The 144,179-nt window shown below is 40.7% G+C and overlaps 4 protein-coding genes and 2 long non-coding RNA genes across 7 annotated transcripts in view; 1 reads left to right on the forward strand and 5 right to left on the reverse strand.

Moving 5' to 3' along the window:
• Positions 1-21,991: 21,991 nt before the first annotated feature.
• LOC307030379 lies at positions 21,992-22,944 on the reverse strand. The gene is made up of 2 exons (XR_013805640.1): positions 22,832-22,944; positions 21,992-22,309 (listed from the first exon to the last, which is right to left on the reverse strand). It is a non-coding gene; the product is annotated as an uncharacterized lncRNA (long non-coding RNA).
• A 10,517-nt stretch (positions 22,945-33,461) lies between these two features.
• Positions 33,462-83,853, reverse strand: LOC307030666 (uncharacterized protein). Its single transcript, XM_079667228.1, has 4 exons — positions 83,702-83,853; positions 82,666-82,740; positions 82,367-82,564; positions 33,462-33,815 (listed from the first exon to the last, which is right to left on the reverse strand). The coding sequence occupies exons 1-4, from the start codon at positions 83,778-83,780 to the stop codon at positions 33,673-33,675; spliced, it is 495 nt and encodes a 164-aa protein (XP_079523354.1). The 5' UTR covers positions 83,781-83,853; the 3' UTR covers positions 33,462-33,672.
• Positions 76,948-79,471, reverse strand: LOC307030667 (piggyBac transposable element-derived protein 4-like). The gene is made up of 2 exons (XM_079667229.1): positions 79,273-79,471; positions 76,948-79,081 (listed from the first exon to the last, which is right to left on the reverse strand). Exon 2 carries the CDS (start codon positions 79,017-79,019, stop codon positions 78,315-78,317), a length of 705 nt encoding a protein of 234 aa, XP_079523355.1. The 5' UTR covers positions 79,020-79,081; positions 79,273-79,471; the 3' UTR covers positions 76,948-78,314.
• Positions 83,854-96,272: 12,419 nt separating the features above from the next.
• LOC307030314 (uncharacterized protein) lies at positions 96,273-100,715 on the reverse strand. 2 transcript variants are annotated; one of them, XM_079666655.1, is made up of 5 exons: positions 100,580-100,715; positions 99,496-99,541; positions 99,220-99,314; positions 97,689-97,965; positions 96,273-96,879 (listed from the first exon to the last, which is right to left on the reverse strand). In XM_079666655.1, exons 2-5 carry the CDS (start codon positions 99,532-99,534, stop codon positions 96,670-96,672), a joined length of 621 nt encoding a protein of 206 aa, XP_079522781.1. In that variant the 5' UTR covers positions 99,535-99,541; positions 100,580-100,715; the 3' UTR covers positions 96,273-96,669. The 2 variants fall into 2 exon arrangements, with proteins under 2 accessions (XP_079522781.1, XP_079522782.1); XM_079666656.1 differs by lacking the exon at positions 99,496-99,541 and having other exon boundaries at positions 100,580-100,681.
• Positions 100,716-114,019: 13,304 nt separating this feature from the next.
• On the forward strand, positions 114,020-119,147 carry LOC307028523. Its single transcript, XR_013805016.1, has 3 exons — positions 114,020-114,676; positions 115,056-116,337; positions 116,912-119,147. It is a non-coding gene; the product is annotated as an uncharacterized lncRNA (long non-coding RNA).
• Positions 119,148-135,600: 16,453 nt separating this feature from the next.
• ccdc102a (coiled-coil domain containing 102A) overlaps positions 135,601-144,179 on the reverse strand; it is a 128,328-nt gene continuing 119,749 nt past the window's right edge. Inside the window, exon 10 of the mRNA XM_079664448.1 lies at positions 135,601-138,786. Within this exon, the coding sequence (XP_079520574.1) occupies positions 138,660-138,786 (127 nt within the window). The 3' untranslated portion in view covers positions 135,601-138,659. The remainder of the gene's footprint in view (positions 138,787-144,179) is intronic.

The following is a 144,179-nucleotide window of genomic DNA, read 5'->3' on the forward strand; positions in this document are numbered from 1 at the left end:
GTAATAAATGAAGTTGAACAGAGTGAATGAAGTGAATACTGAGATTTTATAAAGGACAAAATATATATATTGGCACAGGAATAAACAACATTCTTCTAAATAATTCCAATTGTTTTTAAAGCGCTTGACACTTGGGTGCACCCCAAATAAAATTTAAATAAACCCCCAAAAGAAAAATTGTTCTTTGTTCAGTTCCTGTAAGGTCCTCTCAAAATCCTACCACTGGTGGCGGAAAGATGAGGTGTTCAGGTTGTCATTGGTAGTTCGCCATCTCCCTTGTCAGTTAGAAAATCCAGAGTCCACAATCCAGAATCCAGAAAATCCAGAATCCACAAACCAAGGGTATCATAAAAACCAGTCAAAATGACCAAAAAAACAAACAAAATAAAATAACAATCAAAACTCCTGCTTTCCAAAGCAGCTCCAACCTCCAACGACATTGGTCCACCGCTGTCCCGGTAAAACTCTCAATTTGCACTGTTTTGTGCATATAATGATCACAAGTGTGTCCGTTCTTCCAGCGTGACGCTGCTCCCTCACACACACGTCTTCAACGTGCCCTCACTAACCTGAGTAAGGAGGAGGGACTTGGCGGATTTTAGTCCAACTGCAATCATGATTGCATTATGAATCAATGAGCTTTGTTAACCTTGTAACCTTGGTTTATCCAGTGGGTTACAATACGTATTGGGATCATTTGTATTAATTTGGACCGGAGGAAGAGGAAGTTTCACTTTCCTTTTTATTTAAATTCCAACTTTGGTCATGAAGAATATGTTTCTCTGTTGTCCACGTTAATAAAGCATAAAACAACAGCATCAGAACACGGTGCAGAGTCTCTGGATGAGTTTACAGTAGTCCCTCGTTCTCATTATACATCCATGTTGTAGTCCGCTGTGTAGAAGACTGTAGTTTCCATAGTTTCCCCACAGCAGCAGACGGACAAAATGACGTCCGCTGGCGCATCATAAACACGTCGGATAGTGAAAGTGCAGACGGATTCTTTAAAGTACCGCAGTCTCTTCTCCTAAGTCCTTTTGAATTCTCCTATCGACTATCCCTTAACCCTGTGACGTTTCACTCAGAGGTCAAGGAATAGGTGATAGGGTTAGACGTTAAGAGCTGATTTTTGGACTATTGGACCGCAACCCTGTTCCAGCAAACTCCGCCCTCCTACGACGCACTTGTTTTGTCTATATACGCGACATTTTATAATTTTTGGGCCACAAAAACATTCCATAGCCAGATGTTGAGACGGCCCCATATCCCCATACAACACATCGCTTGCCGATTATTCTTGGCGTCTTACTGCTGTGCATCCTTTGTCATAATATTTTGCCCTTCAATGCATTCAAACGGGACTGAACTCAGCTGTGTTCTACTCATGATGTCACCGCCGGAAATGGCCGAAGTTGATGTTTCCGGCACGACGAACGATTGTTACTAACTGACAACTTTTGTATGCTGTTATAATCGTGATTTATTAAGAATACATCAATAATAAAAAATCATATGGCATATTTCACAATACAAATGCAAATGCAACCTCTATCTTATACCAAGGCCACTAACAGGTGCTAATAGCATTTCGTAAGCTCTCTAAATGCTTTGACAATAAATACATTAAAAAAATTATTCGGTGGAAGCCGTGGTGCTGTAAAAAGGACGACCAATTATTTTAGCCAGCCCGGCTAAAATAACTGGATGGCCTACCTGCCTGTCAGCCTTCCATCTGTACACAAACTCATCTCGTGCCCTCATTGGTCATGTGCACGTTCGTGTGTGTTGGATGAGAGAAGGGGGAGATTTCTTTCGGCTGCGTAGTTTCAAATTCTAGCACACTCGAGCCGGTTTCTCCATTCTTACCTACCCTACCTTTAAGCTGCTTATATTACGTAATTAGAACTATTAATGTCAATGTATTTTTTAACACAGCAAATAGTTAAATAAATGTATTCATTTATGTATTTTTTTTATTAAACTTTTGACCTTTAGCGGAGTTACTCTTTCTGTTTCTGTGGTCAATGCACAGTGTTACAGTGGGCCTTTTATTTTAAGGTAGTCAGATGACCACAGCAGCAGTTGATTATCTCTTCTCTGCAGTGGCGACTGGTTATTAGGGGCAGGTGGTCCTACCTAGTGTCAGCAGAAAGTATTAAAAATAATGATTACAAAAAAATGCAAAAAAGATATATATATATATATAAAATATATTTTAAGATCATGTTTAATGATCTGATTCGTCTGTACATTGCTGTTTTAGTCTGTGTTCTTCTAATTAGTGTCTGCAGTTTGTGCCTATTGAGCTGTTTAGAGCGATGTGGGACAAAACCCGATCATGCCCTCCCTCTCACTGTCTAAGTGAACGGTGACTGTAAAAACTACACTGCGCATGCTCAGAGTATTGTCCTATTTAATGTGTGTGGCAAAACAATTATGACCATAGGGGCAGAGTGCTGCCATCCCCACCATACGTCATCTCACATCATTCAGAGCTGATTGGCTGTAAGTACGTGTGCCGCGAAAAGTGTGGTGTGTGAAGAGGAGGAGAGAGACGCGTCCCAAAACCGGGAAGTAAGCTGCGCATGGGTTCCCTCCACAAATAGCAATGAGATTTCTCCATAGGATTTTAGAAAATAGCTCAAAATAAGATCTGTGGGAAACGTACCTGTTAGATAAATGCACGTTTTGTTCAGCCGGATAATATCCACATGTCTACCCTACTTTTATAATTTTCGAATCATAAATCTATCGATTAGATTTATGATAGACTTTTGAAACTACAAGAAGATAAGGAGGACTTTTACAAACAAGTAATAGAGATTTTTGTCCAGAAGGATAGACCAATGGACTTCAAGTCAAGGTAAGACCACCATCTTATTGAAAATGGGATCTTACTAAGAGAGAACAATTCAATATTTAAATGATAAAATTACATTTTTTGGGTATCCTTTTGTTGAACTGTCTGTTTAAAATAAATCAAAGCATCAGACAAAAAAAGCTTTTGAAAATAATATTATATTTTGATTTAGGTCAAAATATTATATTTGTAAACCTGAAGAGTCAGTGCCAGTGCCTCGCCAGCCATGAACCTCACTGCACGTCACTGCAGAAGCTTATATATAGACATCTAAGTTTTCTGTGCCCCACCACTTTTGTACATATAGAAACGCCACTGCTTCTGTGGTCTTGTCAGTAGCAGTGGTGGGAAAAATATATAAATCGTATACTAGTTGAAGTAAAAGTAATAATACCATTTTTTGTTAAATACTCACAAGTTACTCGTGACAATCCTGCATTAATAATGTTACTTAGACAAAAGTATTTAACTAAAATTGTAATAAAATTGTAATAATACAAATATTAGGATTAAGCAGGATGTTACTGTTGGAGTTGGTTGAGGTGGAGATCATTTTGAATATTTTGTATATTTGTTTATTTGTATGGAGTAAACAGTTTGTGTCCAGTGTGGGAAGGGGTAGGCCACAATCCCCCCTGCCCACCTCAGGGTCCTGGAGGCTACATGTCCTGGAGGGAGGGCAGATTGCTGCCGATCACCCTCTCTCCATAGACATTTAGCCATGTTTGACCCAGATGAAGTCATATGTCTCGTATGTAAAAAAGCAAAACTTAGCTAGACAGAGGGGGAGGATTGAAGACTCCAATTACTTTAAAAAAGCATGTTCAAAGTTTGCTCCACAGCATTTGGAGAAGCCTGTAGATTACAGGGAGAAGGTTGTGTGGTCAGAAGAAAGAAAAATCGAACTTTCTGTCAACCTGTCCTCGCAGCCTGTCCTCCTACGAAAAACAACCAAATAGGTTGATTGTTCAGCAGCTTATTACGACCCATAGTCACGTTTTAAAGTGTAGCACCTCTAGTGGTTGTGTAAGAAACAACATGCTTCCGTTGATTGCAAACGCTCTGGAGGGTCGTTTATTCACAAATAACCCTCTCTGGAAAATCCTAAATTGTGGAATAGTTTGGCCATTAAAATGCTTTTTGATTAGATTTCTAGCGAGAAGTGTATATTGTACTCTTCGAATCCACGTCCAGTGGATGTGTAGGATTTATAGTTTGATAGATATTACGAAGATGATCTGAGGTCTCGCCAGGAGAATGTGTACTACGTCTTTACGCAGCATCCATGTAAAGTTGGCGTCAACCCTCACGGGGTGAAAATAGTATTTCCGGTCTCGAAGTTTTCATAATAAAACCGGAAGTATTCCCCTCACTGTCAAATGATTACACAGTGATATCTGCATTACTCATCCACTAAAAAACATACATTTTTATCCTTGTTAACCTGTTGAACCCCATCCCTGTTTTTCAGGTCTCAGGCTCGAAAATGACATTTCCAGAACAAATGACCACTTCTAAAAGGGGGAAATTAATAATTTTGTTTCTCAAAGTAATGATAAACCTTTGAGTTGGATGTAGAAAAGTCAGAATCAATATAGATATTTTTTATTTTAAAGAAAATTCAGATTGAACATAGTAAAAAACAAGTCCGTCCAAATATTATTTTGTACTTATAGTGAAAACCACCCTTGAATGATGGGATGGTAGACTAAAAGCTTTAGGAATCCAAAGTACAACATATAATAAGTACCCTGTATCAAGATTGATGCAAAACAAGTGAAATTTGACCTTTTTAGATAGGTTTAGCAACAAAAACCCACATCTGGGGTCATTTGGGTGGATTTTCTATATCTCTGGCCCCCCTTGGTGGATTTTGATGATTTACATCTCTTTTTAACCGTCAGAGCCAATGGAATGGAGGGAAAGTTCCACATACACACACAGGTTACCAAATAAGGAGTGAGAGTGACGCGTAGAAAAACTGGAAGCTGCACTAACCTCTGGTGGCTACCATTAGCAGCCAATTTGTATTCTCCGATTTTTGCATAAAATTGAATTATGGATTATCAATAATTTAGATTAAGCTATTGATTAACCTTCAGCCGCATTTTTTCTCGTTTTAATGCCATTGAACACGACTTGATCAGGATAACAGCAAAAGGTGAGCATATCTCTCTGTTTTGCTATCTAAAGCTACGTCGTGTGTTGTCTGTATTTGCTTCCCCTGTCACGAGTTCTGATCGCTCAGTGATAATCCTTATATTTCTATAATCTGTGGAATCTCAGGATGTTATCTAAGCTTGTTTGTGCAGATCCAATAAGTATATTGATCGGTATAGCTAGAGTTCTGTGCTAACGGCCTTAAAATGTTGTCGCTCGTGGCTAATTCAGAGGCTCAGCGTTAGCTTTGTGGGTTTTTTTTGCAAAAAAAAAAAAAAGATCAGTTAGCTGAGTTTCTTCCCGTTACATGGATATAAAACATTCATAGTTTATTAAATATTAAGAAGCCCTCAGACGCTGTTTCCTGCAGATGATGCGTTTTTCCGCCCGGGGGCGGGTCGATGGGGTTCAACAGGTTAATTACACAATATTGATTGGTTTAAATTGTGTACAATGCTTTTGTGCTTTTACCCTTCGATTCGGAGAAACAAAATGTTTTTTCGGAGTTTAGACACTACAGAGCTTCCAAAGACACTACACTACCCAGAATCCTCAGCTATCGTTTGGGACTAAAACATCCGCTTTCCTTTACAAACCCTGTGATTAGTCCTCAAGCTCTGTGATTCGATGTTGAAGTGGCAGTGCGACAAGGTTACGCCGAGCGTCAAACAGCTCTTTGAAATTGAATGTAACCACGGCAGACTATCCAAAACTGGACTCGAACGGGTCCAGCCCAGCTCCCCCCTCCCCCCTAGAACTACACATGCTGGCTATTGTGTTTCGCAACTCGTTCAATGGCACGTCTCTACTGGGAATTGTAGTTTTAAAATACGTGTTTCGTATTTCCCATGATTAGAAGTTGCCAGTATTAAACTGTGTACACCCCTGGAGGTTTAGGGAATACGAAACACATTGGTGTTATCAAATTTAAAACATATAATTAATAAATGGGTGGAAATCGCTTGTGTCCATAATGGGCAGCATTAATATACCCACATGACAGCTAAAGTCAGAAGAGCTTTATTCAACAGCTGGTCTTATGACCCCTCCTGTTGTTAATTGATAAGCCTGAAACATGCACTTGTCAAGGTTTAGAGGCACATTTTGCAAATATGGCAGTACCCATCGATCATCTTATATTCAGATATATATCTTATCTTATTTAAGTACTTAGGTACTTAACTTATCTTATATCTTATCTAGATATATATAGATAATATATATATATATATATATATATTACATATATTAAGATACAATAAGATAAGATATGCTTTATTGATCCCAAGTTGGGAAATGTTTTTGTTACAGCAGAATGCACTACTTTGTTCTACTCCACTACAATTCAGAGGTTAACCTGGTATCTTTACTCCACTACATTTATTTTAGTTACTTTGCAGATTCTGATTAATGATGTGAAATATATACAACCCTTAAATCAGACTTTAGTTAGCCCTGAGTAAAATTCAGGGAAGGTGATTGTCAAGTGCCAAGATAAGCTATATATATATATGCAATATATTAGACGTTAATTGAACCCCATCCCCCCGCCACCGGGGGGAAATACGCATCATCTGCAGGAAACAGCATCTGAGGGCTTCTTAATATTTAATAAACTATGAATGTTTCATATCCATGTAACGGGAAGAAACTCAGCTAACTAATCTTTTTTTTGTTTTGTTGCAAAAAAAAACACAAAGCTAACGCTGAGCCTCTGAATTAGCCACGAGCGACAAAATGCTAGCGGCGTGTGCACAAAAAACACAATATAACACCCTTATTTCTTATCATAACTGCAATAAACAAAAACAGACATCACAACACGTGGTGCTAGGTAGCAAAGACGGCAATAGGTCTTACCTCTGTTGTTATCTGATCAAAAGTTGTCTTCAATGGCATTAAAACGATAAAAACGCTGTTGAAGGTTAATCCATAGGTTAATCCAATGTGTCTGTGTCACTTTGAAATGATTTCTGATAATCCATAAGCAATAAACCTACTTTTCCGTTTTCAGATTTCAGAGCGTGAGACAGCTTTCGCTCTGGGCAAAACTGTATGCGCATAGCCCCTGCTTTCTTTTGGTAACGTTGGTGTGTATCTGGAAATCCCCCTTCGATTCTATTGGCTTTAACGGTTAAAAAGATATGCCAATCACCAAAATCGACCAATGGGTTCCAGAGAAACGGCAATAACGACCATTTCCACCCAAATCACCCCAGAGGTGGAGGTTTTTTTGCTAAACCTCTCTAAAAAGGTAAAATGTCACTTGTTTTGCATCAATCTTGATACAGGGTACTTATTATATTTTGGATTCCTAAAGCTTTTAGTCTACCATCCCATCACTCAAGGGTGGTTTTCACTATAAGTAAAAAAGGTTAACTTTGCAAGCAGTTTACTTTTCAACCTAACTGTATACTATTTTTCTCAGACGCGGAGGGATACTGACTTGTTGTGAAAAGTAATTTACAATTCTACCCGTGGTATACGCTCAGTATATCACGGCTAAGAACCAATCAGATTGCTTGATTTGACTTATAATTTTGAATATACGACCCTCCGTAGCGTTTGCATTCAACGGGAGAACTAGAGGTCGAACATTTTAAAACGCGATTATAGGTCGTAATAAGCGCTTGAACATTCTACCTATTTGGCAGAGGTGGGAGTAAGTCCTACATGTGCAAGTCATGAGCAAGTCTCAAGTCTTGACCTACAAGTATCAAGCAAGTCCCAAGTCACTGTGGTGAGAGTCAAGCAAGTCAAGTCAAGTCATTGCTCAGGTCAAGCAAGTCAAGTCAAGTCATACGGAATTCTGATGAATAAGCCCAGTTTACGCATTTAAATCAGTTAAAAGACACTGGTTATGAAAATGGATTCAACCCACACTATGATCTTCATTACATACACAGTTAATAATTTGAAATCTAATTTAGACCGATGACAATCATATTAGATTAATATTAACCCTAGAACTGCAGACAATATAGCTAGGACTCTGAACTTTTTGATCTGTTATGATGATAAACTGAAGCAATTTTCAAAATTAACCCAATTAAGTGAGTTTTAAATCTTCCGACTTAATTTATAAGGAAACTGGTCCACCTGTCCTGGTTCTGCTGTTGCAGAGGCCTGCTCCCACCTGTCGTGTGCTGCGGTGTCGTATGCTGCTTGCTGAGGAGACTTTTCACCCCGGGGATACCACGGAGGGACCGAAGCGCTTCCACGCTGCTGCTTTCGCCTGTCCTTTGCTGCTGTGCTTATTTGCCCCATGAACATCGCGGATACTGTGTGCTGGTCTGGGAAAATGGCCCATATCGGGATTATGCTGTGCCTGTTAACTGTTTTGGACTATGAGAAGATCTCTAGTCATTCTGAGAAGTCTACTGGATTCAGGTCTGTTCTGCCACCCGCAGTGGGCATCCCCTGCAAAGGCCTTGTCACAGACAATCTGCTCGACAAAATATGTTTTTTGTTTTCCTGCGATGATGGTTCTTCAGGACTGCTTCTTAAGCTCAAATCACACTCTCGCAGACTTTTCCGGTGTTGCTAAAGTAGATGACAATGCATGTGTGTCGATTAAGAGGAAAAGATGCCTGTTTTTTTTGTTGCTATTACTGTCAGGAAATGTACAACCTAACCCTGGTCCGCTCAGTAATAGTAGTCAGATCGCTACTCCTGCTGATTTTAAAGCTAGGTCTGGGTTGGGTTTCATCCATTTGAATGTGCGCAGTCTGTTAGGTAAACTAGATTTTGTCCGCATTTGGGCAAGCTCGACTGACACTGACGTCATTGTTTTATCAGAAACATGGCTAAATAAATCTATTTTGGCCTCTGACATTGCCTTAAATGGTTATAATGTGTATCGTTCCGACCGGCTTAATAAAGGTGGTGGCGTTGCCATTTATGTTAAGAATAAGTTCAGTGTATCCACATTAGTTTCCAAATCTATCAGTAAGCAATTCATATTTTTAGCCTTAAATATAGAAGTGGCAAAGGGGCAACAGGTCATGGTGGTGGGCTGTTACAGACCCCCCTCAGCTGTCAAGGACTCCTTGTCTTCGCTAGCAAATTATTTTATCGCAACTAGACTACAAGGAAATAGTGCTACTTGGTGATTTTAACTGCGACTGGTTAACTGCAGTATCAGAGGATTTTAAAAACCTTTGTATCTCTTTAAATGTTACTCAGATTGTTGACAGTCCTACTCGCCCTAACATTAAGTCCCCTAATAAATCCTCCCTAATTGATCTCATTCTAACTAATGTTCCCTATAAATACTAGGGGTGTAACGGTACACGTACCCGTACCGAAATTATTCGGTACAGGCCCTTCGGTTCGGTACACGTGTGTACCGAAGTGTAGCGAACAAATATAACGTTGAACGTAAAAAATTGAGAACGTGAACAACTTTTTGGAAGTAATCTCAGGTGCTGCGTCGCAGCCGGTCGCAGCATTCAGAGTAATTTGCTCACATTGGGTTCAACGAGTCATAGAGCGACCAAGTCATTTCATTGGACGAGAGGCATACTATGAGAGCTGGTCACAGGGATGCGTTCAAATTTAGTCAGTAATTTGAGGACCTGTCGAAATGGCGAACGCAGATAAAGTTGAGCTCGAAAATCCTCCAGCATCATTGAAGTCTCCGGTTTGGGAACATTTTGGTTTCGCAGTTACGTACAAGGATGACGGACAAAGACAGGTGGACCGAACCAAAGCTGTTTGTCGGCATTGTTCAACTAAAATTGGTTACGCGGCTGGCAATACATCAAACTTGCACACTCATTTGAAAAGGCATCACCCGAACGTGAATATCACCGGTACCAAAAGACTGAAGTGCAAACCCAACTCCCACTAGCATTTAAGCCTCCACCACTCGCAAAAAGTTCAGACCGAGCCAAAGCCATTACAAATGCCAAATATCCTTATGTTGCCATGTTAGCAAAGCGCTACCTGGCTGTGTCTGATACTGTCCCTAGCGAGAGGGTGTTCTCCACAGCAGGAGACATTGTTAGTGCCAGCAGATCTGCCCTTTCGGCAAGCAATGTGGACAAGTAAATTTTTCTTTAAAAAAGCATCAAAATACAATGACAAGCAAGTCATAATGTCAAACTGGCTGCTTAAGTACTAGTACAGTAAAGTTCAAAAACAGATTATTTCAGTTCATCGAAATGCTGCACCTTAATGTTTATTTTATTATATTTTGTATTTATTTGAGTGAATACATTATTCATAGTTTAATAATAATAAAAAAAAAAAAAAAATGTTCCATGTTCTGTGATAATTTGTTCTGCTGTACAGTGGCGGCTGATGGAAATTATTTTAGGTGGGGCTTTTGTAATGGTGAATAAACCACACGGGGAACATTTTGAGAAATTACCCCTTAAATTAAATTGGCTACACTATTTCATCGTTGCTGATGTATGATTGGTGTTTAGCTACGGTATTTAGCGTCTACAGCACCTCCGCTTTTAGGGTTGACGTAGACCCAAACGTCGCCCGGAGGTCCCCCGGAGTTGTTGCGGGAGCTGCTGCACTAGCTAACGCTCCACTAGCTAACGCTGCACTAGCAAAACAACATAATTTCTTTTGCAAATGGTGCGGCGGGCTTCAAACACGTTCCCCTCCACTGGTTTCAACCAAGCACTAAATTAGATGTTTTCCAGCCAAATACGGTTGAACTGACACTTCCCCATATTAATTTGTAAGTAGATTCGAAGATACATGAGTTTCTGACTGCTGCAAGCTGAAGCTTGGTTGCTAGGTTACTAGCTGGGTGTTCTCCAATAAGGGGCCGGGGGAAACGAAGTTAGTGATTACTTGTTCCATGTTGATTTTATTCAATACAAATTGTTGGGGGGAACTGAAAGGCTATTACCGTACTGGTTACTTTGCAGCACCATTTGCCTCACGCAGTGCAACAAATCTCCGTCGCATAGAGTTGATCAGGTTGTTGATTGTGGGTGACATGTTAACAAACATGCTCACCCATTGAGCATGTTTGGGATGCTCTGGATCGGCGTATACGACAGCGTGTTCCAGTTCCTGCCAATATCCAGCAACTTCGCACAGCCATTGAAGAGGAGTGGACCAACATTCCACAGGCCACAATCAACAACCTGATCAACTCTATGCGAAGGAGATGTGTTGCACTGCGTGAGGCAAATGGTGGTCACACCAGATACTGACTGGTTTTCGGACCCCCCCAGACCCCCCAATAAAGCAAAACTGCACGTTTCAGAGTGGCCTTTTATTGTGGCCAGCCTAAGGCACACCTGTGCAATAATCATGCTGTCTAATCAGCATCTTGATATGCCACACTTGTGAGGTGGGATGGATTATCTCGGCAAAGGAGAAGTGCTCACTATCACAGATTTTTTCAGATTTGTGAACAATATTTGAGAGAAATTGTTATTTTGTGTATATAGAAAATGTTTTAGATCTTTGAGTTCATCTCATGAAAAATGGGAGCAAAAACAAAAGTGTTGCATTTATATTTTTGTTCAGTGTATTTTGTTTTATTTTCTTCTTTTTCAAAGGAGCAACAGAGTCCAATTTTATTCGCAACGCATCTGTAGCACTATCAACAACATGATCAATTTGGGGTTGTGTACATTTTGTATAAGTTTCCTCCCCTACATGCAGACATGCTATCGAGTTAAGTATTGACGGAATCTCTTCCTTAAATGTGGCTATAGCACTAACAGATAGGTTTCTGCTACAGGAGCTTTTGACTAATGCTTTGTAGTCTAGTAACAGTACTTCAAAAGTTACTAAGAAATGGTCGGATAAAGCAGGATTATGCGATTTGACCAATAGTTGCTCAATTTCAATACCATAAGTCAGAACAAGGTCGAGAGTGTGATTATAGCAGTGGGTTGGGTTATTTACACTCTGACGGAAACCAATAGAATCTAATATAGAGTTAAATGCAACAGTAAGGCTATTTTTATCATCGTCAACATGAATATTAAAGTCACCTATGATCATTTCTTTATCTGTTTTATGTATCAAAGATGATAAGAATTCTGAGAATTCTGATAAGAATTCTGAATAAGGACCTGGTGCACGGTACACTGTAACAAATAAGATTGGCTGCAAAGTTTTCCAGGTCGGATGCGTAAGACTAAAAACAAGACTTTCAAAGGAGGTATAATTTAATTTTTGTTTAGTATTGATAAGTCAACTTGAGTCAAAGATTGCTGCAACTCCACCTCCTCGGCCTGTGTCTCGAGCAATATGAGTATTGATATGGCTGGGTGGAGTGGCCTCATTTATGCTGACATATTCTTCATGTCTCAACCAAGTTTCAGTGAGACAGCATATATCAATATTATAATCTGATATTAAATCATTTACCAATATTGCTTTCGATGCTAAAGATCTTATGTTTAAGAGTCCACATTTAATCTTCCTGTTTTGTTGCACTGTAGTAGTTGTTACATTTACTTTTATTAAGTTATTATGTGTGACACCTCTATAGAGAACCGCAGTGACGCGTCGTAAAACCCGGAAGCAAACTTCTTCCGGTTCCTTTGCGAAAAACCAATGCAAATTCTCCATAGGATTTTGGAAAATAGCTCGAAATAAGGTCTGTGGTTGACACGCATTTAAGAGAGGGATCACGTTTTGTTCAGCCGGATAATCTCCACATGTCAACCCTAATTTTATAATTTTTGAATCATAAATCTAGTCGCCAAAAGCGAAATGCTAACGTCATGCTATAAACGAACTACAAGCCAGTGCAGCAGCAGGGTCGCATAAATTCAACGTCACGCCAACTTAAGATCGTTTAAACTGACTTGCACTGAAACTGCACTTTGAACACTTTCAATATATTAACATTTTAAACTGTATACCCAGGTTATCTAGGCCCGTTTTGTTTCATGTATACCACGTTTATCTAGGCCCTTTTTGTTTTGTTTTATGTATACATGTCACACTGTGGGAAACGATATTTCGATATTTCTGGATGTATACCACATATAGAATTTTTGACAATAAAGCTGAACTTGACTTTTGCGTGCTTGCATATTTTAACAAAGCTTTTCATTTTAGCCACACTGAATTTAACTAGAAGTCATGGCTGTGTCAATTACCAGTCTGATATCGTTTTACAAAGATGACAAGAAGAGTGTAGATAGAGGAGAGAACCACTACAAGTCAGGACACGTAACAGTGCAGCCTAGATGAAGGTGTGCTTACCGGTGTTTTCAGAGCTAGCATGAAGGACAAGGTTTATAGTGTCGGTGAGTAGTGATAGCAAGAGTACCGTTAACCTAATTAAATCTTTATTAGGCAAGGCAAGGCAAGTTTATTTATATAGCACTTTTCAACACAAGGCAATTCAAAGTGCTTTACAAAAAATGAAAGACATTAAGAAAATGGCATTTAAAATCAGTCATTAAAAAGAAAAGCTAATAAAATAAACATTAAAAGAAAAAATACATAGATAAAAGTTACAGTGCAGTCTAAGATATGAATCGTTCAATTAAAAGCAGCGACAAAAAGAAAAGTCTCCAGCCTGGATTTAAAAGTAGTAAGAGTTTTAGCGGACCTGCAGGTTTCTGGGAGTTTGTTCCAGATATTTGGAGCATAATAACTGAACGCTGCTTTACCATGTTTAGTTCTGACTCTGGGGACAGAAAGCTGACCAGTCCCTGAAGACCTGAGAGATCTGGATGGTTCATCATTTAGCAGGAGGTCAGAAATGCATTTTGGTCCTAAACCATTCAGTGCTTTATAAACAGCAGCAGTATTTTGAAATCTATTCTTTGACACACAGGAAGCCAGTGTAAAGACTTCAGAACAGGAGCGATGTGATCCACTTTCTTAGTGTTGGTAAGGACTCGAGCAGCGGTGTTCTGAATCAGCTGCAGCTTTCTAATAGATTTTTTAGTGAGACCTGTGAAGACACCATTGCAGTAGTCCAGTCTACTGAAGATAAAAGCATAGACACGTTTTTCCAAATCCTGCTGTGACATTAGTCTTTTAATCCTAGATATGTTCTTTAGGTGATAGTAAGCTGATTTAGTAACTGTTTTAATGTGACTGTTGAAACCAATAACTAATTTAACCCGCTGACAAGAGAGCCCACCTCCGAAGATCGTGGCTGGCTGAGGGACAGACTTGGGGGCAGGTTCTCAGGAATTTCTTTGCTTCTCTCCCCCGAGCCAGAAGAGGAACACTACAGCTTGGAAACACTTACTGTTCCTGAAATTATCAAATCTGTTGGGCATCAGGGACCTGAGGCAATTGTGGCAAGCATGGCATTGTCTGAAGAGCAACAGAGGGCAATTCAGGTGGCTACCACTGGTCAGCGAACCAACCCAAACTGGCATTTGTTTAGGAAAGGAAGGTTGACTGCCAGCAACTTTGGAGCTGTCCTGAGGTCAAAGCGTGTGACTGCTTCCTTTATTGCCAGGGTGCTAGGGCAACAACAGGCCCTTGATGGTATTTTGTCTGTACAGTGGGGGACTATGAATGAATGTGAGGGCGTCAGGGCATTCACCACTGCAACCCAGATGCAGGTCCATAAGTCAGATTTGTGGATATCCCTAACAGGATTGTTGGGGGCATCTCCAGATAGTCTGGTAGGGTCTTCCGCTGTGCTGGAGGTAAAGTGTCCCTATGGAGCCAGGGAAATGACAATTAGTGAAGCATTGCAAATCAAGGGCTTCTGTGTCAGTAAGGAAGGAGAAACATTCAGCCTGCGTGAGGAACATCCTTACTGGCACCAAGTGCAAGGTCAGCTTCACCTCACTGCAAGAAAGAAGAAGAAATAAAAAAATTGTGAATTGTTTTTAATTTACATTTACTCGCCTTTGCAATGTTGTGGTTGTTAGAGTGTTAGGTTTCCTGTCAGCTCGTCTGTTGGGAAGATATAAAATATTAGTTTCATGGAAGTCACACCGTCACATATACTGTAAGAGCATTAAGACATACAGTACATAGGCTAAAACAAAACATCTAAAGATATAACCTTGCACTTTGATAAGTCTCGTGAACATTTTCACTATTTTGACATTTTTATAGATGAAAATTGAACTAAAGAAATAAATGGTAGATTAATCCATATTGAAAATAGGTGTCAGCTGCTACACTAATTATAATAGTTATATTTCTTAATTAATTAAGATAAGATATTACTGTATTGATCCCAATTTGGGAAATGTTTGTGTTGCAGCAGCATAACAAGAAAAACAAAATATAAGTTATTATATATACAAAATTATGTGAGGGATGGAATATTAAATTGAATATAAATGTAAAATGTACATGTCATTTTACGTCCAAGAGAAGCTATGGAGCAGAGAGTTCTCTGCCAGCCAGAGGTGATTTGTTATTAGTTTAATATGTCAAACTGATTTCCCTGACTACAATCTTTAGTTACATGGTGAAACGTTATGCTGCTTGTACTAATTAGACTTATCATATAAGCCACACAGGTTTTAATAGGATGTATTCATTATCTTTACTTATGTTGCGGTCTTTTCAGCAGCGCCATCTCTAAAACGGCGATACAGTCACTACCCATTATTTACATTTCACCGTGACATGGACAAAAATGTAACGTCAGCTTACCTCATGGCACGAATCCAGACTCTCCTTTGGAAAACATTGGCCGGGAAACGATAGAACAAGCACGTTTCATGCGAAGACCTGTGGCTGCAACCCGGAGCAAAGCAACAAACCATTGCGTAGCTAACTAGTAGCGCTAGCTTTAGCAAACGTTAGCTAACGAAACGAACTGCCGAGTAAAATTGGAAAACACTGGTAATTAATTATTCTATAATTTGTAAAACTACGGTGTTAAAAACGACAATTTCAAAAATACAGATTCTAATGGTCAGATATAGATATACAGATACTAAAGATAGGCAGGTACTTGCTTTCAAGCAGAACACAGGGGAAAACAAACTTAGCGGGAGTGTTTACGTGTTCGGCGTAATGACGTACAACGGCCTCGACAATTTCTGTAGTCCTATTCAGCCATTTGGTAACAACCATCGTTTTTCAGACACGTAAACCCTTCAAAAATCCCCAGTGGGGTCACTGCTGATGTATTTAATGTCGTAGAACAAAACGTGATTTATCTCTTAAATTTGTGTCAACCACAGACCTTATTTCGAGCTATTTTCCAAAAACCTATGGAAAAAATGCATTGCTTTTTGAGGAAGGAACCGGAAGTGCTAAAAATGCTAACTTACTTCCGGGTTTTACGACGCGTCACTGCGGTTCTCTATTAGGTTTTACTTTAAAGAGCAACTTCCAGGTTAAAGACACCTGTGAATAAATGTGTAGGAAAATGATGAATACACTAGATTTTCCAAAAAATATACAGAAATATACACTACAGTGACATCTGGCGTCGTTTTTGTAAGACATTTTCACTTCCGCATAAAAAAGCCTCGGCACGTGACCTCCCGCGTGTGATGTAACATGGGGGAAACAAGGGGGAGAGCGGCCGGTGTAACTTATTCATAAACATGGATCCCAATGCTAGTTTCGACACAGAAGACACAGAAGAAGTTGAACATGAATATTCGAATGCATATGACGGACCACAACCTTAGAATTATGAGCCCGCTAGGCGTCCAACAGACCAGGAGCAGCCAAGGATTAGAAACTGGGCAGCTATCTTGGTGAGTGACCGGCGTTAGCTACAGAATGTTAGCTAACGTCACATCACAACATTGTGAAGTTAGCTATCATATATCAGGCTATAACTAACGTAGCATTGATAATATAGTAACATTACTGACAGGACTGTTGATACTGATCCATAACAGAAACTAATGTGCAAGTATCAGCCGTATCTCCGGCTGATACTTGACGATCTGGCGGAGAAAGGTTGTGGAGCCTCCGTTGATATGCCGTTGTAAACGGCTTGATGGAAAGCAGGTGTGTAGTCGGGGAGGGTGCACAGCTGATTGCAGCAGGTGAGTGGAGGTTGAGCCGGGAGCCAGGAGTGACAGCCACCACGCACACACAAACAACACAGACAGGGGGAAACAAAGAAACACAAAGGAGACGGCTGGAGCAGTACAGTCACCATAGCGTTACCTAATGGAACTCCATACTACGTCTTACGGTGCCTTGTACCGGAGGGGAGAGAGAGAGAGCAGCGAAGCGGGGGGAGAGAGAAGTAATACGGTTTCCTGATAAAGCTGTGGAGAGTATGTGCTGCAGGGAGGTGGATGCACAACGCACCCAGGAACGAACGCTAGCTCCGGTCCTTTTTACTGTGGACTCGATGTCCTGACAGGCTGGTATTTGTGCAACCTCCACAAACACAATATTGCACGATGATTACAAATGGTGAAATACAATGTAAAACTACAGAAAAATACCAGCTCACTAAAACACAACCGCTCAACTCAACGCAACTACTAACTATACCCGCGGTAAGAGAGCGGAGATGTTTCCCCTTTGTTTTTTAATATGACGCGTTTGACGTATGACCTTAAAAAAAAGCCGTTTTTAAGAGCAGAGCTCAAAATTGCTCCTTTCCCTTTGAATTCCTGCCCTTATGTCTCGTGAAACATATCAAATCCTACATTCACTTTTTTAATTGTAATTTTTAAGCAAGTTTAAGCATAAATGTAGAAAAAAAAACAACCTGCAAGATGCTCTTTAAATTGTCCTTGGGCAGACGCACACACCGTTAATATTGGGTATTTTATTGGAGAGAGCACAGAGAAGCGTGTAACACCGCGACTCCGCCTCCTGGTCTCAACTCCATTTTGTCATGGATTACGTCCACACAGCTCTGAAATGTTTGCTGAAATGAGATCTGCACCTTCCAAAGTAGGATGAATGCCGTCTCTCTTAATCAGATCAGGTTTTTCCCAGAAGGCTGTACAATTATTTACGAAGCCCACATTATTTGCTGGGCACCACCAAGACAACCAGCGCTGAAATTATGACATGCCGCTATACATGTCGTCATTGATCAGATTGACCAGAGAAAATTACTCTGTCCGACATTGTTTTAGCATATCTACACACCGACGCCACATTAACTTTGGTGCATTCTGATTGGCGTAAACGAACATCATTACCACCGACGTGAATAACAATCTTACTGTATTTACGTTTATTCTTAACCAGCAGTTTAAGATGCGCCTTAACGTCGCCCGCTCTGTCCCCGGAATGCTTGTAACTATGGAGGCTTTGGTATCTAAATTCACGTGTCTCATAATAGAGCTAGCAATAACCAGAATTGGTTTTCGCAGCGGGTGTCTCGCTAAGTTGAGAAAATCGTTAGATAATTGAACGGGTTGGTGGGGACCTGCGAGTCTCGCTTTATGCCCCTTCTGAACAGTCACCCAGTCGCCAAGCTGCTCGGGAGTTGCCGGGGGACGGCTAGTACAAGCTACCTCTTGCCGGTCTCTACCGGCTAACATGTAGCTGAGTTACTTTCTAAAATGCGGAGCTGGGCTTCTATGGCTATGATTCCCGCCTCCAACCTAGCAACTGTACTACATTTAACACACGCAGGCCTGTCAGTACCAGTAAAGGAGGAAGGGAAATAGCCAAACATAAGACAGATAGAGCAGGAAATAGCACCCGAGGGTGGGGAAGTAGCCATGGTTAGCTATCAAGCTAAAGTAGCTACCTTTAGCAAAACCGAAAGAAGTGTAAGCAACTGTGGAATGACAGTGAGAAGGAGAGTTGTGAGTGCTTAAGCTGTAGTAACGTGTGATTATAACGTCAGGTAGCTGCCTTGATCAAGAATTGTAAAATGATCGATTTAATTTAAGATAATATAAGCTATCAGCTGCAGAGCAAGCACACAGGAAGCACACAGGATAGCCCGGAAGTGACAATACGCTTACCGCAATAGTGAGGGTCCGTGTAGAAACAAAATACCTGAGTCCCCACCTCTGCTATTTGGTTGTAATAAGGGCTTGAACAATCAACCTATTTGGTCATATGAGTTGGAGGACTTGTTGACAATACGATGTGTCACGTCGAGAAACTGCTCTGACTGAAAACCAAAGCCCACAGTTACTACAGGGCAGTCAGTACGGACCCTTCATGGTACCATGCTGTTGTAAACCACAGTTGATGTGCCATATAACTTCATAGGTGTTAGCATTAGACTTAATCTGGGGTTTTGCAAAATGGCACAATATTAAAAATCTTCACTAGCAATAGGTCTAATGACTATTAAACTGAAAATGATGCATAAAGCTTGCTGTGATGTTCCCCTTTATTGAGCTTCACACACACATGTGAACAGACCATTGTGTCCCATAATGTATCAGCACTGGCTCAGTCTGTTGGGACTTGGTCATGGAACTGAAAGGCTGCCTGTTCACATCCCCATTGTACCAAAACAAAATATGGAGTGAGCTGGTGGCCAGTGGGCGTTGGACGCGGGGGTACGCCGTACCCCCACTTATTTGGAGCATGAACTTTTTTTCAATAGTCTAATAAATATAAAATCATTGCCAGTGTTATCAGTTGCAAGTGTATTTGTTGTAATAATGACAAAAACATAATGGCTACATTTCACAGTAATTATAATGAAAAATAAAAACAATTTCCATAAAAAAGTATGATTCGTCATCACGCTCATGACCCCGCGGCGGGGTGGGGGTGTGTCAGTAAAGAGATGCCGATTTTGCGGCAGCTCGAAAAAGCTCTATAATGGCAGGCAAACATTTGTTACTTGACTTATTTTCTAAAAATAATATAATTCACAAGAAGAAAGAGGCTCGCAGCACCGAAGCTACAAGTGAAGCTGCTACTAGTATTACACAAGCGGCAAACTCTGTGGAAGAGCCGGGACGCCAATGCGGAAGTGGTAAACACTGCAGTTCATATATTGGTCGATAGGGACTGACTGCAGAAAGGAGCAATTTCCATAGACCCCCATGTTAAAATGCCCAACTTTACAGCAGAAAAAAACATGTTTCTACCCATGGATGCAATAAATATTATGATGAATATAGTTAGATTCCACCTTCATGATTATGGATCTGTGAGTGAATTGTTTTCTAACACGACCCTTTTATTTATATTAGGTCTTAAAGTTTTTGCATAAATTAGGGCTTGGTCACATTGAGTGACGGCTCTGTGAAGTGACTGCTGCTGTTAGCTTCTTGTCTCTCTGCTAGCTGCTCCTTGAAGCTACAGGCACTCTGCCTGTTCAGCTCATCCAGGGAACACAACTTGCCCCCGGGGGTGTTTTTGTTTGTTCTTCATGCTTATATATCGGACTATTGTGACTTGCTCTGCGGTTGAAACAGACGGTGCATGAATGCGGTTTTGCGGTAAGTCAAATTCGAGTACTTATTTATATGTTAATGATTTTAATCAGCTACGTAATGTATGTTAAGGCTTGGGTTAGCGTGTAAGCGAGTGGTAGCTACATCGGTGCTAACGATGCTAATAGTAGCCTCCAAGTTAAAATCATAGACTATATTTATAAAGGTTAAAACGAAATAGAAAAGTGTTAAGCTTTAAGTGGGATAACTGTACAACAAACGGCTTCTGTTTGAGGTTGATAAAATAAGGTCATCCTTGTAACTTAGAGAGATGATTATTATGTAGGTAGGAAATGTATGCATCGCTAAGGTTAATTTAAATTGGCTATGCTCAAGTATGTAGACAAGCTAATGTCGAAGTAGTGTATGTGAAATCAACCTCACAATAAGATGTGTGTATATTACAATTATTAATGTCATACTTAGATATTACAATACGGTTGGTTGAGCTGGAGTTCATTATTGAGCTTACACGTTAACTCACAGTCATCTGAAGAACGAACCCAAACCTTGTTGTTTTTATGAATTGCATTTCCAAATTGGTATCAAATAAACAGCAAGCATTGGTAATACACCTTCCAAAGTTACAGTAAAAATAAAAAGGTCCCTGACTCGGACAATACACAATCCAACATGTTCAACAGAAAATAATCAGTTATATTGTTTGTACACATGGTACTTTACATATATATCTGTTTGTTTAAGGTGTCCAGGTGATACAGACAGGCTGGACCAGAGAGTGAGAGACAGAACTGGATTCCTCACAGCAGTGAACTTCAGCTCAGGTACAAAGACTCTTTTTTTCATACTGTACAAAGAATCAAGAAAGATATTGGTTTAAATAAATGAAGTATTGACTTTAATACACTGATATACTTTCCATTAAACAATACTAGATCACCTACGCATCAGTTAAGTTAAGGGTTTTTCCATGCAAAAAGTTACATTTAGATGTTAACAAGCAGTGTGATTTTGTCAGCTTTCTAATTTAATGTATTGAATGCAAAGATATTTAACAAATAGTGAGAACTGCTACTATTTATCTCTCAATATTGTCTGTAAAAAACGTGGTAAAAGTTATTCTTTCAGTGAGACAAGAGAGCAAGCTTCTACAGTTGCACTACGTTTTGATAACATTAAATATTATTTTTGATAACATATATTTCAATGTTGATGAACTTCGTACTGTTCATTCATAATCTGATTGTCTTTTTAGCTCACTGTTGAAATAAAAAAAAACATTACAATTACAAAATAATTATATCTACAGCCCCTAAACACACACACACACCGCTTTCATAAATAACACACTTGTTCTGCAATAATATGTTTTATGTTTCCTGTAATTTTTGTTAGGAAAGGACATGCCTGAAAGACACGACATGTTCTCCTTCTCTGAGGGTCAAGAAGAACATCCAAGAGGAACATTAAAAGCTGATTTTATGAGATTTTAAGACCAGTACAGGACATTCACTAAGAAACTACTTTTATTGTAAAAACAGTCAGCTGATCGAATGCACTGTATTTCCACATCTACACTCCATCCGCTGATTATTTCTATTTGCCTCGCTTTATGAGCTTCACATCACTTCTGCCTTGTACCGCAGAGTTTGCAACGTCACAAATAAATGGGGCTAATCTTCAGTAAGATGTGAATGTGTGATCTAACATTTTCAGTAAGAGTAATGGACGAAAGGAGTACAAATACAAATACAATTTATTGAAATGTGAACCAAAAGTTAATCAAATGTTTTAAATAAAACGCACATATGGACAGAAGGTGTAAACCTATTAAATGTATAAGTAAACACATTTAGTCAAATAAAGTGACAGACTAGGCCTGTGCAGTTGGTATCAGCTTTGCCCAGCATGGGCTCCTCCAACAGGCCTGGACCTCCTCACAGACGAAAGACCCTCAGTCCTCTCCAAACCAACAGACAGGACGTCCATCACACAGAGGTTTCTCCCTGAAGTCTCTGCAGCTTTCTGGACACCATGCTGTCTCAATCCGTCCACACTGAATATGAGAGGGGGGAAATGAAAATAACAAATGCTTTAGACAATAAGAAACATAAAGTTGACTGTTGAGTTGCTCAGTTTTTTTAGATTGTCAATACTATTACTGTATATCTAATATATCAGGTTAAGAGGCACATTCAAATAAAGATTGGTCTTTAAATACATGTTGTCTTTTGAATTGTTGGTCTAAAGTCAAGGATCTAGAACTGGTACTTAGTTTTAATGATACAGTATGGTTATTATGCTGTTTGGAGGAGGCCTCACAGGTAAGAGCACTAACTATCTACCATCACATGTACCTTAGCTTGACTTAAATGTATTACACGTATAATTAAGTGATATCAAAATATAAATAACTAATGTCATGCAAACATATTAATATTTGCTTGATTCCAGTGTTGAATTTAGCACAATTGCATACAAACGTTAAGGGATTTTAAGATTCTGAAGTATTATGCTAAAAACTCAATAACTTAGATTATTATTTATAGTTTTGCTGAATAGTTTCATGTTCGCTTACCTTAGAAACGTAAAATGCCACGGCAGTGTGCAGATGGGGAGCATGTTAGCTTTGCTTGGTAGCTTCAGCTAGCTCTGGAACTTTCAGCTCGGTGGCAGCAGGTCCCGCTTCGGCTCCGCCTATTTGCCCTTATTTGGAGCAGGCTGGAGTAGGCGGGAGTTGAACTCTGACATCACTATCGAGCCGTTAGCGGCCGACTCCGCCTACTAAGGGCTTCTCGGCAACTCTGCAGAATCCTATGGGTGACCTCACGGACCCTAGAGCCGCCTAAAGACGTGGATAATGCTAGCACTAACGTCAACGTTAGCTGCGCGAGCAACGTTCCCCTGGCTAGCTCAAGCTCACCTTTCCCAGAGGTATGGACGGAGGAGATGTGGCGGAGGTAACAAGAGGTGTGTGTGTGTGTGTGTGTGTGTGTGTGTGTGTGTGTGTGTGTGTGTGTGTGTGTGTGTGTGTGTGTGTGTGTGTGTGTGTGTGTGTGTGTGTGTGTGTGTGTGTGTGTGTGTGTGTGTGTGTGTGTGTGTGTGTGTGTGTGTGTGTGTGTGTGTGTGTGTGTGTGTGTGTGTGTGTGTGTGTGTGTGTGTGTAGCAGCGCTGTCTGCTTATTTGCAATGTAGGCTAGGCCTAATCAGAATAATTTCAAGTCCAGATTCAATGTTGTTTGCAAAAGTAGGCTATATTTTTCGTGTCGTTTATTTAATAAATTAATTTCAGGACAACTTTGGGAATTTTGTTTGTTTGTTATGAGTTTTAAAGAGAGAGAGGGAGAGAGAGAAAATAAATGAATTAATTGTTTATGTCATTTATGTGCCAGTGTGTCCATGGTTTTGAGTCTGTGTGTGTGTTGAGCGCAGCGCCGTCTGCTTTTTGCAGTACAGTAACTAAAGTAGGACTAAGCATATTACCGGTAGTTTCTGTGGACCTGTCTGCCCGTTTTGTGAGTGCACTGCGCTCGTGCGCACTTGTGTGGCATTGTTTGGAGCTAATTAAAATAGCGTCCCCCCAGTAAAAAAATCCCCACTACACCGCTGCTGGTGGCTGAAGAGGTGCCTGTCCACTGCCGAGGTGCCCTTGAGCAAGGCACCTAACCTTGAAACTGCTCCCTGCTGCCGGCTAACTGACTCTCACACAACAACCCAGAGTCAGCACTTGCACCAGGTAAATAAGGTATGTAAATGTCAGTAAACTTCCAAGTTATGCAAACACGTAAGCAAAGCATAAATTACAGCTACGTTATTGACGTTACTTTGAATCGCGCGGGTAAGCTAAACCGTTAGCAAGTATAGCTAGCCAGAGATATAAATTAACACTTTGTCATACCATATCAATGTTATGTTTTTTAGCGTTACCTGGTGATTAAAAAAAATCCTCTGGAAAAGGTTGACTTACTGTCACTGTTCGACATGACGCTACCTTACATTACACAGTCACAGGGGAGTGATTTGTAAAATATCCATAAAGAAAAAGAAAATCTGTTTACAGTTCTGTTTCATATGGATGTTGAGAGATGTATCCATATCTCTTAATGTTGCTCTCAAAGTGCACCAGATTGATGCTTTTAACTTCAACATTTAAAAAAAAATCGTCCCGGGGGAGCATGCCCCCGGAACCTCCCTAAAGGAGGTTAGGTCCGCCCCCCACTTATAAAAATAACACTTTACCCCTGCTTACACCTATATGCCTTGAGTTGATTATTGAGCCTTCATTGTAAGAGTCGCAGGTGTACTGTGTATGTGCGTGTGGGGAGTGTTGCATTAGAAATTTCCACTGTAGCGCCCGGTACCTTAATGTACCTTAATTAACCTTAATGAACTGTGGGCTAAGCCCAGAATGTTTGCAGGTCCAGGAAACGCCCCTGGTCAGTACCATTATGTATTTCTTTTATTGCGTTATAGCTGCTGTTTGTAATGTTTCTGTGGTTAAAAATGATCTGCTAATGATCCCCTGAATGCCTTTGTATTTGCTCTTCATACTGAAATGCCTTTCAGCACTGAGCACTGATTTGGATTATCCTTCCTTCTTCAAATAATATTTCTAATAACTTTTGGAACAATGTTGTAAAATAGTTGAGTCACCTCCCCTCTGAAGGTTTTTTACTTCTTTTAGATAAAATGTTAATTTTGGATGTGAGACCTTGTTAACGTGGGCATTTATTTTAGTGCAGCTCGCTCCACAGTGAGTTCACTGGCTCAGGGAGAGCCAGTGAACGGGGTAATTAGTATCATAATGCAATTCATGCAAAGATGAAGCGCTTTTCATAAAGCCTCTTGCAGATTTTAAGTGCTGAGATGCATGGGGCTTTAATGGAGAGAATAAAAGGTATGTGCACACATACACATTCACAGGAACATCGGAAGGCATAACAGAGTGGCGTCCATTAAACGCTCTGTAGCAGAGCAAGGACTCCCATCGCTCCACAGTGAACAGATGGACCAGAGACTGGCACCCAAACAGCAGCTAATGGCCCCTGAGCCCTGCTCTGTGTGCGTTTCAATGCTATTTTATTATTTCTGAAAAAGTTGGCTGTGCTTTATGCTTGTTTCACACAAAAACATTTAGATAAGCGGCCCAGTGTGACCGCAGTACTTTAGTGTTGGCTTACGACCAGCTCCAGCTGAATCTGGCACTGTTATCGCTGCACAAACCGCTCTTTGAATTAATCATGTGTTTTTAATTTTAAAATGTATGTATTATAAAATGTCAACTGCAAGAAGGCTTTTTACAGCAATGACCATGTTTGCTTTCAGAAATGGTCATGAGACACATTGTACAAATCATAGCTCATCTCAAGCTTTCCAAGTGTTTGAAGTGTAGTAACCGTGACTGAGGTTACCTTATTAAAGCTCTAAAGACAACGCCACCTCCTGCTAAGGGGCAGGAGTGTATTTCGTGGACCGATTTTAAAGCTTCGCCTAACCTGTTAAGCCCTGAGCCTGTTTTTCAGGTCTCAGGCTCGAAAATGACATTCCCAGAACAAATGACTATATCTTCCCTTCTAAAAGGGTTAAATTAATAATCTTTTTTCTCAAAGCAATGATAAACCTGTGAGTTGGATGTAGCAAAGTCAGAATCAATATAGATTTTTTTTTATTTTACAGTAAATTCAGATTGAACATAATAAGAAAATGTAAATTATAGTGTCCGTCCAACAAAGGAAAACATCACTTATAGTGAAAACCACCCTTGAATGATGGGATAGTAGACTAAAAGCTTTAGGAATCCAAACTATAACACATAAGTACCCTATACCAAGATTGATGCAAAACAAGTGAAATTTGATATTTTTAGGGGGAAAAAAAACCTCTGGGGTCATTTAGGTGTATTTTGCCGTTTCTCTGGAACCCATTGGTTGATTTTGGTGATTGACACCTCTTTTTAACCGTTAGAGCCAATATAATTAAGGGGGGATCCTAAGTCCACCTACCCGTTACCATTGAGGAGTGAGAGTAATGCGCACGCAGTTTGCCCACACCGAAAGCTATGTTACGCTCTGAAAACTGAAAACGAGGCTTATTGACATAAACATGATGATGGAATATCAGTAATCATTTCAAAGTGACACAGAGACATTGGATTAATCTTCAGCAGCGTTTTATGCGTTTTAATGCCATTGAACACAACTTTTGATCAGAAAACAGCCTTCGCTGCCCTGAGTTCTGGTCGCCCAGTGGTGATACTTATACAGATGTAGCGATTCATTTCAGACAGTTTGAAACGCGAGGGCCGTGATTGGTACGTGATCTGCCCTCGCTCAAGGGATAACCTCCAGCTTGACTTGAGACCGTGATAGATAAATGTAATTATAATGAAGCCAGCTGCAATGGATCATTGATCCACCAGGGGGTGCAGTGGGGTTCCACACTGGAGCTCATGTGAAATAAAGTCAGATACAGTATGCTGGATGTACAGCGGAACTTTGTTAAGATCCATATGTCACGGATATCATAATACTGTGCTAAATAAGAGACATGTAATCATTTACAAAACATCACCATGTTGTTATTTAACAAAATAATTGTGTTATTCGAAAAAAAACGAACTGGAGGAAATGCAGCCCGGCTCTCGATTTTTAATCCTAATTTAATCATCATCTTCGTCATGATCATTTATGTTTATTTTCGCCGAATTAACATGAAATCACTGACACATATGAATATACTGTATTCAACTTAATTAAAATGTTATTAACGTGCCTAAACTCATTAATTCACCAAAAATATGTATATTTTAATGAAGCTTCGTCGGTCGATCAGGATCCCAAAGTGTAGCGGAGGGATCCTCATCTGGATGAAGGGTGTTATTTTCCCCATAAGGAACAAGTCCGGGGCAAATTATCCCGCTTATTACATGGCCACATTCTCAACAAAGTAACGACATGACTCCCAATATTAATTGAAATGCTTTTATGGATTTAGAAAATGTTTTTATTGATTTCAAAAATAGTTGTATGTATTGATTTAAATTGACATGCATCCGCTAAGAAAAATAGTCCGTTGTTACCGTTTTTTAAACAGTCTGAATGAAACGGCAGCTCTCAGGTGTGTATTTACACAACAAATGGCCCATCAACCACAACTCTCTCTCCCCCCCTCCCCCCTTGATCTTTCTTCTCCAGCAGCTAAATTAACAGTAGGTTACTCTGAGTGACCATAGACTGTATGTGACAAGCTTACAGTTAGTGACGTAACAACACCATAAAAGCTGGTGGGTTGAAAGCAATACGGGAGGTAAAAATAACTACAATAATTGTGATTTATTTATTGTGGCCTTTATGTTTTTAGGTATAAAATGTTATGTAATTCAGGCTTATAGTTCACCTTTCTCTAAAAGCCTTCAACAATGACAATATTCATTGTAATTTAATAAATCCTTCCAACACACATTGTAAAAAATAGCCTACTGTAAGTTAAGAAATCATTTCAATATGTACATCTTCTGATGTAACAACAATAACATTATAAATAGTAACATAGCTGAACATGGTATTGCACATTTAGCTTTGAGTGTTACTGACCTGAGATGTTTTTATTACATGAATTAAGGTGACTGAGGCTTTTTAACATACAGGGATGCAAACTCATCAGGTATGAAAAAGGTGACAAGGATCCGAGCACCCGGCTCCCCCACCCCACGGAATGACAGAGGATTTTAGCAGTCAGAACAACTAAAGCAGCAGTGTTAATAATAACAGAAACGCCAAAGAGTCACATAATAGAAATATATAAAAGCATTTATTTCAAATTGTGTAGCAGTCAGTTTATAATTTTGGCAGCACTGTTGAGCATTTTGAAAATGTATTTTCATGCCTCTGTGCAAGGCTTCGTCTTTCTATCTTTATAGCCACATGGTGTAAAGTAACTAAGTTCATAAACTCAACAAGTACTATACTTGGGCACAATTTTGAGATACTTGTACTTTATTTAAGTATTTCAATGTTTTGCTACTTTGTTCTTCTACTCCACTACAGTTCAGAGGTACATGGTGTACTTTGACTCCACTACATGTATTTAATACCTTTAGTTACTTCACAGATCTGGATTAATTAAGTTAAATATAATCAAGTGTTAAATCAGACTTTAGTTCCACCTGGAGTAAATCCACAAGCTACCCTGCAGTATACAAAGTCATTCAAACTAGCTGCACCTTTACCAGCTTTGAAAACACTTTCATGATCAATCATTATAAAACATATCATATCTATTATTCTGAAATGGACCAATCTGCACAATGACTACTTTTACTGTCGCTACTTTCACTATATTTTGATGATAATACTTTTCTACTTTTACTTGAGGAACATTTTGAATGCAGGACTTTTACTGTAACAGAGTATTCCTACACTCTGGGACTATTACTTTTACTCAAGTACAAGATCTGAGTACTTCTACTTTTACTCAAGTACAAGACCAGAGTACTTCTACTTTTACTCTAGTACAAGATCTGTGTGCTTCTACTTTTACTCAAGTACAAGACCTGAGTACTTCTACTTTTACTCAAGTACAAGACCTGAGTGCTTCTACTTTTACTCAAGTACAAGATTTGAGTACTTCTACTTTTACTCTAGTACAAGATCTGTGTGCTTCTACTTTTACTCAAGTACAAGATTTGGGTACTTCTACTTTTACTCTAGTACAAGATCTGTGTGCTTCTACTTTTACTCAAGTACAAGATCTGAGTACTTCTACTTTTACTCAAGTACAAGACCTGAGTACTTCTACTTTTACTCAAGTACAAGATCTGAGTACTTCTACTTTTACTCAAGTACAATATATATATACTTATACCACCTCTGTTTATAGCCTATGAAAAAAACTATTAGAAATAGAAGGCTAAAGCTAACGTTAGCAGATAGTGACAATGTATGCAAGCTACCTAGCTCAACGATTCCTTAAATAATATTGCCACAGAAAAACTTTTCAGTTCACATCACGCTCTGCCGCTCCGACAGGGAGCTCTGCTCTGAACACCTGAACGGCCCGTTCTAACAGCTGTTCACCAGCGGTCCAGTCTGTGCCACAGTGACTCCGGACGCACAGTTAATATTAACGAACGCACCCGTAGGTAATGTAGCTGCTGAAGCTAGACCATCATCTCGGAGCAGCAGAGCCTTATTATACATCCATGAGCAGAGCCGACAGGCAGGAAGACTCGAGCACACAGCTCGTACTTCATTATAATATATAAAAAAAGAACACCATGAGTGTCATGATGGCACATAACAGCTCACGGCCGCAGATTACTCCGGGTCCCAGCCCCCCCCATACCCCAAAAATATTTGTATTGCAGATCTACTTGAATCACACAAACGACTTATTTTGGATTCAAAACGGCGAATTTCGCCGAAAGGTGACAAGTTTGCATCACTGAACATAGACAGAGCACAACTGAAACATAACATCTGAGATGTAACAACATAATACACTTTTCGGGGATGCTTGGGATGTGAGGAGTGTTGGACACGGCTTAGAACGGGCGTGTCGCCTGGCAGGACAGGAGAGTGTGTGCACCAGTCTGCCTTGATCTATGAATTCATGTCCGTGACACTCACTGCTGCCCACAGCTGTTTTATAGAAGGAAATTCCTTCACTTAATGAAAGTGTTTTAACCACACACACCTCTACACACACATGACGGGGGTTATTTTCCCCATAAGGAACAAATCGCTGCAAATTATCCCGCTTATTAAACGGCCACATTCTCAAAAAAGTAACGACATGACTCCCAATATTAATTGAAATGCTTTTATGGATTTAGAAAATGTTTTTATTGATTTAAAAAATAGTTGTATGTTTTGATTTAAAAAATAGTTGTCTGTATTGATTTAAATTGACATGCATCCGCTAAGAAAAATAGACGGTGTTACAGTTTTTTAAACAGTCTGAATGAAACGGCAGCTGTCAGCTGTGTATTTACACAACTAATGGTCCATCAACCACAGCTCTCTCCCCCCCTCCCCCTTGATCTTTCTTCTCCAGCAGCTAAATTAACGGTAGGTTACTCTGAGTGACAAGCTTACAGTTAGACACAACACTGTCATTGCAAGTGACCCTCAGTTAGTTGACTTTTATGTTAAACTGCTAAATTCGTTACTGATAAAAAAGGGCTTCTACTGTACCTAATTACCTTAACACTAGAACCGCCAGAGGTTTTTGTATAGGCCTACCTAAACACGTCAAATCCCGCTATTAGAATGCAATTTTTAACAACATAGGGTGCAACATAACACACTTTCAGGAAAAGTCACAGACTGGGAGACTTTAATATTTTATTGAAAAAAAGTTACATTGCACACACACAACACACATCACACAAATTGACCCGATTGGCGGTTCTAGTGTTAAATAAACTCACTAATTAATGAAACCAGTTCAATACGCATTATTCTTATTCTTATCATTCTTTATGAGTGCAGAAATAGTCTTAAAATCAGATCTGTTTTTTAAATGAAATCTGACTGCAGGCAGTTAGCTCTGATCACCTATGATAAATGCGCCGCACCTAATCGCTGGCCATTCAGCCACAGACACTGTTCGAAATGGGGGGGAGCGAGGGGGAGCTTGGCTCCCCCGAAGAGGGAGGGAGCTCCCCTGAGGACTGACTTTGAGATAAATAGGGGGAGCCCAAAACAATCGTGCATATTTGTGTCACACAGATTAGAAATGTTGAGTTTCTGTAAATAACAGTTCTTGAAATACATAATAGTTATTGTTCATTACAGTTTCTGAATATTTGTTTTATATTTGTGAATATGTCTGGGTGTTGCCATCTGTACGTGGCGGCGCTGCATTCTTACTTAGGTTGCTATGGTTATGGCGGTGATGCCGGCGCGGTATTTGAAATGTTCATATTGATATTTTTTTAACTCTGGCTGTGTAATAAAAAAATATGGCAAAACGAAAACAGCCAAGCGTCACAGCTTTTGGATTCACAAGCAAAGAAGCGAAGGAGTTTAAAAATGACAATGTGAATGGAAAACAACTTTTAGTTGGCCGGCTGTAAGCGGCGTTAGGGTCGAGCTTGACAGCTCCTCACCGAGGTAGAGGCCTGCCGATGCGGAGCCTGAAGAGGCTTCAACAACGGCCACATCCGCCGGCATAGTGACACCGTCTGTATTAGTAGAAGAGTGTTTTTATAGCAATTGATCGCATCCGCGCTGCTGCGCCAGTCAACAGAGCGTGCGTGTGACATATTTTGTAGCAGGATGTGCTCTGAAAAATAGGGATCCCCGAAAGCAAATGGGTAATTCGAAAACTGTATACAAATCAAACTGTAGACCGTGTGAAAGCACCTATTGTTTTAAATAATGGTCGGAATGTGACCTGTGAGCCTTCTGAATTACCGTGGGACAGCACATTCTAAACTAAAATGTTCAATCAATAAAGTAACATCTTATCTTATCTTAATAATATCTTCATATTAATAATAATAATAAATCATACAGTATGTGTCCGAAAGGGAGCAGGAGGAAGCAAACACAAAAATATATTGCATATTAAAGCAAACGATTGTAAAGGTTAAAGTATGAGCATAACAAATAAAGAAGTGTAATGTAAACATTTACATTATGATTATTTAATATATAAAGACTATATATTATTGAATTACAAGATTAGATATACTTTAGTTGATCGAAAATATTGATGTGTTCAAATGCTCTTCAAAACACAACTGAAAGTCCATGAAACTTGTCTTTCTGTATTTGTGAATGAAGCGCCATCTCCTGTTTAAAACCTGAAATAGAAAATCTGACAACTCCCTCTTGGAAAATAGTGGGAGGGCTTAACATTCCTCTATACTGGTCTTTGGCAGGTAGTAGGCAGGAAGCTGTAAACTGGATTCCGAAATTCAGTGCTAAATCTGTATCTCTAGAATCTGTGGTATCTCAGCTTTCATTTGATATCTTTGTGCAGATCCGATAAGTAATACAATATTTCTACCGTGAGTTCTGTGCTAAGTGCGTTAGCATTTTTTCAATTAGTGCTAATTCAGACGCTTGGTATTACCCTTGTGTTTTGTTTAGCTAAAAATGTTTCATATTGTCAGTTAGCTGAGTTAGTTCCCGTTAAGTGGGTATGACACATTAATAGGTTGTTAAATGTTAAGAAGCCCTGAGACCAGTGGCGGCTCCAGAGTATTTGTGTTTCTATGGTAGGGCTAACCCATACAGTGGTGGGGCTCAAGTCACTATTCGCAATGTAATTACATACACGCTATATCGCCCCCCTTGACAGTGAAACGCCACGCGTGAGGTTTAGATTATTTCCCTGTCTCAATCCAAATTGAACTGTATGAAATAAAAAGGCACATTTGTCTTGTAGTAAATAAAAAGGGCAACCTGGAGCCAATCCTGCAATTTCCCCACAGTTGAAAGAGTTGACATGCTTAAAAACCCAACCCCTGCAGGGGGGTCTGGGGGATTTTCCCCCAGGAGATTTTGTGAATTACTAACATAAAATACACATTCTGGTACTCTCTTGAGAAGAAAAATAAATAAATATATTACTATACACAACTACTTTGTTCTGAAAGCTGAATCTGCTGGTCCTCACAGAGAGAAGAGGGAAGAGGCTGTGTGAATTACTTTACATTGTGGATAAGGGTGGATAGCCCCCATTGTTCTGTGTGTCAAAATGAAAGACACCCACACACCTATCAATCATCAAACCGTGAGGTCTTATTTCATTACGTGTTGATTTCTATCATCACGTAATGTTGTATCGATGTGTATAGATGTACTACAGCAAAAGTATTCTCTGTCGGGACTTCCTGCAACAACACCACGCCGTTATCTTGATTCTGATTGGCCAGAAGACATTATCAAAGATGTTTTATTGAGAAGACGATCACAACGTGACAAAAGTTTTCAAAACTGTTTCTAGTCTTCGGTATTTCCAGACAAGTGGCTACTGAAAGCAATTTACTCCGCGCGAGTTGGCGGATTTTATTTAACTTACTTTAACATCATTTTTCATGGTGGGGCTAAGGTGGGGCTAAGCCATTTCTTGGTATTACTGTAGCCTACCCCAGCCATACCCTGGCGCCCCCACTGCCTGAGACACAGTTTTGTGAAAAAAAGCAGAATTCACAAATAATGCTAATCCGTTCAATTATGACAGAGGCATGAATTCCAAAAATATAACGCAGCTTTATTTAACAAGTATTGGAAACAGTTTAAAATGTCACTTCATGTCAAGTGTTAAAAAGGCAAATATAATTCAACATGTATATATAAGTTACCCTCCTCAGTTGGGCAGGCCTGGTCCGCTGGGTTGCAGTGCCTGCTAATCGTGAGGGACAAAAACAAGAAAAGCCACACACCAACACAACAAAAGCATGCAATGTTCAAACCACAATCTCTATAAAATAATAACCAGTGAGATATTTAGCATACAGAAAAGGAACTGTCACACTGTGCAGTCCCCACTGAAGGCAGGCAGCTTTCCACATGGGCCCAGGCCTATGCCGCCGAGCAAGAGGAGCGCAACCTAAGACACAAACAATACAATTATTATATTGCCATAAACTGCACATGACAAGAAAACACAAAAAAACACTATAGGACAGTGGTCCTTTTGAAAAGGAAACAAACATAACATGTTAGTTGCCAGCCTCATTCACCAACTCAATATCAAATTAAAGAGTTATTTTCCAATTCAGCTCAATCCTGCCAGGGAAATGGTCGCTTAATATCCCGGATTGCTGGGGCGGTTGTGTGCATTAAACTCTGTAAAACACATAAATAGGTTGCTTAACCAGTTAAGCCCCGAGCCTGTTTTTCAGGCCTCAGGCTCGAAAATGACATTCCCAGAAAAAAATTACTATATTTTCACTTCTAAAAGGGTTACATTAATAATATTTTTTTCTCAAAGCAATGATAAACCTGGCTGTGATGGTTGGTTGGTTGTAGAAAAGTCAGAATCAATAAAGTTTTGTTTTATTTTAAATTAAATTCGGATTGAACAAAGTAAAAAAATGTGACCTGCTCCGTCGAAATCGGAAGTCGGTTCGCTGACGGCCGGCACCACCCTTTATCTTTTATGTTTTTAAACTGCATCATTTAAGTTGCGCTGACAGACGACAGAGGTCTGTTCAGCGGGCCGTTTCCACGCAGCAAAACCCCCCCCCCGTTGACAGTTCACTAGCGTGCTCTAGCAATTTGTGTGGGCTGGGCTGGGTGAGATTCCAGGGCTGATTTCTAGTCCCAATCCGCCCCTGCCTCCACCTACCTGTGTGAGTGCGGGTTTACCGTATTGACTTTGTTCAAAGCAAGTACCGGTCAAGGCTGCTGCCAGAGGATGATCTGCGTTTATTCCTGTCTACATTGCATCCCTGCATCATCCGCCTGTGCAACACACTCTCACTCCATAATCGTCCAGGAGCGACGTTTGGTCAGGGTCCCGTGGCGTGCAGTTGTGACGCTCCTAGGCTCCTTCAGCTTCATAAAGGGACGCAAATAGCTTTCAACTGATTGCAATGTATTCCCATCTGCGGCGGGATTTGACGCTCATGGAAGCACGGCATTCGTTTGTGTCGGCTGCCCTTAAAGGCAATGTGAGCGTCCATTCCCATTGGATAACGGAGAATTGTAAACCCGGAAGTAAGTATTCCCCTTACTGTCGATTGATTTTACAGTGATATCTGCACTACTCATCGACTAAAAAACACCAGATTATCCTTGTTAATTACACAACATTGATTGGTTTAAATTGTGTGCAATGCTTTTGTATTTTTCCCCTTCGATTCGGAGAAACAAATATTTTTTCGGAGTAAAGGATGGCAGAAGACACTATACCCAGAATCCCCAGCTATCGTTTAGGACTACACCTTGTGCTCTGTTTGACAAACCCCGTTTTTTTTCACCATTCATTCCAATGACTGGCGTCTATGTAGAGTGGCGCAGAATGCTGGGCATCTAACATGCATTTAAACAGTCCTTCGGCGCCACTCGAGGACGTAGTATACTTGAAATAGTTGCTCTGCAGCATGTGTACTCGCGATTGAGAAACGGCCTCTGACTGGCCCGATGGAAGTCTATTTCTCTGTATGAAAAAGACATAGAAAAAAGTAAATAAAACAACTCAAATCAATAAAAGAGTGTTTCAGATAGTTACACATTGTTGTCACACAGAGGCCAGCCCTGAACATAAGCAGTTTAAATGCAATCCTCACAGTGGGTCTGCATGGACCGTCGGCCTGCAGCACACCACCTGTGACTGAATGCGGGAGTTTTACTGCACGCTTAGCAAGCTTGCAGACTGTGCATGCTCCAGCTTCATGAGACAGTCTGACATACAGTATAAATGATTGTTTTTAAAGGAGGTTGTATGATGAGGCTTCAAGACACTGGTACTCTCCTGCCGTTGTGTGAATGGATCAGGCCTTTCCAACATCCAGGGCGTGGTTAAACCATACAACCAGCACGTGCACTTTGCTCCCCATCAGCCAAATCGACACTCTTCTTCCTCATTGTAAGCGGGACCCAGGTCCGCCTCAACAAACACATAGATGGCTCCAAAATGGAACCAGCTCAGAATCACAGAAAGACCTTGGCCATAACAAATAAAAAATGTCTGCACTTCAAAATATTAGCTTAGTTGAAGCCAATGCAGTAAAAAAACTTAAGTATTTGTAGGCTTCTTGCTTCTTGCCTTTGTATCTTCATGGTTGAATGTATGAATGTAAGTAACTGTGTATAAAAGCCTCAGCTAAATAAAATGTAATGAGGTTTGCAGTGTTTGCACTGCCCACATTAAACTTGTCTCTAAAGCAGGGGTCGGCAACCTTTTTGATATGAAGTGCCATTTAAAAAAAAAAAATATCAGCGTGCCAACGATCGATAATTATCAACGGGGGGGGTTGAGGAGCTTGACGCTCGTCAACTATCAGCAGGAGGGCGGGGGAGCCTCGCTGCGGGGAAGCAGTGTGTGGACCTGTCGGTGCAACTTACATAATGCCGAATTTAACAAACACATTTAAATAATTGGTTTAAACGGCATAATGATAAGGACGATCGTCCGTTCTGTGATTCTCCAGAACACACAAGTTATGATATTACGGTAATGCTGAGTGAGATGAGATCGCTGTCCCTTTAAGAGAGAGAGAGAGGGGTGCAGCTTGTGCATGTGTGTTTGTGAATGGTAGAGCGACAGTGAGGGAACGTGTGTATGTTTCTGGAAGTGAAACGGGAAGCTTGTTGCTTCTGCCCTCCTCGACTACGGTCTGGGAGCCGACAGGACAGTTCAACACACAGATGGCCAGTCCGCCCCTTTGTAGCATATTATTTCGATGAGAGATGAGCAGATCGCCACTGGGCTTTCAACTAAATAAACACAACCACGCAAAGACTGCGTCATTTGTACAGCTCCTTATGGGTACTGCAATTAGTGAAGTGCTTTCCTACGTGGTGAAACGATCAGCACTGCACCGCGGAGGAAAGCGGCAGAAAGTCACCTGGAGATAAAGAGAGCGGGGCTGCGTTGCGTGCATGGCTTCCTTCTGCAGGTAACGGGGAGACGCGCTCTGGCGGCGGTCTCGCGTTAAGGATCCGAAAATTAATTTAAATATTTTGCACACTTATTCCACTTATTCCTAGTGTGCCACTGGTTACGGTGCCGCGTGCCAATGCTGGCACGCGTGCCAGGGGTTGCCGATCCCTGCTCTAAAGGAATACAAAGACAGCCAGCTGGCGGTGAACTCCTGAATAAAATATAACAGTATCAACCAGTGGCGACCAGCCCATAGGGGCGTTAGGGGCGCAATACAACAGATAGGAGTATTGAAGATCGTTTCTACACATAAAAAACCGGCACAGTTCTTCAGGCTTGAAGAGACATGGCTCGTTTCTTCAGTACAACAGGTAGGAGCAGCTCTTCAGTACAACAGATGGGAGCAGCTCTTCAGTACAACAGATGGGAGCAGCTCTTCAGTACAACAGATAGGAGCAGCTCTTCAGTACAACAGATGGGAGCAGCTCTTCAGTACAACAGATGGGAGCAGCTCGGGTGCATCAAACTGCGCCTAAGCAGCTGTTGACACCGCCAACAACTAGGGGGCAGCAGTGAGTGATTGAAGTTTGAATGAGAGAGTTAGACGGAGACGGAGTGTAAACAAAACTAGATACTGAATATGGAGAAGGAAAATTATGTTTAATCACTTAAAGAAACACCCTTTGAGACAGGGGTCTCAGACTCAATTTACCTGGGGGCCACTGGACGTAGAGTCTGGGCAAGTCTGGGCCGCTTCAAGTATTCCGCAAAACATTTATTAAAAAATACAACATTAACAGTTCTTCAACATCTTCTTAACATGAACTGTTCTTCACAACATAACTATGTCTTTCTTGCCTACTCCTTGCTGGTAGAGACCTGGCAGCGCTTCCTCTCACACAGCTGAGCCACATTTGGTTTGAGGGAGGAAGCAGTTGAAACCCTCAGTATGGCTTGAAGATGTGCATCAGTAAGTCTGGACCTGTACTTTGACTTATTGAAGTTCATGGTGGAGAAGAGCTGTTCACACATACATGTGCTCCCAAAAAGGCACATGGTCCGCTTGAACATCCTGGAAATCTCAGGGAAGGAGGGGGGCAATTCTCTCATGAACTGTCCAAGCTTGTCTGCTTTCCCATTCACTTCCCTGAACTTGGCTTTGAGCTCAGAATTGCACTGCAGGCCGATGAGCTCCATTTGAAGCACACCAGGGGCATTTTCCACATCAAAGGAGAAGGGGTCTGCAAACATTTGGAAAGTGGCTCTGTGTGTCTTGAAGTGTGCAAACCGCTGATGGAATTCCTCCTGTAGCTTCACAATGGCATCAATATACTTCTCACCACTGAATGCTGTGCCCCTGTCCATGAGAGCCTTGCATGCTGGGAAATGGCAGAGGTTTTTCTGAGGGAGCTGGGCTTTCAATAACATCAGTTTTGTAGAGAATGCTCTGACATTGTCATATGCTGCACTAACAAGCTGGCCCTGGCCCTGAAACTTCTTATTCAGAGCATTCAGCTCCTGCGTGATGTCAACAAGAAAAGCTAAGTCCATGAGCCATTTGGGATCACTCAGCTCGGGAACAGCCATCCCACCCTTCTCCAGCATGAATACTTTCAGTTCTGTTCTCAACTCAAAAAACCTCTTCAGGACGTTTCCCCTGCTGAGCCAACGTACCTCTGTGAAGTAGAGCACATCCTCATATTCTGACTCAATTTCCTCCAAAAAAGCACGGAACTGGCGGTGCTTTAAGCCCCTGGATCTGATGTGGTTGATGCATTTCACAACGACAGACATCACATTGTCAAACTTCAAGCATTTGCTGCAAAGGGCCTGCTGATGGATAATGCAGTGCAGAGCAATAGCCTCCTCCACACCCTCCTCCTCCAGTTTTCTTTGAACAAGTGCCACCAGCCCGTTTTTTCTCCCTGTCATTGATGGCGCTCCGTCCGTCGTAATTCCAACAAACCTCTTCCATGGCAGACCGATATCCACAATGGCATCACACAGTTGCTGAAATATCTCCTGAGCGGTGGTCTGGCCATGCATTGGTTTCACTGTAAGCAACTCCTCTGTCACTTCAAAATTGTCATCAACACCACGGACATACATTGCGAGCTGAGCGGTGTCAGTGATGTCTGTGCTCTCATCAAGAGCCACAGAGTACGCAGAAAAGTTTGGCTTTGTCGCACAGCTGATCATATATGTCACTTGATAAGTCAGAAATGTGCTCTGCCACTGTGTTAGCTGACAGGCTGATGTTGTTGAACTGACCCTTCTTTTCCAGACAGACTATACTTGCAGCCTGCAACATGCATTTTTTTACAAACTCGCCTTCCGTAAACGGCTTTCCCGCCCTAGCAATCATCTCACTCACCACATAGCTAGCTTCGACTGCTAAATCAGCCTCATTGCTTCCTTTCTTGAAGAGATTTTGTTGCTTCCATAGAATTTTTTTTAGCTCTGTGACTTTTTTCTCTCTCTCATCTCCCAGGTATTTTGCATACTCTGCATGTTTAGTTGAGTAGTGACGTTTGACGTTATACTCCTTGTACACAGCGATTTTCTCTGTGCATATAAGGCACGTTGCGTTTCCCCTGTACTCAACAAAAAAATATTCAGTCTCCCACTTCTCCTGAAATGTTCTGTGGTCATCATCGATTTTTCTTTTCCCTGAAAGTTTTGATGAAGACATGGCGATATATTTTGCTTCCACTCTTTGTCACTTTTGGATCACTCTGGATCAGTTCCCTGCCAGCAGCAGCAGCAGCAGCGGGAAAAATAAAATTGAAATATAAAGCGCAAACGTAAACGCGCGGGCCAGATTAACACTATTACATGATATCAACAAAGGGGCCATGAGAAACTGGCCTGGAGTCTGAGACACCTGCTTTGAGAGGAGGACACTGGGGGGAAAGCTGAGAGTAAAAGAGGTCGGACCTGATCAGCCTGACATAGGCAGGAGTTAAGGACAGAGGAAGGCAGTATAGTGTTTCCCAACCGGGGGTACGAGTACCCCTAGTGGTACGTGGATGGTCCCCAGGGGGTACGTGAAAAGATTTTGAAAAGTAAAAAAAAAAAAAAAAAATTGATTTTAGATTTCTTTTTATTAAACATTTTACAGCAAAACTGTACCCAAATAATGAATAATGCATAATCTGTAATAATGTAGCCAACATTTGGGGCATTCAAATTAAGTAATAATTTGCTGGCTATATATTATTATTGCCGCGGCGTTCAGCTTCCTGCCGGACTGTCAGGTGTTACATCATCATCATCATCATTGTAGTGGCGCGCTGGTTTTCTTGCTAGCTAGCAAAATATCAACATCCTATCAAGTGAATGCGCTGGTGTTTATTGAGATCAACATTTCTGTTAACATAATCATTATGGATCAATGGCTGAGTCGAGCTGGTTCATCCAGAAACAACAGCACAGGTGATACTGCTGAATCAGGAGAACCCGTTCTCAAGAAAATGAAAACAGAGAAGCTGAAGAATCGTCAGTTTGGTGAACATTATGTGCTCTCCGGGTTTACGGTCACAACTACAGAGCCAACAATGTGTTTCATCTGTGGCGACGTGCTTTCTAATAATAGCATGAAACCATCCCATTTACATTGGCACCTTAGTACTAGACATCCCGCCTGTGTAAGCCTGCAGAGTTTTTCCACCAAAAGCTGGCTGAATTTAAGGGAAGCCAAGAAAAACTAAAGAAAGCGACATTGGTCTCAACCAAGGCCTTGGAGGCATCTTATACCGTGTCGCTACTCGTTGCTAAATCGAAAAAGCCATTTACCATAGCCGAAGAGCTAATCTTGCCTGCTGCTATAATTCTCGCAGAAACTATGTTCGATAAGAAAGCAGCTGATGTCCTGAAGAAAGTGCCGTTGTCAAATAATACTGTGTGCCATCGGATCGACGACATGGGAATTGAAATTATTGACCAAGTGGTGGAAAAATGTAAAGCGTCTGGTACGTTCGCTTTGCAGTTGGACGAATCAACGGATGTCAGGGGGGAAGCAAAACTGATTGCGTTTGTGCGTTACAAAGACACTTTGGAGATGAACGAGCACATTCTGTTTTGCAAGAAACTCACGGGGAGAACTACCGGACAGGACGTTTTTAACGTTATTGACAATTTTTTCTCAACACAAGCTGGATTGGAAATCCTGCTCTCATGTGTGCACAGACGGCGCTGCGGCGATGACCGGCAGAGTAAATGGATTAATGGCCCACATAAAAAAGGTAAACCCTGACGTTACATGGACGCACTGCATGATTCACCGAGAAGCATTAGCTAGCAAGAGAATGAGTCCAGAGTTAAACGATGTTTTGAATGATGCCGTAAAAGTGATCAATTTCATACAGTCCAGGCCTTTGAATCATAGACTGTTTCAGTCACTTTGTGAAGACGGTGGGTCAGAACATAAACAGCTCCTGCTTAACACTGACGTCCGCTGGTTATCCCGAGGGAAGACGTTACGGCGGCTGTTCGAGCTACGCAATGAAGTGAGGGCATTTCTGTCGGAGCACACACACCCACTTGTGGCTATGTTCGACGACGTTGACTGGGTAGCTCGGCTGGGATACCTCTCTGATATTTTCAGCAAACTCAACCAGCTGAATCTCTCTTCAAGGTAAAGACACAAATGTTCTTAGCTTGTTAGACAAAGTGTGTGGATTCATGGAGAAGATCAAGCTCTGGCAGAGCAAATGTGAAAAAGGGGATACAAGTTGTTTCCTGCAGCTGAACGCATACATTGCTACTGGTGAATGTGACAGAGCTCCAATTGTGAAATTAGTACACACACAATGGTCCAAGCTCAAGAATGAGTTCAACTCCTACTTCCCTGATATTGACAACAAGTCATCCACACTGGACTGGGTGCGTAATCCATTTGTGACGTGCATTAACAGCAGCATTCCCGCCAGACTGCAAGAAGACCTCATAGATGTGTCCTCAGATAGGAGCCTGAAGATGAGGTACTCAAGCACACCACTGACACAGTTCTGGTGTGGTGTGGAGAAGGAGTATCCTGAATTGGGGAAACATGCCCTGAATGAACTGTTGCCTTTTGGGTCCACATACCTGTGTGAGGTGACATTCTCCGCCATGACCCACATCAAGACTAAACACAGGAACAGACTCAACTTGGAGAATAACCTGGTCACAGCTGTTGCAACAATCTCCCCCAGACTCACACAACTGATGAGGGAGAAACAGGCTCAAGTGTCACATTAATTGGTGAGTTACCTTACTTTTTTTTAAAGTCTTTAAACAATGGCTATTATAATGTATATGATTAGTTATGATTGAATATGATTTAAGTGTCACATTAATTGTTGCATTGGGTCACACAGACAAAAATATCCTCCTCTTCTCTATCTCTCCTCATCACTTCTCTCCTTCTTCCACTTCCAGGTTTCGCCTTAGCTACACACACACACTTCACACACACACACACACATATTTCACACACACACACACACACACATATTTCACACACACACACACACACACACACACACACACACACACACACACACACACACACACACACACACACACACACACACACACACACACACACACACACACACACACAGACACACACACACACACACACACACTTGATTATTACGGTATATGGTTATTATATCCCTCTCACATTTTTCTCATCTTTTTATATTCAGATCAAATTCTATATTTCTTTCTTTCTGCTATTACCCTGCCCATACCTATACCCCCCTCCCCCATGCTGCTATGACACCCACATTTACCCAAGGGGATCAATAAAGGAATATCTCATCTGATTGTATCGCATTGTATCTCATCTCATCTCATCTCATCTTTTTTTTTTTTTAGCTGATTCTTCAGTGCTTTGTTAACTTAATGTTACAATGGGAATGAAGTGATGAAGTCAGACCTCAGAACTAAAGCTTTACTTAAATGAACTGCTAACCTGTGTGACCATGTGACTTTATCACACACACACACACACACACACACACACACACACACACACACACACACACACACACACACACACACACACACACACACACACACACACACACACACACACACACACACACACACACACACACACACACACACACACACACACACACACACACACACACACAGAGACACAGACACAGACACACACACACACAATTAATATATCCTGGGGATCACCACGATTGATTGCGTAGTAGGGGGTACTTTAGGTTGGATTGAAATGCTTTGGGGGTACATTACTCAAAAAAGGTTGGGAACCACTGCCCTACAGTATACGTGCTCTTTTTCAAGGAGCTGGTTTAGCAAGAAGGCTAACTACCTGTAGCAACACCAGTGCTATATTTGGCTTCCCCTGCCTCCTTTTTCAAACGTCAGGATCAGACCAGTCTATAGACCAGACCCAGCATGGATCCAGACAGATGTGAGTGACTTACAGCACATGTCAGAAAAAACTAAAAAGCATGAACAAACTAGAGTCCACATGGATGTATATGACATATGTTTTGGGTCTGTGTATATGTTTGCTTACATTTTGGTAGAGCCCACCCTGGAGAAAGATTCACCAACACCAACTGAAATTGGGAAATGTGCATTTGTGTGTCAAATGGAACTGCATCTGTCTGTATGAACCTTATAAGATAAGCCCAACACCTGGCAGGTTAAAAAGTCCCCAGTGCCCCTAAAAGAGGACAGTCAATGGCCACAGTTATCATTGCAAACGGGACAGGGAGAGCTAAACGCTTAGTAAATAAATATGTTCTTGTTGTCCTCCGTGACCCTTAACACCCCACCTACAAACACTCACACACATAATGTCAGCAAGTAGTGTGTTCCTCCTTTAAACAGGTACTGTTCTCATTGGTCCAAGCTTAACATTCAATGCTTTTCCCGCCAAAACACACATCTGCACACTGCAATTCAGAAATTACGCGTTACAATCATGTATTCACACGTCTCATTTCCAGGGCCTAGATATACATTTGTCTAACTGTGTAAGTGTGTGTGTGTATGTGTGTGAGGTACATTACAGGACCCTGTCATGGAAACAGAGCATAGCTCCCAGAAAGGCAATTGTACATTTTGTCTCATGTGCTGATCAGACTGTTAGCGCTGACACTCTGTTCTCTCTGCTCCGACAGAACTAAAAGTGACAATTATTTCCTGCCGCCTTCCCTTCTTCATCTCTCTGTGTGTGCAGACATCCCAAAAGACTTTCTCCTTCTGTCAAGAAATATCAGATTTGGAAAATGGGATTCTCTCGTACCTCTGTGTATTGTTTTGACTCATTATTCACCTAAAGCCCAGTCTGTAAAGATGATTTATGATATTATTTGCTGGCACCATTGCAAAATGTAACAATAGATCAAGATCAAGCTGATGGACCTTCAACTGAATATGAAACAACTCCAGCTATACATCAAATGCACACACTTTAATGTTATGTTGTAAAAGCATTTTCTTTATTTGCAATGTGTGAAGATCTTTAAATCAAAAATTAATCCCAAAAAAAGGTGAATCCTCTGGCAGCCATACTTGAGGCCGCAGCACTTTACAACAGTGGAGGTCGTTTCTACACACAAAACCAGCACAGTTCTTCAGGCTTGAAGAGACATGGCTCGTTTCTGTACCATAATTGAGTATAAAAAGATCATTTCATTATTAATTCATAGTTTTAATCTGTTTAGCATGAGCTTTTTTGTAAACAGGCAATCATTATCCTTCTAACAATAGCATATGGAGGCTACTGAATTCCACACAGCCTTCAAATATTACGTTTTGTATCTTATAAACAAGATCTAGTTTTGGTCATTAGCATTATGATAATGTTTCACTCCAATCAGTAGGATTTAAATCTTTCTCTAAACTGAGCCTGTTAAGAAGGTAACATAAGCAATGAGTTTGTATCACTTTTAACCTATGCACTCTATTTTATTTTTAGTGAACTACATCTTATGTTGTGAGCCAAAGTTATATATATTGTTTTTGACAATAAGATAAATTACAAGCATGACATTGTTATTGAGCCACATTTGTTACTGCATCCAAACAGTTTTTTTAACCATGACCTTATTCCAACCCAACCAAGCCAGTAACCAACAGAAGAGATAGTTTGACTAAATCTTATAGGTCTCCTATCATGCAAAATTCACTTTTTGACATATTTTATACATAAATATGTGTCCCCGGTGTGTAAGGGAACTCACAAAGTGTCAGAAAATACAACCCTCTCTCTTTTCTTCCTTACCCACATGACTAAAAACGGGGGGACAACGGAGCTGATCCAGATATCCTGCCGATATTACGTAATATCGGAAATGTGGGGTGGCTCTACTCCCACGGCCCTATCCAGAGGTGGGTAGTTACGAAGTAGAAATACTTTGTTACTATACTTAAGTAGATTTTTCAGGTATCTGTACGTTACTTAAGTATTTTTCTGATGACTTTTTACTTTTACTCCCTACATTTTAACACAAATATCTGTACTTTCTACTTCTTACATTTTCAAAACAGGCTCGTTACTTTCGTTTTCATGCATGTGACGTGAATGACCAATTATTTGTATTTTGAGACGTTAAAGAGCAACTTGCAGGTTAGACACACCAGTGAATAAATGTGTAGGAAAATGATGAATACACTAGATTTTCAAAAAAATATACCGAAATATACACTACAGTGACATCTGGCGTCGTTTTTGTAAGACATTTTTACTTCCGCATTAAAAAAGCCTCCCCATGTGACCTCCCGCGTGTGACGTAACCTGGGGGACAGCGGCCGGTCTAACGTATGAATATACTGTACATGGATCACAATGCTAGTTTTGACACAGAAGAGGTTGAAAATATATATTCGAATGCATATGATTATAATTATGAGCCTGCTAGGTGTCCAAGAGACCAGGAGCAGCCAAGGATTAGAAGAAATAAAGGCTATCGGAGAGAAATGGAGCTGTGGTTTGAGGACAACCAGTGGAGAGAACAGGGCAGCTGTCTTGGTGAGCCCCTGTGATCGGCGTTAGCAACAGTTAATGTTAGCTAACGTCAGTCACATCACAACATTGTAAAGTTAGCTATCATATATCAGGCTATAACTAAAGTAGTATTGATAATATAGTAACGTTACTGGCAGGACTGTTGATACTGATCCATAACAGAAACTAATGCTCAAGTATCAGTCGTATCTCGCGTTACCTAATGCAACTCCACACTACGTCTTACGGAGCTGTGTACCGGAGGGGAGGGAGAGAGGAGCGAAGGGGGGCAGAGAGATTTAATACGGTTTCCTGATAAACGTTTTGTTTGATAAGCTTTAGCTGTGGAGAGTATGTGCTGCAGGGAGGTGGATGTAACTCGCACCCAGGAACGAAAGCTAGCTCCGGGTCCTTTTCCTGTTAGGGAAACTGTGGGCTCGATGTCCTGACACTGACAGGCTGGAGTTTGTGAAACCTGCACAAACACAAGCTCACCATGATTAAAAATGGTGAAATGCAATGTAAAATTACCGAAAAAATACCAGCTCACTAAATCACAACCACTACAAACTACTACCGCGGTTTGGGCAGAGAACGAGTCAGAGAAAGTTGCTCCTCCAAGTGACGTAATATGACGTGTTTGACGTAAAAAAAAAAGCAGTTTTTAGTAGTAGAGCTCAAAACGGCTCATTTCCTGCCCTTATGTCTTTTAAAACATATCAAATGCTGCATTAACTTTTTTAATTGTAATTTATTTTCAGGCAAGGTTAAGCATAAATGTAGTAAAAAAAAACCTGCAAGTTGCTCTTTAAGGGAGAAAGGTCTAACGGCATAATGTCCAAGAGTAACGCTAGTACAGTCAGCGACAGGACTGAAAATGAAGATGACATCGACAGAGGCGATTCATCAGACCACCAGTAAGACATCCCGCATCCATGGCCTTACTTAAGGGAGAGGTTTGAAGTTGTGGGCGCAAAAAATGCACTATAATCATTTTAGTTTGATTTGTTTAGGCCTACATTAAGGCAAAGGAACCCATCTACAATGTTGGCGACAGCAAATACAGGTACTTTGTTTTTGTTGTTCACACTGAATACATTCCGAATGGCAGTAATACAAGTTGAAATTAAGCTCCTTTTCAATTATATTAATATTATATTAATATGATGTAAGGTTTAGTTAGTTTTGAACAAACAGCCAGTTTAAAAGTTACTTTTTACTGCGAGTACATTTCAGAGACTGTACTTTTGTACTTTTACTTAAGTAAAAAGTTGAATCAGCACTTCTACTTTTACCAAAGTCTGTATCTGTACAGATGTAGCGATTCATTTCAGACAGTTTGAAACGCGAGGGCCGTGATTGGTAGTGATCTGCCCTCGCTCAAGGGAAAACCTCCAGCTTGACTTGAGACCGCCCCCGATAGATAAATGTAATAATAATGAAGCCAGCTGCAATGGATCATTGATCCACCAGGGGGTGCAGTGGGGATCCACACTGGAGCTCATGTGAAATAAAGTCAGATACAGTATGCTGGATGTACAGCGGAACTTTGTTAAGATCCATATGTCACATATCATACTACTGTGCTAAATAAGAGACATGTAATCATTTACAAAACATCACCATGTTGTTATTTAACAAAATAATGTTGTTATTCGAAAAAAACGAACGGGAGGAAATGCAGCCCGGCTCTCGATTTTTAATCCTAATTTAATCATCATCTTCACCACGATCATTTATGTTTATGTTCGCCGAATTGACATGAAATCACTGACACATATGAATATACTGTATTCAACTTCATTAAAACGTTATTAACGTGCCTAAACTCAGTAATTCACCAAAAATATGTATATTTTAATGGAGTTTCGTCGGTCGATCAGGATCCCAAAGTGTAGCGGAGGGATCCTCATCTGGATGAAGGGTGTTATTTTCCCCATAAAGAACAAGTCGCTGCAAATTATCCCGCTTATTACACGGCCACATTCTCAACAAAGTAACGACATGACTCCCAATATTAATTGAAATGCTTTTATGGATTTAGAAAATGTTTTTATTGATTTAAAAAATAGTTGTATGTATTGATTTAAATTGACATGCATCCGCTAAGAAAAATAGTCCGTTGTTACCGTTTTTTAAACAGTCTGAATGAAACGGCAGCTTTCAGCTGTGTATTTACACAACTAATGGCCCATCAACCACAGCTCTCTCCCCCACTCCCCCCCCTGATCTTTCTTCTCCAGCAGCTAAATTAACAGTAGGTTACTCTGAGTGACCATAGACTGTATGTGACAAGCTTACAGTTAGTGACGTAACAACACCATAAAAGCTGGTGGGTTGAAAGCAATACGGGAGGTAAAAATAACTACAATAATTGTGACTTATTTATTGTGGCTTTTATGTTTTTAGGTATAACATTTTATGTAATTCAGGCTTATAGTTCACCCTTCTCTAAAAGCCTTCAACAATGACAATATTCATTGTAATTTAATAAATCCTTCCAACACACATTGTAAAAAATAGCCTACTGTAAGTTAAGAAATCATTTCAATATGTACATCTTCTGATGTAACAACAATAACATTATAAATAGTAACATAGCTGAACATGGTATTGCACATTTAGCTTTGAGTGTTACTGACCTGAGATGTTTTTATTACATGAATTAAGGTGACTGAGGCTTTTTAACATACAGGGATGCAAACTCATCAGGTATGAAAAAGGTGACAAGGATCCGAGCACCCGGCTCCCCCACCCCACGGAATGACAGAGGATTTTAGCATTCAGAACAACTAAAGCAGCAGTGTTAATAATAACAGAAACGCCAAAGAGTCACATAATAGAAATATATAAAAGCATTTATTTTAAATTGTGGAGCAGTCAGTTTATAATTTTGGCAGCACTGTTCAGCATTTTGAAAATGTATTTTCAGGCCTCTGTGCAAGGCTTAAGTCTTTTTATCTTTATAGCCACATGGTGTAAAGTAACTAAGTTCATAAACTCAACAAGTACTATACTTGGGCATAATTTTGAGATACTTGTACTTTATTTAAGTATTTCAATGTTTTGCTACTTTGTTCTTCTACTCCACTACAGTTCAGAGGTACATGGTGTACTTTGACTCCACTACATGTATTTAATACCTTTAGTTACTTCACAGATCTGGATTAATTAAGTTAAATATAATCAAGTGTTAAATCAGACTTTAGTTCCACCTGGAGTAAATCCACAAGCTACCCTGCAGTATACAAAGTCATTCAAACTAGCTGCACCTTTGAGAACACTTTCATGATCAATCATTATAAAACATATCATATTTATTATTCTGAAATGGACCAATCTGCACAATGACTACTTTTACTGTCGCTACTTTCACTATATTTTGATGATAATACTTTTCTACTTTTACTTGAGGAACATTTTGAATGCAGGACTTTTACTGTAACAGAGTATTCCTACACTCTGGGACTATTACTTTTACTCAAGTACAAGACCTGAGTACTTCTACTTTTACTCTAGTACAAGATCTGTGTGCTTCTACTTTTACTCAAGTACAAGACCTGAGTGCTTCTACTATTACTCAAGTACAATATTTGAGTACTTCTACTTTTACTCTAGTACAAGATCTGTGTGCTTCTACTTTTACTCAAGTACAAGATTTGAGTACTTCTACTTTTACTCTAGTACAAGATCTGTGTGCTTCTACTTTTACTCAAGTACAAGATCTGAGTACTTCTACTTTTACTCAAGTACAAGACAATCTATACAAATCAAACTGTAGAAGGTGTGAAAGCACCTATTGTTTTAAATAATGGTCGGAATGTGACCTGTGAGCCTTCTGAATTACCGTGGTACAGCACATTCTAAACTAAAATGTTCAATCAATAAAGTAACATCTTATCTTATCTTAATAATATCTTCATATTAATAATAATAATAAATCACACAGTATGTGTCCGAAAGGGAGCAGGAGGAAGCAAACACAAAAATATACTGCATATTAAAGCAAACGATTGCAAAGGTTAAAGTATGAGCATAACAAATAAAGAAGTGTAATGTAAACATTTACATTATAATTATGATTATTTAATATATAAAGACTATATATTATTGAATTACAAGATTAGATATACTTTAGTTGATCTAAAATATTGATGTGTTCAAATGCTCTTCAAAACACAACTGAAAGTCCATGAAACTTGTCTTTCTGTATTTGTGAATAAAGCGCCATCTCCTGGTTAAAACCTGAAATTGAAAATCTGGCAACGCCCTCTTGGAAAATAGTGGGAGGGCTTAACATTCCTCTATACTGGTCTTTGGCAGGCCGTAGGCAGGAAGCTGTAAACTGGAGTCCGAAATTCAGTGCTCCATCTGTACCTCTACTTAAGTAAAGAGTGTGTACTTTTGCCACCTTTTGCCCTATCAAAAACGTTGCTATATCAGAAACAATGCGCAACGTGTTTTGGACGTAATATGGTCTTTGTTTACATTAGCAAGCATTGCTAACATTCAGAGCAAATGCTGTACTGGAGAGAGTATGTGTAAAAAAAGCAGGAAATATAAAAAAGAACTCACCTTGTGGTAAACCTGAGAGAAAGAAAGAGTTTGAGCTCCATACTGTTTCAGAGCTAATCCTTGATGTGGTTTTGAACATGATGGCATTTAATCACGGCAGCATTTAGCTGAGTATTGAAGGATTATTTGAATTATTTGAAGTATTAAAGTACCGTGTTATGGCAGGAAAAGTAAAATCTAGTATATTCATTTTAAAGTCACCTTATATATATTCATGTGTGTTAAATTTGAAGGGACAAAGTATATTTTCCCTCCCCAATATATTGAGGTGAAGTCTTTGTGTTCAGAGAGGGATGTGAGCAGGGGACATCCTTATTTGGGGATAGCTCCAAAACGCTGGAATGTTTCCCTCATAAAAGAAGAGGGTGCGTTACACATGCTTAGGGCAAATGTGTGTGTTTTCATTGCAGTAAATATATGTGCTGCGTGATTACTGTTCAACTATACCTCTGTTTTTATTCTTTCATGTGTGGGTACTAAATGGCTACAAACATTGTGGAGAAATTAGCTTAAACATGTTTTATTACTCTATATGAAATGGAAGCAGCTTTTATGACAGGGAAGAGAGAGCTGGGGGAGGGGACATTCTTCTTTTTCAGCATGTCAATTATCAGGGAAATCTACTTGTTTTCAATAGATGTGTGTGGTTGATTACTTTGTATTAATAATAACAGTATGTGTAAAGGAAGCTGGAAATATGCAATGTGAAACCTTTTATTTGAAGTAAAGATGTGAACAATAGCTCAAATGGCTGGAAAGGCTGCAGGACAAATGAGTGTGTTCTCTATATTGGGCCTGTGTGAAGTTTGACTATTTGAAAAGCATCTCTAATACTACTTAAGAGCATAGGTAATGTGTTCCTCGTTATTATTGATATGAAAGTAATTTACATGTATTACGTATATTTAGCCAACTATAACAACTATATCTTAAAACATACTTTTAACTTGTGTGTGGTAACCTGAGGGGGGGGAAGATGGACACAGGGACAAAGGGCCATAAAGGGGATGTGTGTGTGCTGGCTGCAAGATGTGAAATAAGATAAGGAAACTTGTTGTTTAGAGCAGGTTTGTACCAGACACCAAAAGGTATCTGGTTTTCGTCAAACTGAAAGAGACTTTTTGTTTCCGTGTCACACTGATTGGGTGCGACAGGCCATGTGTTGGTCTCTCCCAATAAGATGACCTCTGGGGGAAAGCACGCACACACCTCCTCCTGTGTTTTAGTATGAACGCCTGTGTTTTCCTTTGGTTCGATCTCTTTTTCTTCAGGCTGACCAGAGAGTAAGACAGGGGAAAGAGCAGGAAGTACTTCCTTTGTATTTGTATTGTTACTTTGTATCATTAAAACAAGATTATTGTTTAACTTCCATTCTGGTGTTTCTTAATCCCTTCCTTTTTACGAATTTACCCAGTTTACCAAACGACACGCGGAGACGAGGTTGGTTTTAAACATCCTCCAAATCTCCAACAGTATCTGGGTAGAATTCTCCTGATCTGGGGTCTCATTTATAAAGGGATATACGCTCAAAAAATGACGTACGGCAGTTTCTACGCAATGTTTGCGATTTAATAAAATACTAACTTGACGGGAAAACATGCAGTCCTCCACGCAAACTCTAACCCATGCGTATGCACTAGGCACAAAAACGGGAGAGACGAGAAACTGCGACACCGTTGACAGAAGGAAGAATGGAGAGAAATATGTGGAAATAATACCATAAATAAAATGTTACCTCCATAGACTGTATATATAAATGGACGTAGTGTCCGTGACGTCACCCATAGGATTCTGCAGAGTTGCAGAGAAGCCCTTAGTAGGCGGAGTCGGCCACTAACGGCTTGACAGCGACGTCAGAGTCTAATCCCGCCTGCTCCAAATAAGGGCAAAGAGGCGGAGCCGAGGCGGGACCTGCTGCCTCCGAACTGGAAGTAAACAGAGCTAGCTCAGGCTAAGAAGCTAAGCTAACATGAAATACGTGCATACCAAGTTACTGCTAACAGTGTAGTTCCCCTATATAAACGTTACATTCATAATCAAATGAGACAATCTGCAAGAGAATTAGCTATGTTTTGTTATTCTTAATGCTTGTCATTCACACCTTAAGAAAAGACGGACTCCACCGCCCGGACATAACGGAGCCGCAGTGGGCTAGCTCCGGGACGCCGGCTGGAGCTAGCCCCCTGCGGCTCCGTTAGCTCCGGCGGCCACCACTGGGATAATTGGGTCTCCTATTAACATTTGCTCCCGTTTAGCATTATGGGCGTCATAGCCATAGACTATAAAAGTCTTACCTAAGGCTGAATCATAAACTAAAATGCATATGTATGTATAAAGGGTTACTTCCTTAGCTTGCTAATAAGTAACAAGCTAAGCTACCAAGCACACAAACACCTGCGAACGGGACATGTATAATATTGTTATTTTAGACTTCTTGGTAGTTCTGTTAGTACATTCAAGCGCACAGCACAACATTTTAATTGTCTGGTATTTGTAACAATATTCCCCAAAAGGCACAATCACCACGAACACGGCTAAAGCTAAAGGGTCAAGTACAGTAACTACAACTAACTAACGTTGTAGCCTCTATGGTTGTAGCCTAGCAGAGTGGACAAGTTGCTGTTAGCTGACAGTGAGGCATGTACATGTCCTTCAAAGTGACCACGCCCTAATTTATGCAAAAGCTTTAAGGCTTAATATTAATTAAACAGATGACTTGAGAAAAAATTCACCCCCCAGTCCATATTCATGAAGGGGGGATCTAACTATACAGAGAATATGGTTTTTTGAACCACGATGTAAACATGTTTAATTCTGCTCTAAAGTTGGGCATTTTAACATTGGGGTCTATGGAAATTGCTCCCTTCTGCAGACTGCTCCTACTGGCCACTACATGAACTGCAGTTTGAGGCACTTCCGCATTGGCGTCCCGGCTCTTCCCCAGAGTTTGCCGCTTGGTTAGCTCTCATTTATCATATATGAAGAATTCATTTTCAAACATTGATTAAAACCAATCTTAAAATGATTTAACAAACACCTGTTTGAGACTCCTCAGTGCACACAAAAACATAACTGGAAGAAATAAATAAATACGGATATGTTATTTAAGTACAGTACGCAAAGTTTGGTGAATCGGAAAGTGGAGGAAAATGTATGGACCTATTTTTCGGATTTCTACTACGTAAGCAACCTTCCCACGTCAATCCTACGCACGGCGTTATTCATGAGGCCCCAGATGCTCAGCATAAGCTCCCCCCACTCTTTTTTTTTTTTTTAAAGCTACAGACCCAGAATCAGAACTTTAGTAACAGGGCTGAAATAGAGGGGTATGAGGCATGGCTAGAAATGGGTGATCTGTTTGGTATTTTGAGAAAACACTTCATAGACCTATAATATATGCCTACAAATGGTATAATACGAGACCTTTAACTGAAGGTGCACTAAGCAGCTTTGTAGTTGACCAGATATACAGGTAAATCAAAAGCAAACAGCAGAAGTATTCCAAACCCCCCCATATGGTTGGATTGTTGGGTCATATAGCTCGACTCTAAGAATGATTTGTTACCAAGCTTTGCAGTCACAGTTTAACTAGAGTGAGGTTCCACCTCACATAGACACATCCGACTGGAATCTGGCCTTGACAAAACACAAACAAATATTATTTTTCTGACATATTTGCCTGTATCGCATAACATGAAGGAGGGTGACTGAAAATGAGGGACAGTGCAGTTACCAAATGAAAGGCAAATAAAGACAGCCAATGGTGATGCAAACCAAGGGTTTAGAGACACTTGCTTGTCCTAATGTCTCTCTAAAAGTATGTTGGCCTTTTTGCAGCCAAGCTTAAATATATTTATTACAAAACAGATGCCAATTAAGCGCAATACAAATGAAGAGAAAGGCCGAGGGAGCCTGTCAACAGGGCTTCAGTCAATACAGAGAAGTAGAAGAGTTTGAACAGAGGAATCATTTTCACATTGTTTGTATTTTGCAGTGATACACATTTTGCGTGCACGCTCACACAGAACGTGCACAAAGGGCGATGCTGTGCTAACTGTGGAATAATTATAGAGGGATCAATGTAATGTTCTGCCTTCCTGCTGTCAGCCATTACTGGCCTAATAAAGACACAGAGAACGACCATAATGAGCCAGGCTACAGGCTCACACAGCCACTGGAAATCATGTAGAAGAAACAAGCACCTACACACATACGTTCAACAGCACACACACACTCAACAGTGTGTGCCATGCTTAGCCAACAGCTTTCAGAAATGATCTTCTCTATTGAACTCATGGGATGGAGCTAAACATTAACACACACACACAAACACACACACACACACACACACACACACACACACACACACACACACACACACACACACACACACACACACACACACACACACACACACACACACACACACACACACACACACCATCATCATCATCCCCAGATCACAGCTTAAGTGTGTGGGCGTGTTGTGTGTTTGTTGTTATCCCGAGGGCACCATAGTGACTACTAGTACAAGTGCGTATGTGTGCACTGCCAATACACAACTATCTGTTTTATGCAGAGTAAGCACACACATAAACACAAAGTGCAGAACCAAAGTTGTGGCTATGATTTCATGCGCTCTGACTCCAGCCTACGCAGGGGTAAAACATTCATTATGTCTGGGCTTCTCTCTCACACACACACACACACACACACACACACACACACACACACACACACACACACACACACACACACACACACACACACAGACACAGAGTAATGAATATGATCTCAGAGGGAGCTCCCATGCTGTGTGGGGGGGAGTCAGGCTGAGGTTCCATCTCATTACTGCGTCTACACCAGTCGGCACTGCAAAACACCACAGGGGTGTGTGTGAGTTTGGTGTGTGTGTGAGTTTAGCAACCTTTCTCACTCCAACTCTTTGTCTGGAATTGTATAACTCTTTAGCTTTCTTACCCTCTCGTGCTACAGTAAGCAGTGGCCTGGTATTATCATTTTTTGTTAACATACGTAAATCAAATAAACATGTAATGTTTTGTACAAAGAAGTAGCAGTAATCTTTAAACTGATTAAATAATCAATGTTTGTCATCCTTATTATTAATGTAATCATTAGTTCATAGCGGTAAACCTTTGTAACATGAGTGTCTATCTTTCTGTTGGCAGTGTTTTCTGCTGAGTCATGTTAAAGAAAGACATGTGATTATTGATGGTTTAAATGTGCAGTGCCACTCGGGCTGAAAGATTTTAAAACCTGTGAGATTCTCTCCTTAGACACAATCATTCTGTCTCTGATACTGCTGTGCAACAATATCGTATTCAACTTTAATTATTATCTTTTATTATGTGTGCCTCTCTGTGTGTGTGTGTCAGTGTGTCTGTGTGTGTGTGTCAGTGTGTCTGTGTGTGTGTCAGTGTGTGTGGGTGTCTCTTTTGTTAGATTGTAATGTTCTGAGTGATTAAGGTATCAGATCCACAGCACGCTATTTAAGTAGAGAATTCAAATTACTTAATTACCAATGAAGCAGTTACCTCTGCTGAATAGAGAGTGACTAATTCCCCATAGGTTTTCAGAGAGGGCAAGCTTCAATACAGGCCTTATTGGCTTCTCTAAATAGAATAAAAATCCCCTAACGCTATAACTTACCACATTTTCAGTACAGGCAGCTGTTTTCAGAACATGGTAAAGAGGAGCCTTTTAGCTGACATTTCTCCCAGAACCAGAGCTTAGGTAATTTTTGGAGAAACCAGCTCGAGTGCGCTATAATTTGAAAATACGCAGCCCGAAGAAATCTGCTACTTCCTTACAGAGCCCCTCCTCCAACACACACGAACGCGCACATGAACAATGAGGGCACGAGATAAGTTTGTGCACAGATGGAAGGCTGACAGGCAGGTAGGCCATCCTGTTATTTTAGCCGGGCTTTTTACAGTACTACGGCTTCCACAGATGACATTTTTTTAATGGATTTTTTGTCAAAGCACTTAAGATATTCATTGCTATCGGGATGTTAAGAGCATTCCATGGAATATAAAAAAAAGTGTATCTCGAGTTTTCCGGTTTCTCAAACTTACCTACCCCACCTTTAAGGTGGTTAATAATGAACTAATATTCATTCGTTGGACACAAAAACCTTGACGAAATGATCATGCTGCTCTGTCTGTGGGATGTATGAAGGATAAAGGCAGTGATAGTATATGTTTCTCAATTGATGCATTGTGTGTGTACACAGCCTAATATTCTTCCTCCTTTGCATACAGATCCATTGTTGTCCGAAAACTATTAAAAATACATCAATGAGTCACACTGCTGCCCTGGAGTACAACTGGACAATCTGGAGGAGGGGGCAAAGGGGAGGACGAGGAGGAAGCCGGACTGTTTCTTTAAGAACCCCTCCCCCCCTCCATGCAGAGCTGGTGAAGATGAGTAGTTCAGCCTCAGGCTGCTTCTCAGGACGGTTATTTTAATTTCCTCGCTCCTCGGTATCACCTGAAGTTGATTTGTCTGCGCCATCTTGAGTAGCGTCCCATGCATGGATGTATAATAAGAACTGGATACAGCGTGGGAGGCGGGGCCTCATTCATTCCTATGTGAGCTTCTCATTGGCGCATGAAGATAAAATGGCCCAAAGAGCGAAACATCAAAGATTACCCGTCATGCCTGAGAAGTACCCGTTTGTGCGCTCATAGAGCATGCACAACTTTAATCACGCCCCCCACAATGCTCGTTCACATTAAGCACGTCAATTTGCGTACACGTAACCACCGCACGTTCATGACAGCATGGTACTGGATTTGTTACGATGGATTTTGATATTAACGAGGCGGCAGTTAGCAGCTAGCGGCTAGCTAGTAATTATGCTAATTTACACATACATCGTTATGTACTTTTATTTTACGCTGTAACAGGATCTAGTGATATCCCAGCAACAGAGCTTGATTTAGCATGACACTTGTGTGGGTTGTACATGAAACCACTTGGTAGTATATATTAATATATATGTACCCACGGGACCGCGCCACCCGGCATGTTCATGTTACATGTTCAGTACTACATGCGTTTTACCTTTACCCATGGATGCCCAATAAGAACGGACCATATCGCCTTACTGCCAGTGAGCCAACAGAGCTGTAATAATGGATATATTGCACATGTTTGCTGTAATTCATAGTTTGTAAAATATTATACTACTACATATGGCACAATCCAAACAGCCCTTCCAACAAAATGCAGTACAAAAAGAGTACCAGGCAAAGGTTATAGTATCTGTCACAAAATGTCATGTTCAAGTTCAATTTTGAGCTGACCACTGGAACAAATGAAGTAGTAATAATCTCAAAAGGTTTCGTTTCTGTGAGTCGATATTCTTAAAATGGAGATCTCTTTTCAGGTGAAAGAATACCAAAGACAAAATCCCTTTTTACACCAATGAACAAAAGCAGAAGCTCCATAACACTGAAATAATGTTTTTTTTGCAACAGAATCATACTGATGAGCAGTATCTAAACTAGACCAAAGCCTGTAACATAGGTTGCAATGCAGCTCTCCACATGCAAGTCCTCATAGTTTTGGAAGTGCCCAGGTACATACAATGTGCCAAAACATGTGGAAGACTTCAGGTACGCCCAGGGGTGAAAGTGGTTTGAATTTCTTGCAGGTACTATAATGCTACCCCGACCTTCATTGGTTCATATTGTTCTCCTCCCGCCCCCAGCTTCATGCATCCCTGAACACAAACTTCACATTTTTAATGTCTTTATGGGGTAGAAATTAGAAACACTTGACAATATGTATAGTCAATTATTTATTTTCAATTGTGCATACTACTTGTGTCAAAACTTAACAGACCATTAGCAAGGCATGTTGAGGGAGGTAAACTACACACTTTTCCACATTTTCCACAGAGGGCTGAAGTAGCTCTCCTCTTCTGTGTACCGGCGAGCCATGCAGCTTGTTGAGTGGGCTGCTCTTCTTCCTTTGCCCAGCCAGGTCTTCACATAAGGCAGTGGATCCCACTGTCTGCATGGTGGTCCCACAGAGCTGATGAAGAGGAGATTTGCTGCATTTGTTGTTGTAAGTTTGCTCCTATACTCAGTTATGATGTTATTCATTGTGCTGAACCCCCGTTCACAGTCAGCATTGCTTGGAGACAGTGCCACTGCCATGAGCAACTTCTTCATTTTGTTGGGAATGTTTCTTCCTCCACTGGCCTTGTATTCTGTGAATCCAAGATGGGCCTATTGTTGGTTCACATGTAGGACATCACACAAAGCCCTCACCTCATTATCTCCAAATCGAGGATTGTCATGGTCCCAGTTGTCAGGGTTGAGGACTGCCATTTGATTGATAAGGCTGTTATAAGCCTCTTTTCGGTTGGCTGCAACACTGGCCTTTGCTCTGTTTGCTGTGGTTGTGAAGAGTCTTTCTTTCATATTGTCTGCCACTGCTTGGATGAACTGAGCAGAGTCAATGATGGGAGACCTGCCAACTCTTAAATCCTCTCCCTTGAATTCCATCACTTCCTCTGCCCGACTGGCATCAACTGCATGTTGTCCTGGGTAGCGATTGAAACTTTCTATGCGTTTGACATACGTCGTCATGATGTCATGGGCCTTTGGGAGTGTGGTCTTCCTGTTCTGAAGAATTTCTGACAAGTTCTTAAGTTCAGTCAGAACATCTGCCATCAGTGCAAGACTTTTCAGGAAGTTGATGCAGCACAACTTAGAAAGCAGACCTTTGAATTTGGCCCTCTCTCTGCTGTCCCTTGTATCATCCTCTGATGCCTCACGGAAATGTTGTGCCAAGACTGGATAAGACTACCAAACTGCAGAGACTGCCCTCCATGAAGAAGCTACCCAGCGAACACTGAACACTTTTCCAATCCTCCTGAGGGTGATGTCCAGGTTGTGAGCAAATTCACTCAGCTGCCGCATGTTTTTTGGTGACTGGCTATATAATGAATATAGGCTGTCCATGAATGCCTGGAAGTCCTTTGTTCCCCCTGTCACATCCAGTGCCTGGTCAACAGCAAGCTCCAGTCTGTGATTAAGGCAGTGCCATAGTATGATGCCTGGGAAGTCATCCTGGAGCAACTTCCCAACACCTGACTTCACTCCCAGCATGACACTGGCCCCATCACTGCAAAATCCAATGAGGATTTCTCTCAGCAACTCAACAGTAAAGCCATTTTTAAGCAAGCAACTCATAATCTGTTCCTTGATATGAGCAGCAGACATACTATCCAGCTCAACCAGGTCCAACGGAAAGGCAATGGGCTCCATGTCTCCATCAACACTAGCCTTCAGGAACACAATTAGTGTTGATTTGTGCCCAACACTGGTTGACTCATCAGCCAATACTGTGATTTTGCTCTTGGTCTCTATTATCTTTTTTAGAAGTTCCTTTTTCATCTGTGATGACACATGCTCAATTATGTCAACACAGACAGTTTTGCTATGCAAAACACGCCCCAAATCAGCAGAATTTGCATGCTGCAGGTCAATCAGAATCTCAAAGTCTGTGAAAGACTTGTTGTTCTTGGCCACATAATAGGTTGTCATGAATACCTTGGCAGTAGACTCAAACACAGACTCCTGACTACTCGCGTTCATGTTCAGAAGAATATCTTTATTTGCTGTCTGAATAATCTTGACTGCTTCATTATGTGCTGCAGAGTTCTTGTGTTCACGGATTTTTTTGCGCAGTGATGAAAGCTGGACATCCCTTGATGGACCAGCTGGGATTATCTTTCCATCAGCCCACTGAATAGCAATATTAACACCACGGGAGGCCATGACACCCAGATCCTTCACATCATGGCATGGGGTACAGCCTAGCCTTCCATTGTGAGCATACATCCATTCATTTTTCTGTTTGAACTGTTCATATTGTTCTTCTTTCCATATAGAAGGGTATGCATTAGGGCTAGCATCACCTGTGGTGGCTTCTGAGGGACCTGCTGCCACTTCTTCTGGCTGAGTCTCCTCTTCCTCCCTCTGGGCCTCAACTGTTATAAATTAGAATAAAGATGTATAACTAAATTCAGCAGACAGTCAAAAATGTACAAGTCTCTGTCTTTCTTTGAATTTTCAGAATATTGGTTACATAAATTAAAATACTAATAAAATAAAATGTATGCCACAATGTGCAGATTACAATAGAAGATATCAAAACAAAATATTTAATGTTAAAATAGTATGCTGTGTACATGTTGTGTTCTGAGTAAAATAGCCATTGACTATATAGAGCAGGGGTGCCCAACCTTTTTTGAACCAAGACGGCGGCGATCGTTGACGGGGGGGGGTTATTAACTATAGTTATTTGACCACAATATTTGAACACAATTACAGTTTATTTTATTTTCAACTATATTCTTCTTCTTCTTCTTCTTCATATTACTACTACTACTATTATTATTATTATTATTATTGTTATTGTATATGTAATATTTTTCACTCCCTTCTCTTTTTCAAGTGAGGGTGCTTAACATTCAACTGGGACCCTTATGCACCCCCGTAGAACCGGGCCTGGAGGTGGCCAAACTACGGCCCGCGGGCCACATGCGCCCCGTTGATGTGTTTAATGTGGCCCGTCCAATATTGGTATAAATGAGCCAGGGTTCCCGCGCTGATCTTAAAAAGCCTTAAAGTCTAAAATACAACGATCCAATTTTTATTTATGTTATCCCCCACTGTCCACACGCCGCGCCCGCCGCGAAAAGTCCCTTCCTCCCTGGTCGTCGCAGCTGCGCGTGGACGTCACCCCGCGCGCGGGAGAATGAGATTAAAACAACCCTCAGCCCGACATGAATCAAGACGGAACCAAACAATGCCCCCCGGCCCGGCTGTCACATTGATACATCATTGTGGCCCCTGAACCAAAAAGTTTGGCCACCCCTGTTGTAGGACATTAACGATAAAACAGAATATTGTTGTTCTACTTTTAGACATCTCGAGATCGACTGGGGATCGACTGGTTGGGCACCCCATATAGCGATATACAGTTTGCTAGTTAGCTAACTTATTATATTCATCATGGCCATGTTCATGTCCATTCTCTGGGCTAAATAAGCATCATCACCTGTGTCATCTGTGGGCGTTGTTTTTCAAATTTTAAGCACATTCTGAGTTTCTTCATCTCTCTCCTTTCTCTTAAACATCTGAAGAGTCGTCGTTTGCATTTTTGCTTTAATTACCACGTAGCCTAATTTTGTAGCTTTCATTCAGTCACTCCATTCTTTTCTCCTCCCACTATTCTGATCAAGTGGGAAAAAGCGAATATGTGACCCGCTCTATCGAAATCAGTCGGAAGTCGCAACGGCTCATTTCAAAATAAACGTGGATTTGCGTAAAAAAATAGTTTTTCGGGGTTCGGGTGTTTTGTTTGATTTTAAATAAACAAAGTCTTGGCTTTCAGAATATGAAACTTGTTTCGGCAAATTCAGATGATAAATACAACTTAGAAGCTTGTAACGGCATAATTACAAGCGGAGAACGGAGTAACTTGAGGTCACAGCAGGCATAACAGCAGCCGGTGTTTCTCGTTAGTGTTTTCCCCGGGACACAAACACAATACGCACAAACGCAAAAATACACATACACACACACGTATACAAACACACACACACACACACACTCGCGAGCTTCCCCCAGACCAGTAATCCAAACCAAAATATCTGCCCTTCGTAGTATAAATTCCACGGGTGGAGCTATCAATTCTTCCCGTTCCTCCGGACCGCCTGGAAATCTCTTACCGGTACTAAGGACCGGGTAGGACCGGCACACTTTCAACACTGGGTACGCCCCCTTCACAACTCGGACCTTCAAGGTGTCTGTAGGGATTTCCCACCCTACCCAGAACTTTGTCAGCTGTTCGAGTTGGGATGTAGAGGCTGCATTCAAAGACAACAAGAGGTTGTGGAAATACATCAAATAAATGACATTTGCGTTTTTAAAGATAAGCTGTATTTTACTGCTTTACCATGTTGTTTTATATATAGGTAAATGGAAATACTTTGTTGGGATAGTACTGAGCCCAAAAAAGGAGGGTGGCACAAAGTAGTATTAGCAAAGACCACATCAACTAGCTAGCGTTAAATATACAATTTAAGTAACTCCGGGATGCACGCACAGCTGTCTTGATATATTTAGTTAATTACGATGTAACGTTAGTTAATTAAAACTGTAGTGGCATGCTCCGTGGTAGCATGTAATTAACCCACCTGTGTCCCACAAGAGTTCGCCTCGGGCTCCTCCATGTTGACTCCCGCAAGCACGCTCCAAGTGGCGCAGGTCAGCAAAACGAACACGTTAGAACCTTGTGTCCTATGATTGGATGGTCAGTGGGCTACGTGCTGATTGGCTAGTCAGTGGGCAACGTGCTGATTGGCTAGCATACTCAGGCGTAAAAACAGGGTCAAAATTCGTACTCGTAAATAGCAGCTTGTAGCTTGTAACTTTAGGTTCGCACACACAGATAGGAAATGTGTGTGTCCGTATCTCAGACTTTGTGAAACCTCACTGTTGTAAATATCCTTGCACAAAATATTTCTACACCTGCAAAACTTTTTTACACGTGCAAATTATATCTGTGTGCACAAAACTTTTTTACACATGCACAAAATCTTTTCACATGCGCACAACAGGTGATATACAACTGCAGACTGTGAAATAATTTGTGAATATTATTGACCCTAATTTGATTCCATACGCTCCTGCGTGTGTGTGTGTGTGTGTGTGTGTGTGTGTGTGTGTGTGTGTGTGTGTGTGTGTGTGTGTGTGTGTGTGTGTGTGTGTGTGTGTGTGTGTGTGTGTGTGTGTGTGTGTGTGTGTGTGTGTGTGTGTGTGTGTGTGTGTGTGTGTGTGTGTGTGTGTGTGTGTGTGTGTGTGTGTGTGTGTGTGTGTGTGTGTGTGTGTGTGTGTGTGTGTGTGTAACGGAGCTCAGATGAGAGGGCTCTGATTACAGTTTTAATCCTCTGTCAAACTGCATGTTTTCTGCCATATTTTATGAGAGATAAAATGATTTTCTGCCACAGGAGTTTGACAGAGAATAACTGAAAAAGTACACAGTAAAATAACTTCATAGTAGCCTACTTGTGGTAGAAGTCCAACTAGTACTGAGGCTTCTTAAAATGTAATAAACTATTCATGTGTCCTGCTCATTTAACAGGAAGAAACTCAGCTAACTGATGATATGAACCATGTTTACCGAAACAAAACACAAGTCTCACAAGAAGCGTCTAAATGAGCCCTGAGCGTAAAAAATGCTAACGCACTCTAGGTATAAATCAATCGATATACTTATCGGATATACACATACACGCTTATGCTAACAAGCTGAGATTCCACAGATTCTAGAAATATAAGTATCATCACTGAGCGATCAGAACTCGCGACAGGGGAAGCAAATACAGACATCACACGACGTAGCTTTAGGTAGCAAAACACAGAGATATGCTCACCTTTTGCTGTTATTCTGATCGAAAACGAGAAAAACGTGGCCGAAGGTTAATCCATAGGTTAATCCAATGTGTCTGTCACTTTGAAAAAGTATTGATAATCCATAATTCAATTTTTATGTTTTAACCGCAGAGCGAGTCACAATAGTCCGATATACGTGTAAGCATGAAGAACAAACAACCACGGCCGGATCAAGTTGTGTTCCCTGGATGAACTGAGCAGGCAGAGTCCCTGTAGCTAGCTTCACGGAGCAGCTAGCAGAAAGACAAGAAGCTAGCCGCAGCAGTCATTGAACGGAGCTGTCACTCAATGTGACCACACCCTAATATTTGCATAACTTTAAGGCTTAATATTAATTAAACAGATGAGTTGAGAAAAAATTCACCCCCCAATCTATATTCATGAAGGGGGGATCTAACTATACAAAGAATATGTTTTTTTGAACCATGATGTAAACATGTTCCGTTTATATTAGCTGCTAATGATAACTTCCAGAGTGAATGACAGCTTCCTGTTTTGTCTCCTTGGATACGAGTCCAAACAACTCACGGACTGCACCGGGCGCTGACGTAGGCGCCCTGTGACCATCAGATTTGACGACGCTGATTGGCTGAAATTATGTTTTGGCGGTATAGTTTAAAGATAGCAACAGTCAGCTGCTAGTGGCTGCTGCTGCACTGTTTGAAGGCTCCTCTCTTAGCGCCCAGACGACGAGAGAGATATATATTTTTTCATGTGGGAAGAGGTGGGGCAGCGCCCCTAGCGCCCCTATGGGCCGGCCGCCACTGATTATTGCTATTATTATTAATATTGTTGTTGCTATAATTAGACCCTCCAGAAAAACGCGATTCTGCGATTGCAGAATTTACCGCATAATCAGCAAAATGGCGCAGATTTTTAAAAGGCCGCATATTTATCAAAAGGCCCCATAATCCCCGCATTTTTTCACAAAAGTTGAGAAGAAAAAAAGTTAACTCGTCTTGACGTGACGTCATCAGCTCGCGCATCACAGAATGTAAACAACACTGTATAGAGTGAACGTGTGGAGCTCACACGATAGAGAAAACACCAAGATGAAAAAAATCTAATCCATCTCATTTACCGACAAACAAGACCGGGCAAAAAGTGGGGGGAAACTATTCTGCACCCCGTGCAACTGTGTGTTGGAGCATAAGAGAAAATCGACGAGGACGACCCACTTTGATTCATTCAAACATTCGAAAATGCTTTCTGCTGCTGCGGACAAGAAAGCCAAACAACTCACGTTCAGCGAGGCATCAACCTCCAAAACCCTTTTGAGGGCTACAAGAAACGAAGTGAGTAGCCTACAAGATTGAAGCTGGTCAGATAACGAACGAGTAAATGAAAACCTAGTCTAAAATAAGGAACATTAATAGTGTGATATAGGTAGCTGCCGGATTTGGAAGCCCCCCTATATCTTTGTCCAGGATAGTCACAACTTCACCATATCCGGCAGCAAGCCACAACACCTGGTCTGCCGGATATGGAAGCCCCTCTTTAGTTTTTCACCTGCTTGGCCCAGAGTAAAATGCTTTGGTGAGCATAAACCAGAGGGGAACAGGCAACACCAGCGTGATTTTGGTGAGTCTATGACTAATCTGGACAAAATAATAGGGGGGGTGCCATATCTGGCAGGAAAAATACCAGCTCTGCTGAACATGTTATAGAGAACAGTGCAGATCTTCCCTATTGACACCAGGATTAACCAACTGTAAAATAAGGAACATTAATAGTCTGATATAGGCACAGATATAAGATCAATAATACACTTTATTTTAGGGAACCTTTCAAAGCATTCAATGTCACCTTAAAATACAATAAAAAATAAAATATTAAAGCTGCAAGCAGCCGTGAGCGGGTCTTCGACGTTCCGCAGGCTGTTGTCCGCACGTCGACGTGTGTCTCTAGGTGTCTCGAGGACTCGGCCGTTGGCAAACGTGGGAAGTTTCAGGCCGATCGGACAATGTATTTAGGAGTTACAGCAGTATCATAAACATTGTGTTTGATGGCGAGTGATCTGTGGCCATGGCAACGGCATTTGTCGACACCCCATACTACGCTCATTTGAAGAAATCTCAAAACTGTCCCGTAGATGTCTTCACGGCCGGACTGTTAGTACACATGTGAAGTTTGAGCACTTTTTGAACATGTTCATAGGAGTTATAGTGACATCATGTTTTATGGCGAGGGATGCGTTTCCATGGAAACGGCATATGGTGAGATCTCAGATTTGGCGTAGAGCTGTTGAGGCATGGACCGGTGATATACAAGTGAAGATTGGGGGACGATTGGACCGTGTCCATTGCACTTATGGCGACATCATGTTTTATGGCGAGGGATGCGTTTCCATGGAAACGGCATATGGTGAAATCTCAGATTTGGCGTAGAGTTGTTGAGGCATGGACCGGTGATATACAAGTGAAGATTGGGGGACGATTGGACCGTGTCGATGGGACTTACACCCACATCGTGTTTCATGGCGAGTGGTCCGTCGCCATGGCAAAGGCATTTGATGACACCCCATACTACGCTTAGATGCGTTGATGGCTGCATCGTTACCAAACCTGTGAAGTTCTAGGCTGTTTGGAGTATTTTCACTGAAGCTATGAGAAATCCGTGTTTCAAGGCGAGCATTGTGTTGCCATGGCAACGGCATTTGAAGAAATCCCAAAACTGTCCCGTAGATGTCTTCACGGCTGGACTGTTTGCACACTGCTATCTGAAGTCTGCTGCTCTGAGCATGTCAGTTGGAGTGATGACATCATTGTGTTCCATTACACAGGTGTTTATAGTTGAGCTAACGAGCTCTGTAGAGATCAAAGGCTTCATTGTTCTGAATGAGAGATAAACCTCTTACATGTGAACGTTTTGTGGAAGAACCGTAACAAATATCTTTGAAATTTCAAAACGTGAAGCATGTCAAGGAAGTTGAGTATCTGAAGTGTAATTTTTCGTGTAGTTTCGGGTTAATAATGTGGCCTTTTTGGCAGTTTAACTAAAGGTGTGCGGCTGCTGCCGTGAGGAAATATCTGCCTGAAATTACAATGGGGTTTAATGGAGGAATGTTGAACGTTTTTGTCACTTCATGCCCTCAAAAAGCATTTTGTTTAAATATTTTTGCTTAATTATTTGTCATTGTTCACGCTACGAGATGTTTTCCTACGTTTGTCATGATAAATGATGTCTCAGGAATGTAGGGTTTGGGAATTATGGCAGTTTAAAAAATATATATGAATGCGAATTTCAAGCTGTCCTCCACTCTAGCTGTGACATCACACACTCTAGTTAATGTTAAAATGTGAAGTAAATCTCTAAAACAAGGTCTGAACAATGTTTAATATCTCTAAAAGTAAGAATCAGATTTAAAAGTTGTTTTACACGAATAATGTCAGAAAGATGTGTAACATTTTAAAGTTGGAATGAGGCGTCTGAGTGAAAGTATGAATGAACAGTTAGCAGTTGAATTGCATGAAGATTTGTTGAAGTCTGAAGATTTTCTCCATTGACTTCAATGTTAAAAATGTGATGTATTATGGGATATATCTCTGGAATTATGAAAGTTATGAATGAGAAAAGTAATAGCCATCGATCCCGACCAAGCTGAACGTTTTGATGTTTGAACGGAATTTCTGCGATGTTCAATGCGGGAGGAGAAGAGGGCCAAAATACTGGCTGAATAATACACTTTTCGTCCGTAGAAGAACAGTTAGTTGGAATGCTGTTAACAGCATTCCCACTAAATGAATAATCGGTCCGATCTCAATAATGTGCTATTTAGTGTGTTATGCCCACCTCACTGTAGTCGCATGGGCTACCTACTGCCATGATTTAGGACACTTCTAATGGGCTTTTGCCCCTCGTTTTTTCCTGTTTTTTGTGGGTTTTGCATGGTTATCGCTCGCATTGCGAGCGACTAAATTGATCGTAACAATATCAATTATGCGAGTTGCTCCCCCGGCCTATCAGCCGTCATGATTTCCGAACCTTTTCTGTGGTTTTGACGGTCGTTTTCCCTGTTTTGGGGTGTTTTTCGCAGGTTTATTGGTCGCGCAATAGGGTCTTCGTCAACCTCTGGTTTCAGACCCTAATGAGTGGCATTACAAACATGTGTTTAGTAGGAAACCACAGAGGAAAATTACATTCAAAGGAGCAATTAAAGCGAGTGAAGCCAGTTTGAACACATTATCTTTTAGGGTTGATTGAAAATAACACAGTGTCTGACATGTTATATCATTACTGTTATATCATTGCTTACTATTCATGGTTATCAGACACTTAACACTAGAACCACCAGAGGTTGCTGTATACTGTTAAAATGTGTTCTTTAATCTCGCGTCCAGGAGAGAAGCTTTAAAATGAGACTAAATGGAGTCTCTGAAAAGATTCAAATGGGATACTTTAATTAAAAAAGGCGCGGTAGTGTTACAGACAGAATATTGTTCCGTCAGACAAACAGCTGTGGTCCGGTTCTCCTGAGCAAGAAGACAGCGGATCTCTCCCCCGGCGCTGCTATATATATCCTCTGCTGGCTCCTCCCCGCCAGCCGGCTCACCTCGTCTCCAATGTCCGTTATTGCATTTAAACAGAGGATAGGTTCTTTTCACATTCAATATATGCTTAACACGCCGTTTCTCCTCATATTCTCTTTCATCACTTTTCATTTAACACATTCTAAACGCTGTAATCAATACTCTAAACAATACTTCTCGGCTCGTTTGGTTTCCGGTCATTCCGGATGTTGTCACATGCTACTCGTCTGTAAACAATGTATTCAAATAAACTGTACCTTCATTTAATATTCAGCATGATAGTATCTCGACATCTATAGTTGTAGTGTTAAATCAGTAGGCTTCGGTTTGCACCACTCCATATCATTTCGCTACTAAATTCACCTCTTCAGGAAATCGTATATTAGCCACATGCTAAATGCTAACCGGAGATGAAGGATTTTCAGAATAAAAGCTTAAAAGCTTAACTGCTTGTGCACAAGAATTTCTGGTTTTTCAGTATAAAAGAGCATTAAAACTGACGGCATGTTTAAACTACATTTCCCCATTAAAACATTGATTTTAATTTCTAACAGTCCCTCCTTACACACCTAAAAGGTGTGTATAATACTGAAATCAATGAGTTCTTCATCTGAACTTTGCATATTACATATCTCATATTAACAAACATACAATCAAATGGAATGGTTTTTCAGCCGGCTTTACAAAAATACAAAATAAATTCTTGTCTGTGTTCAAACATAAAAGTTTTCCCTTGTGCATAACTTCTAGTGTTTACATTCAATATCATTCTTCAAAATAGCAGCAATGGCTTGGTATCAGAACATTTCTTCCTCCCTCCTTTCACAGAAACCGTTCTCATACCACACTCAGTGTTAAGGCACTTGTTTTTTCAAAGTGAAAAGAAACAAACCATTTTAGAATAGCAATGATTTATACAACATGAAATCTACCATATTAGAATAGTATAAAATAATAATGTCAAATACAATGGACTATCTTAGAATAGTGTAAAATTAATTGGAATAATACAAATATACTATCTTGGAATAGTATGAAGTAAATTGAAATGGATTCACTCCATTTTAATTTTGCTCACTTCTTCACATGATTTCATCATTTAAAGAATCACATCGGCTGGACATTCATTGATCAATCTCATCTCCGAACATCCATATCATTTAAACTAACTCATCATTGTCATCCACATCTGTATACGGGGTGGGTCGTCTTGTTCTGCTAGCATTTGTAACTGTCTCCTCCTGAGAAATTTACCCTCCCTCCTTTCATACCATTTAAGGTATGAAAGTAATATGTTCTCTAGAAGGGGCCGTCGTGATCAATCGGTACGTTCTACTCTGGGGTACGGCATTCTAGACAGTCATTTCTGGGAGAAGATTTTGGTCAGTTACAACAGTTGTAGAGTTTCATCACTTAAAAGTTCCTACTCAGTACCTTTGGGTGGTCTGTTCTAATGCAGTGATAAAGTCCCTGAAATGGTGTGAAAACCGGTGGAATATCAATAACTCATTATACCAATTTATTTTCAATTATGGTCTACTTAAATAACTATGCTAACCCCTTTTACAGTGTGTGGAACCTTGGGTGCCCGAGCATGTGATAATTACTCCCTCCTTTAACAAGGATTTTAAAAACAGAAGTCATTTCATTAATGGTTTGTAGTTTAATTCAGGAATTTACACCTATGGCAGATGTTTCTCCTTTAAATAACATCTCTAAAAGTCAGGTCATCTGGTGAATGGATGACCTTTAGGAGCTGGTGGCGCTTGTCTTTTAAAACTCATACTCTGGTGCCGTGCGCTCCCTCTGAAGCTGCAAGTAAGATTTAAAACATCTGCAGGGTGGGTTGAGCGACCCCTTCTCCCTAAACGATGTTTGTTGTAACAAATATGTACCATCACAATGAGTGATCCAAGGCCCCGCATGTATTACTCCCAACTACATTAGTTTTTTTTTTTAATTAAACTTTGCTTTCGCTCTTTGCCCAGTGTCATTTTAAAACTCTACATCTTGGACGAAAAACAAATGTTATTTCCACCTTAATCTTCCCTCCTGAGGTAATAACCATGCTACAATGGAGAAATCAATACTCTAGATTGGAACACCATCTTTGGCTTGGTACTAGCTCTACCTTTAACATTTTCCATACAAATAAAGATTTGTCTGCTTTTATAGAGTGGTTACTAAAACCATCCCTTTAAACTGTAGGTCTATACTGTAACAAATTAAATCTTACCCAAATTCACACATGAATAAAAAACTCTTAAAGAATAATTTGTTCATATGATGAAAAGATTGAATAATATGTTCTACCCTCAGTGTGTTTTTAGGGTTATTTAATAGTTTCCTCTTTCTTTCTTTATAAATTCACCAATTGATTAATTCATGGCTAATAAATATTTTTCTTTACGTATTTCTCGTTGGTGAATAAGTGTGTTTATGTGTAAACTCACTCACTCCCGTTTTCCTTCTCTCCCCCTCTGGTTGTCAAGCCACGACCCCCTCACATTCTGCCGGACCATGCCAACTCCTCCGTTCTTTCCTCTCCTCCGTCCACCTTCTCCTCAGTCCATCTGCGCTTGGACCCTTCCGCTGTAACTCTTTTCAGTGTCCCATTTGCTTTGCTTTTCATCTCCTCCTTTAGTCTCTACTTTGTTGCATGGAGGGCGTATTCTGCTCTCATGTCCCACACTCTGCTCTTGTGTCCAAATGTTGTGGCTCAGCTTGGAACTTCATGTCCTGTGGGGGACCGATGAGAGTGTGCCTTTTTATGTCACCTGGTTTTGGTTCTTGGTGCCTCAGGTGGAGATAGTTCTGGATGCAGCGTTGGAGTTGTTGGTTCAGCTCTGGTTCTCTGTCTGTTCTATGGAGGAGGAGGAGTCTTCCGTGGTGAGGTCTTTTGTCTGCTTGGACGATGGGGTCGTAGCGGTCTGACAGGCGGAGAGAGAGAGAGAGAGAGATCTCGGGAGGCATTACGTATAGTTAAATTCTAACACACTGAGGTAAAATAAATCCAACCTTTTCCACTCTATTTTCCTAATCTTACTATCCATCTTAGTTGTTAAATGCCATCTAAACACAATTCATGTCTACTAATAATTTTACCATATCCCTAAACATTGCCTTCACCCACTGTAACATGTTTATTCCAATTAACTCTTTCAGGAAACCATTTTCTTAAATACCTAGATGTTTCAAGCACCACATATTTCACACACTATAAAAGAACGTCTCCATATTTTCTCCATCACTTTAAATCTCACTGTTATTTAGAACCGTAGTAACTTTTGTGACTGGACATATCTGTAATGTCGCCACTATCTGCTGGGGAATCTTGTTCATAGAGTTTGTACGTACAAAGCTGTACTTGTGGGTTAGTAGCCTGTGTCTAACAATCATTTTCAATAATTGTGCTCAGGTCACCGATCGGTTGTTCATAGCTTAACAGGGGGTGTTTCTGGTACAGACTAAAACATGGATCCAGTGTATTTGGAGATTCCCCTAATCTGTAAATCCCCATCACTTACATATCCCAATCACTTAAACCCATCTCATCATTTGATACAAGAACTGCATATAAGGGGGTGAATCATCTTGATTATAACCGCCTCTTGTTTGGGACCGAGTATTTCTAACTCCTCCTCTTGTTGCTCAGCTGATCTTTTGGCTCTGAGGATAAGTGAAAGTCTCTGAAACACAGCTGGAGTCTTGTTAGTGATTTGGGCATTTTATGAGTGAACTAATGGATCCATGTCTTACATAATATTGTACTCCCCTTCCAACCAGAAAGGTGCCAAGTGTAATGAGCACAATCAACAATGCTATTCTGACTCTTATCCCTAGGGGACCCCACAATTGGTTTGGCTTTGTTCTCATCATCTCTATTTTAAACCTGGTTGTGTCCGTTACAGAATTTAAATAACGAGTACAAAAATAACATAACAAATTGGACTCTTTTTACAGATGTAAAACAAAAAATAGGTATTCACATTAATGTACAATCTATAAAAATCTATAGACAATTTGTCTTTTGAGCTGTTTCTATCTTTATCTTATTTCTATTTATTGTTTTGTTCCAGCTCTGCCAAATCAGTCCTAACTCCCAATAATGTTCTGGAAGTTGCCAGTGAAGGGTGACAATGTGTGAGGTGGTGTCAATTTGCTCCTTTTTCTTTACCTTTAAACCGGAGCGCGTGTGAAGTTTGTTACAACCTTTCACGCTTCCGTCCACCGGGGATGAGCCCACTGTCTTTTGTGAACTTTCACCCTCACCCAATCACCTGGCCGAACAGGAGTCTCTTCTGGTGTCTCTGTAGTTTTCCTAGCCTGCTGTGTAGACAAAACTTGCATAATATTACTCAGAGTTCTGACATATTCATCCACTTCTATTTGTCTAATATCTAAAACTGGACCACTCCCTCCTTGGAGAAGGCCCGAGCTTCGGCATACCTCTTGTTGACTACATGTTATTATTTATTAACTACAACGTCACTGAAATCAACATATCTGTATAATCATGACACTCCCTCCTTTGAGCATAAAATGCTCAATTAATATTGCAATGATTACCCTATTCTGAACAGGACATGTAAAACCCATAACGTTGCATTAAAGAAATATAACTTCTCCGTGTACCCACAAGGGGTACAAAAATATCGTATGATTTATGGTTTTCTGATGGTATAAATGCATATTCACTATAAAAAAATCAGCAATTAGCACTTCTAATAGTTTACTTGTTTCAATAATGGCTTTTGTCATGGTATTATGCATCATCGTTGCTGCGAAAAACAATACCCCTGGTGTCGCTAATGCGTCTCAATAATTCTAGGATTAGAGGATTGGTTGACACTGCTGAACTAACATATGATAAAATAATATTTCTCCAAACTGGAGGGAAAATATGAACTATTCTCTCAGAGAGTGACCTGCATGAAGGGCTGGTGCTGGTTGATCATCAGCTGGATACAGTCCTCTTGTTTGCCATTGTTCCAACAGTTTCTCCATGTGGTTCCATGTTTTTTGTCTAAGATTTGGAGCTGTTATGGCATCTGATCTGATTTTTACCCTTTCCTTGATATCTGCAGTTGAGCCTGGCCCTGCGTCTAGTCTCAACTTAGTTTGTTTTGGTGACATGTTCTCTAATTATGTATTAACCTATCAAAGATGAAGCACTAATCTTCTGACTAGCACCTTCGTTGCTGTTCGTCCGAACTTTAATTTTTTTTTTTTTGCTCAAAGTTTTATTATTGTTATAGACTTTTTTTTTTTTTTTTTTTAAGTTTAAGGTAAAATATTAATAAAGTTAATTAATATATAAAAAATATGCAAAATTAAAATATGAAATGTTAAAATAAAGTTGTACCGTGTATGGTTTTGACTTTGAAATATGAATTTGGTTCAAAATCACAATGTTATGGTGTTTCCGCTATTTGGGTAATAATTCTGTACTACCACCAGAGTGCGCTATTTTAAATTCCAGCTTAATCCACTAGGGAATAGCTGTTTCAAAACTGACTCGTTTTTGACAAAGGAGAAACGTAGTTTCCTCAAAAATATCTTTAAAATAGGAATTTACACTATGGTTAAACAACACAACACATAACCGCCAAAACACATTTGCAAAGAAGAATATTCACAATGTTATGGTGTTTCCGCTATTTGGGTAATAATTCTGTACTACCACCAGAGTGCGCTATTTTAAATTCCAGCTTAATCCACTAGGGCAGAGGTGCCCAGTACGTCGACCGCGGTCGACCGGTCGACCGCGGGGGCAATGCTGGTAGATCGCGAGTCATTCATAAATTTAAAAAAATCCAGCTCCGTTAAAATAGACAAAACAGGTTTTGATCCCTCCTCCCTTGGCCTCCCTGCCACTTAATTCAGGAGTTGACTTGATTGACAGAAAAAGCGACCTATTGCTTTCCAGTCTGTTAACCCAGAATGCAAAGCGATACAAAATCAGTCAAGTGCCGGGAGAGACAAACAACAAAATGAGTGCGGGAACGAGCAAAAAGCTAAAGACATACCACTTCCACACAGAATGGGAGGGAGAATCTTTTTTTGTGATGTCACATTCAAAGGTTATTTGCCTTATTTGTAAAGCAAGCGTCGCTCTGCCAAAGAAAGGTAACGTGGAGAGGCATTATCGGAGTGTACAAGGCATATGACAGCGACTTCCCTCCGAGTAGCGAGTTGAGAAAGGTCATGTATTATTGCTACACAAACATTATCTCTTAGTCTTAGTGTCGCCAACTCGTTTCTAACATGCAAAAAGACAAACAAATGCGTCTATGGTCGGTGTATTTTCTATCTTTCCAATCCAGAAGAGATCTCTCTCTCCCCCGTCTGTTTGCAAGGGGGCGGGGCAGTTTACACACACGCATCTGCTACATGCAGCAACACACGGAGGAGATGGTGGAGAGAAGCGCTCCAAGGTGTGGTTACATGTTACCCGTCTTGAGGTGGACAATGCTCGTCACCAAAAGTGTTTAGCATGTAAGGGCGGTAACACGAGCAATTTGTCTAAACATTTAGCAAAAGTGCACCACATTCAGACGGAGGAATGCACCGGGTTCGACTGTCTTTCTAGTAGCTCTGTAGCCCCATCCACGAGTAACGTTTCCACGTCAGGTGTTATGTATGCTAGCAGCAACACACGGGGTTAACTACATGATACAAACATGGGTTAATGATTAGAGGTAACTGAGTTATTTATTTTGTTAAAGTTTCAGCTATTCTGTTTCCAGTTCTGTCATCAGATTATTTAATAAGATTTGTTAAAACATTGTTGTTTCTTTTGATGTGAAATATTATTTATTTAATTCAAATAAAAAGCAATGTTAATTTTGTTCACAATTTGTTAAGTTAATTTAATAATATATGTATTTTTGAATCAAGTATTCATCTTTATTGTCTTCATTGTTAGTTTCCACATGCCTAAAACAACCTCAAACTAAATCTAAAAGTTGACGGCTAAATAAGAGCGTTTGAGAAATTGTGCAAGGCACACAGTGGTAGTCCGAATATTCGATTAATCGTTTCATTATTCTATAGATTAATCGATAATCAAATTAGTCGTTTGTTGCAGCCCTATTGTAGTTATCCCATGTAAAAATAAAACGTGTTATTCAGCAACCCTTGCAATTTGGGATTTTATTTTTGGTTGGTAGACCTCGGTTAGCTGGTCATTTCAAAAGTAGCTCACCAGCCAAAAAAGTGTGGGCACCCCTGCACTAGGGAATAGCTGTTTCAAAACTGACTCGTTTTTGACAAAGGAGAAACGTAGTTTCCTCAAAAATATCTTTAAAATAGGAATTTACACTATGGTTAAACAACACAACACATAACCGCCAATACACATTTGCAGCAGAAGTACTTCCAATAGTTCTAACTCTAACAAGAAGTATGATGTTCTTTAGAAGATGGAATGCCTAGCCTCAGTGTGTTAAAGCAAACAGAGTACTTCAATTAGCATTTCATGAAATGGTGACTGCCGTGGCTCACCGTGAACATGAGGTCAAGACAAAATGGCAACTGGTTTTCCAACCTTTGACCTGAAGAACAAAGGGATTTGAGAAAACACCTGGAGTTGAAATTGGTGAGGTGATATTTTGTCTAGTAAATTCAACACACAACACTGTAGTTTAAAATAACATTTCCATTTAGTTTACAATGATAAATGGGCCTCATACCCTTACGTCATAGCCCTCTACCCATGTACGTAAATGTTTTGACTTTAAGAGCCAGTATGGTCATTTCTTCTGTTTAAACACGCTATTTATGGGACAAATAGGACGCTAAGCAAACACAATTAGAAGAATATCGTCTATCTAACGCACGAATGTCGCACTTCCTGCCGTAATCCACAACGCAATGTCTTGAAAAACAGAATGGTGTAACCACTGAGAGCTTCAAACTACTCAGGCCTTTTCCTTGAAATAGGACTTTTTTAAAACAGCCTCACGCTGTTGTTACACAAAACACTCACTCCAATAACCTTAGCTTCAAACTTTGGCTGTGTCTTTGCCTCAAGCAGTCCCGACTGCTTAATGGCCTAAAACCATTCACGTAAAACGTAAAACGCCACAAAAGACACATATAGTGATTGGCCTCTAGCCGACATGTACTAACAGACAAACGAATAGCATGCAGGGTTAAATAGAAAAAAAGAAATTGAACTCACCCTGCCTGTAACAAAGCAACGCCACGTGGTAATGCTACCAATATTTATCAATTTAGGCTTGTTTTAACTTAAATTGCACAGCTATTTTCAGGATCCGCTGGCCGCCGTCAAACACACAGAACTAACATTGTCCTACATTAACTATTGAAGAATTCGATATAACAGGTTTCTCCATACCTAGTTGATTTGAGCTCTCTGTGTGCTGAACGGATGCCAGCGGGTCCAGCAAGCAGCCTGCTGTAGTCTCTCCCGGTTTTGCGAGATCCTGGCTAGCTCGCCAATTGTTAAAATGTGTTCTTTAATCTCGCGTCCAGGAGAGAAGCTTTAAAATGAGACTAAATGGAGTCTCTGAAAAGATTCAAATGGGATACTTTAATTAAAAAAGGCGCGGTAGTGTTACAGACAGAATATTGTTCCGTCAGACAAACAGCTGTGGTCCGGTTCTCCTGAGCAAGAAGACAGCGGATCTCTCCCCCGGCGCTGCTATATATATCCTCTGCTGGCTCCTCCCCGCCAGCCGGCTCACCTCGTCTCCAATGTCCGTTATTGCATTTAAACAGAGGATAGGTTCTTTTCACATTCAATATATGCTTAACACGCCGTTTCTCCTCATATTCTCTTTCATCACTTTTCATTTAACACATTCTAAACGCTGTAATCAATACTCTAAACAATACTTCTCGGCTCGTTTGGTTTCCGGTCATTCCGGATGTTGTCACATGCTACTCGTCTGTAAACAATGTATTCAAATAAACTGTACCTTCATTTAATATTCAGCATGATAGTATCTCGACATCTATAGTTGTAGTGTTAAATCAGTAGGCTTCGGTTTGCACCACTCCATATCATTTCGCTACTAAATTCACCTCTTCAGGAAATCGTATATTAGCCACATGCTAAATGCTAACCGGAGATGAAGGATTTTCAGAATAAAAGCTTAAAAGCTTAACTGCTTGTGCACAAGAATTTCTGGTTTTTCAGTATAAAAGAGCATTAAAACTGACGGCATGTTTAAACTACATTTCCCCATTAAAACATTGATTTTAATTTCTAACAATACCTAAAACCGCCAACGGGTAAAGTTTACCCGCTATTGATTTCCAAGGTACAATGTAGCCTACCATACAGAACAGTGAGTTTTGATTGCACAGGGATGAAATGTATACCAATATAATCTGTGGACTTTCAGCTTTTCATATTATATAGTTTGTACAGATAGCATGAAGTATAAAATATCGCTACAGTGCTGATTTAAATGCTTGGTGTTAGACTTGTGTTTTGTTTAGGTATATATCTCTATCTCTCTCTCCATCTATCTATAACTATCTATTTGTCTATCTCTCTATCTATATATCTATCCATCTCTCTCTCTCTATCTATAGGAACAGCAGTAGACAAAAGGCGTTGCTATAGCAACACGTCATGTTTATGTTTACGCGCGAAATCAACAGCGCGCGGATCGCTGCATAATCTATGGTAGAAATATTACCCACTCTCGCTAATAAACGCTTGATGTTAGGCTTGTGTTTCGTAAAGGTAAAAATGCTTCATATCGTCTGATAGCCTTCTACTCATAAAAAAACAACATGACAATAATATAAATTAATATAATAATGTATTTGTTATATAATTGAACAGCAGATAACACAGAACGTATACAAATAACAAAAAACATCAGAGAATAAGAACAATAAGAACGAACACATCGATCACAACGCTTCACAAACACTCAACACAATTGTTGCAAACACACTTCTCTCCTAGCCGTTGTGTTGCTAGCCTGCTGGCATCTTTTCCCAGGTAAGGGAAGCCATTCAGCATGTATTTGCTGTCAACGTCAGCTGCCAGCCAAAACTTGATGCCAAATTTGTCCGGCCTGTTGGGCATGTACTGTGTGAATGGACATCTTGATTTGGTCGGGAATAGCTGTTCATCCACAGTGATGTCGGACCCTGGCCTGTAGGACGCGATTGAATTTTCGACAAAACGATCCCACACCTTCCTCACGTGCGTAAACTTGTCGGTGGTCAACCGGCACCGGCGGGTCTCCTTTTTATCAAAGCGCAGGTAGCGCATGATTTCCCGAAACCTGTTCCTCGACAGTGTTGCGTTGAAGAATGCGTTGCCCCACTGCTCGGACCAGAAACTCTCCATCTCAATGTTCTTCCCACAATATGCACCTCTCACATAGAGAAGTGCAATAAAGGCCTTCAGCTCCATAATAGAGACATCCCAGGTGGCTCTGTCTCTCCGCGCTTCAGCAATTATGCAATCACGGATTTCCTCCAACATTACATTATCACACAGACACATAAGTGCTGTGAGTTTGTCAGTAATGTTGTGACGTGCGTGTGGTTTGGGGCCAGCAGACTCCGTGAGGATGTTCTGTATCTGCCGTCTCCCTGCGCCTCCGCAAGGCTCCATGACCGCCCACACTGTGCCATCTTTCCAGATCTCTTGGGCTGGTGACGGCTCAGTGGCACACACTAAATAGGAGAGAGGAAAACACTACTTTAGACTAAAGTATATTTCATAAATGTTTATTTGATAATATTACATCCTCGAAAGGCAATGAAAAGATTATTTGTAAAAAGAAAAGGCATTATCTATATGCCTTGATATCTTATAGCCTACGATTTGTAGAAAAGTAGGAAATAAAAAACAAGAATCATCATACCTTCTGCATGGGCTGGTACAGTAGGCCCATCTGCAAGCGGGGGATCAGGATGGGACGGCCTCACGTTCCGCGGAGGCTCAGGATTGCTGTCAGATGACCCATCAGAGGCAGAACAAACCCAGGACACATCACTCAGTCCTGATACTTCCCCACCATCAGACTCTGCTTCGCTCAGACGGTTTAGCAACGCTAGTGCCTCCTACACGTTCATGAGTCTCTTTCTTTTGTCCATTTTGGAAATATAACCGGCTCTCTCTATCTATCTCTCTCTATCTATCTATCTCTCTATCAATATATCTATCTATCTCTCTCTCTCAATCTCTCTCTCTATCTACAGCAGTAGACAAAAGGCGTTGCTATAGCAACACGTCATGTTTACGCGCGAAATCAATAGCGCGAGGAGCGCTGCATTTCTATGAGGTAAATATTACCCGCAGGCGGAAATAGGTATAAATAGCAATTTTTTTGGCGATTTTTTCAATCGGACTTCATATTGACAATTTTTAACAAAACAGGGTGTAACATAACACACTTTCAGGAAAAGTCACGGACTGGGAGACTTTAATATTTTATTGAAAAAAAGTTTCATATAATAAAAAAACAGCTGCGGGTAAAATTTACCCGTTGGCGGTTCTAGTGTTAAACAACAGAGAAGGTTTTAAGAAATAGGACTATACTGACAAATGACATATTATCCTGTCATTGTCTGTTCTGTCGGAAGGAGGAACATAGCAGAGTGGGACTACACTTAAAAACGGAAGTTTGTTCCAATACGAAGATTGTGACAGATCTGAAAAGTGTCCTTAAAACGAGCCTCCTCGCAATTGTATGCACATTATTTATTCAGCCGTTTGCTGTTTAATCTGATGGGAAATATATCATTCAAAAGAGAGAAAGTAAATAGTATCTTTCGTTTTTCCGCTTAGAAAACTAGGCGAACGCTCAATAAGCGGGTTGACGTCACCTTTGCCCCCACGAACAGGGCTTCAATCTACGGCAAGGCTTCAACCATGGATGTATAAATAAGAACTGGATACAGCGTGGGAGGCGGGGCCTCATTCATTCCTATGAGAGCCGCTCTTTGGCGCATGAAGATAAAATGGCCCAACTTTTGAGAGAGCGAAACGTCACAGATTATCCGTCATGCCTGAGAACCACGCCCCCCAAAAAGCTCGTTCACATTAAGCACGTCAATTTGTACACGTAACAGCACCGCACGTTCATGACAGCATGGTAATGGATTGTTATAATGGATTTTGATATTAACGAGGCGTCAGTTATTAGCTAGCGGCTAGCTAGTAATTATGCTAATTTACACATACATTGTTATGTACTTTTCTATTACGTTGATGTAACAGGATCTAGTGATATCCCAGCAACATAGCTTGATTTAGCATGATACTTGTGTGGGTTGAACATGAAACTACTTGGTAATATATTAATATATATATATATATATATATGTATGTATTAGGGCTGTCAGTCGATTAAAATATTTAATCGCATGATTGTCCATAGTTAATCGAGATGAATCGCAAATTAATTGTACATTTTTTATCTGTTCTAAATGTTCCTTAGAGGGATATTTTTCAAGTTTTTAATACTCTTATCAACATATGAGGGGACAAATATGCTTTATGCAAATGTTTGTTTATTATCATTTGATCAATGACAAATATGAATATTAAACATAACAACCTCTGACAATAAAAATATCCGCCTCAATTCAACCTCTCATACAATACAATAATACAATACAAAGTGTGTGTGTGTGTGTGTGTGTGTGTGTGTGTGTGTGTGTGTGTGTGTGTGTGTGTGTGTGTGTGTGTGTGTGTGTGTGTGTGTGTGTGTGTGTGTGTGTGTGTGTGTGTGTGTGTGTGTGTGTGTGTGTGTGTGTGTGTGTGTGTGGGTGTGTGTGTGTGTGTGTGTGTGTGTGTGTGTGTGTGTGTGTGTGTGTGTGTGTGTGTGTGTGTGTGTGTGTGTGTGTGTGTGTGTGTGTGTGTGTGTGTGTGTGTGTGTGTGTGTGTGTGTGTGTGTGTGTGTGTGTGTGTGTGTGTGTGTGTGTGTGTGTGTGTGTGTGTGTGTGTGTGTGGAGAGACATTGTGAAAGATCGTTGGAGCTATGTGCAACTCAAGGCATAATGCTCGAACAGGAGCTGCCTGGACATTGCAATCATGTTGCGCGCACTATCCGTGCTGAGTGTGCTGACTTTTCGTACAATGTCCCACTGTCTGGCTACCTGCATAAAGTCAAGTGCTCGGCGCAGTTGTCGGCGAAATGTCGCTCCTCTGTTTTCATTGAAACAGCTCCTTATATCCGTTAGCGAAGCTAGCTAGCACCAGATGCTAACAACAACAATACACGTAAGGTGTGCCCGTTCTCGCTCGCGCCACACATACACACACCCTCCCGGTCCTCCCGATGGCCAGTCGGTGCCTGCCGGTGAGCGTGGAAGTGTTGTCTACCGCAAGCGGGCTGCAGGAGCGGGGCTGTCAGCATCAGCTTGTAGATGGTATTTTAAACTCGATACGCTCTGAAACGTATACGGCGCGGCCGAGGAGAAAAAATACACGTGCGTTAATCGCGTTAAAATAATTAGTGGCGGTCATTTTTTTTTTGCGTTTTGACAGCCATAGTATGTATATACATATATATATATGTATATACATACTGTATATGTATATACAGGGCCGATTCTAGGGTCTGTGGGGGCCCTAGGCAAAAATGCACTGGGGGCACCTCGAACCAGCTTTCATCACCATTGTGTTATAAATAATCTGACACCAACAAAAAAATTGCTAAATGTAAACAGTTTTTTATTTAACAACTTCACATTTTTGTTATATTCAAAGTGAGTTATTAGTTAGTAATATGAATATAAAAGACATACAAAAACGAATAAATCACACATATAAATATAAAGAACAATTAAAACCAGAATAGTTTTCCTTTGAAAATCTACGTGAAGTTTTTTCAATATTCTGCGGAAAGACTATATCTGTTTCTTGTATTGGTCCTCTTGTTACTAGTGCACACTTTTCACTATCATTTAGGACACTTGGCCATTGTGCAGGGTCGTCTGATGTGATCAAACCTTTTGTAGTCGTGGTAGTGCTGCTGGAGGTAGGGGTTGACGTGTCATCTTCATGGTGAGAAGATGTTGCTGTCCCACTGGAGGCAGATGTTGACGCCTCACTGGAGGCAGATGTTGACGACCCACTGGAGGGAGATGTTAACGCCCCACTCAAGGTAGATATTGACGCCCCACTGGAGGTAGATGTTGACTGAATTGCTATGACCAAAAAAGAAACAGGGAATATCATGTTACAAGGAATCTTTGGAGTGCGATGCACAGTATAATCAATTAAAAGTGGAATAGCCTACTTAACTTACCATCATCAGAATTTGGATGGGACACCTTATCCTTTTCCGTTGCTGCTGCTGGTGCCAGAAACTTAAGAAAGGATCCTGAGGATAGATAATAAAGTGAAACTTATAACAGTAACATGTTAACAATTCAAAATGCTTTCACTTTATAAAATTCAAATTCCTCATATTCAGCTTTCGAATGTTGTTCTTGGGGATAGCTTCCACTATTCTTCATTGTTTACTATTTCCATTTCATTTGAAAGGGACAATGTAAGTGAACATGGTTCCAATACAGAGGATTGTGCTGGGGCCTGCACTATGGCTACTAAGGTTGAAATATACAGTTTTCAGTATCATCATAACACCACTAGGAGTACACTACAGAGAAGGAAAATACAATAAAATACACTCAACACATAGCAGCACACTAACTTAACAATAAGTTATTTAGGGTACAGTTGTCCAAATGTCTTGCATCTACATTTCCTAATTTAACATTCATAGCTTGACAGTTAGCTCAGCCGGACACAGCTTCATCAGTTAACTAGCCTACAGATAAAGTTAGCTGATTTCCCCCTCCAAATTACTCCATTACTGGTGTCCCATTAAACAACGAGTGAAACGTTAATGTAGGAATGGCAGAGACCATGTTTATTTCAGTAACAATGCCAAAAAGATTAATGAAGTCGTGTTAATACTTTAATTACTAGCTTTTACGTTCTTTCAGCCAGCTAGCTAAGCTAAGCTAACGCGTCAACGGCAACTGTAATTTATAGCTTATACGTTCTTTCAGCCAGCTAGCTAAACTAAGCTAAGCTAATAGGTCAATGGCGTTGTACCGACCCGGCTGCACACACATGACTTGGTAATGTCACGGCCAGCAGAGCAGATACTTTTCTGCTAGGTTAACTCATGTCATGTTAAACGTCAAAGTAAACTAAATAAATAATTTGATTCTAGTGGAAGTTACATAATTCAAGTTTCTCTATCCCACAGTTAAGGTTAGACTAGCAACATTTAGTTATTTAGTATGTCATCTTTATCTACTCAACTAACTTACCACTGTCTTGTTTTTTTCTCTCATCTTCATCTTTTTTCTTCTTCCTTTTTTCGCTTCCAGAAAGATAATTTCTCTTCATTTTTCAGTGCCTTTCCTTGTCATCAGGATTATTTTGTAAACAAGAATGCATTGCACGCGATTTGCGACACTGACCGGAGTGAGTCTGGATAACGTGGGGCCCCATTAGGGAGGTCTCCTACTGTCATTGCAAACGTTGTGCATTGCCCCACTCACTCAAATTCAGTTCATCTACAATAATGGGGCCCCCACTATTGTAGATTAACTGAATTTGATGAAGGCTTATGGCAATTTATGATGTCTGTTTAATTATATTTTTTGTATAATTTGTTGTTCTGAATTTTGCATAAAAATTAAAAAAACGACACTGATGTCGTTTTAAAGGTGTGTCGCCCCTCGGGGGCCCCCTACTGGTCTGGGGCCCCAAGCAGTTGCATGCCTTGCCTGTCCACAAGCGGCGGCCCTGTGTAGATATACATACAGTCCCGGTTCTACGGGGGTGCATAAGGGTGCATTGCAGTTGAGTCGTTATGCACCCTCATTTGAAAAAAGAAAACTGAAAAAAATAAATAATGAAAAGTGAAAAAAATTAAATATATAATAATATTAATATTAATATTAATAATAATAAGAAGAAGAAGAAGAAGAAGAAGAAGAAGAAGAAGAAGAAGAAGAAGAAGAAGAAGAGCAAGAAGAGCAAGAAGAAGAAGATAGTTGAAATTAAATCAATTGTAATTGTGGTTAAATAACTTTGTCTGCTGCCTTTATTTGGTCCATTTAAACGGTAAATAACGTTATTATGTCAGGTGCGCGTGACCTGTGAGTAGTATTATTCATCCCGCTTCCATCACATTAGTATGCATAGAAAGTGACAGGTGCTGTGACAGGTCACACCTCTCCCTACTTATGCTAATGAGCTAAGTCCCGCCTCCCCTTTGTTCGAGGTGTGAGATCTCAAGTAGGTGTGATATCCCAAGTAGGTGCGAGATCCGTCGATAGGAGGGGGGTGATGTGTATTCACAGGTGTGAAAAGCCCCCACTGTTGCGCCTTATGGTGTATAATAAAAAATGTTTCAATCACATTAGTATGCATAAAAAGTGACAGGTGGGCCCGCCCCCAAGTCTATTAAAACAAAATGCCGCTTCCATCACATTAGTATGCATAAAAGTGACAGAAGGGCCCACCCCAATTATGTGATGTCAGAAGACCGAAGGGGTGGAGTGAGATAAAAAAAAAAAGAACCCCGTGCAGATAAAAAGCCAGTCATTTCCAATCATCAAGTCATCTTTCCAAAAAGAAAAAATGGCCAAGAGACGCCTCGATATGGGTTTCATCAGCGAGACGCCTGTGACAACTTACCGCCATCCGTCCGGAGCGCCAATCAAGAAACGGATGCAGTATCTGTGCCAGGTTCAAACACCTCCAGTCGAAGATCTTGAAGAAAGAGAAATGGCTTCTGGAAAATGAACATGTTTGGGGATACGTATTCAACTATATGGCGAATGAACTGCATTTCTACAATCTGAAGAATGGAGAAACGTATGGACCCCACAGTGTTAAAGCAACGTTGACCTCAACAGATTGGGCTGTGTTAACTCTGGTGTCTTCCAGAGATCTCCACGCAACCATTGTATCGGAAGAAGTAGTGCATCAAGAAAACACTGTGGAACCAGCGGTGTACAAGATATGTGCAACAAAAAGCAAAGAAACGCAAACAAAAAGCGAGATCAAAGAAGAGTTTTCACCGTTACCCCTCAATGTGGAGGAAGAAGAAGGAAATATCCCCCCGCCGCCAGAAGTGAAAAGAGTCCTGACAAGCACCGTCTGGGAAACTAAAAGCGGACCATCTGGGCGATGGTATTACCGCGCACGCCGTTTGCTGACGCAGGGGGGAGGGGTTCTCTCTAAAACACAATGTCTGTAAAGGTGGGGGAGACTGTCTCCCCCTTCCTGCCATCTTTCTCTGTTTCTTTCGAAGTGTAAAATATACAAAATAACGTTTTATATACTTACTCTCTTGCTAAAAGGTGATGAAGTTTGTAGCGTAAGCCAGCCATCAGTGTTCTAGTTTTAAGGATCGAAGGATCCAATGTATTTTTAAATGGAGCAGAAATAGAACTAGTCTCCCAGTGCAAGTATCTTGAACAGGGAGTGTCATATTGGACTCGCACTTGACTTTTTAAGAAACATATCCAGAAAGTATCCAATACCATTAAATTCAACTTGCATCATTTTAAACAAATTAGACCTTTTTCTTAACTGTCAATGCTGCAAAGTCATACCTCCACTGTATGATTCTATCCCACATTGAATACTGTTTTACAAACTGGTCGTTTGCTTGTGCCACACACCTGAAACCCATAGAACAGCTGTTCAAGAGAGCTATCCAGGTGTTTGAGAGAAAGCCACAGTCATACCACCACTGTACCATCCTTGAAAATCACAATTCTTGAGTTTTTGACAATTTGATGTCTTTTAAAAGTATGTGTTTTACAAAAAATAATATTTCCATGGGCTGGCCCCCCTCCCCTTGGGGGAATTCATCCACAGAAAACACACTGGACGCAGCACTAGGTCAGAAACCAGAGGAGACTGTGAAGTCCACCACAGACGGACCACCTTTGGACAAAATGTCCTCTCCATTAAAGGCAGCTCATTGTGGAATAGCCCCCCAACTGAGATACGGGATTGTCCCACTCTCAATAGTTTTAAAGGTCAACTTAAAGAATGGTTGAGCAACAAACAGACGTGTAATCACCGCTAAATAAATGCACTTTAACACAGGGGTATCTCCTCTTGCACTTTATGTAGCGCTTTTATCTTATCTTGCACTTTATATATCATAGCTGCTACATTGTACTGCCATGTGGTAAATGCTTGTATGCTGCTCATGCTCTTTCTGCATATCATGCATTTATTTTTGCTGTATATATAAATGTCAGGTTATTATATGCTGTATGTGACAGGACTATAGATGGAAATTAGCTCAAAGCTAAAATCCGGCTCATTTACACTTGTAAGCATTATTTTTGTTTTAAAGTGTTCATCAATGTGCACTACGGACGGTAGCCCTGAAGAAAATTAAACATTAAAATATGTTATCGATGTCCCCATTCCCAGTTTGTTTTGGGAATATTTGCGATGTTTACTATGTTTTTGGTAGCTCTTAACAAAACAGAATTTTTGTAAAAGACTGCGACTCTAAAAGGCAAGTTTGTGATTTTAACACTGTTTTGATGAAACAATACATTATACAATATTACGACTTTTTGCCATATTTTTAACACAATCTTTTTTTTTTTGGTTGTAGAGCTTCAAGATATTTTGCATGTCATGCATAAACACGGTGTCATCTTTTCCTTGAAACTGACGTGCTGCCCGTTTTACAAAACAAGTTATTTTTCTGCTTCTTCATCCTCTGAATTTTCCTCCCCCGTCCCTCTTCCTTCAGCCAGCACAACAAGAATCAAGGTGGATCTGTGAAATGAAACACCTCTTCCCAAAGCGTGACTTCCCTATTGAGAGCATGCGTCTTCGGCAGTAGGGTCTAAACCAATTGGCCAGATATACTAACATGCAGAACGTACGGTATGTTTGAAGACTAACCATTTATCCAGTTCAAGCTGTCTTTAAGATGTGACATTGCGCTCTGACTATTTCCCGTAAAATGGTGACAAACTATTACTTATTCTTAAATTTGACCTCTTGCTGCTTGGTTGAAAATGATAGAGGAAAAAGAACTTTTAAAAAAAAGACTCAAACAGCGAGGGACATTATACTGGTGGAAAAAACTCTCAACGACGATGTTCAGTAAACGATCAATCAAAATTGAAGGATGTGTTTTTGTGTTTCTGTGTTTCTGTGGTTCTGTGTCTCGGTGTTTCAGTGTTTCTGTGTTTCTCTGTGTTTTTGTGTTTCTGTTTTTCTGTGTCTCGGTGTTTCAGTGTTTCTGTGTTTCTCTGTGTTTTTGTGTTTCTGTTTTTCTGTGTTTCTGTGGTTCTGTGTCTCGGTGTGTTGGTGTTTCAGTGTTTTTGTGTTTTTGTGTTTCTGTGTTTTCTGTGTTTCAGTGTTTTTGTGTTTCTGTGGTTCTGTGTCTCGGTGTTTCTGTGTTTCTGTGGTTCTGTGTCTCTGTCTTTCGGTGTTTCTGTGTGTCAGTGTTTCAGTGTTTCTGTGTTTTTTCAGTGTTTCTGTGGTTTCAGTGTTTTCTGTGTTTCTGTGTTTCCATGTTTCTGTGTTTCTGTGGGGGTATAATACGCACGTTTCAATACACATGTATCATACATCTTCAATGTTACCCTCCCCTTGTTATAATGAAGACAACAGTGCATGTGAAGGACTGTCATACACATGTATCAGACACGCTCCCCTTGCTATAATGAAAACAACAGTTTTTAAAAATGTAAAAAACACTTTTTTTTATTTAAAAAAAAAAATGTCCTATTTACATTTAAATATTTTCACACACAGAATCAATAGTTATACTGATTGTAACATCCCCAGGACCGTCTCCAGCTTAGAATTCCCCAGATTACTGGAAATATCATGATGGAGTTTTTTCACTTCAGTCAAAATATTCATGTGTTGATATGTTTTTGACACAAAGATGCATTACATCTACAAACAGAGCATAAAATGAGAGCACATGATACACTTTTGATGTTTGTTTCATTTCTTCGGTAATGTTACAGAATGTTTCGGAAAATAAAGATTCCAGGACCACTTTAAATGTTTCGTTTACAATCGTTTCCCTATGACCAGGAATAGTACTGCCAGAACAAACGATATCCAAAATGTCTTCTAGTTTACAAACTTCAGCCATTCTGATCACTATTCACTCTTTTTTCAATCGTCCTCATCACAACACTTATTAAAAGGGTATTGACTACATTCTGATCAATATATACCGAGCGTTTTGCATAGTAGTTCCCCATTTTTATTTTACTTTAAAGAAAAAGTCAATGTATCGAAAAAGAAAAAATCCCTGGCTTCAACCAACCGCAGGTTATTAGTCTTCTTCTTCTCCATCCAACTCGGCATGGATCTTTTCAAGTCTCTCCTTGAGGCGTCTACAATTTTTGAGATTGTGCAGAAAAGCCTCCGAAGCGCCTTAGATCCTCCAATCATCCGTGAAAATTTATTTATCAATAAGAGTCTGGTCGATCTCAGTAATGAAGTCGGTGAGCCAGAGTCTTTTCATTAACGTGTTGTAATTGTTTCTGAAGAAGAAAATCGGGCATGTCATTCAGACAATCGTGTTGCCTCTGGCCGGGGTGACTGACTCGGCATCTGTTGCATATTTCTTCTCTGTACCGATGTATCACCCCCTCCACAATATCAACCAACACTGATTTCACTGTGTCCATAAACAGAGACGTCTTGGCCCAAGGAGCAAAATAAGCAGCAGTAGTACTGCAAGATTCGGGTGTCCAGAATGATGGTGATGATGGTAGTCCAGGAGTTTGTTCCTGGCTGCAACTCACGGGGGGAGACTTGGTTTTTCTCAGATCCATAGCTAGTTTTCAAACTGTCGTCTTAGTGGGGTCCTTAGTTTTAGATGCTTTGCTGAGTGGAGGGAGGGACTTATTGCGTTGAGTGGAGGGGGAGTCATCTGTAGAATTGAGAGTTTTTTTCACCAGTATAATGTCCCTCGCTGTTTGAGTCTTTTTTTTTTAAAGTTATTTTTCATCTATCATTTTCAACCAAGCAGCAAGAGGTCAAATTTAAGAATAAGTAATAGTTTGTCACGATTTTACGGGGAATAGTCAGGAAATAAATACATGATATGCAGAAAGAGCATGAGCAGCATACAAGCACTTACCACATGGCAGTACAATGTAGCAGCTATGATATATAAAGTGCAAGATAAGACAAAAGCGCTACATAAAGTGCAAGAGGAGATACCCCTGTGTTAAAGTGCATTTATTTAGCGGTGATTACACGTCTGTTTGTTGCTCAACCATTCTTTAAGTTGACCTTTAAAACTATTGAGAGTGGGACAATCCCATATCTTAGTTGGGGGGCTATTCCACAATGAGCTGCCTTTAATGGAGAGGACATTTTGTCCAAAGGTGGTCCGTCTGTGGTGGACTTCACAGTCTCCTCTGGTTTCTGACCTAGTGCTGCGTCCAGTGTGTTTTCTGTGGATGAATTCCCCCAAGGGGAGGGGGGCCAGCCCATGGAAATATTTTTTTTTTTAAAACACATACTTTTAAAAGACATACAATTGTCAAAAACTCAAGAAATTGTGATTTTCAAGGATGGTACAGTGGTGGTATGACTGTGGCTTTCTGTCAAACACCTGGATAGCTCTCTTGAACAGCTGTTCTATGGGTTTCAGGTGTGTGGCACAAGCAAACGGCCAGTTTGTAAAACAGTATTCAATGTGGGATAGAATCATACAGTGGAGGTATGGCTTTGCAGCATTGACAGTTAAGAAAAGGTCTAATTTGTTTGAAATGTTGCAAGTTGAATTTAATGGTATTGGATACTTTCTGGATATGTTTCTTAAAAAGTCAAGTGCGAGTCCAATATGACACTCCCTGTTCAATATACTTGAACTGGGAGACTAGTTCTATTTCTGCTCCATTTAAAAATACATTGGATCCTTCGATTTTGATTGATCGTTTACTGAACATCGTCGTTGAGAGTTTTTTTCACCAGTATAATGTCCCTCGCTGTTTGAGTCTTTTTTTTTAAAGTTATTTTTCATCTATCATTTTCAACCAAGCAGCAAGAGGTCAAATTTCAGAATAAGTAATAGTTTGTCACGATTTTACAGGAAATAGTCAGAGCGCAATGTCACATCTTAAAGACAGCTTGAACTGGATAAATGGTTAGTCTTCAAACATACCGTACGTTCTGCATGTTAGTATATCTGGCCAATTGGTTTAGACCCTACTGCCCTAGACTCATGCGCTCAATAGGGAAGTCACGCTTTGGGAAGAGGTGTTTCATTTCACAGATCCACCTTGATTCTTGTTGTGCTGGCTGAAGGAAGAGGGACGGGGGAGGAAAATTCAGAGGACGAAGAAGCAGAAAAATAACTTGTTTTGTAAAACGGGCAGCACGTCAGTTTCAAGGAAAAGATGACACCGTGTTTATGCATGACATGCAAAATATCTTGAAGCCCTACAACCAAAAAAAAAAGATTGTGTTAAAAATATGGCAAAAAGTCGTAATATTGTATAATGTATTGTTTCATCGAAACAGTGTTAAAATCACAAACTTGCCTTTTAGAGTCGCAGTCTTTTACAAAAATTCTGTTTTGTTAAGAGCTACCAAAAACATAGTAAACATCGCAATTATTCCCAAAACAAACTGGGAATGGGGACATCGATAACATATTTTAATGTTTAATTTTCTTCAGGGCTACCGTAGTGCACATTGATGAACACTTTAAAACAAAAATAATGATTACAAGTGTAAATGAGCCGGATTTTAGCTTTGAGCTAATTTCCATCAATAGTCCCCTCACATACAGCATATAAGAACATGACATTTATATATATATATACAGCAAAAATAAATACATGATATGCAGAAAGAGCATGAGCAGCATACAAGCATTTACCACATGGCAGTACAATGTAGCAGCTATGATATATAAAGTGCAAGATAAGATAAAAGCGCAACATAAAGTGCAAGAGGAGATACCCCTGTGTTAAAGTGCATTTATTTAGCGGTGATTACACGTCTGTTTGTTGCTCAACCATTCTTTAAGTTGACCTTTAAAACTATTGAGAGTGGGACAATCCCGTATCTCAGTTGGGGGGCTATTCCACAATTAGCTGCCTTTAATGGAGAGGACATTTTGTCCAAAGGTGGTCCGTCTGTGGTGGACTTCACAGTCTCCTCTGGTTTCTGACCTAGTGCTGCGTCCAGTGTGTTTTCTGTGGATGAATTCCCCCAAGGGGAGGGGGGCCAGCCCATGGAAATATCTTTTTTTTTAAAACACATACTTTTAAAAGACATAAAATTGTCAAAAACTCAAGAATTGTGATTTTCAAGGATTGTACAGTGGTGGTATGACTGTGGCTTTCTGTCAAACACCAACATCAAAACACCTGGATAGCTGTCTTGAACAGCTGTTCTATGGGTTTCAGGTGTGTGGCACAAACAAACGACCAGTTTGTAAAACAGTATTCAATGTGGGATAGAATCATACAGTGGAGGTATGACTTTGCAGCATTGACAGTTAAGAAAAAGGTCTAATTTGTTTAAAATGTTGCAAGTTGAATTTACTGGTATTGGATACTTTCTGGATATGTTTCTTAAAAAGTCAAGTGCAAGTCCAATATGACACTCCCTGTTCAAGATACTTGCACTGGGAGACTAGTTCTATTTCTGCTCCATTTAAAAATACATTGGATCCTTCGATCCTTAAAACTAGAACACTGATGGCTGGCTTACGCTACAAACTTCATCACCTTTTAACAAGAGAGTAAGTATATAAAACGTTATTTTGTATATTTTACACATCAGCAGAAACAGAGAGAGATGGCAGGACACTGTGTTTTAGAGAGAACCCCTCCCCCCTGCGTCAGCAAACGGCTTGCGCGGTAATACCATCGCCCAGATGGTCCGCTTTTAGTTTCCCAGACGGTGCTTGTCAGGACTCTTTTCACTTCTGGCGGCGGGGGGATATTTCCTTCTTCTTCCTCCACATTGAGGGGTAACGGTGAAAACTCTTCTTTGATCTCGCTTTTTGTTTGCATTTCTTTGCTTTTTGTTGCACATATCTTGTACACCGATGGTTCCACAGTGTTTTCTTGATGCACTACTTCTTCCGATACAATGGTTGCGTGGAGATCTCTGGAAGACACCAGAGTTAACACAGCCCAATCTGTTGAGGTCAACGTTGCTTTAACACTGTGGGGTCCATACGTTTCTCCATTCTTCAGATTGTAGAAATGCAGTTCATTCGCCATATAGTTGAATACGTATCCCCAAACATGTTCATTTTCCAGAAGCCATTTCTCTTCAAGATCTTCGACCGGAGGCGTTTGAACCCGACACAGATACTGCATCCGTTTCTTGATTGGCGCTCCGGATGGATGGCGGTAAGTTGTCACAGGCGTCTCGCTGATTAAACCCATATCGAGGCGTCTCTTGGCCATTTTTTCTTTTTGGAGAGATGACTTGATGATTGGAAATGACTGGCTTTTTATCTGCACGGGGTTCTTTTTTTTTTAATCTCACTCCACCCCTTCGGTCTTCTGACATCACATAATTGGGGCGGGCCCTTCTGTCACTTTTATGCATACTAATGTGATGGAAGCGGCATTTTGTTTTAATAGACTTGGGAGCGGGCCCACCTGTCAGTTTTTATGCATACTAATGTGATTGAAACATTTGTTTGTCCGATTCCAACTAAGCTGTTAAAAGAAGTTTTTCCATTAATTAGCACTTCTTTATTAAATATTATGAATATGTCTTTATTATCAGGCTATGTTCCAAAATCATTCAAAGTAGCAGTGATAAAACCGCTTCTTAAAAAGCACAACCTCGATCCAGAGGTTTTAGCCAACTATAGACCTATTTCTAATCTTCCGTTCCTCTCAAAAATTCTTGAGAAAGCAGTCGCAAAACAGCTGTGTGATTACTTAAGAAACTATGATTTATTTGAAGATTTTCAGTCTGGCTTTAGAACACATCATAGCACAGAGACAGCTCTGGTTAAAGTCACAAATGACATTCTAATAGCCTCTGACAAGGGACTTGTCTCTATTCTTGTCTTGCTCGATCTTAGTGCTGCATTTGATACTATCGACCATGATATCCTATTGCAAAGACTAGAGCACTTAGTTGGCATACAGGGAACTGCTTTAGGCTGGTTTAGGTCTTATCTATCTGAACGCTCTCAGTTTGTACGTGTCAACGATGAATCTTCCATGCAAACCAAAGTTAGCCATGGAGTGCCACAGGGCTCAGTGCTTGGACCTATTTTGTTCACCCTATATATGCTTCCGTTAGGCAATATTATAAGGAATCATTCTGTAAACTTTCATTGTTATGCGGATGATACTCAACTATATTTATCAATCAAGCCTGATGAAATTAATCATCTAAATAAAATTCAAGACTGCCTCAAGGACTTAAAAACGTGGATGACCTTAAATTTTTTGATGTTAAACACGACCAAAACTGAAGTTATTGTACTTGGCCCGAAGAATCTACGAAACAAATTATCTAAAGATATATTAACTATGGATGGCATTAATTTGGCCTCCAGTGAGACTGTAAGGAATCTTGGTGTTATATTTGATCAGGATTTATCCTTTAACACCCACATAAAATACATTTCAAGGACCGCCTACTTCCATCTACGTAACATTGCAAAAATCAGGCATATCTTGCCTCAAAACGATGCAGAGAAACTAGTCCATGCATTTGTTACTTCAAGGCTGGATTATTGTAACTCCTTATTATCAGGGTGTACCAAGAAGTCAGTCAAGTCGCTTCAGCTGATTCAAAATGCTGCAGCTCGTGTACTAACCAGAGTTAGGAAAAGGGACCACATTACTCCTGTTCTGGCTGCCTTACACTGGCTCCCTATAGAACACAGGATAGAATTTAAAATTCTTCTTCTCGCCTACAAAGCCCTTAATGGGCAGGCGCCATCTTACCTTAAAGAACTCATTATACCCTACTGTCCTACTAGGGCATTGCGTTCCAAGAATGCAGGGTTGTTGGTTGTTCCTAGAGTCTCTAAAAGTACAATGGGAGCCAGAGCCTTTTCTTATCAAGCTCCACTTTTGTGGAATCAGCTTCCAGTTTGTGTTCGGACGGCAGACACCCTATCCGTTTTTAAGAGTGCGCTTAAGACCTTCCTTTTTGATAAAGCTTATAGTTAGGGCTGATTAGATTCAGCCCCTAGTTTTGCTGATATAGGCTTAGTTTGTCGGGGGACATCTTACTTCTTCCTTCTCTCTGTCTATACCTGTGTACTCTCATGTTCCGATTAACCCAGCTTCCCCAAATTTCTTTCTTTTTGGTGTCTATATACGCCGGGATCCGGAGTCATGGATGATCCTGCGGTCCTGTGTCATGGATTGCGAGTCCTGGATCTTGAGTCGTGGCTGCGGTCCTGGATCATAAGTCCTGGATGGATATCCTCGTGGATTCATCTTCTTATTATACACACATGCATTTCAAAACATTTGGACTACCTATGTTGCAAATGTATTATCTTTTCAATTTACACACGGCATCTATTGCACGTCTGTCCGTCCTGGGAGAGGGATCCCTCCTCTGTTGCTCTCCCTGAGGTTTCTCCCATTTTTCCCTTTAAACTGTGGGGTTTTCTCTGGAAGTTTTTCCTTGTACGATGTGAGGGTCTAAGGACAGAGGGTGTCGTATTGTCATACTGATATTCTGTACAAACTGTGAAGTCCACTGAGACAAATGTAACATTTGTGATATTGGGCTATATAAATAAACATTGATTGATTGATGGTTATTATACACCATAAGGCGCAACAGTGGGGGCTTTTCACACCTGTGAATACACATCACCCCCCTCCTATCGACGGATCTCACACCTACTTGGGATGTCACACCTACTTGAGATCTCACACCTCGAACAAAGGGGAGGCGGGACTTAGCTCATTAGCATAAGTAGGGAGAGGTGTGACCTGTCACAGCACCTGTCACTTTCTATGCATACTAATGTGATGGAAGCGGGATGAATAATACTACTCCTGTGCCGGGGACATTAAGTTAACCGCGGCCACTGTCGTGGACAGTTACGTCCTCCCGCCCGCCTTGCCGGCTTTTCCCGTCTCGCCCACGGAGGTGGAGCAGCCGAAGCCGTCTTCGTTGCCCGAAACACCGCCACCCCTCGGCGACGCGCAAGTGCCAGAGGACCTCGGCAAAACAGAGCCTGCCCAAGTATATTTAAAAAAGTACCCAACTCGCCTGTGGTGGGGTAAGGCACTACGTATATACATACGTACGTATACATATATATATATATATATATATATATATATATATATATATATATATATATATATATATATATATATATATATATATATATATATATAGGGACGTCGGTAATATTAACTTTATTTAATACAACATTTACGGTACAATATTTACATCATACAGCCCATGTTCTGGCACCTGGTTCAGGTAGTTGTAACCAATGGCATCATTCATTCTGTTAATAGAGTCAATATTTTGAAAATGGTCTATTACAGTACTTGTTATTGCTGATGTATTTACTTGAATCCTACAGCTCTTGTATCCAAAGATTCTAAGAAATAAACCATTGACCAGTGACTTTGGATGTTTGCCTCATTTCAATTTACCCACATTTTACATTTTTCACAACAATCAAAATTTGAATTATTATATTATATACCTTAACATGTTCTGCGGCTAACAAAGTAATTTCCATTGATTAATTCAGTAACATTTCAGGTTACTACAAATAAAGTAGGCCTCTAAAATTGAAATACATTTATTTTCCTTTTCAAAATGAGAATATAACAGTCATGCCCTATATATATATATATATATATATATATATATATATATATATATATATATATATATATATATATATATATATATATTCCATCATCCTCTACCCAACCACCCCCACAAAAGTACCACGTATCTCCAGATGTGTTGGTGTTGAATGTTTGTGATCAACTGAAGGATGAAGTGTTACTTAAATTCTTCTTCAGCTAAATAAACTCTTTAAAAAGCCTCTTGGATCAGCTTGAAAAGTAGTCGTCACAAAGCTGAAAACAGGCTGTTTTTCGGACTTTGTAGAGATACGTGGTTTTCACAGGACAGAGACAAAGATACAAACACATGATGATCTTATAGAATATGATGCATTGATGGAGATTAAACTAGCCAACAGGATATAAAGGATTTATATGCAACTAATTACTGAATACTTCTTCCACTGCTGAAAGTTAGTATGCATTGTGCCTTATGCTTCCTGACTTGATTCAAGGACACCCTCTATGTAGTGAACTACAGCACTATAGATGTCTGCCCCAAAACACAATGAAGGAGCAGTAGGATTAAAAAGTTGATTCAGTCCTTCCAGTTCTTCGATGCCCAGGGGAGATGCCAGTTCAGGAACCTGTACTCCAATTTGATCCATGTCTGCAATTTCCACATCTGGAAAATGGATCCCCTGAAATAAAAAAGTAATCGGGTTTGTTAAAAATAATTACATGGGATGACACCCTAAAACAGTGGTCAGGAACCTTTTCTAGAAATCATTTGGCTCCCAACAAATACAAATTCTAAATGACTAATACAGTCCATTATTTATTATTAAATTATTTCCACCCCACTGATTCAATTGTTGTTTTGTCAATCTTGACATGAACACTAAACTAGATTTCAATCACTTGACATGCATTACTGAACTGTAATTTATTAAGCCATTTATTTAGTTTAAATGTTATCCTTGTACAGACTAAATAGACTAGTGCACTGCATATTCATTGCAGTTTTCAGGTGTTAATTTACCATTGAAAGAAGTCAGCATCTTTTTTTCCTGCAATATTCTTTTTGAGGCCTACAAATTCAAAGAAAAATTGTTTTACATTTTTCGGATTGTGGCCTATGTCTTTGTATATCAACAAAACTATTCTATGCAACTGAAACTCAATGTTACATTGTGTTGCATAGCCCATTGTTGGCTTTGACACAAATTGTAATTCTGCTGTAGCCTGATTATGCAGATGGTTATTGCTGTGTACTATTGGAAGATGCCTGGTAAAGTGAAACACAGTGGTCCTGGTAGGCTAAATTCCAGTTCCCGTGTGTTGCATTTTCATTATAATATTAAGAACAGTGTAAGGATTTTGTCAAATAAACATATAACCAAATACTAACATTGTTATGACTTCTAAAAGAAAGCAAGGTGTGCTAACATTGGCTTCCTCCACAATGGTGAATAAAACACAGAACTACAAAACAGTTTTTCCCCTTTACCTCGAAGTTGTCAGGAGGGCTGACAGGGCTCTGACTCTTCCCGATTTCCCACAGCTGGTTAGGAGTGAGGTTACGTTCTGTTCGGAGTGAATGGTTATTCCAGCCATCTGTGAATGTGTCAAGATCTTCCTGAATTCTGGGCAGAAAGACATACTGAGCACAGAAAAGGTGTGTGCAATTTGCTGGGCCGAGCAGGCCATCCTCCTCTAGGCTGTGGAGCAGATCGTAATAAATACTTGACACGACATTCCACACGTCACGCCACAGGCGCTCTATCCTGAAAGACAGTTGACAAAAATAAATGAATAAATGCAGTCCGTAAACAATTATCACACCAACAAAAAATGCAAATAGTAACTCAATGGATTTTTCCCCATCCCTAATAACACTAATATGTACATTAATCTCAGCAACAACTTTTAGCACCATAATTAATGGCAGCACGTCACTATTAAGCGATACACTAGCAAAATATATTTTGACCAAAGAAAGCTTTATGACAGAAGCTACAACCATACACTGAGATTACCCTTGATTATGAACACTTTTCCCTGAGATGAAGCTTCCCCTGCCGCACCCACGAACGTCAAACATATGTCTGGCAATGTCCACATTTTCCACACCTTGGTCTCCTCTGACCCTTGACATGTACAACCATACAGATACCATGTTAAGTAATTTGACAATGTGAAATTTGAATCTCTGTACTCTTAGAGCTGGCTGTATCTCCAGTTTTCTAAGTACAGCTATAGCCATTTAACAAGCTTCACTATTGGCTACTGGCTAATCCCCCAGGGAACCAGCAGTTTTAAAGATTTTGTTACCACAGAAACAAGAGGTTTTAGTATGAGACTGAAACATTCTTTATGGGCACATCACTGGAAAGACCTACACATAATATTGGGAATATGTCATGAGGTCATGTAAAGTAATATAAACAAGGAATGAATAATCCAATCTCATTCTAAGGCCATCCCCATAAGTGTCATCACTGGTAAAGTGTTGTTTCAGAAATGACATATAGGGGGTGCTAGGGCTTCCTGGGCCTTTGCTTAATCGGCACTATATCCCCAACTATCAATTTACAACTTTTCTTGTAAAACTTATTGAAAAATCTGTTGATCATGTAGGCCTATAGACCTTTTTGAAAAGCAGCCATTTTGACATAAAATAGTAGGGTAAACACAGGTGTTACCAGTGATACTAATTAATGTTCTGTTCCATTAAGATCAAACAGTCAGGGTGCTGCTATTGTGCATGTTGGCTCACTGGAAAGGCTCTACTGCACTAAATAGAATGGAACCTTAATCAACTTAATTAATTTAACCTGTATTTACCTGCTAGTTCATGTCAATACGGCTGCCGTGACAAAAGTCTACCTTATTTTTATAAAATGGCCTAGACTGATACAAATCAGTGTTCTTTTAACTGTATCAAGTGCACCTGACATTTTTCTTCATATTCAGTATTTCCAATAATCCAATGTTTACATGTAAAAAAAACACACACAAAACAAGAAATAGCCTGTTACCTGGATGGAAATCCGTGTTTGTCCACAGCCTCAAGGAAGAACTGCAGAGCTGTTGAAGCCGCCTTGTTGTTATTGGCTACTTGTAGGTACATGATCTATGAGAGCATTTATAGAAAGGAAAAAGTAAGCACCACAGAAACACAGTACTCAAATAACCTATTAATGAATTAAATACTGACCCCATACTGTATGTGCGTGATAATTCACTTTTAAAAATGGCATTTAATATCAATTCACTTTTGGTCAATTGTAAAATAAACTCCAGGAAGCACTAACCTTTCTTGAAAATCCATCAATTCCACCAAATATTACCATACCATATCTGCAAAATAAAAAGGTATTAATTGCTTGATGTATCCACACCACATCTTGTCCCACCAAGTCCTTTGATGATTGAAATAATCTTCGTGTCCATCGCCAGACCCCTTTTTGTGGTGTTGTGCTGAATAACATGATGTGGTCGGCGCCTACATAAGATGACCCGCACAATGTATAGTGAAATGTTTATCTTTGGCTACAATACTGCTTGTGTTTACATTATATAAAACATAGCTGAGGAAGAGCATTTATTGTTATAAATATGTTATTTGTGTCCTAAATATTGCTGATTGGTCTTTTAAATGAATGAAGTAAGGCTAATTTTGGCCTGAACTCGAGTAGTGAGGCATGTGTTTCAGGTTAAAGCTTTTGAAGTTCTGCCCTTTTCATGCAAAAAAGTATAATGCATGGACTGTAGAGTATATGAAAAAAATATAGAATTATATTTAAACAAATAAAATAATTAATACATAAATCAATCATATACTGTAGAGTATATGATTGATTGATTTTTAAGAAAACATGAATCGCTCATCGTCTATTGCAGCGGGTTGTAAGGAGCATTTGTGTTGAGTAGGCCATACAGTTATTTATTATTGATTATGAAGATCGTATGGTTAGCCCACTTTACCGTTCCTTTTCGGTTCACTTGCTTTATTTTCCAGCTGACGTGAACACAAGTCGGATTGGAAACTGAACCTTTTCGAACTTTGGCTAACTAACGTTACGTTACCTTCCTCTCCATATTAAATGCCCGGGGCATTATGTCAGGAAGCACCCGACAAAAGTGTTGCATTAATTTCTTTAACATTAACGTTACTCATTCAAACGGCACAACAACAACAAACGTTAATTTAGCCAACAGACTGTAGCTAGCTAAGACAATAGCAAAGACCACATCAACTAGCTAGCGTTAAATATAAAATTTAAGTAACTCAGGGATGCACGCACAGCTGTCTTGATATATTTAGTTAATTACGATGTAACGTTAGTTAATTAAAACTGTATTGGCATGTTCCGTGGTAGCATGTAATTAACCCACCTGTGTCCCACAAGAGTTCGCCTCGGGCTCCTCCATGTTGACTCCCGCAAGCACGCTCCAAGTGGCGCAGGTCAGCAAAACGAACGCGTTAGAACCTTGTGTCCTATGATTGGATGGTCAGTGGGCTACGTGCTGATTGGCTAGTCAGTGGGCAACGTGCTGATTGGCTAGCATACTCAGGCGTAAAACCAGGGTCAAAATTCGTACTCGTAAATAGCAGCTTGTAGCTTGTAACTTCAGGTTCGCACACACAGATAGGAAATTTGTGTGTCCGTATCTCAGACTTTGTGAAACCTCACTGTTGTAAATATCCTTGCACAAAATATTTCTACACCTGCAAAACTTTTTTCTAACGTGCAAATTATATCTGCAAAAACTTTTCACACACGCACAAAATATTTCTACAGCTGCAAAATGTTTTTACACGAGCAAATTATATCTGTGTGCACAAAACTTTTTTACACATGCACAAAATCTTTTCACATGCGCACAACAGGTGATATACAACTGCAGACTGTGAAATAATTTGTGAATATTATTGACCCTAATTTGATTCCATAGAAGCGGAACATCCTCCTCAACCTGTCCGCCATAAATGCGTCAGAGGACGGATACCTGAACCGTAGCGTCCAGCTAGCTTAGCCGCTAGCTTAAAGATAAATACACACAGCGTTGTATTCCTCTCCCCCTGTCGGCCCTAAAATCTTCAAAGGGCGGATACCTGAGCTCCATAGCGTCCCGCTAATGTGAAACACACACACAGCGTTAGCGGGACATTCTCCTCCCCCTGTCGGCCCTAAAAGCTTCAGAGGACGGATACCTGAACCGTAGCGTCCAGCTAGCTTAGCAATAAATACACACAACGTTGTATTCTCCTCCCCCTGTCGGCCCTAAAAGCTTCAGAGGGCGGATACCTGAGCTCCATAGCGTCCCGCTAATGTGAAACACACACACACAGCGTTAGCGGGACATTCTCCTACCCCTGTCGGCCCTAAAAGCTTCAGAGGGCGGATAGCTGGGCTCCGTAGCGTCCCACTAGCTTAGCCGCTAGCCAAAGGTAAACAAACATAGATGGGTACATAGAATATGAATAAATCGTCACCGATGTATAGGATATATTTTTTTATTCACTTTGAAATCGGCCAAATGGAGTTTAATGCTTTGGAATTAAGTTAGGCCACATAGTACGTGCATGAGTTTGAAAGTATAACGTGCTAGCCTGCTGTAATACATCGTATAGTCAGGCACACATTTATGAGATTTAACAATGGCCAATTACATTTCTTAAATAATATGTAGCCTATTCCCAGAGCATAATTCATGGGGCAACAAGGTGAGGTGTAAAATGTGTTTTAATCAGGGCCGTTAATGCGTTAATAACGCGTTAATAACGCGTTAACGCAAAAATGAATTAACGCCACTAATTATTTTAACGCGATTAAAGCATGTGTATTTTTTGTCCTCGGCCGCCCCGTAGTTTCAGAGCGCATCGAGTTTAAAATACCATCTACAAGCTGATGCTGACAGCCCCGCTCCTGCTGCCCGCTTGCGGCAGACCACACTTCCACGCTCACCGGCAGGCCCGACTGGCCATCGGGAGGACCGGGAAGGTGTGTGTATGTGTGGCGCGAGAGAGAGACCTTACGTGTATTGTTGTTAGCATCTGGTGCTAGCTAGCTGCGCTAACGGATATAAGGAGCTGTTTAAATTAAAACAGAGTGACATTTCGGCTGTTCTTATGTTCTCTGTGGGGAGGCTCACCTTCCCACACTTTGAAAACCCCTGGTCTATACCCTTAGATGCATAAGTGTGTCTTATTTGACCCGGTGAGGTGGTATTCTTGAAGTATCTTTTTTTTCATTTCATATTCCAGCTATTCCTCAAAAAACATGTTTTGGATATCATGCCATTGAAATTTTTTATTTATATTGTATACCTTTTAAGAAATTGTAGTTTTCGTATTACTACCTCAAGCTTCCATAAGTGGGTCTTTTTTGACCCGGTGAGGTGGTATTCTTGAAGTATCTTTGTAATTACATTTTTTTATCATTTCATATTCCAGCTATTCCTCAAAAAACATGTTTTGGATATCATGCCATTCAAATTTTTAATTGAAATTGTATACATTTTAAGAAATTATAGTTTTTGTATTAATACCCGCATGCATTTTCTATGGAATTTAGTTTTTTTTTTTAAATGTAAAAACAATGTCTAAAGTTATAAATAGTGAAAAATAACATGTAAAATATTTCTAGTGTGAACCAAAATATAATACTAAATATTATACAAGTGATTTTTCTTAACCAAAATGACAAACATGGCATAAAAACACATTATTCTAATGCGGGTCCTTTTTGACCCACTTATGGAAGAGTGTATGGTCCAGTCACTCGTGCATCTAAGGGTTAAGAACGAGAAAAGTTTTAACATATCGTCTTTTGTAAACATATGACAAATGTGCGAGGGTGATGACGTCAGAGCATCGTCCTATGTGCCGGGGCTGAGCCCCGGACAGCCCTGGCCCAATTTAACCCCTGCCTGTGTAACGGAGTTAAAAATGTGTAGACATAAATATAGTTATAAATTACGATTTATAATGGGTTGTGAATTTTATTTGTATGAGATTGTTTACTTTTGATGTTTTTGAGTTATGTTTCTGGTGGGAACACTTTCCCGTTGCACATCTTTTTCTATTTCCTGTATGTCATTTCCGCTTTCCCTTCACATTGAAGTGAGTGCTGCGGAGGGTAAGCTGTGCTGGGAGAGGTGTTACAAATCATTGCGGTTTTGTGTGATGGACCGGCTGTTTGGGTTGATGGAAGTGATGTGTGTTGTTGAGTGTTAATTTGGGTACCTTGTTGACCCGTTTTTGTTTGGTTTTCAACGTAGGAAATTGTACTTTTTTAGTGATATCTGTGGTGTGGTTTTGGCGGGAATTAGACGCGATCTGCGTCATTTTCTTTGTTTAAATATTAACCCTTCCTTTCTTTTCTTTTGTAAAGATGTGCAGCGTGGATTTAAAGAGAATATTGTGTTTCGTTCTCAGGTATGTTTGTGTTTGTATTTTTGTGTGATTACTTGATAAGATTTTCTTGTTCATTTCTTAATCTATAAATACTAAAGAAGACATTGAAGTGAGTGCTGCGGAGGATGTGCAGCGTGGATTTAAAGAGAATATTGTGTTTTGTTCTCAGAATAAACGCCAGAAAAGACACCTAGATGCTTCGCTGTGTTTCCTGATCGATAACAGGTCGCTTACGGTTGTGACCCATTACACTGGTGCCGTGACCCTTCGGATCGTCAGATCAGCTTGATGCTCATCGCCGCGGATGCTGTGCAGATATCCTGATCTTCACTCAAGTTTACTGTGTGGTTAGTTTGCGAAGGAATGTGGTTGTAGGGTTCATGTTTTACGTTGCCTGTCCTTAGTGTATTACTCAGTGTCTTTCCATGTATGCTTAATTCATTTTATTTAAAAGTTAAACACAACGCTAGTACATTTTATGATCAACAGTCTCGACAGTGAACATGGAAAATTCATTTTCAAGTCCTATTTTGCCAAAAGGAAGAGATGCTTGGCTTAGTGACCTTGCTAGTAGTAGGGATGTGGGACATTCAACAGCTAAACCGGATGGTTATGCTGACACTGGGTTGGATCAGAGCCCTGGTTATACCCCTGCGAGAGTGTCTGTGAGGGAGGGTCCATATACTTCCACCCCTGGTAGTGATGTAGAAGCCATTCATCATCTAACAGACATGGTAGGACAGTTAGTAGCACAAATCGGTGAATCTATTGTAGCAAAGCTGATGTCAGCTGGTGTTGTAAACATGAATACTGATTGTAATGCTGCTTCTGTGAATAACAATACACAATGTGAGACTACCAGACATGACATCCCACATGTGACAGTACATGTTAAACCTGACAGGGAGTTACAGAAATTCAAAGGTGACAGTACTGACAAACTCTCAGTCCACGACTGGATTGATGTTGTTAAGATCTACATCAGAAAACAAGGTGTTCCGGTGCAGGAACAGTCTGAGGAAATAATTAGTCATCTGATGGGCAAGGCCAGAGACATTGTGAAGATTGCCCTGCGCAGTAATGCAGCGCTTGATGTAAAGAATAGACCAGAACTGATATATGACATTCTTCTTCAGTATTTCAGTGATGTTTCCTCGTGCCTTCCCCTTGCAGACTTTTATGCCACGATGCCTAAGCACAGAGAGAGCCCAGTAGTTTACTGGATAAGAGTGAACAGAGCCGCTGACCTAGCCATTGAGGGCCTGCGCAGACAAGGAAAGCAGATAGAGGACATGAACAATGAGGTGGGAGTCATGTTTGTTAAGTACTGCCCTGATCCAGAACTTGCCTGTGTTTTAAAGTGCAAATCAATCCACGAATGGACTTCGCGTGATGTACAGCTGAGGATTGATGATTATCAGAGGGAGATAAGAGCTAACGGCAGAACTGCTAATGTCGGTCAGTTAAAAAGTCACACTGCCACTGTCACCTCCGAGCAGCTCAGTTCACTAATGGAAATCCCAGCAGTACCTGAGCAATGCCAGGCTCCGAGCCCTATGTCCAGTGGTGTAGTCTACTTTTTTGTAGTGGGTATACTGTAATAATTGTATTCATCCTGTCTCGAAGCAACACCTCATGAACACCATCACACTTACTAATGCATAGACTAGTCTTGAGACTGGTTATGTGTTATCAACATGTCAATGTATTATAAGCATTTTTATGTGACTTTTAACTGCCAGAGACATTAACAATAAAAAAATAAAAGAATGAACAATGATGGAAAAAGCCCACTTATCTTCTAGGGTTGAACAATTAATCGACATTTTTATCAAAATCTCAATATGGCCTACTGCAAACACTGTCTCTGACACAGCTCTCACCAAATTTCCAACTAAATCCTGTCCATCCTTCTCCGTGAGCTCCTGGGCTATTTTGTGTGCTCTGGACGTCTCATGTCGTCTAATCTTGTTTCTCAAAGAGGCCAGAGATGTTGATCTGCTTGAATCTGAGGACTGGATCTTAAAGTGCACCCACTCCTCAGACATAGACACTCGTTGTTCTGTGAGGACACCTGTTGATTTTGTAGCGCTGCAAAGAGCACAACCTGGAAATAAACAAAACCATGACTAATTAGCATAATACAAGTTTTTACCAATAATATCTGCAGAAAAGAGCCAAGATTTACTCAAAAGTATTTAATAAACTGCTTACAATATTTACATCATGGCTAACAAATGCATGAAAAGCAGATAAAAGGAGAAAATGTTTCCACTTTTTCAATAGCTAATTATTTGACAACTACTGATAACTAACATATAGTAATATAATGGTGCAAATGTTTTAAATGCACTTTTAACATGACCATGAATTAACTCTCATTTGCATAGTCATTGACTTTATGAATTTCTGTTGTTTAGATCAGCTTTCCTTTGCATGTGTGCTGACATTTACCTAACTTTCTGTCCCTCCACTCTAACCAAGGATGCCTGTCCTTACATTCCAGCTACTGTTACGTTCATGATAACCATGCTAATTCCACTTACCGGGTAAATTTGCGGTAGCGCCGGGCTCGTTCTCTGTCACCTTTAGGACAGCCGCCTGACCTGGCTCTTCTTCTGTAGTGGTAATAGGGGAAAACTTCGGAAAACATAAAAATATTTTCGTCTGTTTTCGTTTCATGTTTGCTTCCTGTTTAGCGCTCCTCGAACCTGAATGATGGAAGGATCAAATTCTGATAACGTTAGAGAAACGTGGGGTTTGTCAGAGCCGAACAAAGTGTGTTGCTGTTGCTTAGCAACAGGCCAAAGGCGACGGAAGCCCCAGACGTCCAAAAGTATTAACACAGAAGGGGGCGAAAGCGTGAAAGCGAAGTCACAAAATGATGTTGTTACGTATCATCGCTCATTTTTAAGAGGGCATACGGAAATCACTGGCATTTTCTAGTGGGTATACGGCGTATACCAGCGTATCTCGTAGACTACACCACTGCCTATGTCCCTCTCTCCCCAATCTCAGCCGCATATGTTTCACTCCCCTTCCCCTTCCTCATCTCCCGTACCAGCTGTGTCCGAGCCCTGCTCTGCTGCATGTTATGCTCCTGTGCCAACTCTGGCACAAAATCTCCAACAGTCAGAGGAGAAGCTGCTATCTAGGATGGTGGAAATTTTTCAGGGAATGATGGTCAAAGTACAGCAGCATGATACAGCCCGTCCGACCCAAGGTGGGAGGTTTCACCCCAGCTCAAGTGGTAAACGTTCCAGAGAGCCTGCCTGCAAGGCCTGTAATGATGCTAGCCACACAATCACTTCACATTGTATGTCTGAAAGACTATGCTTTGGCTGTTTTGCTCCTGGCCACACCACACCAAACCGCCCCACAAGAGGCTCCCAGTCTCAGGGAAACTAGCGGACCTGTATTCTGAGGGAGGAAGTACAGGTCATGTCACTAGGTCCCACACTGATGATATGTCAGATGCTGAGACTGTTTACAATTCAATAAAAGACTCTTGTAATGGCTCTGTTGTTGTCTATCAGAATATCCACAGGGTTGGTAATAGTGACAGTCTTTTCTACACACCTGTTATGATGAATGACACTGTGATTGGTGGCATGTTGGATAGTGGTTCAATGGCCTGCAGCATTAGTGAAAATGCTGAAGTGAGACTGAGAGAAGCTGCAGTAATAACTGACCAAAAATCGCATTGATGTAGATGTGGTTCTCATTGGATGTGGCAGACTACGTGTTAAGCCTAAATGTGGGTTTGATGTGGAAATGGAAGTGTATGGCTGTAAAATTCTGGTTCCCACACTTGTAGTCCCAGGGCAGCACGATGAGTTGATATTAGGAACAAATGTCATAAAACACGTTCTACGTCAATCTAAGCTGTGTGAGTCCTATTGGAAGACTGTGTCTGATCCTTTTCCAACTGTTGACCCAGAGACTGAACGTTTCCTGTCCATGCTGTCAGGCTTGGACCCCTGGAAAGGAGAGGAGGTTCCCTTCAAGGTTGGGACAGTCAGATGTAACTCAGCCACTTGTCTTGAACCTGGTCGTGAGTATCTCATATGGGGAAAACTACCCAAAAACACAGTCATTTCACCTGGCAGTACTGTCATGACAGAGCCGACATCGTCCTGCTCTATTCCCAAAGGCATTATGGTTGCAAGGCTTGTTACCGCGCTTTGGGAAGTAAGATGGGTTCCACTGAAGCTTGTCAATACAACAACCAAGTCTATTCTGCTGAGGCGTAATGCTAAATTGGCTGATTTATTCTCCTGTGTTGCACTCGGAGACATGGATGTTGCTGAGAGCTCGGATAATCACCTGTCCTGTCACACGCAGAAAAGTGTGCCTGCTGCTGATGATAGAGATTCAGCCAAAGATCGACTCAAGTCGATTGGGCTCAGTAATGTTGACATTGACTCGTGTGAAGTGTCGGCGGATTGTGTTGGAAAGATGGCTGACCTTGTTCTACAGTATGAGGACATATTTTCACGTCATAATCTGGACTGTGGTGAGGCGAAGGCTTTCGTTCACCGCATTCACCTGTCAGACAACAGACCGTTCAGGCTCCCATACAGGACAGTGCCCCCTGGTCAGTACCAAAAACTATGCCAAGTGCTGAATGAGATGGAGGAGAAAGAGATAATCCGGAAATCAACCAGTGAATATGCTTCCCCTTTGGTGCTAGTTTGGAAGAAAAATGGGGATCTCCGCATCTGCACAGATTTTTGGTGGTTGAACAAGAGGACGCTGAAGGATGCCCACCCTCTTCCCCACCAAGGGGATTGTTTGGCAGCATTGGGAGGCAACTGTCTGTTCAGTACGATGGATTTGACCTCGGGTTTTTACGACATGCCCCTTCACGAGGATGACAAGAAGTACTCAGCCTTTACAACGCCAATGGGCCTGTTCGAGTACAACCAGTTGCCACAAGGTCTATGCAACAGCCCTGGCAGCTTCATGCACATGATGACCAGTATCTTTGGTGACCAGAATTATCTGAGCTTGCTGTGCTACTTGGATGATTTGCTGGTGTTTGCACCTGATGAGGAGACAGCTCTACATCGCCTGGAGATGGTGTTTAGCAGGCTACGCGGTCACAACTTGAAGCTATCCCCCAAGAAGTGCTTCTTCTTGCGGAGAACAGTGAAGTTTCTCGGACATATCGTTTGTGAGAATGGTGTTTCAACTGATCCATCTAAGGTGGAGAGCATCGCGAACATGACGAGTGCAGACCTCATTTAGCTGGATGGCAAGACACCGTCTCACAAGAGGATAAGATCTTTCCTTGGGATGGTCAATTATTATCAGCATTTCGTGCCACGGTTCTCTGCTGTTGCCAAGCCGCTGTTTGACCTGTTGAATGGTGTGAAAAGAAAGAGTAAGCGGCATAACGTCAAAGTGTCGAGCAGGAGGTTGTGTGAGTCTGATTGGACTCATGAGCAGGAGCAGTCTTTTGGCGACCTAAAGGCTTCACTAATCTGCAGTGCTGTCCTGGCTCACCCTGACTTCACCCGTCCATTCTTGTTGTCAACTGATGCATCCCTGGATGGATTAGGGGCTATTTTGTCTCAAGTCCAGGAGTGTGATACACGTGCCAGACCCATTGGTTTCGCCAGAAAGTCACTCTCTCATTCACAGAAGAACTATCCAGCGCACCGGTTGGAGTTTCTGGCTCTGAAGTGGTCCGTGTGTGACAAGTTTAGTCATTGGCTAAAGGGCCACAAGTTCACGGTTTGGACGGACAATAACCCGCTGACTCATATCCTGACAAAGCCAAAACTGGACTGTTGGGAGCAACGCTGGGTGGCCAAGCTGGCCAGTTATGATTTTGACATCAAATATATTCCCGGTCCGCAAAATGTTGTAGCTGATGCTCTTAGCCGTGTGCCCTTTGTCAGAGAGAGTGTTGGACAGAGACTACTTGTGGATGCTTATGATGGTCTTCTCAACGAAGTTTCTAAAGTATGATGTGTTTTGGTCCGAGATGCATTCAAGTCATCTTGTGGTCACGATTTACACCGTCAAGGGAGCTGCAGTCCTCAGTCCACGTGCACACCAGTTCAGGTGCAGGCTCAGTCTGTTGTGATAGAAGATGTTGCAGCGGTGTTGCAGTCGCATATTGAATGCGATTCTGGTCCGAGAGTCCGTGCTGTTGAGGTGTTGCAACACTTACCTCAGTTGGTTCCACCTTGCTCGGGTACCCTGCCATCCTATACAGAGAAAGACCTTCGAGACGAGCAACTCGATGATAGAATCCTCTCTCGTGTCTTGTTCTATGTGGAGAGGCGTCGGAGACCTTCAAGGACAGAGACGTTCAGAGAGCCTGTTACTGTCACAAAGTGCCTCAAACACTGGGACAAATTAGTTGTCAATGATGGTGTTTTGTACAGAGTTTCGAGAGACCACAAGACGAAAGCCAAACGTTTCCAGTATGTTGTTCCTGATTCACTCAACACAATCGTTTTGCAAGGGGTCCATGACCGAGCCGGACACCAAGCCCAGTCCAGAACTCTTAGTTTAACACGACAGAGGTTCTTTTGACCAAGTTTGGACAGAGACGTGAGAGATTATGTGCGTCATTGTCAGAGATGCATAGTGAGTAAGACAGCTGAGCCTGATGGGAGAGCCCCTTTGGAGAGTATAACATCTACAAAGCCGCTGGAACTAGTCTGTATAGACTTTCGGTCAGCTGAAGACTCCAAGAACAAGTCCATCGATGTTCTAGTAATAACAGACCATTTCACAAAGATGGCTCAGGCATTTCCCTTTAGGGACCAAACAGCTAAACAAGTCGCGAAAGTGCTGTGGGATCTGTACTTCTGTGTGTATGGATTTCCTGAGCTAATCCATAGTGATCAAGGTGCTAACTTTGAGAGTCATCTCATAAGTGACCTTCTCAGAGTGTCTGGCTTCAGAAAGTCAAACACAACCCCCTACCACCCCATGGGAAATGGGAGTGTGGAACGTTTCAACCGCACCCTAGGTGGTATGATTCGTGCATTGCCGCCTGAGGAAAAAAAGTGACTGGCCAAGACGGTTACAGACCCTAACATTCATGTAAAACTGTACAGCCCACAAGACAACGGGATATGCGCCTTTGTACCTCATGTTTGGCCGTGTCCCTCGCCTACCTGTTGATGTGCTTTTTAGTACAGTCTTCCATGACTCTGCTGTGATGAGTTACGACAAATATGTAGCCTGTCTTGATGTACATACATTCAGGATCCGTGACACGGTCAGTGGTCAGGAGAAAGTTATCCACAGGAACCTGTTGATGCTGGTTAGTTTTCTCCCTGTTGGAGACGGATCAGACGTTAATGAAACATCTGAACTTGCTTCATCCGAGCCTGTTACAGATTTGTCGACTTCAGAGGCTGTCCCCGTGAAGGTAGATGAAGAGTCCGAATCTCAGGGTGGTGGAGTGTCTCCTAGTGCAGCCGGTGGGAGTCTTGATGTTGAATGTGACATGAACTCATCTGTGCCTGATGGCGAAAGTCAGAGCCCGTTGACTGGTCCGAACTCTGTGGATTCTGAAAGGAGAACCATAGCATGGATCACAGAACTGTCCACACCAGGTCCATCAGAAGTTGATGTTTCTGTCCTGCACAGCACGTCCTCTAACCCCCGAGGCATCTCGGTTCTGCCGGATGACACTTTATCCTGTGTTTCTGGGCCTGTGACTGCTGTGGACTCTCGGTCGCAAGTGGGACTGTCGGACTCTGACACCGTGACTTGGGGTACTGACCCAGAGGTGTTAAATTCCGTGGACCAGATTTCACGAGCACAGTCTCTCCTTTCCACTGTGCAGACTCAGTTTAGAACACGACTTGGCCGGCTGGTCAAACCCGTGGACAGACTGATACAGACCATGTCCCGACAGGACGTTATACCAGTCAGGTTTAATGTTAACTCTGTTTGAAGGTCTGCATTTCAAGCTTTTACTGTTTAAGGGTCTTGGACAGTAATATGTGTTTATTTCTATTTTTGTTTGTTTTCCGAGATATTGACTTTGATGTTACACTCTAGTGATTTTCTTTTCTTTTGTGATGAGCTGTACTACACTATGTGTAGGGGTTTTAGTGGGGGTGTATAAGTCACTCTGTTACCAGTTGCTGGGTTGAGAGATACGCGCTGCTCTCATACCACTTCATCCTAAAGGGATACATTTCATGTTGGTTTGTTTTATGTAAAACCCCTCGGTGTTGTTTATTCTGCGATGTGGTGTAATGACAGATGACTATTATGTAGTCTATGCTCATATTCAGTCAAATTCAGTGGGGGTGTGTGTAACGGAGTTAAAAATGTGTAGACATAAATATAGTTATAAATTACGATTTATAATGGGTTGTGAATTTTATTTTTATGAGATTGTTTACTTTTGATGTTTTTGAGTTATGTTTCTGGTGGGAACACTTTCCCGTTGCATATCTTTTTCTATTTCCTGTATGTGATTTCCGCTTTCCCCTCACATTGAAGTGAGTGCTGCGGAGGGTAAGCTGTGCTGGGAGAGGTGTTACAAATCATTGCGGTTTTGTGTGATGGACCGGCTTTTTGGGTTGATGGAAGTGATGTGTGTTGTTGAGTGTTAATTTGGGTACCTTGTTGACCCGTTTTTGTTTGGTTTTCAACGTAGGAAATTGTATTTTTTTAGTGATATTTGTGGTGTGGTTTTGGCGGGAATTAGATGCGATCTGCATCATTTTCTTTGTTTACACATTAACCCTTCCTTTCTTTTCTTTTGTAAAGATGTGCAGCGTGGATTTAAAGAGAATATTGTGTTTTGTTCTCAGGTATGTTTGTGTTTGTATTTTTGTGTGATTACTTGATAAGATTTTCTTGTTAATTTCTTAATCTATAAAAACTAAAGAAGACATTGAAGTGAGTGCTTCGGAGGATGTGCAGCGTGGATTTAAAGAGAATATTGTGTTTTGTTCTCAGAATAAACGCCAGAAAAGACACCTAGATGCTTCGCTGTGTTTCCTGATCGATAACAGGTCGCTTACGGTTGTGACCCGTTACACCTGTACGATGAATCCAGTTCAACATACCCTGGATATGTTTGAGTTATCTGGCTTAACTAACCCTAACAAACAAGATCTCGCTAAGCGGTCCTACTATGCTGGTTATCAACTCGGTAAATCAACCCAGGGTTTCTCTGTCCGGCTGAGAGCGCGTTTACGTGAAAGGGGCGGGGTTAGCAACATTTGACCAATCACAAACATGGACAAGCGTACTGACAGCGCAGCGTCATACTTCCTGAATGAAAAGTAAACTATCACGTTAGACAAATACGAAGACGTTAAACTTTAAACATCCATGATTTAAACACATAATCCAGAATAAAAGCCACACAGTTGCACATGCAAGGTGAATACAGAACAGCTGGTTAAAAAAACAAAAAAATGACAGTGTTTGAATGCACACATTAACAGTTTTATGATATCACTGCCCCGTCTAAGACATGAGTGGATCTGACTTTAATTACATTTGACTCAAGTGTTTCGTCAACTTAATAATGTGTTTCTTAAAATAATACTTTGGCATACAGTATGTGACACTGTAAGTATTGCACGGCCAGATACGGCTCGATAGCTGACACAGATAAGGAAATATATGATGTATTCTGATATATTCTGATATTATATGATCGATGATTTTATTGATGATGTTATGTGAATGATAAGTGCGACACGTCGGCGTCTTTCCTGAATACAGCAGTTTAAACTGTATTTCTTTTATCCTGTAATATGACTTGATAGCTTTAAACTCCACTCTGATTGGTCAGCAGGCGGTGCTTTCACTGAGTTGATCTCATATCTGGAACATAACCTGTTCCGGAGCAGGTTTGGTGTTCATTATAAGTTACCATGGAGATCTACCCCGGTAAGAAGTGAACCAGCGTCGTCGGACCGAAAACCCAGAGTTAACCCTGAAGTTACCTCGCTAACCGCAAATCCTGCTTCATAGTACAGGGCACAGGTTAGGTTCCAGATAAGAGATCAACTCAGTGAAAGCACCGCCTGCTGACCAATAAGAGCTCAATGTGTGGGTTAGGGGTTAGAGTTTAAAGCAGGGGTCGGCAACCCGCAGCCCTCGAGCCGCATGCGGCCCTTTAAGCCCTCTGCTCTGGCTCCCTTGAGCTTAGACAAAAATAAGAAGGAAATAAAATAAAAGTATTTGTAGGACTATTTATATTTTGTTGCATGGTTAAAAATGTTTCGTATGTTGTATTTTGAGGTGATACTGTGACACATAAATAAAAAACTAAACGGTTTTAATTAGGTCAACTAAATATGCGTCACATCCTGCTACGGTCCCGCGCTAGTGCATTTTCTTGCAGGCGAATAACCTGACCCCCGGCTCGATGAGCGAACTATGGATAAATCAAAGAAAATAAAAATATCGGAGGAACACAGGATTTAATTCTGCGTGGACAGAGTTATATGCTTTCACAGCAAACGATGCTGGTTTACCGGTATGTTTGATATGTAGAGAGAAGTTGTCAAAGGTGCTGCAGCCTTTACGTATTGAGGAACAACACAGGAGAGGAAGACAGCTGACGATCTTCAGTCATAATTCAATGGGGTATGTAATTTATTTCAGAAAACACTTTTTTTTATATTCCATGGAATGCTCTTAACATCCCGATAGCAATGAATATATTAAATGCTTTGACAATAAATACATAACAATTTTTATCTCTGGAAGCCGTAGCGCTGTAAAAAGCACGACCAATCATTTTAGCAAATGATTGGATGGGCTACCTGCCTGTCAGCCTTCCATCTGTGCACAAACGTATCTGGTGCCCTCATTGGTCATGTGCGGGTTTGTTTGTGTTGGAGGAGGGGCTCTGTAAGGAAGTCTGAAGGAAGAGGCAGATTTTTTCTGGTTGTGTATTTTCAAATTCTAGCGCACTCGTTATATGCTTTCACAGCAAACGATGCTGGTTTACCGGTATGTTTGATATGTAGAGAGAAGTTGTCAAAGGTGCTGCAGCCTTTACGTATTGAGGAACAACACAGGAGAGGAAGACAGCTGACGATCTTCAGTCATAATTCAATGGGGTATGTAATTTATTTCAGAAAACACTTTTTGTTATATTCCATGGAATGCTCTTAACATCCCGATAGCAATGAATATATTAAATGCTTTGACAATAAATACATAACAATTTTTATCTCTGGAAGCCGTAGCGCTGTAAAAAGCACGACCAATCATTTTAGCAAATGATTGGATGGGCTACCTGCCTGTCAGCCTTCCATCTGTGCACAAACGTATCTGGTGCCCTCATTGGTCATGTGCGGGTTCGTTTGTGTTGGAGGAGGGGCTCTGTAAGGAAGTCTGAAGGAAGAGGCAGATTTTTTCTGGTTGTGTATTTTCAAATTCTATCGCACTCGAGCTGGCTTCTCAATTCTTACCTACCCCACCTTTAACTCTTTTTAGGGTGCAGCTCGGCAAACCCTGGGGAAGAGCCGGGACGCCAATACGGAAGTGCCACACACTGCAGTTCATCTAGTGGCCAGTAGAAGCAGTCTGCAGAAGGGAGCAATTTCCATAGACCCCCATGTTAAAATGCCCAACTTTACAGCAGAAATAAACATGTTTAAATCGTGGTTCAAAAAAACATATTCTTTGTATAGTTAGATACCCCCTTCATGAATATAGATTGGGGGGGGTGAATTATTTCTCAACTCATCGGTTTAATTAATATTAAGCCTTAAAGTTATGCATATGACTGCTGCTGCTAGCTTCTTGTCTCTCTGCTAGCTGCTCCGTGAAGCTAGCTACAGGGACTCTGCCTGCTCAGTTCATCCAGGGAACACAACTTGCCCCCGGCCGTGTTTGTTTGTTCTTCATGCTTATATATCGGACTATTGTGACTTGCTCTGCGGTTAAAACAGATGGTGCATTAATGCGGTTTTGCGGTAAGTGAAATTTGAGTACTTTATTTATGTGTTAATGATTTTAATCAGCTACGTAATGAATGTTAAGGCTTGGGTTAGCGTGTAAGCGAGTGGTAGCTACATCGGTACTAACGATGCTAATAGTAGCCTCCAAGTTAAAATCATAGACTATATATAAAGGTTAAAACGAAATAGACAAGTGTTAAGCGTTAAGTGGGATAATACTGTACAACAAACGGCTTCTGTTTGAGGTTGATAAAATAAGGTCATCCTTTTAACTTAGAGAGATATTTTATTATGTAGGTAGGAACTGTATGCATCGCTAAGGTTCATTTAAATTGGCTGTGCTCAAGTATGTAGACAAGCTAATGTCGAAGTAGTGTATGTGAAATCAACCTCACAATAAGATGTGTGTATATTACAATTATTAATGTCATATTTCAAGATGATTACTTAGATATTACAATATGGTTGGTTGATCTGGAGTTCATTATTGAGCTTACACGTTAACGTCACAGTCATCTGAAGAACGAACCCAAACCCTGTTGTTTTTATTAATTGCATTACCAAATGGGTATCAAATAAACAGTAAGCATTGGTAACACAACTTCCAAAGTTACAGTAAAATAAAAAGGACCCTGACTCTGACAATACACAATCCAACATGTTCAACAGAAGAGAATAAGTTATAACTTATATTGTTTGTACACATGGTACTTTACATATATCTGTTTGTTTAAGGTGTCCAGGCGATGCAGACAGGCTGGACCAGAGAGTGAGAGACAGAACTGGATTCCTCACAGCAGTGAACTTCAGCTCAGGTATAAAGACTCTATTTTTCATACTGTACAAAGAATCAAGAAAGATATTGGTTTAAATGAATGAAGTATTCACTTTAATACACTGATATACATTCCATTAAACAATACTAAATACTAGATCACCTACACATCAGTTAAGTTGAGGGTTTTTTCCATGCAAAAAGTTACATTTAGATGTTAACAAGCAATATGATTTTGTCAGCTTTCTAATTTAATGTATTAAAGGCAAAGATATTTAACACAGTGATAACTGCTACTATTTATCTCTCAATATTGTCTGTAAAAAACGTGGTAAAAGTTATTCTTTCATTGAGACAACAGGGCAAGATTCTACAGTTGCACTACATTTTGATAACAGTTAAATATTATTTTGATAATAACATATTTCAATGTTGATGAACTTCATACTGTTCATTCATAATCTGATTGTCTTTGTAGCTCACTGTTGAAATAAAAAAAAACATTACAATTACATAATAATTATATCTACAGCCCCTAAACACAAACACACCGCTTTCATAAATAACACACTTGTTCTGCAATAATGTTTTATGTTTCCTGTAATCTTTGTTAGGAAAGGACATGCCTGAAAGACACGACATGTTCTCCTTCTCTGAGGGTCAAGAAGAACATCCAAGAGGAAAATTAAAAGCGGATGCTATGAGATTTTAAGACCAGTACACTAAGAAACTACTTTTATTGTAAAAACAGTCAGCTGATCGAATGCACCTATTTCCACATCTACACTCCATCCGCTGATTATTTCTATTTGCCTCGCTTTATGAGCTTCACATCACTTGTGCCTTGTACCGCAGAGTTTGCAACGTCACAAATAAATGGGGCCAATCTTCAGTCAGATGTGAATGTGTAATCTAACATTTTCAGTAAGAATAATGGACAAAAGGAGTACAAATACAAATACAATTTATTGAAATGTGAACCAAAAGTTAATCAAATGTTTAAAATAATACGCACATATGGACAGAAGGTGTAAACCTATTAAATGTATAAGTAACATTTTGACATTTAGTCAAATAAAGTGACAGACTAGGCCTGTACAGTTGGTATCAGCTTTGCCCAGCATGGGCTCGCTGAGGAAAGACCCTCATTCCTCTCCAAACCAACAGACAGGACGTCCATCACACAGAGGTTTCTCCCTGAAGTCTCTGCAGCTTTCTGGATACCACGCTGTCTCAATCCGTCCACACTGAATATGAGGGGGAAAATGAAAATAACAAATGCTTGAGACAATAAGAAACATAAAGTTGACTGTTGAGTTGCTCAGTTTTTTTAGATTGTCAATACTATTACTGTATAACTAATATATCAGGTTAAGAGGCACATTCAAATAAAGATTGGTCTTTAAATACATGTTGTCTTTTGAATTGTTTGTCTAAAGTCAAGGAATCTAGAACTGGTACTTAGTTTTAATGATACAGTCTGGTTATTATGCTGTTTGGAGGAGGCCTCACAGGTAAGAGCACTAACTATCTACCATCACATGTACCTTAGCTTGACTTAAATGTATTAAACGTATAATTAAGTGATATCAAAATATAAATAACTAATGTCATGCAAACATATTAATATTTGCTTGATTCCAGTGTTGAATTTCGCACAATTGCATACAAACGTTAAGAGATTTTAAGATTCTGAAGTATTATGCTAAAAACTCAATAACTTAGATTATTATTTATAGTTTTGCTGAATAGTTTAATGTGCGCTTACCTTAGAAACGTAAAATGCCACGGCAGTGTGCAGATGGGGAGCATGTTAGCTTAGCTTGGTAGCTTCAGCTAGCTCTGGAACTTTCAGCTTGGTGGCAGGAGGTCCCGCCTCGGCTCCGCGTCTTTGCCCTTATTTGGAGTAGGCGGGAGTTGAACTCTGACGTCACTGTCGAGCCGTTAGTGGCCGACTCCGCCTACTAAGGACTTCTCGGCAACTCTGCAGAATCCTATGGGTGACGTCACAGACCCTACGTCCATTTATATATACAGTCTATGGTGCACCTATATGTTTTATTTGTTTCAAAGTGGGCCCATTTTAATTAGGGCCCGAGCACGGAGCGCTAGGACCAAACGACGTCCTAGCACGAAGTGCGAGGAACCTATCGTTATTGGAGGAATTGTTCTTATTATTTTTCTGCGCTTTCAACCTGTTTTTGAGAGCTTTAGGATGCTGACAAAGTTGTATAATTTTGCACGGACGCCAGGACCGGTGAAAAATTAGATATTCTGGAGTCAATGGGTTAAATATTCCAACCTGCTCACTAGCGCCACCTATCAAAATCCCATTTCGGAATACATTTACAAAGTCGCACCGTAACTCCGAATGACCTGAAATTTTGCACACATATCCGGGTGGACCTGCTCTACAAATAATCGTCCTGGAACCTTAAGCTCCGCCTACATTATTTTTAACTTAAATTAGCATAATGTTCAAAATAGTTAAATATTCACTTAAATTTAAATGTTCAGATTTTCAACACCAAACTTCGTATACAGCATCAATGGAGGATCAAACACGTTACCGTAGAAAATTAGCATGTTAGGACGATAAATATTGCCGCCGTCAATCAAAACGTTCTCGCAAAAAGGCGGGGCTTAGAAATAAATGCTCATAACTCATCAACAATGTATCCAAACATCACAGATTTTGGTAGATAGGTTCAAACTGTCTTGGGGAATAGGCACAGCAAAGCATTTTCATTTTGGACTATAGGGGGCGCCAAAAACACCACCAATTTATAACTCAAGAGTGGATGGATTAATATATATATATATTTTTTACATACACTCTCGCGGTGACTACGAACTCAGATTTAAAGTGTCGCAACAAATTCAGAATGTGGGCGTGGCCTAAACATCTTTTTAAAATTGCGATAGCATAAAATGAGCTTCGGACGCAAAACTTGGGACACACGTCAGAGCCCACGACCTTTTCAAGAATGTAAAAAAAAAACGTAATTTAAAAAAAGAACTGCTCACTAGCGCCCCTTATTGTGTGGTAGTCACATATAGTTTCTCAGAACTACACGAACTTTGGCACAGACATTCCTCATGGAATTGCGGACATATTTGTAAATACATTTAATTAGCCCCGCCCTCCAGAAAGTCGGCCATTTTGAAAAATGTGCGTATTTCATGTATTTTAAGCACATTCTTGTGAACTTCTAGGGGAATGATCGGAAAAATTCCAATCCAGGACACGTTCAGCCCCTATCCAATATGATGCTAAATTGAGAAGAACATTTTTGATAACTCAATCGTGGAGGTCATAAGCTAACAGCGAATACACAATTTTTGACGATTTACATGTCGCAAATTACTCCAAACTACTCCAAACTACTCGGATATAGTTATTCCGATATTCACGAAACACTGTATACACATTGCTCTTATGATTGCGGACATATTTCAAATTGGCTTTTATTAGCCCCGCCCCCCAGAAAGTCGGCCATTTTCAGCACATTCTTGCGAACTCCTCCTAGGGGAATGATCGGAAAAATTCCAATGCAGGACAAGTTCAGCCCCTATCCAATATGATACTTAATTTGGGAGCACATTTTTGAAAAATCACTCGTGGAGTTCGTAAGCTAACAGCGAATACAGCATCTTTGACGATTTACATGTCGCAAATTGCTCCAAACTGCTCGCATATAGTTTTTCCGATATTCACGAAACGCTGTATACACATTGCTATTATGATTGCACACATATTTCAAATTCCTTTTCATTAGCCCCGCCCCCCAGAAAGCTGGCCATTTTGAAAAATTGGCGTTTTTCATGCATTTTAAGCACATTTGTGCTAATTCGTCATAGGGAAATGATCGGAAAAATTCCAATCTAGGGCAACTTAAGCGCATATCCAATGTGATGCTACATTGCGAAGGAATAGTCGATCACTTGAACATGGAGCTCGTAAGCTAATGGAGAATGTACCATTTTTGACCATTTATGTCACATACTACCTTAAGCTAGTGAGACCCGTCTGTCTGCCTGCACCATCAACTCTCTCTCACACACACACACACACACACACACACACACACACACACACACACACACACACACACACACACACACACACACACACACACACACACACACACACACACACACACACACACACACACACACACACACACACACACACACACACACACATCGCCTCACAATGAAAGCGTCACGCCTCTTTTAAACATCACTGTTGGCTGAAATCGTCTCCGGAGAATACTTCAGTGTACCCTCGGTTACAGCTCCTCAAGAGACACTCCTCTCTCCTCTAAATCAGTGTATCCTCGGTCACGTCTCCTTCAGACCGCCTCCTCGATAATCGATCCTCGACGAGCCTTTAGAGAAATTAGTTTTCCTTCCAGACGGCGCGCCGACATCCGTTTCCGGGTTGCTGCCGGAGGACCTGGGAGTCTGGGACGCAAAATTAGAGAAATGACAAACGGCTCATTTCCGAGGACTCGCGCGCGTCTGCTTGACGCCGGGATGACCGGCTTCCCTCCCCGACAGGCGCACGGACGCGAGGGCCTGCTCATCACTGCGTGCACAAGTGCGACCGCGGTTTTAATTATATTTGTTTTCCTTCAAATGTCCAGAGGACTCCCCAAGTGCTATGTTTAATTTATTTTTAAAGTAGGCCTGTGTATTATTTTGAATACTCCTTTTAGGAGTTCCTTGTTTCTTATTAGAAGTTAATAGTTTTATATAATGTAATAAATAGCCTAATAAATGCAAAACAACTGTAGTTTTTGTCTGATATAACAATAAATACAACTTTATAAGCTATCAAGCTATGAAATATGTTTTGCGGCTCCAGACAAAAAATGTTTTGGGAAAAAGGAGCAAAATGGCTCTTTTGGTCAAAAAGGTTGCAGACCCCTGGTTTAAAGCTATCAAGTCATATTACAGGATAAAGGAAATTAATAAACTGCCGTATGCAGGGAAGACGCATATGTTTCGCACCTATCCTTCATATCACATCATATCACATCATAATATATCATATATTTCCCTATATGTGTCATCTTCGCGAGCCGTATCTGTTCGTGTTTGTGCACCACTTACATTGTCACATACTGTATGCCGAAGTATTATTTTAAGAAACACATTAAGTTGACGAGACATTTGAGTAATTAAAGTCAGAACCACTAGTGTCTTAGACGGGGCAGTGATATCATAAACCACTCGGTATATAAATATATATTCTCACCAGCTGTTCTGTATTCACCTTGCAGGTGTGTGGCTTTTATCCTCGTTTATGTGTTTAAGTCATGGATGTTTAAAGTTGAACTTCTTCATATTTGTCTAACATGATAGTTTACTTTTCATAGTATGACGCTGCGCTGTCAGTACGCTTGTCCATGTTTGTGATTGGTCAAATGTTGCTAACCCCGCCCCTTTCACGTGAACGCGCTCTCAGCCGGACAGAGAAACCCTAGGTTGATTTACCGAGTTGATAACCAGCGTCGTAGGACCGCTTAGCGAGATCTCATTTGTTAGGGTTAGTTAAGCCAGATAACTCAAACATATCCAGGGTATGTTGAACTGGATTCGTCGTACAGGGCACTGGTTGGTTTGTTTTTTGTTTATTGCTTAGACCTATATACCGTAACATTTATATTATGATGTTTTATATTATGTTCTTAGTATTTTACTGTTTTTATATGAAAAGGATAACTTTTTGAAAAAATAGGATGAAGTTGAATTTATATCTTACGTGTAATATTCTCTTCTATGGACATGTAATTGTCTACATAAACAGATGAAGCGGACTACTTCTATCATTCAGAGTGTCCATCTTTATTTTCACTGCCGCGTAACATGCACGCATTCATCACGTCATCCACCTGATCTCTGTAATCAAAGATCTTGTATTCACCAAGATGTTACATCCCCCTTCTTTAGAAAAGAACAGTATAGCTGCCATAACAAATTATAACCATATGTATTTAAAATAAATGTACGTCTTGAGGCACTATATCTACTAATTGTGATTACTCTATCACTGAGGGAATATTATAAGGCTGGTACATTAACATTTAGTACTTCTGCAGTTTAACTTATCTTGTTGAACAGTTGCCCAGAAATAATTATATAACTTATATAACTCGCTCGGGTCTGTCATTAGCCCGCATGGTTTTTCATACCACTGCTACGCTGAAGACACCCAACTAATTCTCTCCTTTCCCCGCTCAGAGACCCAGATCGTCACACGCATCTCTGCTTGCCTACAGATGTAGCGCTGAATTTCGGACTCCAGTTTACAGCTTCCTGCCTACTACCTGCCAAAGACCAGTATAGAGGAATGTTAAGCCCTCCCACTATTTTCCAAGAGGGCGTTGCCAGATTTTCGATTTCAGGTTTTAACCAGGAGATGGCGCTTCATTCACAAATACAGAAAGACAAGTTTTCGACTTTCAGTTGTGTTTTGAAGAGCATTTGAACACATCAATATTTTAGATCAACTAAAGTATATCTAATCTTGCAATTCAATAATATATAGTCTTTATATATTAAATAATCATAATGTAAATGTTTACATTACACTTCTTTATTTGTTATGCTCATACTTTAACCTTTACAATCGTTTGCTTTAATATGCAGTATATTTTTGTGTTTGCTTCCTCCTGCTCCCTTTCGGACACATACTGTATGATTTATTATTATTATTAATATGAAGATATTATTAAGATAAGATAAGATGTTACTCTTGTTACGCTTGTCACTCAGAGTAACCTACCGTTAATTTAGCTGCTGGAGAAGAAAGATCAAGGGGGGAGGGGGGGAGAGAGCTGTGGTTGATGGGCCATTAGTTTTGTAAATACACAGCTGAGAGCTGCCGTTTCATTCAGACTGTTTAAAAAACTGTAACAACGGACTATTTTTCTTAGCGGATGCATGTCAATTTAAATCAATACATACAACTATTTTTTAAATCAATAAAAACATTTTCTAAATCCATAAAAGCATTTCAATTAATATTGGGAGTCATGTCGTTACTTTGTTGAGAATGTGGCCGTGTAATAAGCGGGATAATTTGCAGCGACTTGTTCCTTATGGGGAAAATAACACCCGTCATGTGTGTGTAGAGGTGTGTGTGGTTAAAACACTTTCATGAAGTGAAGGAATTTCCTTCTATAAAAAAGCTGTGGGCAGCAGTGAGTGTCACGGACATGAATTCATAGATCAAGGCAGACTGGTGCACACACTCTCCTGTCCTGCCAGGCGACACGCCCGTTCTAAGCCGTGTCCCTCACTCCTCACATCCCAAGCATCCCCGAAAAGTGTATTATGTTGTTACATCTCAGATGTTATGTTTCAGTTCTGCTCTGTCTATGTTCAGTGATGCAAACTTGTCACCTTTCGGCGAAATTCGCCATTTTGAATCCAAAATAAGTCGTTTGTGTGATTCATGTAGATCTGCAATACAAATATTTTTGGGGTATGGGGGGGGCTGGGACCCGGAGTAATCTGCGGCCGTGAGCTGTTATGTGCCATCATGACACTCATGGTGTTCTTTTTTTATATATTATAATGAAGTACGAGCTGTGTGCTCGAGTCTTCCTGCCTGTCGGCTCTGCTCATGGATGTATAATAAGGCTCTGCTGTTCCGAGATGATGGTCTAGCTTCAGCAGCTACATTACCTACGGGTGCGTTCGTTAATATTAACTGTGCGTCCGGAGTCACTGTGGCACACACTGGACCGCTGGTGAACAGCTGTTAGGACGGGCCGTTCAGGTGTTCAGAGCAGAGCTCCCTGTCGGAGCGGCAGAGCGTGATGTGAACTGAAAAGTTTTTCTGTGGCAATATTATTTAAGGAATCGTTGAGCTAGCTAGCTAGCATACATTGTCACTATCTGCTAACGTTAGCTTTAGCCTTCTATTTCTAATAGTTTTTTTCATAGGCTATAAACAGAGTTGGTATAAGTATATATATATTGTACTTGAGTAAAAGTAGAAGTACTCAGATCTTGTACTTGAGTAAAAGTAGAAGTACTCAGGTCTTGTACTTGAGTAAAAGTAGAAGCATACAGATCTTGTACTAGAGTAAAAGTAGAAGTACTCAAATCTTGTACTTGAGTAAAAGTCGAAGCACACAGATCTTGTACTAGAGTAAAAGTAGAAGTACTCAAATCTTGTACTTGAGTAAAAGTAGAAGCACTCAGGTCTTGTACTTGAGTAAAAGTAGAAGCACACAGATCTTGTACTAGAGTAAAAGTAGAAGTACTCAGGTCTTGTACTTGAGTAAAAGTAGAAGTACTCAGATCTTGTACTTGAGTAAAAGTAATAGTCCCAGAGTGTAGGAATACTCTGTTACAGTAAAAGTCCTGCATTCAAAATGTTCCTCAAGTAAAAGTAGAAAAGTATTATTATCAAAATATAGTGAAAGTAGCGACAGTAAAAGTAGTCATTGTGCAGATTGGTCCATTTCAGAATAATAAATATGATATGTTTTATAATGATTGATCATGAAAGTGTTCTCAAAGCTGCTAAAGGTGCAGCTAGTTTGAATGACTTTGTATACTGCAGGGTAGCTTGTAGATTTACTCCAGGTGGAACTAAAGTCTGATTTAACACTTGATTATATTTCACTTAATTAATCCAGATCTGTGAAGTAACTAAAGGTATTAAATACATGTAGTGGAGTCAAAGTACACCATATACCTCTGAACTGTAGTGGAGTAGAAGAACAAAGTAGCAAAACATTGAAATACTTAAATAAAGTACAAGTATCTCAAAATTGTGCCCAAGTATAGTACTTGTTGAGTTTATGAACTTAGTTACTTTACACCATGTGGCTATAAAGATAAAAAGACTTAAGCCTTGCACAGAGGCCTGAAAATACTTTTTCAAAATGCTCAACAGTGCTGCCAAAATTATAAACTGACTGCTCCACAATTTAAAATAAATGCTTTTATATATTTCTATTATGTGACTCTTTGGCGTTTCTGTTATTATTAACACTGCTGCTTTAGTTGTTCTGACTGCTAAAATCCTCTGTCATTCCGTGGGCTGTGGGAGCCGGGGGCTCGGATCCTTGTCACCTTTTTCATACCTGATGAGTTTGCATCCCTGTATGTTAAAAAGCCTCAGTCACCTTAATTCATGTAATAAAAACATCTCAGGTCAGTAACACTCAAAGCTAAATGTGCAATACCATGTTCAGCTATGTTACTATTTATAATGTTATTGTTGTTACATCAGAAGATGTACATATTGAAATGATTTCTTAACTTACAGTAGGCTATTTTTTACAATGTGTGTTGGAAGGATTTATTAAATTACATTGAATATTGTCATTGTTGAAGGCTTTTAGAGAAGGGTGAACTATAAGCCTGAATTACATAAAATGTTATACCTAAAAACATAAAAGCCACAATAAATAAGTCACAATTATTCTAGTTATTTTTACCTCCCGTATTGCTTTCAACCCACCAGCTTTGATGGTGTTGTTACGTCACTAACTTTAAGCTTGTCACATACAGTCTATGGTCACTCAGAGTAACCTACTGTTAATTTAGCTGCTGGAGAAGAAAGATCAGGGGGGGGGGAGGGGGGGAGAGAGCTGTGGTTGATGGGCCATTAGTTGTGTAAATACACAGCTGAGAGCTGCCGTTTCATTCAGACTGTTTAAAAAACGGTAACAACGGACTATTTTTCTTAGCGGATGCATGTCAATTTAAATCAATACATACAACTATTTTTTAAATCAATAAAAACATTTTCTAAATCCATAAAAGCATTTCAATTAATATTGGGAGTCATGTCGTTACTTTGTTGAGAATGTGGCCATGTAATAAGCGGGATAATTTGCAGCGACTTGTTCTTTATGGGGAAAATAACACCCTTCATCCAGATGAGGATCCCTCCACTACACTTTGGGATCCTGATCGACCGACGAAACTCCATTAAAATATACATATTTTTGGTGAATTACTGAGTTTAGGCACGTTAATAACGTTTTAATGAAGTTGAATACAGTATATTCATATGTGTCAGTGATTTCATGTCAATTCGGCGAACATAAACATAAATGATCGTGGTGAAGATGATGATTAAATTTGGATTACAAATCGAGAGCCGGGCTGCATTTCCTCCCGTTCGTTTTTTTCGAATAACAAAATTATTTTGTTAAATAACAACATGGTGATGTTTTGTAAATGATTACATGTCTCTTATTTAGCACAGTAGTATGATATCCGTGACATATGGATCTTAACAAAGTTCCGCTGTACATCCAGCGTACTGTATCTGACTTTATTTCACATGAGCTCCAGTGTGGAACCCCACTGCACCCCCTGGTGGATCAATGATCCATTGCAGCTGGCTTCATTATAATTACATTTATCTATCACGGGGGCGGTCTCAAGTCAAGCTGGAGGTTTTCCCTTGAGCGAGGGCAGATCACGTACCAATCATGGCCCTCGCGTTTCAAACTGTCTGAAATGAATCGCTACATCTGTAGCAGACATCTCTCGTGGATGTCTGCTCATCACCCCAAGCTCAACCTTGACAAGACTGAACTGCTTTTCCTTCCGGGAAAAGATTGTCCCACTCTTGACCTAACAATCAACATCGGCACCTCTGTTGTTTCCCCGACTCAGACTGCAAGGAATCTGGGTGTGATCCTAGATAACAAACTGTCCTTCACTGCAAACATCGCTGCTACAACCCGCTGCTGCAGATACACGCTTTACAACATCAGGAGGATACGTCCCCAGCTGACCCAGACATCAGCACAGGTTCTGGTCCAGGCCCTCGTCCTCTCACGCCTAGACTACTGCAACTCCCTCCTGGCTGGTCTACCTGCATGTGCCATCCGACCTCTGCAGCTCATCCAGAATGCAGCGGCTCGTCTGGTCTTCAACCTTCCTAAATTCTCCCACACCACACCACTCCTCCGCTCCCTTCACTGGCTTCCAGTAACTGCTAGAACCCACTTCAAGACAATGGTACTTGCGTACCATGCTGCGAATGGATCTGGCCCTTCCTACATCCAGGACATGGTTAAACCGTACACCCCAGCACGTGCACTCCGCTCTGCATCGGCCAAACAGCTCGCTGCACCCGCACTGCGAGGGGGACCCAAGTTCCCGCCAGCAAAAACACGTGGGTTTGCTATCCTGGCTCCAAAATGGTGGAATGAGCTCCCCATTGAAATCAGGACAGCAGAAAGCTTACACATCTTCCGGCGCAAACTGAAAACTCATCTCTTTAGACTCCACTTTGAGCGATTGAATTACTAACAAAGCACTTATATACTAATAAAGGGCTGGCTTTCTAAAGCCAGTTGAGTAGCACTTGAAATGTTTGGCTCTATGAAACCTGATGTACTTATATGATTCTGTTTTCTTCAAGGTTGTATCTTCCTGGTCGAATGCACTTATTGTAAGTCGCTTTGGATAAAAGTGTCAGCTAAATGCAATGTAATGTAATGTAATGTAATTATATTAGAGCATGTAGTACTGCTTCTGAAACAAAACTGTTGAATTAAATTTCTAAACAAGCAAAAATCACAGTGCATTTATCAGTGTTGCATAATACACAGATTCAATCAAAGTGCACTGTGAGTATTACATTTCTCTTTTCTTTTTCACAGGTTTAACACATCTCTTGGTTTCACTATGCGGCCTGATCTTGTGATCTTATTGTAAACAATTTGTGATTGCTCTCTGGGGCCTGTTTGTTTCTCAGTGTCCTGCTGCAAAGTCTCAGTGTCCTCAGGCTCCAACTGCTCGTCTGATGGATTCTCCTGATCTGTGTCACTCTCACATGTTTGTAGAAGGTGACGCCTGTTGCGCAGAAACATGTGACCTCCGTCCGTGCAGATGTTGTAGGATCTCTGGGTACCTGCTGGCTCGACTACTGTTGCAGGTTTCCATGTCCCTGTTGGAAGCTGGAAGCGGATCGTGGCTCCCACTGGTAGTGCAGGCAGTGATCTGCCATTCCTGTCATAATATTGTTTTTGTCGTGTTTGGCACTGTTCTCTCCTGCTGTGAAGGGTGCTGCGACAGGCAATTTCTGGTTGTAGATGCTTTTCAGTGGTGGGAAGGATGGAGCGCAGACGCTTGCTCATGAGTAGCTGAGCTGGCGATTTCAAACCATCCACTGGTGTGTTTCTATACTCCAACAAGCTGAGGTACAGGTCAGTTCTCTGAGCGTGGGCTTTGTCCAGGAGAGCTTTGGCAGTCTGAACTGTTTTTTCTGCTAGCCCGTTGCTCTGTGGATACAGAGGACTGCTTGTGACATGCTTGAAGTCCCATGCATGAGCAAAAGCTTTAAACTCTTGTGAACTGTAGCAAGGTCCATTATCGCTGACTAGTGTCTGTGGTATTCCAAATCGAGCGAACATGGCCTTCAGCTTTTGGATGACTACTGAGGAGGTGAGGCTGGTGATTTTTTCTACCTCAAAGTACCTAATATAATAGTCAACTACAACTACATAGTCAGTACTGTTCCATGTGAACAGATCAGTGGCTATTACCTGCCAAGGTTGTTCTGGGATTGGGTGTGACATCATAGGCTCTTTTGGGAGTGAGCTGCGTCGCTCAAGGCAGGTGCTGCAGGTCCCTACTAGTGTCTCTATCTGGTGACCCATCCTTGGCCAGAACATTACATCTCTTGCACGTTGTTTGCACTTTTCCATCCCTAAGTGTCCTGTGTGAATGCGTGAAAGCATTTCAGCCCTGAGTGAGTGCGGCACGATGATTTTCTCTCCTTTCAGTAGGATGCCATCTGTCTCTGATATCTCATCTCTATGATTCCAATACTCTGAGACTGCAGGTGGACATTTTTTGTTTTTCTCGGGCCACCCTGCTTGGATCACCTGTCTCAGCACTGAGAGCTGCTCATCTTTGGCTGTCGCGGCTCTGATCTCTGCCATTTTGTGGTCGCTTAGCGTTGCTGATCACAGTGTGTATTTGGTAGTCCATGCCCTCACTCATGGAGCGGTCGTAACACTCAAGTGGCTTTCTGGACAGAGTGTCTGCAACAGGGATTTGTTTTCCTGGTTTGTGCTCGATAGTGATGTCATATCTCTGTAGCTGCAGTATCATGCGTTGCAGACGCGGTGGTGCAGCTGCTAAGGGCTTACGCATGATTGACTCAAGTGGCTTATGATCTGACTCAACGATCACCTGTCTTCCGTACAGGTATTGGTGAAACCGCCTACATCCAAAGAGCACTGCGTATAGCTCCTTTTCGATCTGAGCATAGTTCTCTTCAGTTTCAGTCAGTGTCTTTGATGCGTATGCGACTGGTTTCTCTTCCTGGAGCAAGACAGCTCCTAAGCCGTGTTTGGAAGCATCGACTTGTAACTTCACATCCTTTGTGTGACGAAGTAGGTGAGTACTGGGCCAGGCTCCTGTGTTAGGATGTCTTTTATTCATTGGAAGGCTGCATCATGATTTAAGTCCCACACAAACTCACTGTTTTCCTTTAACAGTTGCCGGAGTGGAGCTGTTGCCTTTGACATTCTCAGGGTGAACCTGGAAAGGTAAGTGACCATGCCCAGTATGATCTCCAACTCTGCCTTGCTTTGTGGGTTAGGTATTTCTTTGATGGCCTTAATCTTGTTCGGGTCAGGACGGATGCCTTCTCTTGTCAGCTTGTGCCCAAAATAGCTTACACCAGGCACACATATGTTGCACTTGTCCTTATTCAGCTTTATGCCTTTTTCTCTGGTTCTTTCCAGCATGGCACGCAGGCTGGCGTCGTGCTCCTCTTTGGTGCGGCCGTAGACTATGATGTCATCTACGATGGCGGCAACGCCTGGAAGCCCCTCATAGGCCTCATCCACTCTCCTCTGGAACTCATCCTGTGCATATGATTCCAAAAGGCAGTCTCTTGAAACGGTACCTGCCGTAGATCGTGTTGAACGTGGTTAGCATAGATGAGTCGTGTGTGAGCTTTATATTCCAGTATCCAAATCTGGCGTCTAGTACACTGAAATACTGTGCTCCAGACAGTTTTGGTGTGACATCATCTAGAGTAGGGAGTGGATAGTGGGGTCTTTGGATAGCTTTGTTCAGGGCGCGGGGGTCTAGGCATATTCTCAGCCTATTTGTTTTCGGCTTTTCCAACACTACTAGTGCATTAACCCATTCAGTTGGCTCTGTGACTTTTTGGATAACGTCCAGTTTTTCCATGTCGTCCAACTCATTCTTGAGCCGGTCACGCAGAGCATATGGGATGCGTCGAGGTGGACATACCACTGGTGGTACAGAGGGTTTGAGTTGGAAACTGCATTCTCCAGGAAACAGTCTGATGCCTTTAAACACATCAGCAAACTCTTCCATCATGTTTGTGTGTGTTATTGGCTTTGCATCAACTACATGTATCATTTTGACTAGCTTTAAATCTAGACATGCTCTTAAGCCTAACAGAGGTGGAGCATTTGTATGGACTATGTCAAAACCTACCATGGCTGTTTTCTCACCGTGTTTACATGTCAGTCTACATGTTCCTTCTGCTTCTATCCTGTGCCCACCATAATCTGAGAGTTTGCTTGATGGGGGGCCTAATATTACACTTCCATATATCTTGCGGAATGGGTATGCTGGTATAATACTAGTCTGAGCACCAGTGTCCATTTTAAACTTCAGTTTGTTCCTCGCTTTTCCTATTTCTACTTCTGCATATGCCTGTTCTCTATCTGTGTTTTCATGCTCTTTTATGATAGCATTAATATAGAGTTCTTCTAGTGACTGTTCTGCACTGCTTGGGATGGTATGCAATTTTCTGGGATTATATCTCGTCTGTGGCTGCTGTGTTTGTGACCTACACACTTTAGCAAAGTGGTTGGATTTCTTGCATTTGCTGCATTGGCGACCCTTTGCTGGACATTCCTCAGTGCGGCTGTGCTCCCTCCCGCATGCTCCACATTCCTTGCTCCTCACGGCGCTGTTACGATCATTCCATGTCGTCTTGTGCCCACGGGATGCTTAGTCTGCTCTAAAAGGTTTTCTGTTAACCGCGTCAGCAGAGCGACTGTCGTGGCTAGCAGCGGGGGTTAGCATTGTCATTAGCTGCTGCTGTGATAGCTCATGTGAACGTGCAATGTCAATGGCTTTCTCTAGGGTCAAGTCTGGACCGTGACATAGCAGTTTTTCGCGCACTCTTTGTGAGTTTGTAGCAAAGACAATCCTGTCTCTAATCATTTCCTCACTGTTTGGGTAGTTGCAGTCTTTACTTAGCAATTTTAGCTCCGTTACAAACTGGTCAAAACTCTCACTGTCTCCTTCGATGTTTTCATGAAATTTATAGCGCGCAAATATGGGATTTGCTTTCGGAGTTACATAAGCTTCAAAACCGTCATAGTACGTTTTTAGTACCTTACTTTGGTCTTCTGTGAGAGTCCATGTTTAAAAAACATCTCTTCCTTTTTCCCCAATCCATAGGAGTAGATAGCTAAATTTTTCCTCCTCGTCTTTAGCATGTAGCGGGCCTGAAAACATTAGCTGCACATGCTGCCGAAACTTTCTCCATGCAGATTAGACGAGTCCCAGTCCATTCGTGGTGTTGGAACGCCTGTGTTCTCCATCTTCCGTCGTCAGGTCGATGATAAATGAACTAACTCGGACACCATGTAATATTCGGTTCTATGGACATGTAAGTGTCTACATAAACAGATGAAGCGGACTACTTCTATCATTCCGAGTGTCAATCTTTATTTTCACTGGCGCGTAACATGCACACATACATCACGTCATCCACGTGATCTCTGTAATCAAAGATCTTGTATTCACCAAGATGTTACATTACGTATATGCAACCCAGTCTCATGGCATTTCGTGTTCACCAACACGATTTTTAATCTATTTTCCCCTTTATTTCGTGTTGCACAGCACGATTTTAAAAGCAATGTATTTCTACTGGTAATGTGTTTCGTGCCGGCAGCACGTCTTTTTCTCCAATCGGGTCGTGGAAGACCGGAAGCTGTGTGGATCATAAAAACATGTTCTTACCCAATATCAAGCCACAATTATTGCTTTTATTTTAAATCGTATAATTTCGGACTTTTGTTTCCGTCTGTGAGGAAAATAAATGGGGCTCAGAGCCTCAGAACACTGAAATCTGTATTTTTTAAATCTTTTTTTCCTTCTAATTTGTTATTCTTTTCAAAATAACACACTATTATTTACTCACCAATAACACACAATTATCCTTGCTTTTATTTAATGGTTTGATTCCATAATCTCGGGCTTTGTTGGCGTCCTTCAGGAACTGAATTTCAAAATAAAAATAACCGGAAACAGACGTAGGCATTTCGAGCAATTACCCAAGATCCTCAGCTATGGTTTAAGCTCGCTGATTTGGATGTTTTAGCCGCAATGCATGCTGGGATTTGGTGTTTATATGATATGAAATCCGGAAAACATTTTAAAAGAATAAAATAATACTTAATTCCGAGTGTTCTTGCTTTTCTCTTTGAAAGTCATCACATAACGGCATTGTAATACACGGTTCAGCTGCATTTCATATTACAGATCTGCCGTAGTTCTTTATTTATAGAGCCCTGATGAGAAGACCTTTGGAAAAACTGGAAGAAATGCCGCCGAAACTGAATACTTAACGTGGATAATATATATATCAACAATTAAACAACATTAGTAGAGAATAACAAGTAATGAATATACTTTATTACTCGTTTCCATTCATGTCAATTGCAGATAGGTATATATTAATGCTGCGCATTGCAGATGGGTATATATTAATGCTGCGCATTATGGACACAAGCGATTTTCACGCATTTATTAATTATATGTTTTACATTTGATAACACCAATGTGTTTAATACTGGCAACTTCTAATTGTGGGAAAAACGAAAACGTTCAGTCGAGACGCCCCATGGAACATTTTGCGAAACACAATAGCCAGCATGTGTAGTTCTGGGGGGGGGGCGTTCGATTACAGTTTTGGATAGTCTGGCGTGGTTTTGTTCCATTTCAAACAGCTGTTTGACGCTCGGCTTAACCTTGGCGCACTGCCACTCCAACATCCAATCCCAGCGCTTGAAGATTAATCACGGGGACTGTAGTCCAAAACGATAGCTGGGGATTATGGGTAGTGTAGTGTCTTCGGCCATCCTAAACTCCTAGAGGCCTACGTATGTTTCTGTTTTTATTTTGAAATTCAGTTCCTGACGGACGCCAAAAAAGCCAGAGATTATGGAATTAAACCAATAAATAAAAGCAAGGATAATTGTGTGTTATTGGTGAGTAAATAACAGTGTGTTATTTTGAAAAGAATAACAAATTAGAAGGAAAAAAATATTTAAAAATACAGATTTCAGTATTCTGAGGCTCTGAGCCCCATTTATTTTCCTCACAGACGGCAACAAAAGTCAGAAATTATACGATTTAAAATAAAAACAATAATTGTGGCTTGATATTGAGTAAGAACATGTTTTTATGAACCACACAGCTTCCGGTCTTCCACGAGCCGACCGGAGAAAAAGACGTGCTGCAGGTACGAAACACATTACCAGTAGAAATACATTGCTTTTAAAATCGTGCTGTGCAAAACGAAAAAAAGGAGAAAATCGTGTTGGTGAACACGAATCAATAGATTAAAAATCGTGTTGGTGAACACGAAATGCCATGAGACTGGGTTGGTATATGTGTATCGTGTAGTGTTGGATTCACAGTAGTCTGGTTCTTGGTCTTGACTTGGTCTCGACCTCTTAAAGTTTTTGGTTGCAGTCGAATAGTCCAAAAATCAGCTCCTATCGTCTATTCCTTGACCTATGTGTGAAGCGTCACAGGCTTAAGGAACTGTGGATTGGATAATTCAAAAGGACTTAGGAGAAGAGACTGCGGTGCTTTGAGAATCCGACTGCACTTTCACTATCCAACGTATTTATGATGCGCCAGCAGACGTCAGTAAACACTGTGAAATGTTGACTTTATTTGATAATTTCAGTAAAAACTAACGTTCATATTTCTCTTGATTATAATACTGATGAACGTTCAAAACAAAGCACTTTGGCAAATTACCACATACGTTTTAAAATGCTTAATAAACACCGTAACTTTCATGATATAATTTCTCGGTCATAATCCGTTGTTTCCGTGAATGGCCGACTGTTCTGTGACGGTAAATGCTGGGGCTGCAAGGCATTGTGGGGCAACATTTTCTCCTCTCCTTTTGTCAAGGGAGGTCCAGTGGTTCCTAAGCTAAATTGACTATTCGACCGCAACCAGGGTCTTGTCTTGGTCTAGCTACTCTCCGGTCTTGGTAATGTCTTGGTCTCGGATAAGGTGGTCTCGACTACAAGACTACCTGTTGCTTCTAAAAACATAATTTAAATAATAAAGTTCCATCTTATCTTATCTTAGGTGGCATGTTCCCTAAATTAACATAAACATACTGTAGATTATTTTTACTCAGTAAACACAAATACTCTATAACGCAAAACAAAATGGGTTTAATCTGCCATACAAAATAGTCCCAACAAATGCACCATTTACTCCTGTTTGAACATGTGGTTGGTTTTGGTTGTCTCCTCTGGTTTTGTTAATAATACAAATATAAAATATCACCAGACTAGCAGATCAGCATTTTAACAGCAAGAACTTTAGATCCACTGTGCTCTTGATTTTCTCACCAGGTTTCCTTAAAGTATGCAGTTTTAGCAGCTCCTATTTTCGCAGGGCTAATATAATCTAAAGTATACTGTATCTTGAAACTAGCTACTTGGGTTGTCCATTTCTGGATTTTTTTTCAGCAACTGAAAAACTCAAGTACGTACCAGTCTACACAAAGATGGTCGACTGTTTCCTGAGCTAAAGGAGATAAGAAAGGAACCATTGAAGGACCTTTCCTTAGCCTTTTCATAATTTAAACAGATCTTATCGTGGCTGGCACTTAAAATATCAGGGTCATTTCACAAAGTTGGGAACCTTTTTAGACAAAAAAGACCATTCTCTGATCGTTAGGGGTCTCTTATCACAACATAGTGTGTCCAGAACGCAGAGCTCACACTTCTATGGATCCTCAGCTTACACCTGCCAAGTGAGAATATATCAGAATGGCAGTGGTGAAAACACTGGAAGAAATCCTGACCATAATAAGTGTCTGAATTTCTTTAAGGATTTGATTAACATTAACATCAATACCATGGTTACTTGCTGTCCAGTTTTAAGAGAACCTTGAGGACAACAACCCTAAAGTCAGCATTACTGAGGCCTCACTGGTGTGCACAGTACAAAAAGCTTACTCTGACACAGAAAAAGTGTAGAAAGAAGACACAGACTCATGTTTCTTTATATATACAGTAGACATTTATAGGGCTAATACAAAACCACTGTGGTACAGATCATTTATAAAAACTAAAACCATTACGACATAAATAGTTCAGAATCCTGATCAGTACAAATATCTTGGTACCCTTCCAGCATGAGGGTTCAGAGAAACAGATTTAGCCCGGACTAGCTTGGTAGAAATAACTTAAGTGTTCAGTTTAACACACACTGTATCTGAACCTCCCTCTACTGTTGGATTCATGGCCGTCTCTGTGGACCCTGGGCATATTATCATACTGGGTTTCACTCTCCCATGATGTCTGAATGCTGCTTAAGACGTGTTTCAGTCCAAACTAAAATCAGTCCTGAGGGAATTACTGGATATAAATACTTCAAGCTCAGCACAAACGCAGCATAAAACTTACCTGAAGCAACAAAGTGAGAGCAGCACGAGAGCTTTGGATGTTTTTCGAGCCTCTGCTGTGTTAAAGGTTTGCATCCATCATGTAGTTCTGTATTCTAATGTGAAGAAAGCTTCTATTTCCACAGGATTGGACTACAATTCTGGAAAATAAACCTCAAATCTCAACCAAAAGCTTTAACCTTAAATGCTTCACTGATGGATATTTAGCTTGAAATCTGTTCCTCTCAAAGCATAATACTTCTGATTTCCAGCGTTTGAATGGGATGTTTGAAAGGTGTTAGAGCAGGGGTTCCCAACCCCCGGGCCGCAGACCGGTTCCGAGGGATTCAGCGGCTCAGCCTGGTCTCAGCCTCTTGTGCGCACGATTAAGTTACCGGTGCGCCAAGTAGGAAGTGGAGCACACAGGAGACAACCGTTTCATTGCAGACTGTTATGTTTATGTGGGGAAATGGCAGTGCATACATTATTTGAGATATATTTCAAACTCTGACTTCATTTTAAGGACATGTCGGCGTGGGGTGTAGAGCTATTTGTTTAAGCACCGGATTGGCAAAACAGGAGAGTCTGTAAACCAGTCTGCCTTGATCTATGAATTCATGTCCGGGACTCTTAGTATCTGCTGCCCACAGCTGTTTAATAGAAGGAAAACCTCCTTCACTTCATGAAATGGCTGCAGCATCAGGAGGCAGCGGGACGTGTAACTCCGCCTCTGAGAAGTGCAGCACCAGCGCGCCGAGATCTGTGCCTTTTTACGCACCGTCACTGTGTTTACCTTCATCAGAACAGCTTAAGAGTGACTGCAGGCTGCTACGTGTTAACCACACACACCTCTACACACATCGAACTGCCCAATTACTGCCCCTATTACTGGTTTTATGAAGGGGATGTCCGGTCACCAAGGCGCATGATGTGTGTGTGCACCGGAACGAACGACACTATGATAATATCTTCTGAAAACAAATGCGCGCGCACACACACACACACACACACACACACACACACACACACACACACACACACACACACACACACACACACACACACACACACACACACACACACACACACACACACACACACACACACACACACACACACACACACACACACACACACACACACACACACACACACACACACACACACACACACACACACACACACCGTTTTCCCAGCATTCACTGGATTATCCGTAAATCATAAAAACAAAAACAAAACGTGCATTTATCTGTTTTCCCATTTTGGTTTAAAAACTGAATAACGTCGTTTTTTTGGTTTTCAGTTTTTCTATTTAACCGGTTCTTTTTTTTTTTTAACCGTTGTTAATATGTTTGGGATGCATATTGTTCTAATATTTGTTCAGGCTGTTACATACAATTAGTCTCTGTTGCTACTTGCTGGTGAGTAAATAATAAAATCCGTTAAAATGGACAATGGTCCGCAATTTTTTTTTTATGTACTGTATCTGCCGGTCCTTGGCACAATAAAGGTTGGGAACCCCTGTGTTAGAGGACTGAGGAGGGAAACACTGTATCTTGCAAGCTTAGCACTAATACGCTAGCCAACATTATTACGTCTGATCATGTTTTAGTTCCTCTAGTATGCCCCCTCATGGAATGGGATGTAGTTTGTTTACAGCCTAGCATTAACTTTGTACTTCTGATAACTGCATTTACACTTTAAAAATCATAAAGCGGTGTTCATATGTGGAGGTTATTCATCTGAACATAACCCATAAGTATCATAAACGTGTGTTTGTCACAGAGATCATTTTCTAGAAAAATCCCATTGCATTTTGAGTAGGGAGCCTCTCGATGCTAACTTTTAGGTGGGCATGCCGCACAGCTCTGTGGGTAATACTAATAAAGTAAGAATTTATACTCGGACAGAGTATAGAGCTATTTGTCAAAGTTCACCATACCAGATATCTTCAGATTCCATTGGAATTAATAGACATTTTTGTTTTTCAATGCAGCGGTTTAAATTGCAGAAGTGACCGGGCTTTCAATGCTGCATATTTTCTTCACAGCGGAGAGGATTAATACTGCTGATGGATGGACGGAGGGGACAGGGGTGATGCTGCTGAGGTAAGAATGAATCACTGCTCCAGTAAAGAAGATCCTTTCATTCAGCACAGCCTTAAAGTCTGTCACACGCCTGCTGTTTTCATATTGTTGCTGTGCGTCCATTAATGCAAGTCTGTTGAGGTGTGTGTGAGTGTGTATGAGAATTGTATGAGTGTTCTGCATCAGCATTAGGTGCGTGCTAATCATTTTTCTGCGGTGAGGAAATGTTGTCACATTGCCTTGGTCATGTTTAAACTCCAGATGAACGCTTCTGTTTTTTAATGATTCTTTTATTTTGATTATTAAAATGTGCATCCATTCATTGCCTAAAATGAGCATTTTTGCATGGATGCACAGAGATAAATGATTTGATGTTTTGATCTGGGTAAAATATCTCCCATAATGTGTCAGCTGTCCTTTAAGAACTTGCTGGTTGAGCAGTAGACAGCTGCTTCCTGTTGCAGAATGTCTCTGAAGATACAACGTTTGCACAAAAGACAAACTATTTCAAGTTCTTCATGTGTCAGCAGATGTTTGTGTGAAGTATTTCCAGTATGACTGCAGGTGTGAGCGTCATGGGATCTGGAGCTGCTCCTCCTCCTCGTCCACGTCGCTGGCTGGACCGTCTGCGCTCTCAGGACTGAACCGAGCCGAGCGCATCTTCACAAACAGACCTGGACTCGGCTGCTGCCGCCGCAGTCTGTGGGAGGGAGGGGGAGGGGGAGAGAGAGAGAGGGGGAGAGGGAGAGGGAGGGGGAGAGAGAGAGGGGGAGAGAGAGGGGGAGAGAGAGAGAGAGGGAGAGAGAGAGAGAGGGAGAGAGAGGTTTTAAAGCATCAGAGGGAAATATCATTTTTACACTCGTAACACTGCCTTTTTAAAGTGTGTTCATTAATGTATGCAGCAACATGAAACGCAGCAACATGAAACACAGCAGCAGGAACATGAACGCAGCAATAGCAAGTGAACACAGCAGTGGCAGCAGCAGCATAGCGAGGCAGAGGCAGGAAGACCTGGCAGCTTAAATAGAGCGGCATGTTTAGGAGAATGTGTTTGGTCAGTTGTAAGAGGGACGAGGTGCGTCACATGTTAATGTATCATTGGTGCTCGAGTTGACTGCCTGAACTAGCTCGCAGGCTAGGACTAGCATGATGAGATGTCTCACTATGGGATGCGCCTCCCTGCGTATTGATCAGATGCATCAATCTCATTACGCCAATCCTGACGATCCACCTACTCTATAAAGCCGAGCACAGGAAAACAAAGCAGGGGACCCCTTTTCAACGCCAAAGTCTTCGTCCTCCTTTCGCCGCAGATTACTGAAGGAGGACGTGACCAGGAGACGCTCTTAAGGTCTCATTCTTCAAGGAACAAACCCTACATCCTCGCCGCAGCAGACCCCGGCTGTGACCACCCAGCTTCAGCCGGTAAGAGCTACTCACATTGTGGATACTGATTGTGATCTGTTCGGTTCTGGCGGAGCCCCGTCTACACTCCCACGGTCGCTCTTCTCCCCCTCAACCTTGATTATCGGCGATTCCATAGCCAGGAATGTACATTTTTTTAATGCATAAACACACTGCTTCCCCGGTGCCATGACATCCGACATTCAGAAAAAGCTCCAGGATTTACTGCCCACACTCTCGTTATCCATCAAAAGAGTGATAATCTACGTAGGCACAAATGATGCAGCTCGTCAACAGTCTGAGTTGACCAAATCTGATTTTGACCACCTTTTTGACTTCCTAAAGAACCGTGGAATGTCTGTTTTTATTTCGGGGCCGATTCCCACTGTAGGCTGCGGCACCGCTCGCTTCAGCAGACTGCTTAGTCTTCACACCTGGCTGCAGTCCACCTGCACAGATCAGAACGTCGGGTTTATTGACAATTTTAACCTTTTCTAGAATCGTCGGTCTCTTTTTAACAACGACGGCGTACATCCAAACAGAGCAGGTTCTCAGATGTTGTCCGCTAATATTCAACACACAGTGCTGTCCTATCCTCGTACTTGACTATTAACATCAAACCCATCTTCTTCTGGGGTATCGGGACAGTCTGCTGACCTGGGGATTGGCGACCCCTGCCATCTTCCGCTGTCCCCTACAGCCACGCCAGGGCTAGTCACAACAACGGTCACTGTGCGTATTTCAGCTCCCACTTTAATGCCGAGCGACATCCCGGTCAGAATAACTGACCGGCGGTCACGCCCTTGCTGTAATAACAACTGTCGTGGTGCGAGAGTGATCAGTCCAGTTGTACAAATAGTCAAAGCTCCCTGTGCTGATGGTGATACAGTGGCTAACTCAGCTAAAAATAGAGAGAATACAATTAATTTGGCCTTACTTAATGTTAGGTCCTTAGTGGGCAAGTCATTTTTAATCAATGATCTTATAATAGAACAGCAAGTAGTTTTTATGTTTCTTACTGAAACCTGGCTAGATACAAACAATAGTGCTGCAGTTCTTATTGAAACAGCACTACCTAATTACAGCTTTATGAGTGAGGTCAGAGCTGAGAAGAAAGGTGGTGGAGTGGCTTCCTTGTACAAGAATGTTCTAAATTGCAAGCAAATATCGTTTGGAACATTCACCACGTGTTTTATTAACAACCATATACAAGCCCCCCCGATACTCAGCAAACTTTCTAGATGAGTTCACACAGCTGCTTTCTGTCATATGTATTGATTTTAACTCATTCATTAATGCTGGAGATTTTAACATTCATGTGGATAACACCAATGATAAAAATGCTAGAGAATTGCTCCACACTGTGGAGAATTTTGGTTTGACTCAGCATGTCTCAGGGCCCACTCATTCTAAAGGCCATACACTGGATTTACTTATGTCCAAAGGTCTTGATATCTGTAAAGTGTTTGTTTCTGATGTCGCTCTCTGACCATTACTGTATCTCCTTTGAGATGTCTGTCACTGATGTGATCCACATTAGGTCAGATGTAACTTTGAGAAAGTATATAAATGAAAATACCTGTACATCATTTATCCAAGCCTTCTTAGCCGCGCCGGCTCTCACATCAAACCCTGTTAGTAATCTGGTGGATACATTTAACGCAAAACTGAAAACTGACGAATATCATTGACGCCATTGCGCCCGTGAAAGTTAAAAAAATCTGTGGAAAAGCGAAAGCACCATGGAGAAATTCGCCATCAGTGAAACTTTAATAAACAGAATGCCGGAAAGCTGAACGCAGATGGCGGAAAACAAAACTCAAGATACATCATGATATTTACAAAGAAAAACTATTCACCTACGGTCTTGAACTGAAGAAAGCTACAATCATTTTTCTCTGATCTTATCAACAAAAATATTAATAACTCTTGTTTATTATTTTCCACTATTGTTAGGTTAACTAACCCCAGAATGGAAATAGCCCCTGAACTAATCTCCACTTAGAAATATAATGAGTTTGCTTAATTCTTCACAGAAAAGATCTTAAAGATCAGGCAAGATATCAATTCCTTAATTCCGAGTCTTGACCCTATGTTCCCATTGCAAGGACAAATAATTAATGAAATTAAAACATGTCAGAGTTTGTTCCAGTCAGCCATAAAACACTTGAAGACGTTGTATTCCATCTAAAACAACAACATGTAGTCTTGATAGTCTTCCGACAAACTTCTTTAAAAATGTCTATTGCTATATTGCCTCAGATGTACTGCAGATTGTGAACATGTCGCTCCATTCAGGTGACTTCCCTAAGGGCTTGAAAACTGCAGTTATTAAGCCACTGCTAAAAAAGAACACCCTTGATACACTGACAATCAGTAATTACAGGCCAATTTCAAATTTACCATTTTTAAGCAAAATAATTGAAAAAGTTGTCGAACTTCAATTTAACAGTTTTTTGACCTCCAATAACATTTTAGACACCTTCCAATCTGGTTTTAGGTCTCGTCATAGCACAGAGACGGTTTTATTAAAGATTTTAAATGACATTCATTGTAATACCGACTGTGGGAAATCCACAGTTTTAGTTCTATTAGACCTCAGTGCGGCGTTTGACACCGTAGATCACAACATTTTAATAGAAAGACTAGAGAAATGGGTGGGTCCGTCTGGCACTGTCCTAAAATGATTTACATCCTATGTTGAAAACCGAGAGTATTTTTGTTTCAATTGGTAGCTGCACATTGGACAGAACCAAAATGTGGATTTCCCCAGGGGTCGATCCTCGGGCCCCTTCTATTCAATTTGTACATGCTGCCACTTGCTCAAATATTTAGAAATAACAACATTTCTTATCATAATTACGCGGATGACACCCAAATCTACATATCACTTTCCATAGATACACTGAACAAAAATATAAACGCAACACTTTTGTTTTTGCTCCCATTTTTCATGAGATGAACTCAAAGATCTAAAACATTTTCTAGATACACAAAATAACCATTTCTCTCAAATATTGTTAAAAAATCTGAAAAAATCTGTGATAGTGAGCACTTCTCCTTTGCCGCGATAATCCATCCCACCTCACAGGTGTGGCATATCAAGATGCTGATTAGACAGCATGATTATTGCACTGGTGTGCCTTAGGCTGGCCACAATAAAAGGCCACTCTGAAACGTGCAGTTTTGCTTTATTGGGGGGGTCTGGGGGGGTCCGAAAACCAGTCAGTATCTGGTGTGAGGGTTATGATTAGGGTTAGGGTTAGGGTAATGTTGTGAATCGAGTGGCCTGTGTTCGTCGTCCATAACATACGCCTGCCCATACCATAACCCCACCACCACCATGGGCCACTCGATTCACAACATTACCCTACCCCGGAGCACTGAGGCAACAGTACATCAATACAATACAAAATGATAGATACAATAATATACATGCACATACCTGCATACATACATACATGTACACATACTAACACATATCCAGGGACGTCACACAGGCTGCATGTGTGGCGGACAGGGGAGTAATCATATCATAATTATAGACGGATAAGGCAAGTTTGGCAGGCAAGTTTATTTATATAGCACCTTTCAACACAAGGCAATTCAAAGTGCTTTACAAAAAAAGAAAGACATTAAGAAAATGGTATTTAAAATCAGTCATTAAAAAGAAAAGATAATAAAATACATGGATAAAAGTTACAGTGCAGTTTAAGATGTGAATAGTTCAATTAAAAGCAGCGACAAAAAGAAAAGTCTTCAGCCTGGATTTAAAAGTAGTAAGAGTTGCAGCAGACCTGCAGGTTTCTGGGAGTTTGTTCCAGATATTTGGAGCATAACAACTGAACGCTGCTTCTCCATGTTTAGTTCTGACTCTGGGGACAGAAAGCTGACCCGTCCCTGAAGACCTGAGAGATCTTGATGGTTCATAATTTAGCAGGAGGTCAGAAATGTATTTTGGGCCTAAACCATTCAAAGCTTTATAAACCAGCAACAGTATTTTGAAATCTATTCTTTGACATACAGGAAGCCAGTGTAAAGACTTCAGAACAGGAGTGATGTGATCCACTTTCTTAGTGTTAGTGAGGACTCGAGCAGCGGCGTTCTGAATTAGCTGCAGCTTTCTAATAGATTTTTTAGTGAGACCTGTGAAGACACCATTACAGTAGTCAAGTCTACTGAAGATAAAAGCATGGACAAGTTTTTCCAAATCCTGCTGTGACATCAGTCTTTTAATCCTAGATATATTCTTTAAGTGATAGTAGGCTGATTTAGTAACTGTTTTAATGTGACTGTTGAAACTCAGGTCAGAGTCCATGACTACACCTAGATTTCTGGCTTTATCTGTTGTTTTGAGCATTACAGACTGAAGCTCAGCGCTAACTTTTAAACGTTCTGCCTTGGATCCACAAACCATTACCTCAGTTTTATCTTTGTTTAATTGGAGAAAGTTCTGACACAACCAGTCATTGATTTGTTCAATGCACTTACTCAGTGTTTGAATTGGAGCATAGTCTCCTGGTGAAATTGTTACGTACATTTGTGTGTCATCCGCATAGCTATGGTAACTTATTTTGTTGTTTTTCATTATCTGAGCCAGTGGTAGCATGTAGATGTTAAAGAGAAGAGGCCCCAAGATGGAGCCTTGAGGTACCCCACATGTCATATTTGTCAACTCAGATGTGTATT

Source organism: Notothenia rossii (genome assembly GCF_949606895.1).
Source record: "Notothenia rossii genome assembly, chromosome: 2".
NCBI lineage: Eukaryota > Metazoa > Chordata > Actinopteri > Perciformes > Nototheniidae > Notothenia > Notothenia rossii.

Excerpts from the sequence above, each read along its gene's own strand:
- LOC307030314 (XM_079666655.1), bottom strand. The coding sequence starts at position 99,534 with ATGGTAATATTTGGTGGAATTGATGGATTTTCAAGAAAG. Across the intron at positions 99,315-99,495 it reads TTGATGGATTTTCAAGAAAG|ATCATGTACCTACAAGTAGC; the intron begins GTTAGTGCTTCC and ends ATGCTCTCATAG. Across the intron at positions 96,880-97,688 it reads GCCCTCCTGACAACTTCGAG|GGGATCCATTTTCCAGATGT; the intron begins GTAAAGGGGAAA and ends TTTTTATTTCAG.
- LOC307030666 (XM_079667228.1), bottom strand. The coding sequence starts at position 83,780 with ATGAAGAGAAATTATCTTTCTGGAAGCGAAAAAAGGAAGAAGAAAAAA. Across the intron at positions 82,741-83,701 it reads GAGAAAAAAACAAGACAGTG|GATCCTTTCTTAAGTTTCTG; the intron begins GTAAGTTAGTTG and ends ATCTATCCTCAG. Across the intron at positions 82,565-82,665 it reads CCATCCAAATTCTGATGATG|CAATTCAGTCAACATCTACC; the intron begins GTAAGTTAAGTA and ends TTTTGGTCATAG.
- LOC307030667 (XM_079667229.1), bottom strand. The coding sequence starts at position 79,019 with ATGGAGCCTTGCGGAGGCGCAGGGAGACGGCAGATACAGAACATCCTC.